At 55.6% G+C, this 127,756-nt stretch overlaps 2 protein-coding genes across 4 annotated transcripts; one reads left to right on the forward strand and one right to left on the reverse strand.

Annotated features, from left to right (window-relative positions):
* Positions 1-304: 304 nt before the first annotated feature.
* On the reverse strand, positions 305-13,272 carry NATD1 (N-acetyltransferase domain containing 1). Of its 2 annotated transcripts, XM_030296434.1 has the most exons (3): positions 13,150-13,272; positions 5,327-5,445; positions 305-3,405 (listed from the first exon to the last, which is right to left on the reverse strand). In XM_030296434.1, the coding sequence occupies exons 1-3, from the start codon at positions 13,253-13,255 to the stop codon at positions 3,289-3,291; spliced, it is 342 nt and encodes a 113-aa protein (XP_030152294.1). In that variant the 5' UTR covers positions 13,256-13,272; the 3' UTR covers positions 305-3,288. The 2 variants fall into 2 exon arrangements, with proteins under 2 accessions (XP_030152294.1, XP_030152293.1); XM_030296433.1 differs by lacking the exon at positions 13,150-13,272 and having other exon boundaries at positions 5,327-6,658.
* A 22,400-nt stretch (positions 13,273-35,672) lies between these two features.
* Positions 35,673-65,311, forward strand: MAP2K3 (mitogen-activated protein kinase kinase 3). Of its 2 annotated transcripts, none has more exons than XM_030295228.1 (12): positions 35,673-35,907; positions 50,956-51,022; positions 51,409-51,457; positions 52,497-52,610; positions 52,787-52,906; positions 54,236-54,352; positions 55,610-55,661; positions 57,101-57,228; positions 57,700-57,777; positions 62,211-62,350; positions 63,514-63,559; positions 64,189-65,311. In XM_030295228.1, exons 1-12 carry the CDS (start codon positions 35,859-35,861, stop codon positions 64,270-64,272), a joined length of 1,044 nt encoding a protein of 347 aa, XP_030151088.1. In that variant the 5' UTR covers positions 35,673-35,858; the 3' UTR covers positions 64,273-65,311. The 2 variants fall into 2 exon arrangements, with proteins under 2 accessions (XP_030151088.1, XP_030151089.1); XM_030295229.1 differs by lacking the exon at positions 35,673-35,907 and adding an exon at positions 44,742-44,892.
* Positions 65,312-127,756: the final 62,445 nt, after the last annotated feature.

Consider the following 127,756-nt stretch of genomic DNA (forward strand, 5'->3'; position numbering starts at 1 on the left):
CTGGCCAGGAGACCTTAGCCAAGCCCTGGTGCCTGTCGCAGCGAGTTCCTTACCTGAAAATGGGGGCTTTGCTGCTCATTAAATAAGCGGCTGAATGCCAGGGACCAGGGACAGAATGGAGACCGCCTGCCAGGCCTGCTCTCCCTTCCTTCCTCACACCCCATGGCTCCCGAATCGAATAGGTAGAAGGGGGCCAGGGATCAGACTGCTGTGGGGAAGGCGCAAGATGCTGGGGAACCGCCGCCCCCCACCCCGGCCTGTGAGCGCCCACGCTGTCGCATCTAGCAGTCCCGGGGCCCGCACGCCACATCACACCTTTTATTGAAATGTATGCCATGCAATCTGTTCAGGAGTTTGAAAAATAACAAAAGGGAGCAGGTCTGGAGACCAGCCTTGGCCCAGACACCACGTGGGACAGGTCCTGAGTAGGAAAGGCACATGAGTTACCCCCTATTTTGACTGGGCAAGAAAAACCCACAAAGTGAGACATGGCAGGACAGCGCGGGGCCTTTGGGGGAGATCTGCTGGAAGGGGGGGCCCGGGTGGGATCCCTAAGCGTCCCCCTGCCCCTGCAGGGTGGTGCAAGGACCGGCCCGTGTGACCCGCCTCCTGAGGAAGGGCTCCTGGAACTCCCCGGATGGGTGGGGGTGAGGCTGGAACAGACTGAGTAGCACCGGGGCAGGCCGGTGGAGGTGGGCTGGGGGCTCCAGGGCCCGCGTCTGCTGCAGACCGCGGGGTCCCAGCCTCAGAGAGCAGGCTGTTGCTTTGAGATCTGCTGAAGGCTGAGGGCCCCGTAGTGGGGGCAATGGTCCTTTAAGGCAGCCGGAGTTGAGGAGGCTCCAGGTTGCTCCTGCAGGAACTGGGGACGAGCTGTTCCTGGGCCCAGGGCTGTACACGGCCCCCGAGACCCTGCATTTCTCCTGGTTCAAGTACTAAGTGTTTTGTGTGTACGCTGGCCAGTGTGGCACGTCACCTGCTGTAAGAGCACAGGTTCGGGCTGGGACACACTGGGGACTGGAACAGGGCTGCTCCCTCCCGATGCCACCTGGCTCTCTGCTCCTGGGGTCCCGTGTGCCACTGCTGTAGGGCACCCTCCCGTGGATGGGCCGGGGGGACCCTGGGGCCAAGTACTCTCCTGGTACCCACATCACCCTGCAGACCAGGGAGGGAAGCAGCACCAGCTTGCTGAGCTACTGGGGAGGAGTTTTCATGACTGAGTCTGTGCTTGACCTTGGGAAGGCATGTGTGGGCGGGGAGTGGGAGGGGACCCCCAACCCCACTGCCTCAGGAGTCAGAGGGAGAAGGCCCGGCTCCTGGACTGGCCCATCTGTCCATTCTTGGGCCTACAGCCTGCTCTTTCCTCAGACCGCACCAGGGATGCGATACCCCCAGCCTCGGAGGGGACTCGGCAGCCGAGCCTACTTCCTGCTGGGTTCTTCCTGCCCAGGGACTCGCAGCCCAGCGGAGGCCTAGGCGATTCTCTGACTCCTCGCGGTAGCCCTTCGCAAACAGAGCTGAGGAGCACGGTGGGAAAGTGAGGGGTGTCCTCAGCCCTCGGGGAATTCTCGGAGGCCAGAGTGGGGTTGGGGGCTGGCACGTGGAGTGGGTGGGGGATGCTAAGGGCAGTGCCCCTCTGGGGCTCAGGGACCCCCAGGGGGCAGGCTGTCGGGCCTCTGTGCACCTGCTGATCTAGACGTTCCTGCCACTGGGTGAGAAGGTGTCTGTGCAAATGTCTGAGGTGGCCCCTGAGCTGCTGCGGTGGTAGCGGTGAGCTTGGTGCAGAGACTGGAAGCGAAGAGGTGAGCGGAAAAGGCCGACCGCAGGCCGGTGGATGCCATGGCGAGTCAGAGAAAAGGGAGGGGTCACCTGGCAACCAGTACCCCGAACACACACACCTCCCCAAACCCTCCCCCAGTCGGAGGCCCGAAGGGGACAGGATACCCCTCCAGATGTGCTGTTAACTGACATATCAGAGTCCCCCAGAGGGACTCTGACCCCAGGGTCGCCCTCCAGCCCCACAGAGGAGCGGGCACGGATTTGACTTTGTGGGAAGTAGGGCACAGGTCAGGACCCCAAGCTCTAACCAGCTCACAAGGCCGGCAGAACAAAGGGTGCTGGTGTGCACCTCCCAGGCCAGGAAAGTTGGTCTGGGAGGAACCCCGGAATTCCAGCCAGGCCACAGAACGTGCCCGGCCACCAGCTTGCCAAGAAAGAGAAAAGCAGCTCTGACATCCAGCGGCCATGAAGGAAATCCCTCCGCAGAAATGTTTCTTCCCATTGGGTGCTGAGGACGGTTCCTTGAGGACAGTTCGCCTCCCTCCCATTCGAGCTCCAAAGGGTCATCTCTGAGAAAGCCCACCCTGCGGGTGGCCAAGGGGCCGGTGAAGGGGGGCTTCCCAGTGCTTGGTTGCTCGGGCCACACCCGGAGCTGGCTCCAGGCAGACGGGGCAAACGGAGGGTGGGGGCGGGTAGCGGGTGGGTGTCGATTTCCTGCAGAGCTGACAGGCCAGGGGGCAAGGAGTGAAGGGAACAGGTACCACGGAGAGAACACCCGGCGCTCCCTCCGCTGACGCACAGCCCTGCACATAGTGTCCTGTGTGTGTGCGCATATGCGTGTGTGTGCGTGCATGTGTGTGCGTGTGCATGTGTGCTCACGTGTGCACCCATTCCGGGCTCTGCACATGAAGGAGGCTCGCCCCTCGCCCTGGCCTGCCCCCCGGCGCCAGGGCACACGAGCTGGAGGAAGAGAAGGGGCAGTGCTGGTGGCAGCCGTGGCTCGGTGCTACGCCCCCGGGAAGTTGGCACACGAGGTTTCTTATTGCACCTCTCCACTAGGGGGGACACCCTCCTCATCTGCAGAAAGGACACAGACGTAGGTGGTGGCAGACGGGGCCCCAAATTGGCCCTACTGCCAATCACAGAGCTGGGAACAGCAGGGGGGAGCCAGACTGGCCACGGGACACCCCTGAGCACACTCCGGTCCTGGCGGCAGGCCCTCGCAGGCCTGCCTGCAAACGGCCCGGGTGGCCTTCTGAGAAGCCAGCCGGCGTCTGAGGAGGGGGAGCGGCCGGACCCTCGGCTGCCCGGCCTCCCCTTTACCGGGGTAGCTGGACCACTGCCCATCCTCGGCCAGCGGCCTCCAGGGGCCACAGGTGAGTGTCCTTACAAAAATAACTCTGAGTCTGTCCCCCGGGGCGGGGGCGGGTTTCCTGAGAGCACGCGGAGGGCCAGGGCGAAGGCCGTGAGGAGAGGTCTGGCATGGAGGGCTCCCGCCCTGCGGGGCCGGGGTTATGGCTGCAGGCGCTCCAGGTACTGCGGCAGGGGGTTCTCCTTGACGTACTTCTGGATGTACCAGCACGTGAGATGGGCCCGCAGGTCCTCCTCCACTACGAAGTCCAGAGCGGCCTGGCAGGCGGGGCGGAGAGAAAGGCGGTCAGTGCCCGGAGCCCGCACCCCTGCCACCGCGCTTCCCGGGCCACTCCCCGACCCCGGGGGCGGGAGCTGGCTGCCGCGGCCGATGCTCTGCCTGGTCTGCAACGGAAGGTGGGAGGTGCTGCCGCCACCCTCCTCTTCCAGTTGGGGCAACCGAGGCAGAAAGCTTTGGTGCGCTGCCCGAGGCCACACGGCACTGAAGTGAACAGGCCAGGACTGGATCCAGAGGCCCCGCTCAAAACCGCCCTGCGAGGGAGTCTCTACCCAGGCAGCCACGCGGGCACAGCTCTGCGCTCGTGAACGGCATCGGGTGGACATGGAGCAGGAGAACCCCCTCCCCGTGGCCGGTCTGGCCCGTCCCCTCCTTCCCCGCCCCTTCCCACCAGCCACCAGGACACCTGTCACCCAATGCACCTGCCCCGGCTGAGCTCAGGGCCTCTGTGCTCCCAAGGCACCTGCCGCCTACAGCGCCTTTCCCCTCATCTCCACGTGGCCACTCATTTGATGCCTCCTTCTGGAACCTTACCCTCAGGCTGGGTCAGGGGCGCCCCAGGGCCCCCCGCACCCAGCAGAGGTCACGCTTAGTTCTTACAGGGCTCCCAAAGCCAATCGTGGGGGAAGCGATGAGGGTGCCAGTGTGTGGCCTTCATCTGTGGCTGTGGTTGTGTGCACCAACGAGCTCACGAGACGGAGAACGAGGGCCTGTCTGGTGCACGCCCTGCCTCTGGTGCCTGGCAGGACGCTGCACACGGCTGGTGTTTAATAAACGTTTGCTGAAACAAAGTGGAAGACAGCCCGGGTGGGGTTGGCTGGTCTGACGAAGGGGAGCAGCATTTACTGAGCACCTACCAGGGACCCCGTGCTTCCGGGTTGGCCAGCGTGACCCTCCAGCCCCACGTGCCCGAGCAGGCCTTGGTGCATCTCACCGTCCACACCCCGTCTCAGGACTCGCTACCTGAGACCCTCAAGAGACAAGACTCCAGTCTCTGCTCCCGTTTCGCAGAAAAAGAAACCGAAGGCCCAAGAAGGTACCCGTCAGAGGCCACACGGTGAACACTTGGTGCCCTCGGCAGGCACAGCTCAGGGGAGTCCCGGACGGGGCCTCCAGCAGGTCCCGTGGCTGGCCGAGGCCGTGAGGGAGGGGTGCACCCTGCTCCACGGCCCACCTCCCCTCTACCCAGGTGGGTAACTCCCGGGGTTTCCTCCTCAGTAACACGGGACAGCCCCCCCACACCAACTCACAGCTTGTCCCACTTAAAGGAAGAAGACAGCCATGTCTGAAATACTCAGGCACAAGCCGCTGGCCCTGGTCAGCAACTAAACCAGGGCAGAGGCTGGAGGAGGAACAGAGGCCCGAGGTCGGGGTGGAGGTTCGAAAGACGGGTGGAGGGAACGTGGGCCTGGAGTGGCCCTCGGGAGAACGAACGGAAGGCCGTTCCGTTCCAGGCTGCAGTTCCCCGCATGAAGCCCAAACGTGCTCTCCAGCCGGCTGGGGTTTGAGGGGCTTTTGGATGAAGGGGCTGGGGTTGGGGGTTGCGGCACAAGCCAATGTACTCGAACGTTCATTTATCCACTTGTTCAGGAAGGATTTACTGAGCGCCTATGGACTATATGCCGGGTGCTGCGGCCCCAGCCAGTGAGCTCCTGACGCACGGCAGGCATCAGTGGCCAGGAGGCTTAGCTCTACAGAAACCCGGGCCCCAGAGGAGCTGGGGGAAGGCAAAGTGTGCTACCTGACGCCTGCATGCTCCCAGCTGTAACCTGTTGGCCGGGGCGGGGGGCACCCGTCTACACGTCAGCCAAGACACAGGCCCCGATCAGCCCCCGGGACCATGGTTTAGCTGAACGCGGGGGCGGCTCCCTCTCCCCACCCTTCACCCTCCGCGCCCCCTACCTTGGCGAGGTGCTTGGCAATGCCGCGCCCGCGGTAGGCGTCGGGGACCTCCGTGTGCTGTAGGTCCACGATCCGCTTGCCCACGTACTCATACAGCAGGACGGCCCGGTCGTGACATCCTGCGGACGGAGGGTGGTGAACAGGTGAGGCTGTGACGACTCTCGGGGCCTGACTCAGGCAAGTGGTGGAGGGACGGGCACTTGGAGGCACGCTGCTAGAGTCGGATCCTGAATAATGTCTCTGTGCCTCAGTTTCCTCATCCATAAAGTGGGGATATGAGAAAGCACTCCTCATACGTAGTGGGACGACTAAACGAGGTTGTCTCTACAAAACGCTCTGAGTAGCAACCTCAGCACCAGCCATCCATCTACCCACTCATCCACCTACACAGCCATCTCAGCCCGCCCTATCGGTCCATCTGTCCATTCAACCATGTATCCATCCATTCCACTCAACACGTGTTTACTGAGCCCCAGGCACTGTTTCTGATACTGGGACTCACCCACAAGCAAGCCAGACAAAGAGCCCTGCCCTAGTGGAAATGGCTAGAAGGGGAGACAGAGGATAAACAAGGAAAACAAGTTAATGTGTAGCGTGGCAGAGGGTGGGGCCGAGGGAGTGTTTGGTAGAGACAGGAAGGAGCAGAGGGAGTCAGCCCTGGGACGTCTGGGGGAACAGTGTTTTGGCGGAGGGAACAGCTGGAGAAAGGCTCTCAAGCAGGAGAGGGTGTGGTGTGTTTGAGGGACAGTGAGGAGGCTGGGGGTGGCTGGAGCAGTGTGGGCAAAGCGGGAGAAGGTGAGAATAGGGAGGTGACAGGAGCAGGTCCCGCAGAGCCTCTTAGATCTCTGCGAGCTGTGAGCCATAGGAGGGTCGTGGGCAGAGGAGGGGCAGGAGGAGGTGACTCATGACTTCGTGGAATCCGTCCGGCAGCCTCGAGAACAGACCGGGGGCAGGAGCAGGGAGACAGCTGAGGCGGCTGCTGCACTAGTCCAGGTGAGTGATGATGGGGACACAGCCCCGGGTGGGGGCGGTGGGGGTGCGAGAAGGGATCAGAGTCTGAGGGTGTTTTGCAGGTGTAGCCAGCAGGATGTGCCGATGACTCGGACGTGGTAAGTGAGAGAAACAAGAGTTGAGAACAACTCCACGCTTTATCATTTCAGACAGTTTCAAGTGTGCGAAGGAAAAAGTGGGTTGGGGGCAAGATGGGGCCATTTAGCCAGGGGGGCAGTCTGGGGAGATCCCTCCAAGAAAACCTCTGAGTCGAGGGGGTGCTTGAGGGAGGGACAGGCAGAGGGTGCGGTCAATGCAAAGGCCCTGAGATTAGAAAACACAAATCACTGCCCCTAAAAGAAAACATGTCAGTGCCAAGTGTCTTTCTCTAATTTTTGTAATGTTTTTAAAATTTTATTTTTGAGATAGAGTGAGCACGAGAGGGTGAAGGGGGGGGGTGGGGACAGAAGATTCAAAGCAGGCTCCATGCTGACAGCACACAGCCCAATGTGGGGCTCGAACCCATAAACCGTGAGATCATGACCTGAGCCAAACTTGGACGCTCAACCCACTGAGCCACCCAGGCACCCCTATCTTTCTAATTTTTAAAAGCGAATTGTCTCTCATGTGTTTTAACTTTAAAGCATCCCAAAGAATTCGCCCCTAGTGCCGTCTGGGCTCCCCGTCTATGGCGGGTGTGGAGGACGGACAGGCCTAGAGACAGAAATGACCAGACCAGGGTCTTGCAGCAAGTCGGACACTGCACCAGGGCCCGATCCCATGCGGGAGGCTTTCTGTTTCTCCCCAGAGCTCCAGGAGGGAGGCTACAATTCATCTTCCAATTTCCAGATGGGGAAACTGAGCTCCAGAGATCCAAGTACCACAGCGAGTGCCAGGGGAAACTGCCACCGAGGCCTCCGGAGCCTCAGCCCAGTTCTCTTCCTGCCCCTCCCCACCCCCCCCCCCACCCCCCGCCCCCAACATGCCTCCTGCCTCCTGCCGCCGGGCCTTTGCCTTGGCAGTTCCTTCTGCCTGGAACGCCCTTTCCCCTTCTCAGCCCCAGTGATGGTGGCCCCAGTTCTGCCTCCTCCCCCCGCCTCCGGACCCCCAACATCTCCTCCTTGTGTCCCAACTGTGGCTCTGCCGGCTGAGCTGGGGCCAGGGTCCGGCTGTGGCCTCCACGGCAGCCTGCCCCGGCTGTGTTGCAAGGGACTCGGTTCTCGGCTCCTGCATCTGTTGGAGTTACTCCAGCTCACCCAGTACAGGAGAGCAGAGACCAGGAGGCTACTTTGGGCCCGAGCTGGTCACCAGTCACCGGAGGAGCTGTCTGCCTGCCCTGGCCATTTAATTACCCCAAAACTCACGGAGGGTCTACTATGTGTCAGGCAGGGTTTTGAATGCTATGCATGCAGCAGTGCAGAAAACGGACTGACCCTGCCTTCGCGGAGGAAGACAGAGAAACAAAACCACCGTAATAGAAGACTCGAGGCGAGCAGTTGGACAGCAAAGAGGGAAGGCCTACCATTTTAAACAGAGTATACAGGGAGGCCTCTTTGGAGCAAAGACCTGGAGGAGGCAAACCATCCAAGAGGAGATGCGGGGGCTGAGATATCCAGGTGGTTAAGAACAGCATGTGCAAAGGCCCTGAGGTGGAACGTTCTCGGACCAGTGGCTGGGGAGGGGGCAAACCCGAATGAAGGAGGGAGAGCAGTAGGAAGGCGCTTTGGGGTCCTGGCTTTCCCAGGCTGGCCTTCAGGGAGATGACATCTGTGGGGCCCTGCCACGGGCAGCCCCGTGCTCAGCTCTCTCCAAACACCAATCCTCTCCACGGTCTTACAAAATGGGTAAGGTTCTTACAGCCCCATTTACAGATGGGGAAACTGAGGCTCCAAGAGGCAGTCACACAGGCTGGCAGCATGTGGGGCTGAGTTCACTTAGGAGAGTTTTCTACCTGGAAGAGGTACAAAAAGGCATCTGGGGCCACCAGGGTGGGTGGGCTATGTGTGAGGGAAAAGCTCTGTACTGAATTCTCCCGCTGGCCAGACCCAGGACTCCAGGCTGGGGAGGACCCAGAGACCCCTAGTGAACAGTCTTGGGGAGCCTGGCCCGTGGCCTGGCACCTGGGCCTTAGAGAGGCAGCAAAGGTCACCTGGTCCCAACCACCCACACCTGACGCCTGGAGAGCCCCAGAAAACGGCCACCTTCCCGTGGCTCAGGCCAAGATCCTCAGGGCCCTCCGTGCCCTGCTTTCCTCTCAAACTCTGACCTGATCCTTCAGCAGGTCCATGGACATAACCTTCAAAATGTGCCTGGAATCTGGCCAGTGCTCACGTGTCCACAGGCACCCTCTTCCGGCTGCCTTGCTGGCTTCCCTGAGTCCGCCCACTGGATCCTTTCTCTCACCTGGGGGGGACCTGGTCCAGCCACACTGGCCTTGTGGCTCCCTACACACACCCAGCTCTTGACCCCCCAGCCTTTGTTGAACTGTTCTTGCCGCCTGCTTGGGCCCCAGACCCTTATCTGGGCCAGGTCCCATGAACTGCCAAGAACTCCAAGCCTCACTAGCAAGGGGGTCAGTGCTCGCCATTGGGGGGCCACAGGAACAAGCCCAGGGCAGAGCGGGGCCCTGAGTTCCAGTCCCAGCTTTGCCAGGGGACCTCAGGCCAATCCTGAGACCTCTGTGTCCAAGACCTTACCTGTCCTGCTTGGGACAATCAGTACCACCCTCCCGGACCGCAGAATCACATCGAGGTCATGAACTGTGACTGATTCTGAGGAAAGTTACAGCTGTTCCGCTAATGGGGCCCTGCCCTGGGTGTCTCCACTCTGGCACCCTCCATCCGGCCCCACTGAGGACCGAGGTCCCCGGGAAGCCATCAGGGGAAGTGGTCACCGAGAAATTCTTTTCCCTGGCAGGCCGGAAGGAGGAGCCGGGATTCAGGGTTGGAGATGTGGGACTTTTGGAGAGAGCCACCAACCCTGCTGGGCCAGAACGGGCCCTGAGTCGGGGGCCAGTGGATCCAAACACCCATCGTACAGGTCAGGAAACTGAAGCAGAGGCAAAGCCGGAACCCGGGCCCTCTGCTCCCTCTGGGAGCCTAAGTAGCAGACTTAGGACAAGTGGGTGCCGGAGCAGGGGGGCAGGCCCAAGAAGCACCTGGCTGGCTTTTCCGGGCATCTGCACATACAGAGGCTGGTTTGGGGAGGGGCTACACATCAGTGGCTCGAGGCGGGTTAGACATCGGGGCTGTGACCCAGAGAAGTGCGAGGGGCAGAACCCAGCACAGCCAGGAGGCACACGAGGCCAGAGCCTGCGGGTCCCCCAGGCGAGTCCGTCCACAGACTGGGTTAGTCCTCTCGCCAGTGCAGGCATCCTCTCCGTCCTCCCTGCTCTAGGTACCTGCCAACTCTCTGGAGACTTAGTCTTACCCATCTGCAAAATGGGGGTCAGAGAGGATGTGGAAAGCACCAGGATTCTAGGACCCCCCAGATGACCCTCCTACTTGCAGCATGTGGGAAACTCGGCCCTGGCTGGGAGGGGAGAGGAGAGGTCAAGGAAGGGACCTGCCAGGGATGGGGGCTCAATTCTGGCTTAGATGCCTACTGGCTGTGTGCCCTCGTTTCCTGGGAAATGGGGATGCGCAAGCTAGTGTTTCAGAACTTGGATGTGGGGGACAAGCCTGAGCTCCGGCATCATCTCATGCTCTACCCACGCGTCCTTCTTCGTCTCTTCAGGACCCGGCCATTTCTCCCCAGCCCTCCTCACAATGTCCGGACTAGAGCAGTAGCTACCTCCCTGCTCCTATCTTGCCCCACACAGTCTGGTCCCCTGGGAGCAGCTGGAAGGAGCCCAGAACATCCCGTCTAGCCTCCTCCGCTCAGGACCTTCCCAGGCACCCACCTCACTCAGAGTCAAAGCCAAGTCCTCAGTGGCTTCTGTGGCCCTGGTACCCCCCCCCACCCCATGACCTCTTGATCTTATCTGCTGCGATCCCCGAATCTTCCTTTCTCCATTACTCCACTCCCTATTTCTCTGGATACACACCAGGCAACGCAGGGCCCCTGTTCTTGCTGCTTCTTCCACTCAGAACCCCCTTCCCTGCCTCCTTTATGTCTTTACTTAAATGGCACCTTCCCAGAGTGGCCCTTCTGGACATCTGATTCTAAACAGCAGCCCTTTCCCAACACACCTTCCCGCTGCCCTGCTTTATTCCTCACCAGGCCCTCGGTTTCTAGGACACTTTAAGCTTTCTTTACTGTTCACTACCCCTTTAGACTGTCAGCCCCACGAGGACTCAGCACCTACAATGATGCTCGGCACCCGGTGGGCGCTCAATAAGGACTTGTGGAAGGAATCCCAACTCTTCCCTTCCCAGGTACAAGACCTCGAGCAAGTCGGTCGCCTCCCTGTATCTCAGCATCCTCATCCGCAAAACGGGAAGAGCAGTGTCCCCCTCCCCCCGCCCCTCACATGCCCAGGGCCTTCGTGGAACGCGAGGACTTGAATGCAGCTGCTCAGTCTCTTCCCTCACCCAGAACCAGAGCTTGCTGGAAGCTTATCAGCACAGCTCTGCCAGGGGGGATGGCCCCAGAGCCTGCACCAGGAGCCCTGGGGCTGCTCTGGCTGTCCGCCTAGGCATTCACGTCTCTCAAGGGGCACAAGGAGCCAGTCTCCAGGGCTTGCTCTGCGGTTCGGGAGCCGCCACGACAGGCTGTTTCCCCTCGGCAGCCGAGGCAGGACTGGGCCCAGAGAGAGATGATCTCCATCCCCTCCCCATATACACACCCAGACCCCACCTTGCAGGCTGGAGAGAAGCTGGCCGCCTCCCACTCCTCCCGGGGCTTGGCTGGGGAGCCCAGGCCATTTTATACTCAGCCATCTGGGGAAGGGAAGGAGGCAAGTTTAGAAATAAAGCCAGGCCCACATCCAGCCTTGACCACAGCCAATTCTAGAGGGGTGTCCTTCGGCTGTACTGATTTGCAAAAAAAAGGAAAACCCCAAATGTTCCCTTTTTCTTCTGTCTCTATGAATGTATAGAGGAGCCTCTTTAGCCCCCAAGGGAACCAGAGGCCTCTCTGGAACCTCAGAAAAGAGGATCTGAAAAACCCCAAGGACCCTCCACACAGGAATGGCCAGCCCTGAGTGTCATGGCCAGCTGGGCCACAGCGAGCACCATGGCAGTGGAAGGCCTTAGGTCCACAAGGAAAGAACGCTGCGTAGGGTCAGTTGGGTTTGAGCTCTGGCACTTGGCAATGCGGGGCAAATCACTGTCCCTGTGGTTCAAACCTCAGTTTACTCATCCATAACGTGGAGGTGATAGTGCCCACACCACCGGGATGTGGTAGGGCCTGAGAAATGTCCAGGCCCCAGCCCCAGCCTTTCCTGACTGCTTCCAAGTGCAGGCTGGACAAGCCCATTCCAGGAGTCACACCAGGTAGGATTCTATCCCAGCTCTGCCCTAACTTACTGCCTGACCTCAGGCAAGCCTTTCCCTTTTCTGATCCCCTGCCTTCCTTTCTCAGAAATGGGCACAATGGCCCCTAAGGGCCCTTCGGGCTTGGACACTGCCTCCAGGGGCCCAGCTGGGAGGGAAGAAAAAGTTATTAATGCGGTGCGCAAGGAGTTCATGGTCCTGGATTTTATAATTCTTTTTTCAATCCCCCAGACCTCTTAGCGGGGAAGGAGTATGGGTTAGTAAGTGGTGGAAACTTTCTTTACAGGAAATGAAGACTCGACTTTACTTTCTGGTTTTAAAAACAGTGATCAGGGGCGCCTGGGTGGCGCAGTCGGTTAAGCGTCCGACTTCAGCCAGGTCACGATCTCGCGGTCCGTGAGTTCGAGCCCCGCGTCAGGCTCTGGGCTGATGGCTCGGAGCCTGGAGCCTGTTTCCGATTCTGTGTCTCCCTCTCTCTCTGCCCCTCCCCCGTTCATGCTCTGTCTCTCTCTGTCCCAAAAATAAATAAAAACGTTGAAAAAAAAAATTTTTAAAAACAGTGATCAGTCCACGCTGATCAGCACTTGCTCTATGCTGCCGGCGCTATTCTAAGCCTTCTTCACTCTCATTATTGTATTTCATCCCTACAACCAGCGGAGAGGAGTGCACTGGTGGTATTACCATTGCAAAGATGGAACTGGGGCACACAGATGAGGCAACTTGGCCAAAGCCTGAGAGCCAATGGGGCTGACGGTGCCACCTTCCCCTCCATCGTCCCCACCGGGGCAGACACTTCACTCTCTCCCTCCGCCCTAGGTCTGCTCAGAAGATTCTCCCAACTCTGTCGGTGCAGGAAAGCTAAAGTCCGGGGGGCGGCAAGAAGCCATTTAGCACCCAGGGAAAGGGGAGACGTCCCCATTGACCCACACTCCAGGACCACTGACGGCAGCCCTCAGGGGGTGTCCAACACCGGAAAACAGCCGCGCTCGAGCAGGTGAGGGTCCCGAGTAGCTGAAGCAGGGTGCCGGCCGCAGAACACCCGAGCTGGCCCTACTTCTACCTTTGCCTTCCCGGGGGGGGGGGGGGGGGGGGGGAGTCCCCTGCCAGCCTGCCCGGGGCGCTCCGCGTGGGCGCGCCTCTCCCGGGCAGCCCGCTCCTCCCCAGCCCGCGAGTCGGCCGCGCCCCCACCAAGCCCGCGAGCGCAGCCCCCGGCCTGATCCCGGGGCGCCGGGCGGAGCAGCACCCGAGCGGCGGCCGCCGGAGGCCACCCCGCGGCGCGCGCTCGCGACGCCCCTCCCGGGCCGCGGGCCGGGGGCGCGCGCCCCAGCTAGGGGGCGGCCTCGGCGGGCCCCGCTTGCTCGCAGACAAAAGGCGGGGGCGGGCCGGACGCCGCGTTACCGTTGAGCCGGACGGTGAACTGGCGGCGCCGGCGGTCGTGCTCCACGCGGATGGGGCAGCCCTGCTCCAGCGCGCCCAGCGGCGCGGCGGCCGCCGAGTGCGCCATCTGCGCGCCGGGCAGCGGCCGCTGGGACCCGCGGCCCGCGCCTGCTCGGCAGGGCCGGGCGCGCGGAGCGGTGCGCGGGCCCGCGGCGGCGGCGGCGGCGGCGGCTGCGGCGGGGACGGAGACTCGGGACGGCCGGCAGCCCGCAGCCGGGAGACCGCAGGCGGCGGCGCAGAAACTGACACTCGGCGGCGGCCGCGGCGGCGGCAGCAACAAAAAAAAGGAGGGGGGCCAGGAAATCAGCTGTGAGGTCACGTGCGGCGCGCAGCCAGTGCGCGCGCGACCTTTTTGTTTTGATACATTCCATTCGACTCTTAAAGGGGCCGTGCGCCTCGCTGGCCGCGTTCCACTCGCCGCCGCAAACAAAACAACGCGCTCCCCGTCTGCACCAGGACCCCTTTCCCCTCTTGCGTTTGACCCGCAAGCAACTTTGGGCCCCCCACACGGACCCCTTCTCAAAAAGATGTAACCACCCGTGGGGAATCTAATCGTCCTCTCGAAGCCACCATTTATTAAGCACTTGCTGTGTGCACAGCGTGTGCATGGCAAAGTCCTGGTAAGCTACAGGGAGCGCTCAGTAACGACTCCCTGCACTCAGTGAAAATTCTCATCACAAGCCTGAAAAATAGGTATGCTTGACTCTATTTTACAGATGAGGAAATAGAGGCCCGAGGCACTGAAAGACCTGAGGTCACACAGCTGGGACCTTGGGAGGCTTGGTGCTTCGTATCCGACCCTTATGCAGGTATGGCTGGTGAGGAGGGACAATCCTGAGAAGACACTTTTGGGATAGGGGTGAAATACCGCCTCACCCCAAAAGAGACAGAAGTGTAAGAAGCCGTGGAGATCTCTGGATCCACTCCGCAGTTGGGGAAACTGAGTCCCAGAAGAGGGGCAGGGACTCACAAGACTGTGGGGGTGGCGGCAAACTTCTTTTCGAAAGGGGGACTTGACCAGCCTTCCTCCGACCCTCATCGTGTTCACACTTGAAGCTGTGCTCCCTCCCACCCACTGCTGTTTATGAATCACATGAACTACAGGTTACCCTTTACTAGTTTGTTAATTAAGGTGCAAGCTTGAAGGTCACTGCCACATGACCACTACCGAAATCACGGCAGAGAACACTTATGGTTCCCTCACAGCTCTTCCAATCAGTGGCCCACGCTTTCAAGTAAGGACTGTCCTTGACTTCTAGCATCATTAGCTAATTTGATTTTTCTGGAATTTCACATAAACAGAATCATAGTGTGCACTTTTTAGTGTCTAATGTCTTTTGTTCAACATTATCTGTGAGATTCATCTATGTTATCTTGTCATCACTGAATGGTATTCCATTGTGGGCACATACTGTAATTTATTTATCTGCTCTCGGGTTGCTTTCGGGTTTTGACCATTACGAATAAATCTTGAACACCTCTTTTGAACACATTCTTGAACACCTCTGTCAGTGTCTGTATTGTAGCACTCCTGCTGGGTCTTTACCAAGAATGCTGTGTCTTATGGAAGGTGTAAGAGAAATTGCCTTTTATGAGACCAAATTATGAGACACTGTCAGACCTTTTTCCAAAATGGCCATACTATTTTATGCTCCTAATAGTAATTTTGAGAGTTCCATTTGGTGTTGGCATCTTTTAACTTTAGCCATTCTGATGAGTGACTGTCAAGTGGTCTTTCAGCGGCTTTAAGTTGCATTTGCCCGATGACTGATGATGTTGAGTCTTTTTCGAAAGACTCTTAGCCATTTGGATATCCAATTTTGTGAAGAGCCTGTTTAAGGATTTTGCCCGTTCACTTTTCTTCGTTTTGATTTATTGGAGACTTTTCTTTTTATAGCTTTATTTTATAGCAGATATATTTATTGAGAATATCCTAGCAGGATTTTTTTTTTTTTAAACAAGTGTACATTGTATCATGGAGTTTGGAAATAAAAACAAGGCTGAGGAGTGAGTCATTATGTACAAGGAGACAGAAAGAGATTCTGGGGTCAGACGGGGCCTTGACCTCAGCTGAGTCAGGGTTGACTGTAATCCTGTGCAAGCAAGATGTGACCTTTATATGTCTCAGGTGACTTCTTTGTCTCCAAAGCACTTGCTTCTGGAAATTCCATGAACAGGCCATGCTGTTTCCCATCTGGGCCTTTGCTTGTGCTATTAGTCAAATATCACCTACTCCAGGAAGCCCTCACTGATGCTTCCCAACCAGCCTCAGTCCAGGGGAGATTCCTCTCTGAATAAGTCCCTGGCACACCAAGTCCCAGTGCACACCAAGCCTAGCAGAAGAGCCCAAGATCCTCCCTGGTTTGTTTTTTTTTTTTGAATTTTTTTAATGTTTATTTTTGAAAGAGAGTATGAGTCGGGGAGGGGCAGGAGACAGAGAGAGGGGATCCGAAACAGGCTCTGTCAGTGCAGAGCCCAACTCAGGGCTCGAACTCATAAACCACGAGATCATGACCTGAGCTGAAATCAAGAGTCTACCGCTCAACTGACTGAGTCACTCGGGCGCTCCCCCAACCCCCCCCCCCCGCCCCAACCTGTTTTAGATTCCTTTCTTTTTCTCCTACTTTTTAATGTAGTAGCTTGCTGGGGTGTTTAAAACGTGTAGAAATCATTCGTGAAACAAGGCAGCAGATCAATAAAAGATGAAGTGAGTAATTAATATATACCAGGTTGAATGGATTTGCTTTATCTTTTGACCCCAGAGCATGCTGGCCACGAAGGAGAACTTGCGGATGGGTTGCTGAATGAATGTGTGGCTCCAGAAGTTAGAAAGCAAAGCCGGGTCCCAATAGTCTTGGGGTCGGTGAGCCCTGACTGCTTAAAGCCCCTATGACTGGGGGCTGGTGGGGCCACATAGAGACCCGGTCCTATGTATAAGGATATCATTTATTCAGTCATTTCATTACTTCATTTAGCAAACATGTATTGAGTACCGACTGTGCACCAAGCACTATTCTAAGGGGACACACAAAACAGGCCAAACTCCCTGCCCTCCAGGAGCTTACATTCTAGGAGAGGGAGAGACAATAAGCACAGAAAGAAAGAAATACTTGTTCCATCTCATGGAGATGAATGTCCCAGAGATTCTGCCAGGTGGGATGTGGGCCATGTTATTGGGGGAAGTTTCAGACAAGGTTGCCAGGACCCACCTCAACTGACTTGAGGTCTTTTAATGAAAGATTTGAAGGAGATAAGAAAGTGAGTCAGGAGATGTTGCAAGGGGAAAAGCAATCCAGGCAGAGACAACAGCCAGTGCAAAGGCCCTGAGGTATGTTTAAAGAACCCACTGAGGCCAGTGGGGCTGGAGCATAGGGAGCCAGGGGAGAGGGGTGATGCTGAGGGGCCTGAGGGATAGATTGAGGGTCCTTGCTGGCCACAGTGAAGACTTTGGCCTTTACTCTGAGCCAGGAGAGAGCTATGGGAAGGTTTTGAGCAGATGAGAGATACGATCTTAGGGTTTTTGTTTTTCTTTTTAATATTGGAAAATTTCAAACATACAGTATATATAAATACATTGAATAGTAAGATGAGGCCCAATGTACCCATCATGATTGAGGTTTTTGTTTGTGGGAGTTTTTTTAATTAAAAAAAAATTTTTTTTTTAATTAAAAATTAAAAAAAAATTTTTAAAAATGTTTTAATTAAAAAAAATTCAGGTAGTATTTACATACAATAAAAATGACCCTTTTCAGGGTATAGTTTTTTTTGTTTAAGTTTATTTATTTTGAGAGAGAGTGAAAGTGGGGGAGGGGCAGAGAGAGAGGGAGAGAGAGAGAATCCCAAGCAGGCTCTGCACTGCCAGCACAGAGCCTGTTGTGGGGTTCGAACTCACAAACTGTAAGATCACGACCTGAGCCAAAGTCAGACCTTAACCAACTGAGCCACCCAGGCGCCCCTCAGCGTATGGTTTTGACAAATGTATACCCTCATGTAGCAAAACTCCCAAACAAGTTATAAAAGTTTTACCATTCCCCCAAATCCCCTGAACCCCTTAAAATTTTTTTTTAATGTTTATTTATTTTTGAGAGAGAGCACAAGCAGGGGAGGGACAGGGAGAGAGGAAGACACAGAATCTGAAACAGGCTCCAGGCTCTGAGCCATTAGCACAGAGCCCGATGCGGGGCTTGAATGCACAAACTGCGAGATCATGACCCGAGCTGAAGTCGGCGAGCCACACACGCGCCCCTCCCCTGAACCCCTTTAACCACTCTCCCACCCCACCTCTGATTTGTTTTGTGTCCCCATCATTTTACCTTTTTCAGCATATCCTATAAATGGAATCACGCGTAGCACATGGCCACCTATGTTGGCCTCCTCCAGTCAGCATGATATCTTTGTGATGTGTCCAGGGTGCTGTGCCTGCCAGCAGCCTGTTCCTTTCCGTGGTTCCATAGCATTCCATGGCACTGTATAATGACCTCCATTGTGAGAATCCATTTGCCTCCTTCGTGGGGGATGGACCATGGGAAGGGAAGCAGAGAAGCAGGGGACCCCTGCAGCAGTCCAAACAAACAGCGACAACAGTGGCCAACGCCCATTGTCCTCAGCTCTGTGGTTCTCGCAGAAATGCCGAGTTGAAGGTAGCTCATGGGTGCGGCACCCACACTGCCCACCCCCCCCCCCCCCGGCCTCCCCTGGGACAGGGGGACTGAAGCCTCATGAGAAGGAGGCTCCTTGGAGAGTAAAGTGACGGGTTTAGAATTTGAGCCTGTTAGTCTCCAGACCCGTGCTCTTAGCCTCTCTAGCTCTATACCCCTGGGCCTCAGTTTCCTCATCTGTGAAATAGTTAAGGGGTGTGAATAACCTCACCAAGTGTCCAACTTCCTGAGGTTGGAGGCTGAGACCCGAACAGGCTTGGATTGTCCATCCTGGCTCTGCTGTGAGACCCAGGTCAGTCACCGGCCTTCTCTGGGCCTTACCTCCCCCCCCCCCCCCCCCCCCGCCGGTACCTCAGCTCCACCAAGACTGCATGTAATGAGTGTGGGTAGGATGTCGGGGGATGCCTGCCCTGGTCACCAGCCCAACATTCTTCCCGGCCAGCCCTCATCCCCTTACCTCATCTGGACTCCAGCCACCCCCAGGTCCCTGGACAGAGCCTTCACTTTTCCTTTTTTATTTATTTTTTATTTTTTTAATGTTTATTCATTTTTGAGAGAGAGAGAAAGCAAGAGAGCGAGCAGGGGAGGGACAGAGAGAGAGGGAGACACAGAGTCCGAAGCAGGCTCCAGGACCTGAGCTGTCAGCACAGAGCCTGATGTGGGGCTTGAACTCATGAATCATGAGATCATGACGTGAGCTGAAGTCGGACGCTTAACCGACTGAGCCCCCCAGACGCCCCTTCACTTTTCCTCTTAATGCCTTTACTGTTCTTCTTTCCTGATTAGATGCACAAGGGGTGCTCATTTAGAAATTTCAGAAGAGACACAAAAATATCAACACGATAAAAGTCCCTCACAAACCTACCTCCAAAGCCCACCACGGGTCACGGTTCGGCCGCATGTCCTTCTAGACATCCTGCTCTTGTAGCCATTCATTCATTCACTCATTCGCTTATTCGCTTGCTCATTCAGTGTTTATGGAGCCACTGTTTATAGAGCCACTCTGGATTCTGAGAACATCACAACGAATAAATAAGGTGGACAAAACCTCTGCTCTCATGGAGGTCTGTACACAGAGTGTTTTTTCCAACAAAAGTGTACTCAAATCAGGGGCACCTGGGTGGCTCAGGTCACGATCTCACGGTTCGTGAGTTCAAGCCCCACACCTGCTGTCAGCACAGAGCCCTCTTCAGATCCTCTGTCCTCTCTCTGCCCCTCTCCAACCTGCGCTCTACCCCAAAATAAAGAAATATTTTAAAAATGTAATCAAATCATATTCTCTATTTCGTACTGTTTCTTTTTTTCCTTTTAACAATACACTGTGAGCATTTTTCTTTGTTAATATATGGAAGCCACACAGCATTCTTTAAGAATTTTTTAAAATTTATTTTTGAGAGACAGAGAGAGAGAGAGAGAGAGAGAGAGAGAGAGAGAGCATGAGTGGGGCAGGGGGGAGGCAGAGAGAGAGAATTCTAAGCAGGCTGTCTACACTGTCTACTGTGTCGGGCCGACACGGGGTTCGAACTCGCAAACCGTGAGACCATGACCTGAGCTAACTGACTAAGCCAGCCTGGAACCCCTCTTGGAGAACATTTTTAATGTTAATTTTTGCCTAGGTAATAAGTTCACATGTTTCAAAAGCCGAGGCAGAATAAATGCGGGTAACTGAGAACAATCTACCTCATGACCACGTCTTCCGTGTCCTCAGTTCCCCACCACACACAGGGAAGCGGTTTTTCTTCTTTCTTATGCATTTTTCAGACTTTTCCACACGCTAGGTAAATACACGTGTATATCCCCCCACGCCTTTTTTTACAGTAAGCTCCACATCCGGTGTGAAGTCTCGAATCCGTGACCCTGAGATCAAGACCTGAGCTGAGATCGAGAGTCAGGCTTACCCGACTGAGCCACTCGGGTGCCCCTCTCTCTTCGCATTTTGACCCCCCGGTTAGCAGGTAGCTGCTAAGTGTGCTGTGTCACTTACCAGTATGTCCCAGAGATCCTGCTGTATGAGCACATCGTGGGTACCCTCACGCTACAGCTGCATCATTTTCCATTGATGAATATCATGATGTCATTAACAGATGACGAGACCCTAACCATCCTCCTAGACACAGTCCTTTATTGATGGCTATTTGGGTCATGTCTAAATATAACATCTTTGTCTCAGCTGCTGATTCTTCCATTTTATGGATACCGTAATTAACCAGTTCCCTGTCGTGGGGCGTTTAGGTCAACTTCCAATGTTTCGCTGCCTGGAGATGAATGTTTGTACAGATGTTGTCGCCTACCTTTGCAATTGCCTTCTCAAAAAGCCTTCTGCTACCAACAGCGTCTCTCGAGAGCTCCTTCTCTGCCAGGCGCCGTGCTGAGTGCTGTGCTGCATGTGGGTGATCCCATTAAATCCTCACGCTCTCCCTGGGTGTGAAGCAGGGATCATTCCAGATGAGGGGACAGGACTTTGGAGAGACTGAGCACCGTTCATAGTGTCCCCAGCGGCAAGGTAGTGCGCTGGGATTTGAACCCAGGTGAGGCTGAGTCCCGAGTCCGGTATCCCAAGCAGGGGACAAGCCACCAGGTGGACCTGACAGACGGGACCTTCCCAAGGGCAAGGATGGCTCCCTCCTGAGAAGACCCAGTCTCTCAGAGATCATCTGGAGGAGATTGAGCGGGAAGAGCTGTGTCCGCAGAGTCTAGGCAGGTCGGACGATTGAGGGAGACAGGTTGGGTGTCAGACAAAAGGGAGCGGTGGGGATTGTGGCAAAGTGGGGACTCTTGCCCTGTCCAGAGGGGCAGCTGCTGCTCGCTCCAGCTGACTGTGCCATGTGGGAAGCCTGTCCCAAGTTTTCTTTGTTCTTTTAAAACATTTATTTATTTATTTATCTATTTTTTGAGAGACAGAGCATGAGCAGGGGAGGGGTAGGGAGAGAGGGAGACACAGAATCCGAAGCAGGCTCCGGGCTCTGAGCTGTCAGCACAGAGCCCGACGCGGGGCTCGAACTCACAGACCGTGAGATCATGACCTGAGCCGAAGTCGGATGCTGAACCGACTGAGCCACCCAGGCGCCCTCTGTCCTGGGGTTTCAACAGAAGCTGGAAATCAATAATAAATTGAGCTGTTCTTATGTTTACCTGATGGCAACTGATGAGCAAACACAATTACGTGTGTCTGCTGCTAAGCCTTACATGGTTGGTGGAGAGCGAGAGATCCAGAGAATCGACGTATCCAGGTGAAGACCATGTGTGCATCCGTTGAGCCACTCTGGCCATTTCCACCCCCCTGGAGATGTAAACTTTTTCAAAATAAAAAATTAGCGGTGGGGGGAGGGTGGGTAGGTAAAACCAAATAGAATAAGTGAATCTGGGCTAGATCCTGATTCAAACAAAGAAATTCAGCCATAAAAGATATCTTGGAGACAATGGAGTGACTGGAATATGAATTGCGTATCAAATGGAATTACAGCTTTTCTCTCAGGTGGGATGATCATAGTGTGGCTACAAGTGAGACTATTCTTGTTCTCGGGGCACACATGCTGAAGGGTTAGGAGCAAAAGGTTACGATGGCGGTAACTGACCCTCAAGTGATCCAGAAGACAGCGTAGACCTACGTGTGGGAGAGAGAGGTGGCGAGAGAGGAGACTACGTGGGCCAGGCGTTAGCAATGGCCATCCGAGCCTCCAACTTCTTGTGTGCCTGAAGTTTTTCATAAAAAAGTTAGGGGTAAAGGTGGAAAAAGCAACCATGGGGGGAAAACAAAATGTATGTGGGTGCTCAAAATGGCCCCCTGTTTGCCACCTGTCATTTAGCTCAATTAACCCCCATGCCAAATGGGGAAACTGAGGCCTAGGGAGAAGGAAGGAGCCTCCTCTTTTTGCCACTGATTTACCTTCCTAATTCATTTTCCTTATCCAGTGTGCGAGTGGGTGTTTGGGCTGGTGGAGATAAGTCACTTCCTCTCTCCTGGCCTTTTCTTTCTTCCTGATGGGTTCTGTTAGAGTCCCATCTTACAGAGGTGGAAACTGAGGCCTAGAGAGGGGAAGTGACTTGACTGAGTTGCACATCAAGTTGGGCAGGGGAAGCTGGTCCTCAGGGATTCCTGTCTTCCTTCTGTCCCTAGACAGATTCCTTCTGTCCCTAGAGCAAGAGCACTCACTTTCGAGTCAAGAGGCCAGGCTCTGCCTCCAGCTTGGCTGTGTGACCTGAGGGCTGACCTAACTTCTCCGAGCTATAGTTTGGGGTGAGAAGGCTCCTGGTCTGCTGCCCTGTGAACGGTTAGAGCTGTCATATGTCCCCCTCCCCTGCAGTCCTTGAAATCTCAGAATCCCCAGCTGTGACACCCACCCAGCCTGCCCCAAAGGGCCATTGCCGCCTCCTCTAGTCCTTCTCTTCCCCAACTCCAGACCCCCCAGCTGCTATTCCCCCCCACCCCCCAGCCTCATCCTCACTCTCTGTGTGTTGGGTCCTATCAGGGCTTGGACCCATGATGTCACCCTTCTGAGCATTGAGTCTCCCCGCACCTCCCCGCCCCCGCCCCCTGCTCTGTGCTGCTCAAAGCTTTTTTTTTTTTTTTTTTTTTTTTTAATTTACGGACTGCCTTTCCTCCTCCTCCCCAAGCTTTTAAGGTATAGTTTACACCCCATAAAATTAATACATGTAAGTGTAATTTGGATGATTTTTGACAAAAGCGCACAGCTCCGTTACTACCATCACGAGCATCCTGTAGAATATTGTCTTCACTCCCCAATTTTCCTCAGGTCCTTTTGCAGCTAATCCTCCCACCCCAAGTCCCTGGCAACCACTGATCTGTTTTGCGTCACTGTAGTGTTACCTGTCCGGATGGCATACAAATGGAATTGTATCCAATGTCACCTTTTGTAGTGCGGCTTCTTTGACTCAGCATAATGCACTCGAGACTCAGCCATGTTGCTGCCTGTATCTGTAGCCCATTCCTTTTTAGTTGCTGCATAGTATTCCATAGACGGATATGCCATAATTTGTTCTTCCATTCACAAGTTCATGGACAGTTGGGTTTTAATTATAATGCAAAAATATGCTACTGATATTTACATACAAGGTGTGTGTGTGTGTGTGTGTGTGTGTGTGTAAAGAAAGGTTTTCCTTTCTTTTGGAGTGGAATGGCTCGTAGATAGGTGTATATTCAATTTCATAAGAGACTCACAAGCTGTTTTCTGGGGTGGCCATACCATTGTGCATCCCTGCCAGCAAGGTTTCTGCGGATCCTGGTCAACACTTGGAATTGTCAGTGTTTTAAATTTCACCCATTCGAATGGGTGTGTAGTAGAACGTCATTGTGGTTTTAATTTGCCTTCCCCTAGTGACTAATGACGCTGTTTTCAGCTTTTCACGTGTTTATTTGCCATTCGTGTCTCTTCTTTGGTGAAGTGTCTGTTTGGATCTTTTGCACATTTTTTATTGGGTTGTTTGTTTTCTAATTTTTGAATTGTAAGACTTCTGTGTATATTCTGGGTATGAGCCCTCTATCAGAAATGTGTTTTGCAAATATTTCTTTTGGGCTTGTCTGAGGATTAAATAACATCGTAAATGCTCAGTAAGTGGGTGTTTTATCATTACTATTCTTATGACTAATGCTACTTTATTACTCTATTTTGTCCTTGTGGATAGAACAAAACCTCATGCCTCTCGGGTTGGAACTCCCAGTGGCACCAGCCAACGGAAGCTCCCCAGGGCCCCCAAACCCAACACTCAGGTCCCCTCGGGCTGCAACTCCCGGAGGGAGACATAGCCTGTACTGGAGCCCAAGCATCTCTGTGTTGTTTGTTGCTTATAAAATTCACTTATCAAAACCAACCAGCTGGCCTAGGCTGCTTGGCTGGGCTGCTCCTGGGAGGGGAGGGTGGCCCAGAAGAGACCTCAGAGATACCCTCGCCCGCCCTGCCCTGCCCATGAGGCAGAACCACATCCATCCCCGTCTCCCGCCCGCCTCCAAGACTCTGGTGTGCCGGGCATGCTCGGACATGCTCCCTCCTTCGAGCTTCACCACCGCACCCGGTATCTGATTTCATTTGCCAAGTGAGGCCCCTGAGGCTTGGCGAGCCCATGCGGCCGCCCCAAGTCCTGCAGCCCAAGAAGGGTGGCACTGAGACACCACCGCGGGCTCTCTTGCACGGGCATGGGCGTGTGCACGCACTCGTGTTCAGCGTTCACTCAGCTCGTGCACACTGCCAGCCTGGGCCGAGAACACCTGGAGGCAAACGGTGACTGTTTCCTGAGCACCTCGCAGGTGCCGAGCCCTGGGCCTGAGGGAGTTATCTCGCTCGGGGGAGTGGCTGTTGGCCCATTTTACCGATGAGGCAACTGAGGCTTGGAGAGACCAAGTGACTCACTCGTCAGAGTGGCAGAGCAGGCTTTGCTCGCAGGCACGCTGTCACCTCGGCCTGAGTGCTGGACTGCTGGGCCCCACCGGGCCCACAGCTCTGTCCCTTCCGTGGGGCCCGCCCCAACCTGTGTGGCCAGCTGTTCTGTGCTGCTGGGCACAGTATGTGCACATCCTCACTGACCAGCACGATACCGCTGGGCAGTCCCTCATGCCCTCCCCACTTCACCTTGACATGCCCTTCAAGCTTGTTGACTGATACGCTCCGTCTCCAGACCCTTCTCCATGCCGTGATGCTTCTCCGGCTGCCCTCCCCACCCAAGCAGTTTATAAAAATGGCTTTATTCATTAAAATCTTCCTGGCGGGAACAGGCGGACTCAGACACCCTGCTGGGGCCCCCGGGTGGGGGGTGGGAGGCCACGGGGCAGGCATGACCTGGCTGTGTTAAGACGCAGGTGCCCTTCCTTCGCCCTGGCCACCCCCTTTCTGGGACTACCAGCCTCAGATATCCTGGCACGGGGGGAAAAGTTGTTTGCGTGAGGACGTTCGTTGTAAATGGGAAGTACTAGAAGGCACCCAAATGCCAGTCAGCAGGGGGCCTGCTAAGTGCATTATGGTCGACATGCGGTGGATTTTTTGCAGCTGCAAAACGGATAAGGATGCTCTCCATGTGCTGAGATGAAGGGGCACGCAGGACCGAAGGGGGATGTTAAGTCACAAAGAGACGTGCAGGATCCTGAGAAAAGCCCAGATATTGCCTTGTCCGTGCAAGGATGCGGGAACACTGAGTCCCTGGAGGGTGCCCAGGTGGCTGGGGGACAGAGGTGGAGACACTATTCACTCTCACACCTTTGCCCTTTTGAATTTTGAACTGAAATTTCCCCCTCCTCTGGGAAGCCACCGCTGATTCCACAAGCTGAGGGTGTTGAGTAACTTACGGGTCAGGATAGGCCTCCCCCCTTTGCTAAATCTGGCTGCCCCACCGGTTCTTGGGAAGTGCCTCCCATCCACTCATCGCCTGTCTGTCTTTGGGTCAGACCAGACACCCCTGAGGGAAGTCCTGGCCGAGGTACATCCTTCAGGGGAACCCACCTGTCCAGCTCAAGACCCTAGGAGGCCACTGAATTGGCCCAGATCCTGAGGTCTCCTCCTGCCCCTGGGCCTCAGGAATGGGCTGATTCTACAGCCAAGCCTCTGTTGAGCGATATGTGCTGAACACATTCTAGTCCTCCCCTGACTCTTTAAAATGAGTACCAGTAAAACCTCCTCTTTACAGAGGAGGAAACTGAGGCTCACTGAAGAGTTACAAAACCCCAGAACTCGCCTGGGGTCATGCACTGGTGAATGGAGGGACGCTTGGCAGCCTCTTGAGGGAGACCGACCGTCCGTGGTTTTTCCACCCTGGGGGTGCCTTTCTCTTGCCCTTGAATGAGGCTGGGGACCCAAGATGCATTAGGCCTGGGCTTGTGGGCTCCAATCCAGCATGAGGAAGATAAGCACAGGGTTTTCGGGAACCCAGAGGAGGGAGCAGTAATTCCTCCTGGAGCGGCCGAGAAGGCTTGGGGGAGGTGGACTGGCGCTCAGCCGAGAAGGACGAGATGGCTGTCAAACCCTTCAACTCCACATGTTTCCCACCAAGTTCACTATCTTCTCTTCCCACACCTGCTGCCCAGCCCGGTGTTATCTCTGTGATTGGCACCCTTCCCCTGAACCTGTGGGAGGCCCGAAGCCTCATCACTCTGGCCTCCTCCCTCGGCCTCCACCTTCTTCCTGCCAGCCACTGAGGCCTCTGGATCTTTCTCAGATTCTGCCACCATGTCCCTCACTCCTGTCCCATCTGGACTTGTCTCAGCTCCTCACTGGAGAAGGAAGTCCCCACCAGGGGCCCTGCCCTAGGAGTGGCTGACACACTGGGAAGTGTGGTAGGTGGCTCTGTGGTCACCGTCCACAGTAGACTGCAGAAGGGCTGTGGAGGTTTTATAAAAATGGCTGCAAGTTCTCCGACATTCTTCCCATGGTGAGCCAGGGTCTATGTCTCCGGTCCTTAAAACTGGTAGGGCTGTTTTGACCAATAGAGTAAGGCAAAGGTGACCCCGTGTGACTTCTCACACTGCATCAGAAAGGGCCACACAACTTCCACCTAGGTCTCCATCTGCCAGGCCGGGAGGAAGCCGTGGCCACAGGAAGAGGCTATGTGTAGGTGCTCCCGTTCAAAGACCAAGCCGGGCCCAGCCCTGGAGTCCTCCTGGCCCGGGTGCCCAACACGGAAGTGAATGGGGCCTCGTGGTGAATCCGGCTGAGGCCACAGATGTGGTGGGTCACACGCAGGCCACCCCTGCTGTGCCCTGAGCGTGATAAAATAGTTATTTGACACCACTGAGTTTAGGGGGCATTGGAACTGAGTTTAAGGGGGATGATTTTAGCAGGAAATAAGCAGACGGGGTGGATTTTGTGGCTTTCCCTGTCTCTGACCGTCATTCCTTTCTCAACACATATCTGCTGGGACTTAGGAGGGGCTGGGGGCTGGGGAGGCCATGCCGGCTTAGAACTCGGCTCAGGGTCAAACCCTAGAGGCACTGTTTTTCACTCCTCCGTGAAACACTGGGGCTGGCTTAGAACCAAGGAAGTCTTGCTGTGTCCCCCTTTGCCTCCCACACACTGCTACACACACACAGCCTCTGATACCACTAGATTCTGGAGTTTTGGGACGCTAGATGCTGTCAGGTCCCGTGAGGCTCTCAGTTTGGGTATTGCGGGAAGGCTGCTCGTAAGAGGTGGGATTTGAGCTGTAAAGAACAGGCAGGGTTACAAACAATGATGACATTCTGTTTGTTTACATTAAAATATCAGATAAACATTGGCTTGGGGGACATATAAACCGTGACATATTGAATATATGTGAAAAACAACACCTGGTTCTTACAGAAATGTTTGACAGAAAAGCATAAATAAGGCAACACATTCCTCTTTGCCACAAGTCGCCATGGCCGAGCTGTCGGGAATATTTCCTTTTTTAATTTTTTTTTTAAAGTTTTCTTATTTATTTTGAGAGAGACAGAGAGAGTGAGTCGGGGAGGGGCAGAGAGAGAGGGAGGGAGAGAATCCCAAGCAGGCTCCACACTGTCAGCGCAGAGCCCAATGCAGGGCTCGAACTCACAAACCACGAGATCATGACCTGAGCCGAGATCAAGAGTCAGATGCTTAACCAACTGTGCCACCCAGGCGCCCTGGGAGTATTTCCTACATTCCTACTGAGCAACGTGAACCAGGCAGCAACTTTTGGCGAACTTTCCCAATGGCTCGAGCAAGGCAGAAAACAGCCAGCAGAAGGGAGAGTTCCTACCACGACAGTGCCCTCGCTCCCTGCCCCTGCACAGTGTCTAAGGACGAGGTCACAGCAGCCACCCCTGCAGCGGACCCAGATCTGAGCCATTCCCAGAACAACGCCGTGGCTGGGGGAGCACCTCGAGTGTGTGAGACCAAACATCCTTCCTGCCGTTTCTGGGTTCTCCCCAGCCCCAAGCACACGCACTAACCTCCAAAGCCGGGGCAGTGGAAATTCATCCCTAGGAGGAGGGCTGAGGAAGCCACTTGTCTAAGCACGTCGGGGGCACGGTGGCCGCCTGCCCACCAGATGTCTGAATCAATCTCCGTCCTTCACTGGGGCCTCCCCCCGGGAAAGATTCTTTCCACTAAAGAACGTCTGCAACCCTCCAAAGGACAGTTTCCCCAGGATGGACAACCTGAACACCCTTTCTCCCCTTATACCGGGAAGATGTGCAGTTGCCGGAAACAGACCATTTGGAAGGATGGGATGGCTGTGGACTTGACCTGCAGCAGGGGCAGGCTGGGGGTGGCGGCCAAGGGCATTTCAGGCAGGGGCGCTTCCCCAGCACAGGACTGCAGGCAGCGCCCTGACTCTAGCCTGGAAGGGCACAGCCGGTCCTAGGAGATCCCTCCCGAGGCCTCTTAGCGTGGGGAGGTGGGAAGCCCTCAGCGCCACGCAGGGTGCTGTCAGGGACAGACCCCGTGCTTGGCTTGGCTTGGATGGCTGTGCCGCCCCAGTGATCTCCAAGGCAGGCCCCTTAGAGCGACCCTGGGCTCTGAGGTCGCCGCCCCAGCCGAGACTGAGCCACCACGCAGCGGCCTCCCTGCCGGGGTCCCCTCTGGTGGGCACGTATGTCCCTTTTTGGCCCGCCTACAGCAGACCCTGGCCGGGGGTCTCCACCGCGCCCCCTCCTCCCAGGCAGAGCCGCCTTCACGGGAGACGCTGGAGACCACCAGACCCTGGTGCCCAGCCTGCCAAGGGGCCCCGTACCCGGGCACAGGGCATCGGATGGCCTGCCCCGACTCCACGCAGAGAGCAGGCAGCGGTCAGGACGGGGGTCAGCTGGCCCTTCAGCGGGGGCGCGGCTGCAGCACTGGGCCCAGCTGCGGAGGAGGGTGTGGGGGGTCTTTATCCCCAGGGCTCTGGCGAGGCACTGTGGCTTTTCTGGGGAGCGTGTGGCCGGCAGGCCTGAGCGTCCCGAATGACTGCTGATACTCCAAAATGATTCCATTTTGGCCTTCCACGGCCTGGGCCTGCTGACCCCTAACCTCGTGCCCTTCCAGTCCTCTACCCGCTCCCGCTGGTACTATGCTCTAGACCCACGGGCCTTTTGTTTTTCCTGAAGGTTTCCGTTTAATTTTTATGAAAGCAACACATATACCTAGGGTTAAAGCTAGACGGCATTACGAGGCTTGTAGGAAGGACAACAGAAACCCGGGAGCTGCCTGCTCCCGCCCCTGACAACGGGAAGTGGGGAGGTGAGCGTGGACCGTGTGCCAGGCTCTGTTCTGGGCACTGAGGACACAGCGGCGTCCCAAACAGACCAAGTCCCTTCCGGCCACAGTTGATATTCTAGCGAGACCGCCTCCAACCCCTTTAGCTCTCCTCATCTCTCCATGGCATGCTTATATTGCTATTCTTTTTCTCTTCAATTTTAGACAGTAGCTGGTAGCTTCCAAGGATTTCGTTCTTTTACACATGGACCCGTGTACTTCTCCCCCCCAAGCACTCAATCTGACGTCCTCAAATTTTTGGATACATCAGTGTGTGGTGTTTACAATGTTGTGATTAAGTCAACATTGTTTCCAGCTGCGCTGCTGTAGCCCATTAGGACTAAGTTTTCTATTTTGTGTTATTTGTGTTGCCAGGAGTTAACAATTGACTGTTTTCCCTTTTTGTGTCAAGGTGGGTGCTCAGGGGATCCTTTCAAGCTGGAGGCTCATGACCTTTGTCTCCGGAAGTTGGGAGGCACAACTGCTCCTTTTACAAACTTTTTTTTGTTTTGATGTTTATTTGAGAGAGAGACAGAGAAGGAGGGTGACGAGTGGGGGAGGGTCAGAGAGAGGGAGAGGGAGAGAGAGAAAGAGAGAGAGAGAGGGAGAGAATCCCAAGCAGGCTCCGCTCCATCAGCATAGAGGCCAACGTGGGGCTTGATCCCACGAACCATGAGATCATGACCTGAGCCGAACCAAGAGTCGGACGCTCAACCAACTGAGGCACTCGGGCGTCCCTCCTTTCACGAACTCTTACCTTAGTTTGTTTCCATTCCCACCTGCCCCTCCACCTCCAGAAGGACCTGGTGCCTCTCAGGCTGAGTGTTTCTAAGAGTCTGGCATGTCCGTGGTCTGGTTTCGGATTGGCCCCCTCCTCTGAAACCCCTGATTTTACTCTCCTCCACTCTCTAAGTTGGTTGCTATTTGTCTATTCATTTTTCAGCTTCAAAAATGTTGTGGATTCCTCTTGTCCCTGTCATTGACTTTCTTATTCTCTTTGTCCTTGTGAATTGTGCCTTAAGGATTTATTTATTTTATTTCATTTTATTTTATTGTCCTTGTAGAGGGGTTTTGGGAGGGAAAAGAGAAAAATATCCCCATTCAGTTCATGATTAACTAGAAGTCCCCTTCACCTTTCTCTGAGCTCCTACTGTGTACCATGGACCATGTTCAATCAGCTCCTACCCTCAGTTTCACATGGCTCTTTTTTTATCCCCAAGTCTGAGCTCAGAAGGTACTTCCTCCAGGAAGGCCTCCTTGACCACTCTGTCTAATGGTGCCTCTCTGCCACGTCACCTGCTTTACTTTTGTTCATAGCCCCACTATTTGAAATTATTTTATGTATTTACTTTCATTAATGCATTGCCTTCCTTCTCAACCTCTCCCAGAGCTATGCTCCACGAAGGCAGGGACCTTGTATATCTTGTTCTTTCCTGTCTCCTCAGTCCTTAACATGGAGTCAGGCCAAAGTAGATGCTCAGGAAATATATGTCAAATGGACGCTCAGGAAATATATGTCAAATGGATGGATGGATTTAAGTTTGGAATCTCCAAGAGGCAAAGTTCAGCATGACTTAAGGAAGAAGATGGTAATGGTCAGAAGTTCCTAGGAACGGAAGACACTTCCAGTGAGGGCATGAGACCCTTGTCGTAGGAAGGATGTAAGTCTAGGCTTGGGGATGGCTGAAAGGGCACAGAAGCATTGAAAGAGAACAGGTGCGCTAATCTTCAAGGCCTGAGACACGTGGTTGGCTCAAGGTCACTCAGCTCCTTCCTGGGGGAGTTAGGATGCCCTTTAGATTCAAAAGCAGTCTTTGCAGGCAGATATTGGGGTGTTATGCAGCTTGCCTCTCTCCTCCTTGGTCAGGCTGGGCAACTTGCTTGTCTCTATGTTGCACTCCTCCCCATACCCTGGTGATAAGACAACTCCGACGTCCTGGGTTCTAGATAACAAGCGTGAACCTTCTAGTAAAATGCCTGATACACAGTAGGCTGTCCTGATGATCTGGGTTAAACGTCTGGTTTCATTCTTCCTGGCACTGAGAATCAGGAAGCTGCTTGAAGCCTTGGGCCTCTGCTTCTTTGTCTGTGAGATGACGTCTAACCGTGCTGACCTCGCTGGGTCACGTTAAGTCTCAGCCTTGGAGTGTGACAGGTGTCCCTCAACACGTGTCCCTGCCTCCTGGGCAGGAAGTGCCACTTTTGAGGACCTGGGGACACACAGGCTCTGGACTGAGGCTCCTGGGTGTCCAGAGCCCCTGAGCCCCTTGACATGTTCCTGGGACGTGATGTGCTTTGAGGGATTAGCACACAGTAGGTGCTCTAAAAATAGTACCTGCTGTTTTGCTAGCAGAGTCACTGAGCTTGTAGGAGTTCACCTTCTGATACTTGAGAGTGGTGACAGTGTAAACAAGGGAGGTGAGCCCCTGCCTTCCCCTCACCATTCTCCTCTGTACACTGTAACTTCAGAGCCTGATTCTGAGTAACAGGCTCCCACCTGCTGCCCTACTCTTCCCGGGGAACTTCCTACGGCCTTGAAGCACCCGCTGGCGCTGTGCTGGGCCTGAAGGACCCAGTCCCAGCTCCCGCTTTGGAGGAGCGCAAGTTCGACGGAGAGGCAGATGGGGGTGCGGCCACTGGCAGAGCCAGGGTCCTTGATGAGAGGGCTGGGGTGGAGGTGCAGGGGGTGTGTGTCAGGGAAAGCCTCCCCTTTCGATTTCACAACTGGGCCTTGAAGGAGGGTAGGAATGCATCGGGTGGAGAAGGCAGGGAAGGGCCTTCCTGGCCAAGGGAACAGCTTTTGCAAAGAAAGGTTTAGGGAGGAAACTTGGGCTGGCAGTGGCTGGAAGGGGGAGATGACTGGGGAAGTTCCCCACTTAGGGAGCCCTGGCAGGTTTGGGACATGGGCCGCCGTGTCTTTTGGAAGGCGCTCTCTGGCTGTGGTGTGGAGGAACTGGGGCAGGAAGCAAAGCGAGGAGGAGGAGGAGGTGAGAGGGTGGCCGATGCTGCCAGGGCTCCGTGAAGTGACCGGCAGGCGTCCGGCCACCATGCCAGAAATGTCACCAGAGGGCGCTGTGTGTCAGCAACCTTGGAGGCCTCCGCTGGTGTCAGGGTGGTGTGGGCACAGCTGTGCCTGTGGGCTGTTTCTGCAGCTGTGTGGCCACGTCCACACTCATGGTCACACTTGTGTCCCTTGCTGTGTTCCTGTGTGCAAGGGTATTTGGGGTGTGTGTACTTATACAGGTGTGAAAGGGGGCTTGTGGGGTTTTGTGTAAGAGTGGGTGAGAATGTACAAGAGATCCATATGGGTGAGAACAGGGGCCCCCATCTCCCACTACTCCAGCCACACTGGTATTCCCCTAGAAGCCATCCACCTCAGAGTCTTTGCACCCGCTGTTCCCCCTCCGCCTGCGTGCCTTTCTCCCGGACATCCTCATGACTCCTCTCTCACCACCATCAGCTCTGTGCTTACACGGCACCTTCCGTGAGGCTTTTCCGGCCCTCCATCTTTCGAAGTACGGCCCCCACACCCAGACTCACTCCCTGTCTCCCTCCCCTCCTCTGTCCCATAACACTTCTTATCCACTGACAGACTGCAAGGTACTTAGGCATTTTGCTTGTCTGGTTTGCCCACTAGACCATCACCTTCCCGAGGGCAGGGGAGTCGTGTTGTGTCTGTCTGGTTCAATTGTCGTGCCTTCAGTGCTAGGCCCGGAGTAAGTGCTCAACAAATTGTTGTTGAATGAATGAATGAGTGAGCTTCCCCAATCCTGGGTTCAGACAATCGTCTCTTTCCAGTCCTCTGCCATTCAGGTCCCTCTCACCTCTGCTCCACCCACCTCCTAACCCTCTTCCCTCCCTGTGTCTCAGTTTCCCTGAGTCTACCGACAGGGGGTTTGGGACTTTTGTTCTCAGAGTCGGGGTACGAGGCAACCTGTTGTGACCCCATCAAACACCCCTTCTGGTTTCTGGGGGATCGTGGAGTCCTTCAGCCTCACTGTGCTCCTTAGAGGCGGAGGGTGGCCCGCAGATGTTGCAGTGACTAGCCGGGAAGAGAAGAAGAAGCCCTCCCGTGGTGTTTCCGCCCGTGGCAGCAACGCAGCTCTGCGCCCCAGTCTGGCCCTCATACGTGGCCCCTTTGCCAGGGAGACTCTTTCTTGCTTCTCTGCCTGACAAGCTCCTAGGGATTCTTAAAGGTCCGTCTCAAAGTCACTTCCTCTGAGGAGTCTTCCCTGACCTCACCCAGGCGGTGTCTGGCACCTTCCTGAGACTCTTGCTCGGGCATCTATTTATAGCGCCCCACACGGAGTTTTGTGATTCTTGGGCTGTCAGGCTCCCTGACTAACCGTCGACTCCTCCAACTGAAGGGCCTTGTCTGAGTCATATGGGTGCCTGGGAGGCTGGCACGGGACTGGAGTCACCTCATCGATGTCTGTGGCGTGCTTTTCATCCTCTCTTTGTTCATTCCTCAGGTACTTATTAGGCACCTACTATGCACCAGGCCCGGGGCTGTGCATCAGGACTGCGGCAGGGGATGAGTGGGCAAGATTCCTGCTCAGGAAGGGCCGATGGTCTAGAGGGAGAGCTGGCTTAAAAACAGAGCAAATAGGAAAGGCATTGGTGGCCCGAGCCCGTGCAAGAGAATAACCGCGGATTTGGGGGCATGACCGGAAGGCCTTTTAGAGGAGTTCATTTATGCGGAGGCTTGCAGGCTGGAAGGGAGCCCCCCCAGAATCTGGGCGGGGAAAGGTGTCCAGGCAGAGGAGACGGCGAGGGTGAAGGCCCTACGAGGCAGGACCGGTACTGGCATGTTCGATGGACAGCACTAAGACCCTTGAGCCTAGCAAGGAACAGAGAGGGCGAGGGGGAGTATGGGAAGCATGCAAGTCCAAGTGGATGGCAGAGGCCTGAACCTAGAAAACCCGCCGGACCAGGCCTGCGGTCCTGGTAGGGAGGTAGCTGCTGCTGGGTGCCCATTTTCCAGATGGATAAGCAGCAGGTTCCGAGATGAAATGACTAGCCCAAGGTCACATGGCCCCATTTGGAACAGAGCACTCCAGACACCAGGAGTGGTAAGGCTGAGGTGGCTTCCTGGAGGAGGTGGCCCACAGTATATTTCCTGGGCACTTAGGAAGTGTCAGGCCCTAAGCCGGATACTTCCAAGCCTCAGCTCATGAACTAATTTCAGAGGGCCTCACTGCCCCCATGGGACAGGTAAGTAAACTGAGGCATGGAGCTGTTCCATGACTTCTAGTAAGTGGCAGGTTGACACTCAAACCCGTACCTGAGTCCACAGATCATGACTTCTGTCCACTTCCTGGAAAGGGTGAGTGAGAGACACAGGAAGAGATAATGATAATTATACATATCCCCCCCCCTTTTTTATCTCATCGGGCCCTCTCCATCACTGTGTGGGTGGGGCTCTGCAGGGGTCACCCCTTTCTACAAATGGGCAGACAGAGGTCAGCTCCCTGCTCCAAGCGTTTCTAGCAGGTGGTGGAATCTGCTTCCCTCACGTGAGGTCCCTGGCAGGTCACACACTCATGCCTGCCCAGAGGCAAGGGGCTGACCCCTTGACCCTTGCCAAGCGCTTCCTGCCCTCACTAGCCCATGGCTTTCCATCTGAGTCACTTGATCCCAGGGCCAGATTGGTCAGTGGCTCCTAAAATGCCCCTAGACTCCATGTGGCAGCACAAGGGAGGACTGGTCTGTCTGCATTATACCTTATACAGTCTGTACATATAGACTGAGGCCCCAAGAGCAGAGAAGAGAAACACCTTACTCCCTGCCAGGTAGAGAAGAGGGGCAGTAAAGACATGACCATGAATGCTACATTTACTGACCTCTCGCTAGGTACCACAAAGTTCACCACTGTATCTCCACCCATTTTCCGGTGCCTGAACACATCAGGCCCTCGGTGGATGTTTGCAGAAGCAGGGAATAGACGTGCGCACGCCAGACACCGTGCTTTCAGCGTTTTACAACTTTCAGTCACCAATGATAGTCCGCTAAAGCCCGGGTCTCCTTCTGACCAGCGCCAGGAGGCAGGGCTGTTACGGTTGCTTTTTCACACAGGCCAAACCCGAGGCTCAGGGGTTACCTGACTTGCCCAAGGTCACCGGCAAGTAAGCATCTGAGCCCAGGTCTCGCCCAGGGGACGCTCTTTAACCCCTGCACAGCACTTTGCCTTCCCGCTCCCGGGGGCCCCAGCCCCGCCACCCCAGTATAGCTGGGGTTTTTTCCAGCTTACGCACCCCAGACGGGCCCACAAAGCTCACTGGCAGAGCACGACTGGCCTGGGAGAGCGCGGGGGCGGGGCCTAGAGCCTGACAGGCGCCAGGCGCGCTCAGCGAGTCCCCGGGAGTGGGCGGGGCTTGCGTCTTGACAGGCAGCGGGAGGGACACCGCTCCAGCCTAGGAGGGGACAGAGCCTGAGCGGGCCTGGGTTTCCCGGGCGGGGGGCGGGGCTTGACAGACAGTGGGAGGAGCCCGATTTGGGGCCAGCAGGGGCAAGGCTTGTGCGTGACAGGCAGGGCAACGCCGGCGTTGGATAGGCAGGGGACGGGCCCTGGAGACTGACGGGCCAATCGACGCGCGGGGGCGGGGCCGATGTCGGCGCCGTCCGGCCGGGGCCCCAGCGGCGCTGCCCAGTCTGGCTCCGGCACCGCCCGTCGCGGACGCGTATTTGCCGCCGCCGCCGCCGCCACCGCCGCCGCCGCCTCTGCTCCGCCACCGCGCCCGGGCCCCCTGCCCGCAGCCATGAGCGCTCTCCGTCCGCGTAGAGCCCGCCGTCCTCTCGATTAGTTCCTTCCGCTGCCCCTGGACCCGCCTGCACCATGGAGTCGCCCGCCTCCAGTCAGCCCTCCAGCATGCCGCCGACCAAAGGTAGGAGCCCCTGCTAGGGGGCGCGACTTGACCCCCCGCCCCCGCGCCCAATCCGGGCCCGGGCTGCGAACCCCGACCTCCGTCTGTGTGATCCCATTCCATACCTTACCGGGGACCCACGCAGCACATCGGCCCAGAACCCGTCCCTATTTGGGTCTCGGTCTCAGCTTAGACCTCACTTGGACCCCCAGTTTAGGCCTTGGGACTGCATTCGGGCCCGAACTCAAGCTAGGATCTCCTTCTGATTATTCTGATTACCCCGCTCCAGGTCAGAAACCTCACTCTGATCTCCTCATTTAGGCCTTAACTGCACCCAGAACATGAATTCTCCCAACGTGGGTACCTCAGCTGGATTTAGGGGGATTCACTGTGATCCTGCACCCAGCCGCCTCCCCCCTCCTTCTCCGTCCACTCCCTGGTCCCAGGGCTGTAGCCAGACTGGGATTTAACTGACACCCCAGCAGTGCTGCCCTGCTGGGGAATCACTGTAACCACCCTCCCCCCCCTCCCCCCCCCCCCCCGCCCCCACCATGTGAGTGCCTTGGCTACACTCCAGCTAAGAACTCTCTCCTCTCCCCTAACTCTCTCCATCCTTGTAGGCCCCACATTGCCCCATCCCTGGTGGGCTTGCAGCCCTGCAGCCTTGTCCCCCAGGAACCTCTCTTGTCCTCCCAGCCTGCCCTAACACACAGCGCCCTCTCCATCAGCTCTCCTTGTCTTGACTTGCAAGTTTCTCTCTGCACTTGGGGACCCCACCGCTTTTTGCTCCCCTGTGTCTCCAGGATTGATCGATACCAGGCTTGTCCCTGCTGCCTCTGGGTCCCGGGCCAGCTACTACTAGGCCGGCGTGCTGGCCGTGCAGTGGGCTTGCTCTTGTCTTCTCCAAGTAGCTGGCCTTCCTGGAAATTTTTGTGAGGTGGCGGCTGCGGGCGGCAGCAGGATTTGTCATGCGGGGTGGGGGTGGGGGTGGGAACTTGGAGGGTGAAAGGGGGATTTTTTTTTTTTTTTTTTTTTTTTTTTTTTTGCAGGAAGAGGAAAGGATGTTTTTGGCATGTGGGAGCCTCAGCAGGCTGGGCTGTGTAAGAGTTCCAAACCGGACATAGCTGTAATGAATGGGCTGCCTCCTGGCTCTCTAAACCTGCTGCTGCCTCACCCCAGCAGCAGGAGTGTCTGTGGGCCTCAGTTTCCCTTATCTGCAAAATGGGAGTAATCACACCTGCCTTGTGTGGCGTTCTGGATATGATACGAGGTAGCGAATACTGGAGAGTTTTAAGCAAGCATGGCTGAGGAGACAAGGAACTCAGCATGGTGCCTGGCACATAGTAGAAGCTTAGGGAGGGACAGCTGCTGCACCCCGGTTTTACCATTTTTCTTGCTGGGAAGGCCTCAGTCTTGCAGTGTCAAGGCCTTGCCTCTGTTTGCAGCTGCAGAGTGAGGTGGAGAAAGGTAACACATGGCACTTAATGGGCCTCTGATCAGAGGTTGTTCCTACCTCTCTTTCTCTGGTGGGGCCCCGGCAGCCAGAGGGCATGTGGGGTCCTGGGGAGGGCACGGGTCCTTCTCTGCCCCTGCCGCCAGCGGCTGTGGTGGCTGTGGGCCAGAGCCCTGCTGGCCCGGTGGGCAGGGTAATTACGTCTTACGTAAGTGGGAGGCCGGATCCCTGACCGTTGCCCAACCACTGTGAGTAACTCAGGAGGCACTCAAGGGGGGAGGTGGCTGGGGAGGGACTTGGACTGCACAGACCTCGTGGAGCTCGAGAACCGGGAAATCATAAGCTTCTCCGTTCTGGAGACCCAGGAAATTAGACATTTCTCTTCTCCAGCTTGGGGTGTGTGCCTGGCTTGGTCAGTGCTGGGGGACTTAGGGCAGGTCCCCCACCTTCTCTGGGCCACAGTGTTTTCATGGGCAGAAGGAAGAGCTCGGAAGCAATGTTTGTCTCTGAATGCCCTTTCAGCTCTTCCAGGGGGGAATGCCTCATCCAAATAAAAGTTAAAGCTGTAGAATTGTGAAGGTAGAGAGGTCACAGGTGTGAAGGGGAAAGGGACTTTGGAGAGGCACTGCTTGGTCCCCGTACGCTGTGTGACTGGAGTCCTGGTGTTGCTCTCTCTGAGCCTCTCTCTGCAGAGAGAGAATTGGGATGAAATTCCATTTTGTGGGTCCAGGTAATAGATGATGGTGGGTGGGTTAGATGGAGGGTCAGGAGCCTCTGCAAGGCCTAGGGACCCCGTCAACCTCTTTGGGGTCTGCGGAAGGATGTGGTGGGGAGCCGCGATACCACCTCACCAAAAACCCTGACAGCTACCACTTATCAAGCTTTTTTCCCTGTTCCAGGTACTCTCTCATTTCTTCCTCACAGCCCCATTTATTGAGGCTCAGAGGTGTTCGGTGCCTTGCCTGGGTCATACAGCTGTGACAGGTGGAGCTAGGGTCCTATCTAGGACTGTCTATCTCCAAAGGTCTCCCCGGTGCTCTTTTATGTTCCATTCTTGTGCTAGATGCTTGAGCTGAGCTGCTGGGTGGCCCCCTCTTCCCCGCCCCGCTGCCCCCTGCCAACCGCCGTCCCACCGTCCCACTGTCCCAGCTAGTGGCACTCTCCATGACGTCTTTGTCTCATAGGCGTCTCCCCCAGGCCGTGCCTGACCCGGGGGAAGGACTGAGCCAGAGGTGATGCCTTTCGTGTACACAGCCCTCTACAGTTGGCACATTTTATATTCACCGCAGTCCGTCCCATTTGACAGATGACAAAACTGGGGTCAGACAAGGGGAGCGGCTGGACTGAGTCCGGAGAGCGGGGATTCTCACCTGGCTGCCCTTCCCGTCCTGGGCACAGGGCCCCCGGCACTGTGCTCTTCTCCACCTTCTCAGAGGAATTTGAACAAAACAGGGCGTGGTTGGCACTTGACCTTAAGGGAGCTTTCCTTTTGACCTTCCTGCCTTGCAGCTGGTGCCCTGCTCCATCCTCTATGCCGCAGGCCTGGGGAGTTTTCCATGAGCCCATGAGACCCCAGGTCCCACAGCCCTGCTGGTCTTCCCCAGTCTCCTCTCGCACATGCCATCTTTGGCTGGGGTCAGAGGCTGAGGGCAGCTGGCACTGGGGCCAGTGGTCAGGGGCACGTTTAGCTGGCGTGGTTTGGGTCTGCTGCTTCAAGCCACGCTTGTCCTCGGGGGTACCACATGTACCCTGTTACCGTCCCCGCTGCACTGTGAGTGCCACCAGTGCGGGCACTTTATATTTGATCTTCACATGGCTCCCGGCTGCCCAGTGCGGGCACTGAGGCTTCAGGAGCACCGTGTCCCGGTCCTGCCTGCCATGGCCACTGTCCCCCCTCAACCCCCATCCTGTCCCATCCCTGCTGTCGGAAAGACTGGAGGGTGACACCTTGGGGACTTCCCCCACCCCTGGCGTGACGCACAGGAAACTCTCTATCAGCCAGCCCGTGGCTCGAGGCCCGAAAGGAGCAAAGTTCTCAGTTGCCTGTGTGGGGAGAGGGCTGGGGCAGCGGGAGGCTTCCGGTGGGTGAGTCAGCGGGCACTGGGTGCTGACTCACCCGCCGGGCATGCCAGCCCAACTGGCTGCTGCTTAAAGGGGCGATGCCTGCTGGCTGGCGGATGGGTAGGGGGCTGTGAGCCCCGACCTCTCAGGTCAACATCTAGCCCTGAGATGGGCATCAGAGGTGGCCCCCTTCCTGGACCTCAGACTGGGCCGGGACCCTTGGGCAGGCCCTCCTGGACCCACTCCCGCCCCGCCCAGGAACTTCCTCTGTTAGGCAAGGGCCCTGCTTCCTCTTGTTCACGGAACAGAAGCAGGTGGCGGCGGCTGTTCACCACCCTTGGCCCAGGGAACCCTCAGGCTCAGATGTGCTGCTGGGGGCTCCGGGATGCGGGGGAGGAGAGGGGGTGCAGGGTTGGCCTGAGGTCCCGAAAAGACAGGGTGGGGGTGCCTGTGGTCAAATCTCAGTTCAGTCTCTTTGCTGTGTGATGTTGGAAAAGGTACATTCACTGCACTCTGTAAGTGATTTCAGTCCCCTGGGCATGGCCTACCTTTCCGATGAGAGGCCCTCCGTTTCCTCACCTGCAGAATGGGAATAGGGACCTCTCCTGTCTTGCTAGCAGCCACAAGGATGGCTGTGGACAGCCTCATTCCACTCTTGCTAAGTGTCAGGTAGTGGGCCAGCAAGACTGTCCTCAGTCCCTAAAAAGCCCTGGCGAGACAGGAAGGGGGTGCAGAGCCTGGGCTCAGGGGGTAGACAGGCCGAGTTCAAATTCTGACTCACTTCGCTGCTTCCTGACTTCCTCATGTGCCCTCTCTGACCCTCAGTCTCCTTTCTGTCAAGTGGGAGTAAACACCCATCCCTTGCAGGGTGGTGGTAAAGATTGGAGATAGTGTTTGCCTAACGAATGGCATCTGCTATTATTTTCTTATTGTTATGGTCATGGAAGGTGTTCATTGATGGATGAATAAGTAGGACCCTGACCTCTGGTGACAGACTCATAAGCCCTGTGACGTGGGACTCTGTGGCTGCAGGGTCCTGTAATGTCGGCAGAATGTACCAGGCCCTTTCCCCACTGGTCCCCGAGCTGGAGCTAGGGCTCCCATTGCCTCTTGGGCCTTCCTGGGGAGGGCCTGTGGGGAACAGAGAGGACTGGGTGCTGGCCTCTTTTTTTCAGGTCCGCCTCCCTTGAGCATAGGGAGGCGTGGGGCAGGGAATCAGGAGGATGGGGACTTTCTAGGCCAGCCCCTTAGCTGGTGGAACTTCATCACTGCCAGGCATGGTGCTGGCTCTGGGGATACAGGGGGTGAGCGAGGAGCACCCTGGCTCTCACAGAGTTCTGCCTGGGGTGCAGGAGGAGGCCTTGGGAGTCATGGTTCTGAGAGTCCAGACCCAAGGCCAAGTGTGTGGGTGGATGGGGGGCCGAGGTGAAGGGGGGAGCAGTTCGATGCAGGGTTTGCCTGGGTGCAGGGCCTTGGTGGCCATGTGGAGTGTGGTCAGGGTCTCAGGCTGGGTGCCGTGTGTCATGATTGGGTCCCAGAGGAGGAACACCGGGGGGCAGCACAGAGGGTGCCACACAGAGAGCCCTCCTCCGCACAGATGGGGGTGATGAGACCGGCCTGCCTTCTGCTCGGCTCCCAGCGTTGGGGTTGCAGCCTCCAGGGACCACCCATGCTTCCCCTTGGCCTTCCTTCTCGGCATTGCGCACACAAGTCAGGCTTGCTTGCCCAGCTGTGTCTGTAGATGCCCTCCCCAGCGCTGACCACGGCAGCCCCCAAAAGCTTCACACAAAGGTCATGAAGAACAGATGGGGCTGGGCAGTGGCAACCCGGAAGGCCCCTCTGCCGCTCATAGACGGCAAGCCCGGGGGCTGTATCCAAGTCGGGAGAGGGTCACCAGGCTCACCCTGAAGGAGCTTTTCTCCTCCCTACCCCCAGTCTCGGGCGCAGGTCCCTGTCACCCTGTCCCTTTCTGGGGTGTTGTGGCTGAGCTGGCATCCAGGGGCCGCCCCGGCTTCTCTGGGAGGCGGTGTCCAGCTGCCCTGCTCCCAGCCCGTCCCTTTCAAACTTTCAAATTGTAACTATACTGCAGACACCAAAAGGGTATATAGAAGGTACCGCCGTGTTTTTACGAATGAGTGCTGCGTACCCAATACTCAGCTAAAGAAATTGAACGTTACTGTACCCCAGAGTGCCCCCCAGTATTGCATCTCCCTTACAGCCGTCCTGACTTTTGTCATAATCGCTTCTTTATTAGTGCTAAGGTACGAGGGGTATGTTTCGGCTCATTGTCCTTCAGAATCCCTAGGCTGGCCCCCATTGCGGCCCATGGGGCCTGCACAGCCGCGTAATGGCGGGGAGGGGCTGCGGCCAGCTGGCTGGGTTCACGCCCGTCTCCCCCATTCCCGAGCCGTGTGGCCTCAGTCTGTCTCACGGGGATGCTCCTAGAATCGAAATTGCAGGGCTGTTGTGACGACTCACTGCATTAGCCTATGCAGGTGCTCGGCATGGGGGCTGGCTCGGAGTTGGTGTAGACGAGTGTTTGCAGCTGTTACTGTTGCTTTAAGCGAATCTTAAACTCCCGGGCCCGAATTGTGCTGTGCTCAGCCTGTGTAGCGACACCCTGACGGGCCCTGACTTTCCTTATCCGCATCACTGTGCGAGGCGTGTCCTGAGGGTTGCCTGAGCCAGCGGGTGTGAAGTGACGAGGGAAGGGCCTTGGATGTCAGTGGAGATGTTTGCGTTCTATCAGGAAGTAAACAGAGAGCTGAGAAGCGTTTCTGGGCTCCCACTAAGTGGGTCGTCGTTGCTGGTGGTCAGCGCCTGCTGAGGCAGGGGCGGGGGGCCTGCCCGAGACTGCCCTGGGTGTGGGGCCTGGGGAGCATGTCCTGCCTGGGGAGCATGTCCTGCCCTCCCTGTCCTTCAGCGGGTCTGTGTCTTAGCCTTCTGGGTTGCCCCATACCTCCCTACTGCAGGCACAGCTTGCCCCACCCCCAACCGCCTGGGGCAGACCCCAAGGTAGTGCTGGTAGAGCCTTGCTGGGTGAGCCTGGGGGGACTTCCAGGTTCGAGGCCCAACTCTGCCCCGACTCCCTTTGTGATGTCCTGGGCTCTAGTGTTCTCACATGAACCAAGGGAATGGAAACACCCACCTCTCAGGCTGTTGTCGAGGGTGAGAAGGGATGAGACCTGGCAGATTCAGGGACACCGTAGGTGCCCATTCGGTGCTGAAATTGAACTTGAGCTATGTATTAGCATTTTTGTCACCAAGAATACCCATTTAGGTATTCTGTCCGTTATCCCCATGTTTTGTAAGATTTTGTTCCGAGACAAATGATGATAAAAGCAAGCGTGGTCTTTGCTAAGGGAAGGTGCTGCTACCGTTTTGCAGGGGCAGGAACATGGGGCCCAGCAGTGCTTCCGGGTGGCCTGGGTGATCTCACAGCGGCCCCAAGTGCAGACCTGTAGGAGCTCAGCCCACGCATCCAAGCAAGAGGAGCGGCCCGTTTCCCTGGGGCTCTGGGAAGGTTAGGTGCCACCCGGGAACGTCCCTCCCTGCCCCTAGCCTCGAGGCGTGGGCTCTGTGGTCTGGGGGCCTCACTCTGCAGTCTGGGGCCCACCTTGGTGACTGAAGGCCTCTGGGCCAGGCGGCCGCTGAAAACCGATCCGTTTTGTGCCAGGCATTTTGCGTGCACTATCTTTCTTAGCTGTCATGGTTACCCAGCAACATGGTTGTGTTGTCATCCCTGAGTTTTACAAGTATGCCGGCCTAGAGCAGGGATTGAATGCCCAAGGTCACACAGGTCTGCCCCGGCCTTTTCTTAGCAACCCCTGACTAGTCCTCTCCTGGAGGTCATGGTCTTTGCGCTCCCCAGATCATCAAGGGACGAAACAGGCTCAGGGAGGGGGTGTGGCTTGCCCCTGGTCACACAGCAGCTCAGGTCTCCCGGTGCCCAAGCCTGTCTTTCCTCAACTCACTATCTGTCGGCCTCCACTGCAGCGGCTTGCGAGATGCTGTCATGGCTGCGGTTGAGGTGTGGGAAGTCAGGATCTGGTGACCCCGGGGAGAAGAGCCGGTCCAGGAAGTTGGGGTCAGTGTCGGAGTCCTGGTTCTGCTGCTGCCCTGGCATGGGACCCCGTGCAAGCCTCCAGGCCTCTGGCCCCAGGATCCGGGCTGGCCAGCCTCGGAGGCGCCATCCAATTCCCAGCAGGCCCTGCTGCTGAGAGCCCCCACGAAGGACACCGGTGAGCCTGGCTACCCCTTTCAGAGGCAGGAGGAACCTGAGCCCCAGACCCACAGAAGCCCAGGACACAAGGTTTACACAGGGCTTCTCTCTTTCTGATTATTTAATTTAAATTCACTTGCATTTAAGCAGCTCATACACGTGGTTAGGATCATCTCAAAGGTGCAGAAAGGCGGTGTCCTGCTCCTTGGAATCCTCTGTGGAGAGACCCTCGTTTTCTCTCTCTCACAAAATCTGCATTCTTCCTCCTGCGTGGAGAGCACTCGCCCTGCCATCCTGCCCAGGGGCCCGCTGGACCCTTGCCAGTTCCCTGGGCCAGTCTCTTGATTTTACAAACGCTGGGCCTCAGGGTCCTCATCTGTAAAATGGAGATCCTGTTCATCCCTGCCTCTGGGGGTTGCTGAAGGGATCCGGCGAGATGCGATTAAACGCTTAGCACAGGCCACACAGTAGGTGCTCGCCAAGTGTCGGCGGCTCTTTATTCTTTTTGTCTCGTGGGAGTTGTATGGTAGGGATGAGTTCCTTGAGGTCGCTTTTCTGGGTCAGTGGGCGTTTGGACAGTGCCGAGGTGCCTTCAAGGTGGTGGCCCTGTGAGCTCACGCGACTCCCAGCAGCAAGGGGGCGGACTCTGGTTGCCCTCTGTGCCCTGCGCCCCGAGCGCAGCCCGCGAGGCTGGGTGAGACCAGGTCTCCCACCCGCACCCGCTGGTCCCGGCCTCTCCCCCTTCCCTCCCTCTTCTAGGCCCACGTCCCTGTGCACTTGCCTCCTGTGCCTGGACCATCGTGGCTCTAGAGCTTTCCTCCTTCCTCCTCCTCAGCTCAAATCCCACCTCACAAAGGTCCCTGTCCCCAGCTCCCTTTATTCTGTAGAGCGTTTAGCGCGCACGGGATTCTGTGTAAACATTACACATATTGGTGTTGTTTGCTAGTTTGCTGTTTGCCTGTGGTCCTGCCTCTCCTGTCGGCCCCAGGCGTAGCCCTGGCACGGTTGCCCTGTTGGGCTGGATCATTCTCAGTTGTGGGGGCTGAGTGTGCACCGTGGGTTGCGGGGCAGCATCTCTGGCTTCTATCCACTAGATGCCGGTAGCACCCCCCTGACGGAACGTCTTCAGACATCGCCACAGGTCCGCGGTTGGCGCATGACCTCGGAGGGCAGGGCGCGGTCTGCTCATTGAGGGAGGGACGGATGCTGTGAGGTCGGCGGGCACCGAATCCCCCCCAACGTGCTCTGCAGATGAGGACGGGCCTGAGAGGTAAAGGGAAAGGGGGTGCCGAGGGCCTCAGAAGCCAGGGCCTGCCCAGGTGACTGGCACACAGCAGGAGACAGGGCAGGGCCATGGGCTGAGCGGCCCCCGTGGCGCAGCCCGTCATTCGCCTGTGGGATGAGGTACACGGTGCCCTTGGCAGGTGCCACGTGTATAGGGGACCCGTCAATGAGAGAGCCCTTCATCTGTTTCAGGACCTTGGGGAGCGGGCGCCACCGTGCCGGGGACCCAACTGGCCCCCTGCCTGGGGGAGCCGGCTCTGTCCTTGCTCCCTGCCGACACTTGGTGGTGGTGGTCCCCGCCAGCTCCTCAGGGGCCTCTTTGAGGGGAAGGTACCAGGGGGCGGAGACTGCAGCCTCAGACACAGGTGGGACGGGCCCGGCCCTGCCGTTCCTGCTGAGCATCGCAGGGCCTCGGTGGGCCGGTCCGTGGACTGGGTGCCGCGCTCGCCCGCGGGGCGGTAAGTGTGGGGCCGGTGTGATGGCTGCAGTGGGCGGCGGCATTGAGCATCAGGTGCCGTGCCGGCTGACAAGAGCTATTCGATAGCTGCCTGCGCCGCGGGAGTAGTTTGGTCGAGGCGCTCTCTCTGTGAGGGACCCTCCCATAGGACGGAGGTGACAGGCTGAGTGGGGCAGAGGCTGGGAGGGGGCATCGGTGGCCCTGGGACATCTGGCCTCCCACATCTCCATGGCGGGCACGGACGCTCAGGGCCTGGGACTTTTCCGGTGGAATTGGAAACCACAAGAAGCACCCGAAGTACCCCAAAGTAGGGGTAGGAATAGTAACAGTTTGGGAGCAGCAGGGAGCAATGCGCTTGTCATGGGAAACCAGGGGTCGTGACTGAACGCGATGAGGGGTGGGGGGCTCCCTTTGTGAGTGGAGTCTGTGGCAGGGCCCCCCAGCCCCCACCGTGGACACAGCCTGAGAGGGAGTGGCACAGTCCAGTCTATTTGGAATCTCCCCAAGGTCCCAGGGCAGGGGTGACGCAGGGGGTGGGGAGAGCCCTCTCTCAGGCTTTCTGTTGATGTTTGCTCATTCGAGCTAAGCAGACCCGTCTTCATGTCTGCCCCTTGCTAGACTCCCACTGTGTGACCTTGGTCAAGCTACCTCTCCTCTCTGACCCCCGCCTCCCCCCGCCCCGGTACAACAGGTACACAGGAAAACACTTTATTCTGTGGGGCTGCGGAGAGTATGAACAGAGTGACCGTCTGGGGCTGAGGGCCTAGTGTTGTTTTGGGTCCTGTGGGTTTGGTTCAGTCTAATCTTTGCATGTCAGCCACCGCTGCAGCAGGGCACTGATAGCCTGGTAGGACATGCCTGGTAGCCCTGGGATAACTGTGGGGCCGTTATCCCCGCTGCACAGTGGAGTCTACGATGCCCAGAGAGTTAAGACACTTGCTTCAGGGCACACAGCTAGGCAGTGGCAGAGTTGTAGTTTGAACCCAGGCCGCCTAGCTCTAGAGTCGGTGCTCCTCAACAATTCCATAGCTGCCCCTGAGCTAGTAGCTATAGAACTGTGACTTGTGAGACGTGACAGGAGAGAAGCTGGCTGGACACAGGGAGAGCCAGGGACAAGGGGGCTTAGCTGGAGTGATCAGGAAAGCCTCTCTGACTAGGGTGAGAGGGGTGAGGATCGTATACCACCTAGAACAAAGTTGCAGGGAAGAACGTTCTAGGCAGAGAGAACAGAACGCGCAAACGTACCGAGACAGGCAAGAAGGTGACTTATGCAAGGAATGATGAGCAGGGCCGGGCAGGGGTAGGAGTTGTGGGAGCGTGGGGTGCCTCTCTCCACTGGCTTGTCCCGTAGGTCAGTGGCTGGTTTCCTTGCTCTCTGCCCGTGGTACCGCTGGGAGACTGGAGAGGGCCGAGGACACACAGATGCCTGGCACTGTGCCCACCTGTGCCAGAGGCCCTGCAAGCTGAGGCTGGCAGGCTTGTTGTGGTTTGCTGGTGGCAGCCTGTGAACCTCTGTTTGTTGTGGTGACGGTCGTCACATTGAGTCCACACCTGGGCAGCCCCGGGCTGCCTGGCCATCTGGGCCCAGCGCTGACGTGTGTGACGGACGGTGGCAGCGGCTGGTGGCCCGCGGCCTGTTTCTGTGCTGTCGCCATGGCGGCCTCACCCACTCCCTCTGACAGCTGGCGCAGCTGCCCCACAGAGTGCGTGTCCCTCCGGACGCAGGCCCGGTGGCCCTGACGGGCAGGTAGGTGAGAAGGCCAGGACCACACTCCTCCCACCCACCCACCCACCCAGGTGCTTGGAGCAGCCTGTGCCCTCAGGCCCGCCTGGGAGGAGGGGCAGATGGGAGCTCTTGTTTACTCCTCCCCCACCCAGCCTGGCCGCAGGCATAGAAGCTGCCTTGACAGCTAGGGAAACAGAGGCCTGGCGAGGGGGCGCCCATCTCACTGCGTTCACAGATCCTGGGGTGGGGGATGGGTGCATAGGCTAGAGCCAGACAAGGGGCAGGCAGGGCCAAGAGCCGAGGTGGTACGGGCACGGGTGCGGCCGTGAGCCCCAGGAGACCCCCGAGTGGGTTGTTCATTTTTAACACAAAATGTTTTACTTTCTGGTTACATAAAGTTTCAAGTGAAGAATTAAAGCCACCCATAATTCTCATTACGTAGGGTAGATGTTTTCACCTCCGTGGACAGGCTTATAATAACTATAGTGACCATTTAGAGGCCATCACATAGGCCCACCTACTGAGTGCCCAGCCTGTGCCAGTTACCTTGCAGACGAGCCTGCCTCGCAGGGGGCGCGTGTTCTCGGCGCTCCTGCTTCAGAGACGCGGGCCTCGAGGGGCGGAGACAGGTCCAGGGCTGCGTCTCAGCAGGGGCACCGAGCTGGACTCAGGCAGAGGCTGTCGCGTGCCAAGTGCGGTGTCAGCAGCACCGGCCTGGCCAGTGGCCTCCTCAGGCCTCGGGCCCCGCGGCCCCGGGCCCCTGCTCCCACGCCAGAGGTCAGCGGTGATGTAGCCTGACCCGGGGCCAGCACAGAAGTCTGACCCAGAAGGCCCCGCACGCCTCGGCTTTTCTGTTCTCCTCTGCCATGTGGAATGTGCTGGGCCCAGGGAAACCCAGGGAAGCCTCTAGATTTCTGCTCAGCACAAGATGGCACAGTGCTCCCCGCGGGGGAGTGCAGCCTGCCAGTTCCTCCCCAGCAGGACGGGGTGCCACGAGCCCCTTGTGGTCTCCGAGTGGACCAATCCAGAAGGGAGTCCCGGCTGGTCCCCTGACTCCCTGTGCAGCATCTTCGCTTCTGAGCCTCGGTTTCCTCAAGTAAAGCAAGGCTGAGAATTCCTCCCTCTAGGGTTGTTGGAACATCTGGAATAGATGGGAAGGGCCACTCGTGTGACCTTGACTGCTGCTGCCGCTGGACAAGAGAGAGACCCACCCAGCCCCTGACAACTGGCCACGCTGCCTCATCTGTAAAATGGGATGAAAACACCTCCCACGTGTGCTCATGATGAGGTGACTGGTTTATCTCAGCGACAGGGAGCAGAGGGTGGATCCCAGTGAATACTATTTGTAGAAGCTTGTTTCCTGAGGCCTCCGGGTTGGTCCTGGACAGGCCCGGGCTGGGGGGTCAAGCAGCTCTGATGGCAGCAGGGTGCTGTTCTGAGTGCCTTCTGTGATGACTACCGAGCAGGTGCTTTCTTTATCCCCATTGTCTGGATGAGGATACTGAGGCTCAGAGAAGCATGGGGACTTGCCCCAGGGCACCCAGCCTCTAAGGGGCAAAGGCGGGATTTGAATTTGAGGCCAGAATGGAGTGAGCAGGCTCACTCCCGGCTCTGGGGTTGAGGACTGTGCCGTTGGGGTGCTGACTTAGTAGTCGGCATGGGGGTCCCCTGGGTCAGGGCCTTTGGCTGGGCCTGTGGCTCTGTCGCCGGCTGCTGGGGCACAGGCAGACCTGCCTCGCAGCCAGGCGTCTGGAGGGCCTTGGGCGGCTTCTGTGGGGAGGCTGCAGGTGTCTGCCTCCGTCACCCCCAGTGCTCTGCCCGCCCACCCCGGTGCACACACTGGGACCCCCATCCCCGCTGGGGCCGTTCTACTTCTCGGTGGTTCATCTGAGGACAGCTGAGGCTGGGCCTCGTCTTCCCTATCCCATCACTCGACAGTGGCATCAGGCTCTGCCCGGCTGCGGGGTCCAGGTCCCCAAGCCAGGCTCCCAGATGGGGCACTGAGGCCGCACGGCACGGTGTGGTGGAGGCTGGATCTGAACCCAGTTCAGAGGTGGCTTCAGGGGCTCAGGTCTCCTAGTGCTCTGTGCACACTCACAGCAGGCGGTGCAGGGCCTCGGGCAGTTCCCAGTTCCTTGGGTGGCCAGTGGTATGTCTGCGGCGACCTCGTGAGGCTGGCGGGGAGGGCAGAGCCGACGGCAGGGCATTGCCTGGGAGGTGAGAAGGATACTCCTGCAGGAGCTGGCAAGTGCCCTGGGAGGTTTCAGGGAGTCCCGGTCAAGTCCCAGCTCTGCCACCCACATCCTCGGTGGCCTGGACAAGTTACTTCTCTGCTCTGGAAAATGGAGCTCCTTGTCCCGGTTGCCTGGGAACAGGGGCTGGGGACTCAGGCCTGCCTCGGTCCTCACCGCTGGGCTCCCTGAGGTCCCTCAACTTGCTTTCCTGACTGTGAGGTGGCGTTGTACCTTTTTGGAGGGTGGCCTAATGAAGCTTCTTCCGCTGTGCCCAGCTCCAGCCGTGTCCAGCGCTTCAGAATGTGGATTCTTCCTTAGGGCACCCGGCCACGCTCTCTCAGCTAGCCCAGGAGACGTGGGCACTGGGCCTTGGAGAAGGGAAGCCCCTCTCCCGTCCTTAGGGGTGAGGGTGAGGGAGGTGCGGCCTCGGGACTCAAGGCCTGCCCGGAGCCCTCAGGAGGGAAGCGGGCTTCCTGGGGTGCTCTTGGAGGGGGCAGCAAAGGCAAGAACTTCGTGGGGGTGGGACAGAAATAGGCACCAGGCTTCGGCCTGCAACTCCCCAGCCTGCGTCCGCTCGGGCTTCCCAGCCATCCCTGAGGTGGGCGTCTGCGTTCCAAGGTGACAGATGGGGAAATTGAGGCTCAGAAGAGGGGTGGGCAGCAGAGCTGGGATCTGAAAGGAGTTCTCTCTGCCTCAGATGCTGCCCCTACCCCCGCCCCACCAAGGTTAGCAGCACAAGTGGGAGAAGGAGGCTGTATCTGTTTCTTAGCACCGCAGGCTGGGGGGCTTCACAGAAACTTCCTGTCTGACAGTTCTGGAGGCCGGAAGTCCCATCAAGGTGTTGGCTGGCTGGTTCCTTCTGAGGCTGTGAGGGAGTGGATCCGTTCCGGGCCTCTCTCCTAGCTTCTGGTATCCTTAGGAGCTCCTTGGCTTGCAGGTGGCCATCTTCTCCCTGTGTCTCCTCACCTTCCAGCTGTGCGTGCCTGTCTCTGGGTCCAAATTTCCTTTTCGTAAGGACCCCAGTCATACTGGATTACAGCCCACCCTCATGACCTCGTTTTAACTTAATCGTCTCTGTAAAGACCCCATCTCCAAATAGGGTGACACTCTTAGGACTTCAGCACATGAATTTTCAGGGGGCGCAGCTCAACCCTTACCAGAAACTTTAGGACACAGGGCTTCCGCCTAGGGTGGGAGCACCGGGCCCCGGCAGAAACCTCAGCTGCTCAGACCCGGCCCTCCTCCCTGAGGCGGGTGCTCAGTGGCAGCCTGATGTGTGGCCCGTGGGACAGATCTGCAATGGAGCCACCTTCCCGGGAGGGGTACTCTGGAGGTGCCATCTTTTCTCGGGTGGTTTGGGGGGGTGATTGCCCGGGGCCCAGTGGGACCTGAGGGCCACTGCCGGGAGGGCCAGTGGGGCTTGAGCCAGGAACATCCCGTAGGTGCCCGGAGGTTCCAGGCCTCATCAGGGCCCTGCCCACACTGACCCTCAGCATCTGTGTCTGCACCTGGGGCCCCTTGAGGGCCGGAGGCCTGAGCCGTTTCTGTCCCCAGGTTTGTCCGGCCTAGGGAGTGCCCAGGGGATGTTGATAGACTGAGCTGACCAGATGCCTGACCTTCTCTCCATCTTAGGGAAATCCAAGAGGAAGAAGGATTTACGGATATCCTGCATGTCCAAGCCGCCTGTACCCAACCCTACGTAAGTCCACCTCAGCTTTTCCCCTGGCTCAGCCTGGAGAGGGCCCAGGGGACGGGAGCAAGCAGGGGGCAGCGTGTCCTGGGCGGCCCTGGTGGGGTGGCCACAGGGCTCACAGGCGTCGTCGCACATCCGCTCTGTGTCCCCTTCTCACTCATCTCAGAGATGGGAAGGCGAGGCTCCGGCCATGTCTGTGTGGCCACGCCTTGTGTCTGGTACGGCAGATGCTCAGTGACTGAGACTAGGTGCCTTGAGGAGCACCACCTGCCTCAAGCTGCCTCCCGGGGACAGGACGCATCTCTGGCTCCCGTGCCAGCCTGGTTTGCTCCTTCTCTCGGGGAAGGATGTGGTTCTCTCCGAGGCTCATGGGGTGTGCTTCCTCCCCACAGACCCCCCCGGAACCTGGACTCTCGGACCTTCATCACCATCGGAGACAGGGTAGGTGTTGGCTGCCTACTTGGGGTGGGGCCTTCGTGTCTCTGAATCTCGGTGTCTTCATGACAGATGAGCCCACGCTGACTCTGTAGGGCCTCTTGGAGGTGGCTCTGGGAGGTGGAAGGAGCTGGGCTTGGGAGAGGAGCCTCACGCTCCAGATGGTGGCCATGTGGCCCTGGGCTGCCCACTTTCAGACGGCCACATTTGGACTGGGGCGAGTCGGCCTGCCTCGTGGAGCCCTGGAGAGCCAGAGCAGTGTGAAGTTTCCTGATCTCAGAGTTTGGGTCGTGGGGCCGCCTGCGTCCACCTCACCTGTGGGAATGGTGTGTGGAATGTGCAGACTCCTGGCTCTGTCCTCAGAACCAGCACCTGGGAACCTGCATTTCACATGCACCTCCTGATGCGTGGACACCAGTGGTTGAGACCCTGGCTCAGGGACGGTGCCTCACCCGCAGGAGATACCAAGGGTCTCCAGGCAGAGACCCCACTGTAGAGGCCTCCCCTTGGCTGACAGCCTCTCCCAGGCTAATTTTCCTTCTCTGACACTTGTCACTGGGTGCTGTCCCGTTCATCTAGTTGTTTATTCCTTTCTCGTCTGCCCTACAGTAGAGGGCCTAGGGCCACACTGCTCACTGTGAGGGCAAGACCTTGTTCTGTTCTCTCCAGGAGCTCACACATAGTAGGTGCTCAGTAAATACTGGTTGAATGAAAGATTTAGTCCTACCACCTGAATGGGCTAGGGGACAAGAGGGAAGGGCATCTCTTGAGCTCTCTGTGCCTGCCGGGGGCATTTCATAGGTGGTCTTACTTATACCTTGTGGAAGCCTTCGGACGTTGGGGCTATGCCTGTTTCGCAGAGGGTGACGTGAGTCTGAGAAGTTCAGTGACTTGCCCCAGGTCACACGGCAGAAGGTGGTTGGTATAGGATTTGAGCCCAGGTCTCACTGGCTGTTTTTAATCTCTGCTGCCCCAGCTCTCTCTACTGGGCAAGGTGCGAGGGTAGGCTCCTAACTTGTGGTTTCTCTCATTTCTGTCCCCGAAGAATTTTGAGGTGGAGGCCGATGACCTGGTGACCATCTCAGAGCTGGGCCGTGGAGCCTATGGGGTGGTGGAGAAGGTGCGGCATGCCCAGAGTGGCACCATCATGGCCGTTAAGGTAAGCGGGGCCCCAGCCAGTCAGGGAGGGGACACTTGGGAGGCTTCCTGGAGGAGGCATGGGGGGCTGAGCCTTGAAGGGGAGGCTGAGGGCACCCCTTGAAGCTCCTTGAAGGGCTGGTGGGGTGGTCGCCCTCTGACGTGTGGCGCCTGAACCGTAACCCTCTCTTCCTGCAGCGGATCCGGGCCACTGTGAACTCACAGGAGCAGAAGCGTCTGCTCATGGACTTGGACATCAACATGCGCACGGTCGACTGCTTCTACACTGTCACCTTCTATGGGGCCCTCTTCAGAGAGGTGCGGCCCTGGTGGGAGGGTGGGAGGTGGGTGCCAGGGTACGCTGCCCCACCCCCACCTCTCTTCTGCACACCTGCCCCACTCCGTCTAGCCTGCGGTCCGCTGTTGCTCATGCTGGGCCCCCAGCAGACACTTGCTGGGCGCCCCTGTGTGCCAGGTGCCAGGCACAAGAGTGAGATGGTACATGCTGGGTCTTGAGAGCTCAGGCCCAGAGGCCAAACTGCCTGGCTCCCCTGCTTCCTGCCTCAGTTTCCTTGCCTGTGAAATGAGGCCAGTAATTGTGTCCACCTCGAAAGGTTGCATGGGTTTGAAGTGATGTGGCCCAGGGCCTGGCACTCACTCTGCCTGTGTGCTTCACCGGCCTCCAGGCTGGCAGGACGGGGCTCCAGGTAGGGGCGGTCATGGAGGTATGCGAGGGTCCGACTCTTAGTCTGTGGGAAGGTCTGGATGCGGGGTGAGAGAGGGGTCAGGGTGATGCCATGGCGGAAGGATGGGCTCCCGCGGGATGCTCCCTGACCGTCTACTGGGTTCCCAGTTTTCCTGGGTGCGGTGGACCCATTTGTGAGTCAGCCCCTCATTATCCACCTGTCTGATTGGCTCAGCACCTGCTGAGTGCCAGGTGCAGGCTGGTCATCCCCTTGCTGCTGGGGGGAAGGACACACACTTGGGCCTCACTGCACGTTGGGTCAGAGTTGGCAGGGAGGCACAGGGTCCTGTGGGTACCCCAAGGAGATGCCATACCTAGTCTTCCCAGAAGGCTGTCCTGAAAGATAGGTGGGCGTTTGTGGGGCAACAGGGCGTGGGGGAGGCAGGGCTTTGCAGGAGAAGAAGGGAACCGTCCATCAAGGCCAGAGCTGGGGTGACCCATGCGTGTTGGGGGCCGCAGGGGCTGAGGTCAGGAGGGGTCTGCAGGGCAGGGTCATGGAGCTGAGCTGCAGCCAGATTCTGAGAGCCCTTGTTGGGAGGAGCATAATTAGGTGTGTGTTTCAGTCACTTCTTTCTAGAAAACTGCCATGGAATTAGGGATCGGATCGGGGAGACCAGAGGCAAAAGAGGTGGGCCAGGCTGGTGGGTATACTACCTACCTAGTAGTGTGGACAAGCATGGAAGGTGGAGAAGCAGAAGCTGAAAGATTTTGGGGGCAGAAAGGGTGGAGCTGGGAGCTCAGTAAATCTTTGTGGGCTGAGGTGGGCGGGCAGACGTGTCTGTAGGAAGGCCTGACCGGCACGGGGGAGGCAGGCGTGTGCTGATGCTGGCACCAGGGCGGGCTGTCCAGGCCCAGGTGCAGCCTCAGGTAACCCAGGCTGACCTCCAGGTGTCCTTCCACAGGGAGATGTGTGGATCTGCATGGAGCTCATGGACACATCCCTGGACAAGTTCTACCGGAAAGTGCTCGATAAAAACATGACCATTCCAGAGGACATCCTGGGGGAAATTGCTGTGTCTGTAAGTAATTGCCTCAGGCTTGGGTGGGGCTGGGGGGTCCCAGTTACATAGCCAGAGGCCCCAGCCCTGCCCCAGTAGGCACAGAGCTCAGCCTAATGGTGATAACTTGGGCATAGGTGGGTCCCCAGTGTGGCCCTGAACCTGGGTAACTGCCCTCCAGGGACCCAGCTCTCCCACTCTGGGTCAGAGCCTTTTTGCGAGGAGACCCCAGAGGCCGGGGCTCCCAGAGCCACACAGATTTGGAAGATCTCAGGCCTCTAGGCCTTTGTGTACAGGCCTGAGCTTTCTAGACCAATTTATTATCATTATTATTACTATTATTAACGTTTATTTATTTTTGGGAGAGAGAAAGAGACAGAGTGTGAGCAGGAGAGGGGCAGAGAGGAAGGGAGACACAGAATCTGAAGCAGGCTCCAGGCTCTGAACTATCAGCACAGAGCCTGACACAGGGCTTGAACTCATGAACCATGAGATCATGACCTGAACTGAAGTCGGATGCCTAACCAGCTGAGCCACCCAGATTCCCCAAGACCATTTTTAAAGAAAGAACTTAGTACTTGCAACTTCCTCATGCCAAAAGATGCCCTGAGACAGCTCATAGAGGTACAAGCTAAGTTGGGGGGAAGGTTAGCATTCAGAATGTTCACCTTTTGAGGTTGAACATTTCTAAAGGAGGGTAGCAACCCTGGGTTTGAGCATCCTGGCAGCCAGAGGGAAAAGGGGTGCTTCTCGATCTTGACTACATCCAGGAACATTTAAAACATACCCATGCCAGGGTAGTGAGTCAGAATCTTTGGGGTAATTGTCCAGGCTTCCCCTGTGTCTCCCTGAGGGGAATGGCTTAAGCATATAGCCCACTGGCTCTCATGAAGGAGAGGGGCCAGGGATGCTGCAGAAGGGCTAGGTTTTACCCCATAGCCTGGTAGGAGGTGTTGACAGCCTCTTGGAGGGGTCACAAGGTCTGGGACTCTGAGGGTCTTGGGTACATCATTTCCCTGGTAAAGGCTTGGTTGGGCCTGAGACCTTGGCCCTCTAGGGTTGGTGGGAGAAAAGTAGGAGGCTGGGTGTGCCTGCACCAAGAAGGCCATGACAGCGGGGTGAATGGGGGGATGGGAGCAAGAGCCTGGGGTAGCGAGGGGCTGGGCCATGTGTATGGGAGAGGGAGACAGGCGGACGAGGGTAGGGGTCTTCCTGATCTGTCATTGTCGATGCCACCGGAAGTAACACAGTCTGTCTTTCCTCCTGCGCCGATGCCAGATCGTCCGGGCACTGGAGCATCTGCACAGCAAGCTGTCCGTGATCCACAGAGGTCAGTGCCTGCCACTCACCATCCGGGAGGGGCCTGTAGGCTACTCATACACGGTCCCGCCCAGTCCTGCAAGGAGGGTGGACCTTCCCCTTTTCCAAGATGAGCCACCTTCTCAGGTGATAGGTAGTCATGTGCCCATTGGGGTCAGGAGCTGAGCCTGCTTCCCAGTCCAGGCCACTGTCAACCTCTCCAAACCATTTTCCTTGGCTCCCCCCCCCCCCCCCCCCCAGCCCCACGCCCCCACATGCTTCCCTTAGGTTTGCTGGTGCTCGGAGCAAAAACTGGACATTCGTCCTGGGAATGCTGCTGAATTTGCTTCGACGTATCATTTATATATCGTGAAATGCTCAGATCTGTAGTTACCATTCAATGAGTCTGTTCAGAGTTTACATCCACATGAAACCCTGGCCCTTTTGAGGATGCAGGATGTTTCCACCCTCTGCCGCACCCCCAGAAACTTCTCTGTGCCTTTCTTGGTCAGCCCCCGCCCCTACATACCCCCTGCACCTCTCATCTGATTTTTCCTATAGTAAGTTGGTTTTACATGTCCTTGAACTTCATGTGAATGGATTCACATGGCCTCTCTCCGCCCTTTTTCACTCGGCCTAATGTTTCTGAGGTTCACCGGGGCTGTGTGTGTCGCAGTTCTTTCCTTTTCGTTCTGAGTAGTTCACTATCCCAGACGTACTGTTTTTTACAAAGTTAAATTAGACCAGGCCTGCTTTGACCACTCAGTCGCCATCCCAGCTCTGGCCCCAGGTCACCCCTGTGGTGGTTCAGTATGGAACCTGTGGTTCTCTTCCTATGCATTTCTATCCTGACGCACACAGGAAAGCATGCCGGTTTACATGTGTCTTGTGTGTGCTTTTGCTGGACGATTCCCTGCCGTGTGCCCCGTGGCATGCTCTGTGTGGACCTCGAGTCATGGCGTGGGCTCCGTGTTTTCATGCGCCTCTCCTGTGTTTTTGCTGCTGCCCTGTGCTTCCTGGCCGAACCTCCCGACCTCTCAGCATAGACGCTCGGGTGATTTCTGGCTTCTGTCAGTGATGCTCCGCCCCACCAAATCCCCAGCCCAGGAGGACCCCAGAGCTAGAGGTTATACCAGGAAATAGGCCGAGTCCGGCTGTGGGGCTGCCCGACGGGTGTGAGATTCGCCCCCGGACCTTGTGTCCAAAGTGCTGATGATGGACACAGAGACGAGGTCCTGGTAGAGACTCACTTCCTTCCCCACTCGTGGCCGGTGACTAGGGCACGTTCTGGCTTCGCTGCCTCCATCTTTGTGACCTTGGCCTGGAGCGGAGCCTCTCAGAGCCTTATCTCTCATCCACTCCCTGGCATCACGTGCCCCTTGGGTGACTGGGGCGTAGGAGGAGCCTGCTGGCCTCCAGCGGAGACTCACAACCCCACATGAAGAAGAAGGTGTGTTCTGTCCCTGGCAGATGTGAAGCCGTCCAATGTCCTCATCAACAAGGAGGGTCATGTGAAGATGTGCGACTTCGGGATTAGCGGCTATTTGGTGGACTCTGTGGCCAAGACGCTGGATGCTGGCTGCAAGCCCTACATGGCTGTGAGTGGCCCCACACCGCTCCGGGTCCCAAAGCACAGCTGAGGTTCAGGAGGGACGTGCCTGGGAGCTCATCGTCGGGCCACGTCCTCTGTGCATCGGGGTGGCCAGAGCCCCTCTTCACCCCGGGTATTAGCTGTGCTCCAAAGTGCCCGTTTGGGTGATAAGTTTCATACACAGCCACGTGGTGGTGGCTTGTGGTATCTTTGTGGATCCCAGGTCTGTCCCAGTGGCCTGGGTGGGGGGGGGGGGTAGCTGCGAGGCATGGTTTGGGTGTTCACCACAAGACCCTGGCCCTCGCTAGCCTCAGTTTTCTCACCTGCCCCATGGGGGGTGGGGAGTGGGATGGGATGAGCACTGACCCCTCCGTTTGGGGTGGGAGAGGCAAGACCCAGCCGAGGGAACCTTGGGCGGCCCCTCCTCTGGCCCCTCACCGGGGTGTGTGTGTTCATGTCTCGCTGGTCCCTTTTACAGCCCGAGAGAATCAACCCGGAGCTGAACCAGAAGGGCTACAACGTCAAGTCCGACGTCTGGAGCCTCGGCATCACCATGGTACTGCTCGGAGCTGGGTCCAGCCCTTGCTGGTCGGGCGGGGGCCAGGGTGGGGCCGGGCCCAGTCCATGAGCTTTTGGAGGGCCCATCAGATAGTTTAGGCCTGGAAAAAAGTGTTGGCTTCACAATCTGAGAAGAAAATGTACCATCAAAAGTTATGGTATGTTTAAGAGAATATCTATAGATGGCATTAGGTCCTTCCCTAGTGGGGAGGTGTGTTCTCCATGAAAGTTCTTGATGGCTTGTGATAATTTGTCCGTTAGACTTTCTCCAGAGCTCACTGTGCTTGTTGAGAAATCACAGGCAAGTCCAAATTAAGTGGGCTTCTGGTACCCAAATAATTTAAAAAGCAAAATGGCAAAAATTAAAAGAAAAAACTTTTTTTGTCATAGCAACAAGTTTGTTGCTTGGGAGGTCCTTGTGCATTTCCTTGAGTGTGGTAGGATGGGGCAGTGGGCTCTCAGTCCTGGGCTGTGGGGGCTTGGATGGGGTGGGGCAGGTGCCCGGCGGAGCTGGGGTGGCTGCACGAGGTCCAAGAGGAGGGCGGGGCTCGTGTGCTGCATGCTGTTTCTAGAACTGCCCAGCCAACGCCTGCTCCTGCCGGAGTCAGGGCTTGGCTCCGGTGTAGGTCAAGGTTTATTTATATATTTCTTTAGAAAGCCCCTTCTGGTACCCATGTGGAGAATGGGCTGAAGGGACAGGAAAAAGACCAGGATGCGAGTACCCCTCCCGCCCCCCCCCCCCCCCCCGCAAGAATACCTGGGAAAAGGTTACTGTCATGGTGGCCCCAGTATGCACACGGGACTGACTCAGTTGGCTGAGGGGTCATCAGCCTCTATTCCGATCCCAACCATTGGGACTAATGGGTTGTGTCTGGGGTGTGGATTAGCCCGTGATGTTTGCTTGGTGTCAGCACCCTCCCTGTCCCAGCCCTTTTGGCCGCCAGCTCTTAGGGACAGGGTATAACTGGTAATCAAAAATCAAACCAGTAAAATACCTCGTGGGAAGGTCCGTGGAGAGGAGAGATTCAGGTAGGAGTGGAGCAGCATTAATCTTCTGAGGAGGTGTGGGAGGAACCCACAGGGCTTTCTGGGTGAAGGCCCTGAGGTGGGGTGTGCCTAGTATCTGCCTGGGGGCCAGAATCGAGGGGAGATCAGAAAAGGGCAAGGCGGGAGTTCAGGATCACCGTAGATGTTTTGGAGCTTACCGATAATGCAGCTTTATCATCCTGTTCCCCTCATCGCTGTGACTGGTAAGCTGTGTCTGTGTGCAATAACCAGGAAAGGTCCAAAATCAAAATCATTTGTCAGAGACACAGAATCGGGTGATGCCTTTGGTTTTGCTTGATAGTGCCAACACGATCGTTTTTTACTTAAGTGTGTTTTTTCTCGGAGCAGAGAGGAGTAGTCAGAGCCTAAAGGTGCACACTGTGCCTGCAGATAAGAGCTTCTCACCTCCTGAGTTAAAAAAAATAAGAGCAAACTCCTGCAGGATGTACAGACTGCACAGAACTGGCTGGATGTTAGAGACCCCATTCATGACCGCTTGACACACACACACCCCTGCTCCCCCCCCATCCATCCCTCCCTCCCATCCGTCTGTCCATCTGTCATTACTGGGGACCCACCGCATCCCGGTGACGTTCTGGTGTCTCTGGTGGAACTTGGGCAAGTGCGTGCTTAGTACGTACTTCAGTTAGCAAATGCTGCGTAACAAAGTGGACCTGAACCTAGTGACATAAACCAATAATAGCTTATTTTTTCTGCTGTTTCTGTATTCCGGACCGGGTTAGCCAGGCAGTTCTTCCACTACACTTGGCTCTGGATGGGGGTCAGGGCTGGAGCGGAAGGTCCAAGAAGGCTTTGCAAACGTGGGGCCTTCACGCAGCTTCCTCCTGGCTGACTGCCCGCCGGGTTCCTTATAACGTGGTGGGGAGGGTAGTTGAAATCTTTTGTGGTGGCTTCTACGAGGGGAGAGCTCTTAACGTGCTTGTCAGAGGACTGGCCTAGTGTCTCCTCTGCCTCATTATGTTGGTCATAGTGTCACAGGCCAGCCCAGGTTCAAGGAGGAATAAACTCCAGGTCTAGATGGGGGGGCCGGCAGGTGCTCACAGGAGAAGCTATAATAGCAGCTTAGGGAACTGGCTGCCTTGGTACAGGTTAGGTCCCCTCTCCCCATAAGTTACAAAAGTAATAGAACAACATCTAGGAATACAGAAGAAAAATAAAAGGGGGAAGAAAAATCAGTGTGACTGTTCTCAAAGACACACAGCCCCTTCTTCCTGCTCTCAGCTGCCAACGTTGTACGTTTCCTTCTAGATGTTTTGCCTTTTTCTAAAAAACCTCTATGTTTTTTATTTCCCTTTTTTCACTTAGCATCTCATCACTCGTGTTCCTCTGGGTAGTTACAAATCCCTGTAGGCATCTCTTCGAGAGACTCCACAGCCAACTGCCACCATCTACTCAGTCCCTAATGTGAGGCGTTTCACTCGTTTCTGGTTTTTTCTTTCCATTTGAAATCCCCGGCCGACCTAGGGGAGTGACCGGTGAAGCGCTGTGCGCCGGGCCTGTCACTCTGGGTGATCTTCTCCAGTGCTCTGAGCCCGCCCCGAGAGGCCCTCTGCAGGCACTTGACCACAGCTGGAACATATAGATATGGCATGATATTTGGGAAGGCTCTGGGCCATAACGAGTGTTGATCAAGTGCCAATCATGTGAACACCTGAATGACGGGCACGGCCGAGACTCAGCCGCCCTGCGGCAGGTCAGTCCCCGGCACTGGGTGTTTAGACTGCTTCTTAATGTTCACTATTACAGATCACACCACACCGTGCATTTTTGTGCCCAGAGGCTGTTTTGTTTTGGGTTTCATACTTTGCGCTCTTTAGAAAAAATTACCGGGAAAAAGGATTACGAGGTCAAGAGTCTGGACCGTTTTCTGTTTTCCTAATTATGAGCTCTAGTAGGCCACAGGGTCCTTCCCTGGAAGCCCGTAGAGGATCCTCACTTCTGCTGGTTGGAATCGGTGCACATTCTAGGAAAAAGCACCCTGAATTTGTCCCGTGAAAATACACACAGGATCGCCACCATTCCCGCTGGATTGCACACACCCTCCATCTGAGAGTTTTTATTTATGTCTTGGCTGGAAAGGGGCCTTGAGCCTAATGGGAAGGCCCTTTCTTAGCACAATAATTAGTGATCTGTTCAGGCGCCAGTTGCCAACACGAAGCATTTGTTTGAGCCGAGGTCTCTTGTGTTCATTATGGTGATTATGGCCTGTCAGTGAGCAGTCTCTGTGCTATTCCAGGCGGGGGCCTGGGCTGACCTGATTTTTTTTTTTTTTTTTTTTAATCTTGGCAGTCAAACTCGGAACCCAGAGTTTATCGTAAGATAGCTGGTCTTTTCCACAAATGACTTCCCACCAACTAGGTGCCTGGCACGGGTGCCGAGGCCAGGTGGCCTTGATGTCACCTGCAGGCAGGCCTGGGTTCAGGAGGAGGGACAAGGCCACCGTGGCCATGTGTCCAGGGGGTCAGCAGGGATTGGGAGGTCTTCCTGGAGGAGGAGGCATTGGAAATGGGTCCTGCAGGACGCCGCTGGGTGGGGGTGGGGGAGGGAGAAGGAGGAGGGGCATCTGCAAACTTCAGTTCTCGAGGGGCCTGAGGGGCTGTTGCAGAGACGAAGCAGCTGACCAAGTGCCGGCCTCACCGTCTACAGCTCTAGGGACAGATCGGCTTCTGAGAATAATTCCATTTCCCATTTGCCTGCTCTGTCATAACCACAACTGTCCAAATAAGTGGCAGCAGATACTTAGACCTTGTGGAGACGTTAGGGAGAGGAGTGGCAGTTCTTTGCCGACGGCTGCCTTGTGGCAGGTGTCCCAGGGTCGCCGGCTGCTCTGATTTTTCCAGACTAGCTGGAAGTTGGGTTTTTACGTAAAACTTTCTGCATTTAGTGGCTTGGTCGGTTAAGCGTCCGACTTCGGCTCAGGTCATGATCTCACGGTCCGTGAGTTCAGGCCCCGCGTCGGGCTCTGTTGCTGACAGCTCAGAGCCTGGAGCCTGTTTCAGATTCTGTGTCTCCCTCTCTCTCTGCCCCTCCCCTGTTCATGCTCTGTCTCTCTCTGTCTCAAAAATAAAATAAAACGTTAAAAAAAAAATTAAAAAAAAAACAAAAAAACTTTCTGCATTTAGATTGTTTAAGAGCCCGATGACACTCAAGCCAGTTACAACCCGGGCCTAGATTTGCTTCGTGAGCCGTGGTCTCTGCCGGCTGGGTTACAGGAACCGGCTGTTGATGTCACCCCGGCTCTCACAACCTGCGTTGTGGCCCGGCTTGGGGCGCCAAGCCAAGACAGGCAGGTTTCCCCAAATGCTCTGTCTCCGGGTGCAGAGTGTGGGCGCATCTGACCCCGTGCCGCTGTCCCCACCGCAGATCGAGATGGCCATTCTACGGTTTCCTTATGAATCCTGGGGGACCCCGTTCCAGCAGCTGAAACAGGTTGTGGAGGAGCCATCTCCCCAGCTCCCAGCTGACTCATTCTCTCCCGAGTTTGTGGACTTCACCGCACAGTGGTGAGTGAGCGGCCCTGCGGTGGCTCTGGGGCCTCCCCAAGCCCGGTCAGCACCCCTCCCTGCCCCGGCCAGATTCCCGCTCTTCCCTCGCCTGGCCCCCTTCTCCTTGAGCAGACAAACCCCCAAACAGCATAGCCTCAAAATATGCAAGGCAGAAATAGAACACGAGGAAAATCTGGCAAACTGTGGTCCTAGAGGTGGACAGACCTAGAGGGGGACAGTCCTGGAGGTGGACAGTCCCGGAGGTGGAGAGTCCTAGAGGGGGACAGTCCTAGAGATGGACAGACCAGGTAGACCGAAAAAGCAAACAAAAAACAGAGGATTTGAACAGCGTTAACAGAGTTGCTTTTATTGCTGTTGAGAACTTTGTACCAAATTAAAGAATGCCCGTGTGAGCTTCATGTAAAAAAAATATATATCGTGTTAGAGATTACAAAGGAAATGGGGAGAAGGGAAAAGGCAGAGTCATATAGGTCATGTTCCTTGCCTGTAGTTAAATCAAACAAAAAGTGCGTAACTGAAGAGGAAAAAGACACGTGGAAATTCAAAGTAAATTCTTGTGACCAACTCTTGGGGTTTGAAAGAGGTTTGAAAAATAGAAATACAAAGTATTCAGAAGTGAAAGAACATATCAACATATCTATGTGTGTGGGCAAAGAGCAACTCAGAGGAAAATTTGTATTCTTTATTTCTTTTATTAGGAAATAAGAAAGACCAAAAACAAATGAGCCCCACAAACAGAGTGCCTGGTCACCTTGATCCCTTGCACTGAGGCCTCCCCTCTCCCAAGACCCGTGATAAGGAATTTCCCTTCTGGGTTAGGATACTGAGGACACGATTGTTAACTATCGCATCTCAATGTCATTTGGTATTGGGGTCATTGAGAACTCCCTAGACCTCTCTAGAGGCAAAAAAAACGAATACCCCAAGAGGCAAGGGAAGTTCGTCCAAGTCTCTGTAGTTTGTACCCACAGATCCCACTCCATCCTCAGGACCCCCCCCCCTTGCCCCCCCCCCGCCCCCGAGTAGCCGCCCCCTCCTTGCTGTTGCCCCAGGAGCACGTGTGTTCTAAGTGCCCGGTTAGGGGTGAGACCGCCCTGGCTCGGCCGGCCTAGAGACCTCCTTTATGCCGGCCTGGCTCAGCCTGCCCTGTTCTCTCCTAGCCTGAGGAAGAGCCCCGCGGAGCGCATGAGCTACCTGGAGCTGATGGTAAGTGCGGGGCACGGGCAGTGGATTGGCGGGGCTCTGGGGAGGGGGCTGCCTCCCTGTGCACAGAGATGGGCGGCGCCTTCGGCCCGCCTCTGTCTTGATTCCTTCAGGTGTGCAGCCGTTGGCTCGGACGTACCCTGGCGCCCTCCCCCGCCTCCACACCAGGCCCCGTGGAGGGGCACACGGCCACGCTCTGACACACAGGGCGGAGGGGCGGGGCGTGGTGCACGGTGGCGGGAGGCGAGCCATTTTATCCCCAGGCATCAGGGAAGGCTTCACAGAGGAGGTGATATGCGAACTGGGTTTGGAAGGGTGAATGAGGATTTATTTGCTGCCGGAGAGGGCGTTCCACTTGGCTGGAGGCCTGGCGTGTGTGGGGAAAAGGGAGTGTGGTGTGGCCAGGGGATGGCTGCAGGAGGGCCGAGGAGGAAGCCGTCAACCTGTCTCTAGAAGGAGGGCTCCCTGAAGATGGAGGTCCTAGAAGGATGAGTAGGAGTTGGCCAGGCAGGAGAGAGGTGTCCTGGGCAGGAGGAGCACCCAGGGGTTGGGGCTGGTTTGGGGAGGTAGGGGCGTCTCCACCTCGCCTCCTCACCGTTACCCGAGGTGACTGCCCTCTCTTGTCCCACCAGGAGCACCCTTTCTTCACCTTGCACAAAACCAAGAAGACGGACATTGCTGCCTTTGTGAAGGAGATCCTGGGGGAGGACTCGTAGGGGGTGGGGCCGTGGACTCCGCTCTGGCCCTCCAGCGCCCCACAGCCCTCCCTGCCAGGGCAGTGCTTGCCCACACCCATAAGCTACTGCCACCCCGGCCTTGGGTGTTTGGGGAAGAATCAAGGGGGCTGCTCGTGTCTGGCTTGGCAACAGGCCATTGGTCCCAAGTGCCAAAGAACCAGACCGCCAGAGCCCCCAGCCAGGCCCGCGTGGGCCCCACCAGTGCCTCTGCCCCTGCTGCTCCAAGGACCCCAAGTCTCCAGCCCCCGAGATCCTGGACTTGGAGGGGCCCGGATGGCCTCCACCGGACCCCGCTGCCCCTCGCAGAGAAGGCAGCCAGTGCCTGTGTTCAGGAAGCTGCCTTGGCCCAAGCCCTGGATGCCACCCAAGTTGTATATTTTTTTATCTCTTGACCGAATGGACTTTGCACACTTTGGCCTAGGGTGGCCACACCTCTGTCCTGGCATCAGTGTGGGGGACACGATCGGGGGATGAGCCATGTGAATCTGCCAGAGCCCCCACGAGTGCGAGGACAGAGCCGCCCGAGCCTTCACCCCAGCACTGGCAAATAGGGCCTCTAAGGGCACTCGGGCTCAACCTAGCCCCGCCCACTGCCTCGGGAGTGGGGGGGGTTGTTTCACTTTTTTGTTTTAATTTATCCTCTTGATTTTTTTTTTTTTCTCTTGCTTTGTGGGTTTGCCTGGTTTCTCTTGCATGGTTTGGAGCCGATCACGTTTCTCTCACCCCCTAGGGACCAGCAGGTGGAGAACCCCTGCCTCTGCTCAGGCTGGGGTCTAGGGGGACGGGCCCAAGGTCTCTGCTCAGAGAGGTGCTAGGGGAGCTGTCTAGCTCACTCTCCTTGGGGACCGGCTCAACAGGGGCTGTGGATTTGCTTTTGGTGTTGTTTAAAAAAAAAAAAAAAAAAAGAAAAAATATATTTTTTTGAAGAAAGACTGCCCAGGGTCTTCTCCCTGATGGGTTGGGGCAGTTACCTGATTGTTGTTTTAATTTAAAAAAAAAAAAAAAAAAGTGGGACGAAGGTTGTGTGAGACTGTGTGTCATAGCGGCGAGCCCCACTCCTTGGTGAAGATCTGTGCCCATGGAAGGACCCCTTGGTCCTGGGACAGGGCCAGGGGAGTGTGATTGGGGGAGGGGGTGCCTGCTGAACTCCCCAGGGCCCTGCACTTGACAGGCCCTTCCCCATGTGAGGACACGGAAGCTCCCAGACAAGGCTCCAGGCCCTGTGCTGGATGCTGGACAGAGCAGACACAGGCCCGATCCACTGGGGGAACAGCCCGTCCCGCCGCCATTGAAGGTTGCATCAGCCTTGGCACACTCACCTCCTCGAGGGTGTTGTGTTCCTGTCGCAGGTAACATTGTTCTCCCCGGTTCACACAGGAGAAAACAGGCCCAGAAAGCTGAAGTGACTTGCTCAAAGCCACACACCTTGGGAGATGGAGGAACTGAGGCTTGGGGACAGGTACAGGCTCCCTGGAGAGGGCTCTGAGGAGAGCGGGGGGCAGCTCAAGGAAGGCCTCCTTGCCAGGGTCCAGTGGGGCTCTGTGATCCTGTGATCCTTGAGGCCTGGGCTAGGGCTGACACCCTCCCTAGCAGACGGGAATGTATTTGCTTGTATAAGAACTGTGTCTGGCTTCAGGCACAGTTAGATCCAGGAACCTGGTTAATATCCCGAGGAATTTGTGTCCAGCTTAGCTTTGTTTCCTCTGTCTCGGCTTCATGCTTCCCTCATGAGGGCAAGTCAGGACTCAGTGGCTCCCCCAGCTTAGTGAAGTTCCAGCCCCCGTCTCAGGGCTGATCTTTTAGCTAGGCAGAGCTCACATGGTCATCCTCCAACCAATCATGGGCCAGGAGGAACAAACACACGGGAGAGTCCACCTACCTCCCCACATCTCAGGGTCTGAGAGCAAGGTCTCCCTCGTCCTCCATGGGAAATGGGGGCATGTTCCCAGAAGGAGGCACTGATCCCTTTGGGATCCATCTCTACTCTGCCTTCGTGCACACGCCTCTCATCTTCGGCTCAGCCGGAAGTGAGGTCTGGTTTTTGTCCCCAAGTTGGTCCCCAGTCTGGGATAGGTTTCTGCCTATTAGCCCTTCCCTGGCACAGCACTTCATCATTTCAAGGCACTTTTGTGAACCCCCCTCCCTCTCCCCGCTCTGGCCTCTGCACCGACTGAGCCCTCGGTCTGGAATCCCTTTCACCCACCATCCTGTGGCTGCCTGCCACCCCACCACCGTTCCTGGTTGGCCATGTCCCTTCCTCAGGGAGGCCTCCCCACATCTGGTCCAGCCAGTGTAGCTAATCTCTATCAGCTTTATCTGGGTAGATTGGACCTGCCACTGTTCTGTCCCCAGTGCTGACATCTATCAAGCATTCTGTCAACCTTTGTTGAATGAAAAGGCGAATGAATGAATACACGAAGGAAAGGATGAGGGAGTGAATGAATTCTGAGGCTCTGTGTGTAGGTGCGCGCGTGGACGTCTGCGCGTGCGCGGATCGGCCCGCGGGCACGTGTGTGTGTGTGCGCGCGCGCGAATGTATACATGTGTGCGCGCACGGGATCCGTCGGACCCTGAGTCCCAGGGGCGCGGCCCCAGTAGTTCCTCCTGCCGCCGCCAGGAGGCGGCAGAACCCTGACTTTGACCCTGTGTCTGTCCCCTGAGCCCCGCCCGGCCTCTGAGCGCCCCGCCCGCCCCTTCTACTCCCCACACCCCAACCCGCACTCGAGGCTCCGGAGCCCCGGGCGGGGTCTCGGGGTGGGCCAGGGGTCAGCGCCGGCGTCCGACCCTCTCAGCACAGTTCTCCCTCCCTGCACCATCAGCTGTCTGGCCCGCCTGTGCTCACCCACCCCTCTCCCTGCGTGCATGGGCCCTGTTGGGAGGTCGGGGGCTGATGCAGAGTGACAGGGTACAGGCCTGACTCGTCTACAGAAGCTCATGGGTGCACCCCCCTCCATAGCTGGCAAATCGCTCTACGGTTTACAGAGAGTGATACAGCGAACAAAGGACTTCGCGCTGTGCGGACCTGGGGGCTCTTTACAAAATCGTTTTAGGGTAATTTACATTTGCAAAACTGTACAGGATTATAAAGCACTTTGTAGTTTACCAGGTAGTTTACCAAGCACTCTCCCCATTGGAAAGCACTTTAGAGTTTGCATATGAGTGCAAACACCAGTTGTTTACAGGTTCCATTACTGTTTATGGGATCCTTCAGCTTTTACAGGGTGTTCAGGCATCTGAGCAAGGGAAGCCAGTATGCAGATAATTTTGACATTTACAAAGGACCTGCTCAGTCCCCAGGCCCTGGACGGTTTATACAACCCATGACCTCAGTGAAGGCTTCCTGCCTGCTCTTCACTGAAAGTGGCAGGGCCCCCTCTTCCCTGTCCCCAGGCTGTGACGTGGAGGTCAGAGGCCCTTTTGCTAGGGCTGGATGTCTCCATTTCCCTCCAGGCAGCAGGGACTCAGAGGTGCCTATCCCTGGAGTTAATGAGTCTCTCTGGACTGATAGACAGATGGCAGAGGCACGTGGACTTTCTGTTTCAATCACAGTTGTGAGAGCCTCCTCATTAGGTAGCATTAAAATGCAGCATTTGGGCCTGGTTGGGAATGGGAAGGCAGCCCCAGAAGGAAGATTTGGTGACTTCCCTTCTGGAAGCCAGGGAGGCAGCCTCCCTTGTTAAATATCGGCCCAGTCTCTCCTCTCCTCAGAACTGTGCTGTGGCTCCCGCCTCCCCTCCCCAGTCCAAACCTCCTGATGGCCCACAATGCCCATGCCAGCTGGCCTGCCCTCTCAACACGCTCCCACTTATTCTCTGAGCTTCAGCCACACGGTGCTCAAACACACCAAACCTGGACCCACCTCGGAGCCTTTGCACCAGCTCTTCTCTCTGCCCAGAACACTCTCCGTAGATGTCCTCCTGCCTGGCTCAAATATCTCTGTTCACATGTGGCTTCCTGACAGAAGCCTCCCTGACCACCCTGTCACTCTGTCCCCTCACCCTAGCTTATATTCTTCACGTTTATTTATTTACATTTTTGTCCACTGGCCACCTCTCCCACTAGACCATGAGCTCTTCTAGGGCCTGGATGGGTCTGTCTTGTTTAGAGCTTGGAATGGGGCCAGGAGGGTCTGGCAATGACAGAGGAAAGGGCAGGTGCGGGGAAGGTGCCCTCTGGCCTCAAGGCTGAACCTAGAACCAAGGCAGTGGGGCCCTGGGAGCCCAGCCCTGCCAGAACTGTGCCGAGGTTTGGGGGGTGAGGGTGGGGGCTGTAGTTCTATTTATTCTGGGGCATCAGTCCTGGGAGGGCTCTCTAGGAGCAAGGTAACCCCCTCATTGTACTGAGTGGGGAGCCTGCACCTCGGTGAAGGGAAGCAAAGAGCTCAAGGCCACACGGCAAGCAGCAACGAGAGCTGGGCACCCAGGGCTCAGATGGTGTCTCCCAAACATCAGCTGCCTCGCTCCGTGTCTGAAGGCAGGACTCCCAGTGACGCTGCAGACTTTAGCAGGGCAGTCCCAAGAACCGTGATTAAGGTTTACTCCCCTGCTCCAGTTTTTAAGCTGTTTGGGTAACGCTGGCCCAGGGAAGGGGGAAGGGGCTAGCAAACGGCTCCCAACGCCCAGCTTCATCTTGGGCTGTATCCCTGGCTGCCCGTGGGCAGGGGCGGAGGTTGAGCAAGCAGGGCTGGAATCATTTCCTCTCCCAGCAGGGACTTAGCATCTGGCCCAGCCTTCATCCGTGTACCGATCCTTCCCCAGCCAAACCCCCCACCTAGGGTCTGTGGCCTCTGCTTGCACACCTTCCCCGATGGGGAGCTCATTCCCCTTTAGACGTGCTTCCTGGAGGGATCAGAGATTCTACTTGTCCTGGTTCTACTCCCTGAGGCCTGTGACGTGAGCGCCTCATGTGTAAACCCTGGCACGCTGCAAATGTTCATTTCTTCGCCTCTTGTGAAAGCCGTTTCGAATCCTTTTGGAAACCAGGTGGGAGGGTCTATATATACATCAGCTGTGCTATGTTTATCGTAGCCCGTGTATCCTCACACCCAGGGGACTCGGGTTCTCCTGGAGGTTACGAAGGCTCAGCAAGGGTCTGGTCCTGCCCGCGCCCCCCGGACAGTGAGGCAGAGCTGGGTGAACCCAGAAACCCTGGAGTCCTGCCCCACTCCCCACCCCCGGCCCAAGCTTGGCCCTACCCAAGGGAGCCACCTGCCAAAGCCAGGTTTAGCTGCATCCGCCCCCGCCAGCCTTGCTGAAGCCGTGGGCTGCTCTATTCTCGTCCTGGGCTGGCCTCGCGGGGAGACTTGGGTGGAAGGAGGCTTAGGAGGCGGCAGCAGCTGTGACCTCTGTTGGGATGCACCAGTTCAGGGAGTTCTTCTCTTCCACGGCTCCCCATTGCCCGAGGGTCCAGGCAAAGGGAACTCAGTGGGGACTCCCTGCAGCAGAGCCTCGTCTGGATTGTTCGCTGCAGGGCTCGGCGCATGGAAGGTGTTGTCTGAGCACCCGCCGTGTGCCAGGCAGTGTTCTAGAACTGCAGCTCCAGCAGGGCTGAGGCCGACCTGGGCCTGCCCTCAGTGAGCTCCGCCAGGGCATCAGACACAGCACAAGGCAAACTCACAGATGCTTAAAGAAGCATTTCCTACTTCTTTTACATCATCACTCCCTAAGGAGAAGCATCAAATTAAATTAATTAATTAATTAAATCATTTACCTTTGTTAAACTTAATTATAATTAAGTAATTAAATTCAAGTAATTAGGTAAATTATTTAAATTTAATTTCTCCTGAACGAGAGACACAGTATGAAGGAATAAAGATTTTGCCATGTGGGGGCCACAAATAATTGTACCACCTAAGCACTTTGTCACTCCCCCAAGAGCCAACTTTTGCCAGATGTATGGCTGTGAGTATGCACGCAGTCAGCGTCGTGAAAGAAAAGGGGAGACGTGAGGGTGGGACCCTTACTGGGTACCGGCCCTGGGAGACAGCCTACGGCCTCAGAAGACTCCATGTAAGGGGGCAGCAGTTGGAGAAGGAATTAAGGAGGCGAGGAATGGAGAGAGCATTCCAGGAGCAGTCTGTGCAAAGGTCCTGAGGAGGGAGGGGACTTGGTGCCGCTGAAGAGAATCGAGGGCTGGGAGCAGATCACAGGGTGTCCTGTAGGCCACGCAAAGACTCTAGACTTTACTTTCAGGGCATAAGGGGTGTGGTCGAAGGATTTTAAGCAGAGGAGAGAAACGGTCAGACTTGCACTAAGAACAGTAACACTTTTTCTGAAATGTCCTCGTCTCTGCTACATAAATGCCTTTTTGTCATCAAAGTCCTGCTCCATGCCCCTGCAAAGGTTTATCTACCCCCTCCTACTCCGTCCCCAGCTCTTGGGTCAGATCGCCCTGCTTTGACTCTGTCGAAGCTGTGTGACCTTGAAGATGTCACAGTACCTCCCGAGATTCAGTTGCCTTCTCTACAAATTGGGGGTGCTGACACTGATCTTGGATTGTAGGTGGATTCCATGAAACCCCGGAGGGGCATCATGGGCCTGGCACACAGTAGGTGCTCAGTTAATGAACCTGTCCCTCTGGTTCCTGTTCTTAAGCAGCTTCTCGGGCCACTTCGGTGGATGGTGAGCACCAGGCACTGTGTTCCTCAGGCTCCAAATCCATTCTCTGTCTCACAATTGCCTTGAAACTAAAACCCCATTCCCCATAGTCCCCCCAGGATATGTGGCCATGGCCAAGAGAGGCTTGCCTTTTAAACCTTGGCCTCAGCATCTGTCCTGGGACTGTAAGATTCCAAGGGCTTCTATGGCAGGTGCCCAATTCAGGGTCCCGGCGCCTCTGACTGCAGCAGGTGCAGAGCCTGGCCAGGTGTCTGACCCTACATCAGAGCCTACCTGGGCCTTCCCATCTATGGGCAACTTTCAGCAAATGATTACTTCTCAGGGCTCAGTTTTGTTGCCTGTGTGACGGAGTGGAGAGGTCCGTCCGCCCACCAGCCTGCCTCCTTGTATGATCTCAGTGAATGTCGATGAGGAAAGCTTGGGGGGGGCAGGCTTTGGGGTGGGGCCTTGGGTGGGGGCAAGGGTCAGGATCACTGGAGATGTCCTCCTTTCCATTTCTGTCTCGTTCTGGTCTTTCTGCAGGAATTCCCTTCAGAACTCTTGGTTGCAAGCAACAGAAGGCGACTGTCCACCCGAGGTAAAGGGGGGATTTCTTAGCTCAGTCTCAGGGCTTACCCAGTGGATGTGAGGACTTTCAGTGACTGAGGAAGATACTGGGGCCTGGGCATCCAAGCCAGCCTGGGCCAGGACTCCACTATGGCCCTTGCCCAGTGGTAAGCTTCAAAGTCCCAGGCAAGAGTGGCCTATGCACCAAACCAAAGTCTGGTCGTTTCAGCTTCTGCAGGGGGAGACAGGATGCTGCCTACCTGGGACTCTACACAGGAGCTCCTCTCAATTAAGAAGAGGTTTAGATGGGGGACAGCCACCCCGCCCCAACACACACATTCACTACACCTTCCCTTTTCTGCCTGTGAACTCCTACTCACCCCTCAAAACCTACTTCCTCCAGCTCTGCCTTTGTGCGGTTTTCCTGTCTTCGTCACTCCTTTCTCAGGGTTCCCGCAACACCTCGCTTCCCTCTATCCAGCCCCAATCGCGCCGGGTGTGGCCACGTCTATGTCCAAGTCCCCTTCCTACAGCCGACTCTGCTCCTTTGAAACACAGGTCGATCTGGCATTTATTAAGCACTTACCCTCTGCCAGGCACTGCTCCCTGCACTTTGCGTGGGTTATTGCATTGAATTTTCACAACAGCCCTAGGAAGTGGGTTCTGTTGCCTTTCCCATTTTACAGATGATGAAACCGAGGCACAGAGATGCTAGGCGATTTGTTCAAGGTCACAGAGGTGGTGAGGGCCGGGCCTGGGATCCAAACTCAGGTAGCCTGGCTCTAAGGGCTGGTGAGTGAGGGAGAGTCCAGCCCCATTCGGGGAGGGGTCTGGCCACTCAGCTGCTCTTTTCCTCTCAGGTGTTTGAAGACCTCCCTCCCCGCCCCAGAGTGGGTTAATGGAGCCGAGTAAATATAATGCCAATGTGTAAATGAAAAGCTCCGAGTCATTCAAGTCTTGAAGCTGTTAAAATGAAGAAAGCACACGGGTCTCAAAACATTGGCAAATGCTATTTTTAGGAGTAAGAGGGAGGAAGAGCTGGAACGAGTGGGAACTTCTGGAGCCCTGGGTCAAACGGACCTGGGCCGACAGTGTTTCCCAGTGTGGCCCGCGTGGCCAGGAGCGGCCCCTCCCCTCTATGTGGGGGAATGAAATTACCTACCCGCCGCAGGGGCTCCTGTGCCTGTCCTTTGCCTCAGGCTCCAGGGCTCTGCCCAGGAGCTTTCTGTGGCCAGTGTGCTGCTGGAGAGAGCAAGACACGGGCCATCGCTGTCCCAGGCTTCCCCCAGCTGGACAGAGCTCCAGGAGCCCCGGGGAACTGTGTTGAGAACGCACCTAAATCGGCTCCTTTCTGCCCGGCTCTCACTTCCCTGTGGGTCTTTCCCAGGATTTCCTTGCTCCCGAATCCCTCTCTCAGCCTCTGCTGCGGGCGCTCCGAAGGAGGTGGTGCCTCTGTGAATTACCGGGGAAAGCCGATGCTAACAGAGGCCAGGTTGTCAGTCCGCGGAAATGCTCAGTAAATGCCACCTGAAGTCTTTACAGGGGTTCTCCCTACCCCACATGGGGCCACCCTGCCCCCAGAAGCTCCCCCAGCTCCCCACAGATTCTCACAGCCGTAGGCTTTTCTGTTACATTGCTCCGCCCTTCAGCCACCCACCTCAGTCCCTCCGCTTCGGCTGTGTGGCCTTGGGTAAGTCGCTGCACCTCTCTGATTCTCCACATCCTGAGCTCCGTGTGCTGGGCCCTGTTGCTTTCTCTGGGCAAATGTCGGCGTGGTTTACTGGGCAACCGAATTGTGGGTCTCATGGTATCTGCCAGCGCTCCTGGCTAAGGGTTCCAGGGGGGTATCTTTGGGGTTGTCCTTGTTCATCTTGTTTGGATGAGGAGGGCAGGCCCAGGCTGGGGAAAGAGGTCGATGGGGTGGGAATCACAGAGGGCCTGGAAGGCTTCAGCTCCCCACGCGTGGGGACCAGAGGCTCCAGAGGCTGCCGACCCCCATCAGGGGGTCTCATACCGGATCCCCTCCGGATAATACTCCGGAGTATAACCTACACTCCAGAGCTCCCCAGGATCAGGCCCCGGCCAGGGGGCAGAAACGCACCGTTGCTCGGCTTCTCCCATTTCTCCTGTTTCCCTCACTCCCTTACTGGTTTCTGCTGGGAGCACTTCCTTCATGAAGCACTTGCTCCTGAATCCTGGTCCCAGGCTGTTCCTGACACAAGCGAGCCTGCTGGCGCTGGGTGCCACGGCGCCTTTTAATAGAGCAGGTTTATCATTACGACCCAGGTTTGGCTGCTTATTAACACCGACAGCAAAATCCAACTGATGATGGTTTAAACCAGACAGATGGTTATTTTTCTCTCTCCCGTAACAGCCTGAGGGACAGTGATCTGCAGCAACAGTGGCCGCTTCATGGTGTCAGGGCCTAGGTTCCTTCCATCTTGTTGCTCTGCTGTTCCTAGGGTGTTTGATGCCTTCATCCTTGTGACCCAGATGGTTCCTCAGCTCCCAACCCCATGTTCTGAGTGGCAGGATGGCTGGCATATCCCATCCTTTGGATATGGGCATAACCTGGAAGTAGTACGTCATTGGGTCACATCCCATTGGCCGTGCTTCGGTCACATGCTCATCTGTAGCTGCAAGGGAGGCTGGGAAATGTAGTTTTTGTGTAGGCAGCCAGGGCCCTACCTAGACAGCAGGGGCTCTATGCCTGTAGAAGGAGGCGGAGTAGAGACGGGGAAATCTAACAAGTCCCACCACAAATAAGGGCACAAATGGTACTTTGAAGCTGGAACAAAAGTCTTCTTTCACTGAGAATGGTCTTTAAGAAAATATGCTGAGGATTCTGTGGATGAGGGGACTCCTGTCGGGGGGGTGGGGGCAGCACGGCACAGGGGAGCCGTGGGATGCTGTGAAGTTTTTTTTTTTTTTTTTTTCAACGTTTATTTATTTTTGGGACAGAGAGAGACAGAGCATGAACGGGGGAGGGGCAGAGAGAGAGGGAGACACAGAATCGGAAACAGGCTCCAGGCTCTGAGCCATCAGCCCAGAGCCCGACGCGGGGCTCGAACTCACGGACCGCGAGATCGTGACCTGGCTGAAGTCGGACGCCCAACCGACTGCGCCACCCAGGTGCCCCTGTGAAGTTTCTTAGAGATGTGCGGTGCACCGGGGCACCTTCGGGCCAGGAGTGTGGGAGGAAGGGACAAGAAGTGGCCGGGGTGGGGGGCCGCCTGTGGTGAGGATACTTTCACTGTGAAACCCAAGCTTCTCCACTTTTCAGTTAAAGTGTGACACGCACAGGAGCCTGGAAGGGAGTTGCAGATTGAGGAAAGGAGCCGGGGGCTCTCGGGAGCCTCACCAGGCAGGCAGTGGGGGGATTCGTCGCAAAAGACAAAGCCCAGCTAAGAATGCGAGAGACACGGGGCACTGGAACAGGTGGGGTTTAAGGGAGCCATCTGCCTCCTGAGGATTCCGGAGGAGCTTTGAGGAAACCAAATCTGTCTTCTAAGGGGTAGAGGCAGATATTAATGGGCTGTTCTGTGAGGCTGATAACTGGGTTCTATTCATTTTCCGCATATGTTTGCAAAACTAGAATCGTGTCAGACATACAAACACGCACCCTTGGTTCACGCAGCATTAGGTCCGAGGCTCTCTGTCCCACAATCACCATTTTGATGGCTTCTTAGCATTCCACGTTCCGTTCTTCGCCAAGGCAGTTCCCTGTTGTGGGATGTGGCCTCTGACTCCAAGTTTCTACTCCGGTAACTACCCCAGCGTGGACATCCTTGAGCAGGCAGCTTGGTTGGCGTTTCAGTGTTCGGATGATTTCCCTGGGCACGATTCCCAGAAGTGGGGCCAAGGGAAGCACATTTGCCTGGAAGGGCCACAGTGTGCGCAGCCACATGGCTTCCTGGCCCGGCTGTGCCAGGTTAGCCGTCCACCTGCAGAGCCTGAGAGAAACCTTCCCTCCCTAGGAAGGGTGTGCTAGCTTGGTTTCATTTTTCTCCCCCAGATTATGCTGCGTGTTCATTGTAGCCATTTTAGAAGATATTGAATGATTTAAAAAGAAAGCTCGCCTATGATCCATCCCATCTGCCAAAACGACTTATGCTTGGCATTTTTTAAAATTTATTTTTATTGAGACATACTTGACATAGAGCACTGTGTAAGTTTAAGTGATGTATATCTTTCCAGCCTTTTCCTCTTTTAAAAAATTTTTTTTCTTTTAAATGCTTATTTATTTTTGAGAGGGAGAGGGAGACAGAGCGTGAGCGGAGGAGGGGCAGAGGGAGAGGGAGACACAGAATCCGAAGCAGCCTCCGGGCTCCGAGCTGTCAGCACGGAGCCCGAGGCGGGGCTCGAACCCATGAACTGCGCATGACCTGAGCCGAAGCTGGACGCTTGATCGACTGAGCCACCCAAGTGCCCCACAAGCCTTTTTCTATATAAATTTTTTTTATTGTACAAACATTTGCACACATGAGCCTTTTAGTATGAAAAGTCCAGACATATGTAAAATGAGAGCAAGTAACGAGCCGCCACATACCCAACACCCAGAGTGCTCAATGCACGCCAGTCCTGTCTTTACCCCTGCCCACTTTACTTCTTTACCTCCCAAATTCTTAGGGCCTACGTCCCATTCATTCCAGACATCGTATGATTACATCCACAAATACTATTCCAGAGTGTGCTTGTGAAAGATTAGGCCTTTAAAAACAGTAACAAGATCATTATTGGATGCTTCAGGTGTAACAATCATTCCTTAATATCAGCAAACATCCAGTCTCTGTTCAAACTTAGCATGTCTCCGAAATGTCAAAAGAAGCAAAGACCAGTTTGAATCAGGATCTGAGGTCCCCCCGTCACATGGGCTGACGTATCTCCCAAGTGTCTTTCGTCTTGAGGTTACCCTGCCGTGTTTTCCTCCTTTTAATTTACTTGTTGAAGAAACAGGGCTTGAGAGGCCTACAGTTTCCCGTAGTTTGCGTTCTTCCTGCAAACCGGGAGCTGGGTCTAGAGACTTGATCAGATTCAGCTTGGAATTTTTCTTTGGCAAGAACGCTTGGTAGAGAGCTCTGTGGTCCTCCTGTGGGAGGCACGGAGTCCCGCTGTCTCTGCGGCGTGAGCAGCTGCTGATGGTCATTTGTTAGTGGTTGCAAGCTGGTGACATCCTAATTCTGTTGTCACTTCTTCACTCATTAGCTGAAATGTTTCTGCGGAGAGAAGCTCACCCTCGTCTCCTATTTGCCTACCTGGTGATACAGGTTGTAAAGGAAAAGGTGGAGGGCCTGCTTGTGGAGTCCTTGTAGTTTTCTAAGTTACATTCGTCGTCCAACGGTGACCAAACAGGGATTGAAGAAATAATTTTGAACGCCTGGATTCAAAGATACTTTATATATTTCAATTGGTTGTGAGAGTCACCCTTACTGGGGGTTTCTCTCCTGCATGTAATCGTTAAAAAATATATGGTTTAGCGGCCCCTGGGTGGCTCAGTCGGTTGAGCTTCTGACTCCGGATTTCTGCTCAGGTCATGATATCATGGTTTGTGAGTTCGAGCCGTGGGTTGGGCTCTGCACTGAGAGTGCAGAGCCTGCTTGGGATTCTCTCTCTTTCTCTCTTTCTCTGCCCCTCCCCTGCTCATTCTCTCTCTCAAAATAAATAAACATTAAAAAAATATACGGTTTATTCTTGGTGGCACTTGTAAAACAGGGCCACACATTTTTGGACATTCATGCCACTGAGAGATGCGGTCTATGTCCCCCCCCTTGGTTCTGGGTGACTTGTGACCACTTCGGCCACCAGCAGCGTGCGGCAGGAGTGATTCTCTGGGCCTTCCGAGTTCGGTTGTACACGGCCACAGAACCTAATCCTGACTCACTCAAGACACCGATGCTTGGACCCCTCCCTGCTCCAAGACCCTTTGCTGGGTCTTTGCTGGAGAGGCCACGGGTATCACGCATCGATGCACAGTCCCCTCGAAGCCCAGCTTGCCAGCTGGCCCCACCAAATGCCAGTCACGTGAGTAAAGCCATCCTGGACCTTCCAGGCCAGCTCACCTCCAACTGGATGCCAGTGAGTGACCCACACCGACACCATGTGGAAAAGCAAAACCCAGCCAGCCAGCCCTCCCTCCCTGAATTCCTGACCCACGAAACAATTTAATAACAAGATAACTGTCTAAGCCTACTGTTGGGGTAGTTCATGGTACAATAGATAGTCAGAACATTCTTCCTTTTGGATTTGTAACATAAGCTGGCCATATCATCCACATGCAACCGCCTCCTTTAATAGATAAAATATACCATAGTCACTTCCCTCCACCTCACGTTTTTTTCACCACACAGTATATGTTCTGGCCATCACTCCAGAGAGATTTAAAGAAAGTTTCCTTTCTTAGACAACCTAAAAACGTTTTTCTATTAATAGGTGAGTTAAGACCACAGAATCAATATGTTTAGCCTCAGTTCTGTCATATTGTTTTATGTTACACTTATGCCTATGTAAGCTTTTAAAACAAATTGTCTTTCGGTACATTTTTTATTTCCTCTCCCTCTTTGACTTTATCTCTTTGGTACTTAGGAAAGGTTCATATGTTTGTTCCAATTGTTACATGTTTGTTTTTTTTTTTTAACATTTATTTATTTATTTTGAGCGAGAGGGAGAGAACAGGGGAGGGGCAGAGAGAGAGGGAGAAAGAGAATCCCAAGCAGGCTCCATTCTCAGTGTGGAGCCCGATGCAGGGCTCGATCTCACGGACCGTGAGACCATGACCTGAGCCGAAATCCAGAGTCGGACGCTTCACCGACTGAGCCACTCGGGCGCCTCTGCTCTAACTGTTGCTCCCTTTCCACTAATCTCCGTAGGAAATAGTTTCAGTTCCCTCTCTTTTTGTCTAGTGGTTCTCTACCACGGGCGATACTGAAACTTGCTATGATCCTCTTCAGCCTCTGATTCGAATTAACACCGGTTTGCTCCCAGACACTGACCAGTCAGTAAGCTTCTTCCAGGTTCTCTGCGCTCCTCTGACGCTCCCTCCAACATCTGATGGTCGTACTGCAGTGCCCTATCCTGTGTCTGTTACAGCCACTCTTTGGTCTCAACCGTACAAGTAACTATGTGCCCCCTACGACCACCACTCACCATCAGCCCCTTTGTTTGTGTGTCTCCGGTCATTTTAGTTGTCTGAACTGGTTTTCTTTTTTTTTTTTTTTTTTTTTTTTTTTCAACGTTTATTTATTTTTGGGACAGAGAGAGACAGAGCATGAATGGGGGAGGGGCAGAGAGAGAGGGAGACACAGAATCGGAAGCAGGCTCCAGGCTCCGAGCCATCAGCCCAGAGCCCGACGCGGGGCTCGAACTCCCGGACCGCGAGATCGTGACCTGGCTGAAGTCGGACGCTTAACCGACTGCGCCACCCAGGCGCCCCTGAACTGGTTTTCTGATAGGGTCCTCACGAGGTGCCCACGGGAACAATATTCTCGGAGTTCTTGATTGTTGATAACTGTTCATAACCTTTACGCTCGAAAATCGGTTTGGCTGGATATGCCACCCTTGGCTCTGGCTGTTCTCCCTTAATATTGCAAATACGCCTTCTGTTGCTTCTGACAGGAAGTGGCGATGTGGGTAAGTCTGAGAAAGACCCGATTTTCCTGAGAAGTGACTGTGTCTTTTTTGCCTGGATTCCCAAAGGCATCTGCAGACTGTGTCGTAGAATATGACATCTCTCTGTTGGATATTCTGGGTCAGTTTTTCCAGGTACCCAGCGTTGTTTCAAGTTAGTTATTTCAGGAAAGTGTTTTGTTTGTTTGTTTCTTAATTATAGTGTTTGGCCTTTGTTTGATTCTTTAGCCTTGATTACCTTCTTCAGTGACTTCTATTACACATACGTTAGGTCTTTCTGCTGCTCTCTGTATAGACACTTTTTCTCAAATCCAGCTTCTCTCCTCCATTTTTTAAAAAAGTTTATTTCTTTGTTTTGAGAGAGAGAGAGCTGAGGAGGGGAAGAAAGAGAGAGAGAGAGAGAGAGAGAAAGAGAGAGAGAGAGAGAGAGAATCTGTGCTGACAGCACAGTGCCTGATGCGGGGCTTGATCCCACAAACTGTGAGATCATCCTGAGCCAAAATCAAAAGCTGAACACTTAACTGACTGAGCCACCCAGGTGTCCCTTCCATTTTTTTTTTTTTTTTAGTGCCCCACCACTTATGTTCTGACTTCCTTCGGCATGTCTTTTGTGTTTATTTGCTCTGATGCTCTGTTCAGTTTTGGCTTTCTTCTTCTTCTTCTTCTTCTTCTTCTTCTTCTTCTTCTTCTTCTTTTCTAATGTTTATTTATTTTTGTGCAGCAAGAGACAGAATGCGAGTGGGGCAGGGGCAGAGAGAGAGGGAGACACAGAATCCGAAGCAGGCTCCAGGCTCCGAGCTCTCAGCACAGAACCTGACATGAGGCTTGAACCCACGAACCTCGAGATCATGACCTGAGCTGAAGTCCAATGCTTAGGCCGCTTAACTGACTGAGCTACCCAGGCACCCCTAGGCTTTATTCTTTAATGAGGTTTTCCTTTTATTTCTAATTTCAATCTCAGTTCTAGCACGACTTTTCTGAGGTCTTTTCATTTTGAATATTCTTCTGTATCTTTCATTACTTAAAAAATTTCTGTTGACTCATTTTTAAATACCAGGATACGGTTTTTTATGTTCTTAGGCATGTGTTGTATGGGCGCACATTTCTGGGATGCCCTCATTATCTGTAGGGACGTTGCCCGTTATTCTCATTTTTATTACGATAACTTTACAATAATCATTTTCTGATGCTCATGTTTATGTGAAAGAATTTTCTGAACTTTCCAGAGGAGGGATGGGTCAGAATCAGCTTTGTAGCTCCATAGTCCCCTCTTCTGTTGTGTCTATGAAATGTTAAAAAAAAAAGTCTTGTAAACCCCTTCTCCTTTCTACATAGACCTTTCTTTTTTCCTTCTTTCCTTCCTTTCTTCCTTCCTTCCTTCCTTCTTTACTTCTTTCCTTCTTTCTTTTCTTTTCCTTCCTTCCTTCTTTCTTTTCTTTCTTTCCTTCTTTCCTTTCTCTTTCTTTCTTCTTTCTTTCTTTCTTTCTTCTTTCCTTCTTTTTCTCTTTCTTTCTTTCTTTCGTTCTTTCTTTCTTCTTTCTTTCTTTCTTTCTTCTTTCTTTCTTTCTTTCTTTCTTCTTTCTCTTCTTTTCTCTTTCTTTCTTCTTTCTTTCTTTCTTTCTTCTTTCTTTTCTCTTCCTCTTGTGTCTACTTTTGGGTTTCTATTGTCTCTGTTTTGTCCAGTTTGTCTCCTACTCCTTCTTGTCTGGGGCCCTGCCCTGAAGTGGAGTTTCAGTTCATTAGTATCGAGAGTTCACAGGGTCCACTCTGCTGCAGCCTCCTCAGATCTTTCCGTGGGCCACTTGTGCTCACCCACACTTGGGAGTTGTGTGCCGAGTCCTCCCAGTTTACACAAAGCATATATCCATTCCTGGCTGAAGCCGCGAAGACTGGGTCTGCCCCTCTTCCTCTTTCTTTCACTGCTGTGGTCGTCTTGGAAGACGGAGCTTCATCTAAGATGGAAGGGCCCGGACCCCTCTGAGTCCTGGATCCCTCATCTGTCCCTATGTTTGCTCAGACCGAACGTGAACAAAGAGTGATGGTAAGCCATTGAACTTTGGGGCTTATTCACACAGCCTGTCCAATTGTGACTCCCACAGAAATTGATTTGTAAGAGAAATGCTGGCATTGCAAAGCTCTGAACCAGGTGGTATTGGCTTAGCACCATAGGGGCAGGTGCTAAGGAAATGTATCAGAGGCCAGAGAGGCAGAGATCCATGTTACACATTTCACAAGCCCGTCTCCTGTGACCATTTGGAAAGTACGAGTACCTCCTGGATTTATAGGTCTAGAGAAAGAGGTTGGAAAAGAAGATGCACATAGTTTCTTCACTGCTGTTGGCTGCATCTGGTGAGGATTATGAGGAAGACATCAGCTCAAAAGGAATGGAAAGGAGCTGGGATCAATCAGAAGGTCAGGACCGAGTAGGGCGGACACACTCAGGCCTTCTGGATTCCCAACAGTCTGAGGTGGTATTTAAGACGCTTTGGGCCTAAAACCCAGCAACATCTGTCAGTTGATCAAGGTGATTGAGGGTAAATATGAGAGTAGGGCGTGGCCTTCTCACCTGTCGTTTCAGGTGGATTCAGCCATTAAATTGTGAGAAAGGGCCCAGAGGTGATCAAGCAAAGACACATAGGTGAGAACGTGCACGTAGAACAGACCTGAGTCAAATCAGTCAGATGCCTACTAGATTTTTAAAGGGATTGTAATTCCGATGAGATCCCATGCCTGGCCTGCAAAAGCCTTTGATAATTCGAGACTTCAAATGGAATGAAATGATGTGTGAGACTTCACCCTTCCTAGGAGACAGGAAGCAGACTGAGAACGTGAGAAAACTCACTCCAGAAATGGTCAAGAAGGCAAATAAAACCCAGGGGGCAGAGAAGAGTCCCAAAAGTCACCGTGGAGGATATTGGACTTGGAGATTCTCTCAGAGGGAGGAGTCAGGGCTGCAGTCAGGAAACTTCTCACCCTCAAGGTGGGGGCTGCACAAAGTATCCCTGGTGAGTTCTCAACATTGCCGCGATTTCTCAAATTCCAGAAGTTTTTTTTATTAGAAATGATCGATGAGGGCACCTGGGTGGCTCAGTCGGTTGAACATCTGACTTTGACTCAGGTCATGATCTCACGGTTCGTGGGTTCAAGCCCCACATCGGGTTTTGTGCTGACAGCTCAGAGCCTGGAGCCTGCTTCACATTCTGTCTCCCTCTCTCTCTGCCCCTCCCCCACTCATGCTTTGTCTCTCTCTTTCTCTCAAAAATAAAATAAACATTAAAAATTAAAAAAAAATTTTTTTAACGTTTATTTATTTTGAGACAGAGAGAGACAGAGCATGAATGGGGGAGGGGCAGAGAGAGAGGGAGACACAGAACCGGAAGCAGGCTCCAGGCTCTGAGCCATCAACCCAGAGCCCGACGCGGGGCTCGAACTCACGGAACGTGAGATCGTGACCTGAGCTGAAGTCGGACGCTTAACCGACTGAGCCACCCAGGCGCCCCCATTAAAAAATTTTTAAAAATTATAGATGAATTTTTGAAATGTCTTGATGGATTCCAAACAGGAATGCAGATTGTGGTTATCGGATCCCTATTCCACTGGAATACATCGGGTGTGTGTTTAAATGAATTTTTTTTGTCAACGTTTATTTATTTTTGGGACAGAGAGAGACAGAGCATGAACGGGGGAGGGGCAGAGAGAGAGGGAGACACAGAATCGGAAACAGGCTCCAGGCTCCGAGCCATCAGCCCAGAGCCTGACGCGGGGCTCGAACTCACGGACTGCGAGATCATGACCTGGCTGAAGTCGGACGCTTAACCGACTGCGCCACCCAGGCACCCCATCGGGTGTGTGTTTAAAGGGGTATGTGACTTGTGGTTTTAGTTCAGAAGGCTCTGGACAAAGAGGAGGGACCACTGCAGGTTGCCCATGGACCCTGCACTCTCAGCGGGAGGCAGTGACTGGGTGGGACCTAGGTGTTCTCCCTTAAGGGAGGGGTGTATTCTCTGTGTAGGAAGGACGGGGCAGGGCGTATTTGAAGTGTTATGGCAGAGACAACCAGCACTTGCTGAAGATCCGTGTTTCCAGTCTTCCTTGCCATGGGGGTGGAGTCATATGACTCATTCTGGCCACGGACTAATCCCAGATGTGACCTGGATTAATTTCTATTAAAAAAAAAAAAAAGATCTTTTTAAAAAATGTTTATTTATCTTCAAGAGAGAGGGGGGAGACAGAGCTCAAGCAGGGAAGGGGCAGAGAGAGAGGGAGACACAGAATCCAAAGCAGGCTCCGGGCTCCAAGCTGTCAGCCCAGAGCCCGACGCGGGGCTCGAACTCACGAACCTCGAGATCATGACCCGAGCTGAAGCTGGACGCTCAACCCACTGAGCCACCCAGGCACCCCGACCTGGGTCAATTTCAAGTTGACCCAGATAAGAACTGGAACTCTCCTCCAACGTTTGTCCGTTGGTGGTGGTATCTGTGGAAGTCACGTGTGGAGATGGTGGAGCCACAAAATGGAGGCTCTCTGGACGCCTGGGACACCACGTGGAGGAGAGAGCTACCCTGGACAGTCATCCAACTTATCTGAGACTGGGACATGGGGATGAGACAAAAACCTTACTTCGGTCAAGCCACCAACATTGTGGGGGTTTGTTACCATAGCACATCTTTAGTCTTCTTGGCCAACAGAGATAAGTAGTAAACTTTTTTCACACAAAATCGAGCCTTCCAGCCATGTTATTTATAGCATGCTTTTAAAAAACTGTTAAGGGGCGCCTGGGTGACTCAGTCAGTGACTCTTGATTTTGGCTCAGGTCACAATCCCAGGGTTGTGGGATCGAGCTCTGCATTGGGCTCCGTGCTGAGCGTGGAGCCTGCTCAAGATTCTCTCTCTCCCTTTCTCTCTTCCCCCTCCCCTGCTCTCTGTCTTTCAAAAAAAAAAACTGTAAAAAATCAGCTTCACTGAGGTACAATTTACAGATAATAAAATGTTTGTCTGTAGGGGCACCTGGGTGGCTGAGTCAGGTTAAGTGTCCGACTTCGGCTCAGGTCATGATCTCACGGTCCGTGGGTTCGAGCCCCACGTTAGGTTCTGTGCTGACAGCTCAGAGCCTGGAGTCTGCCTCGGATTCTGCGTCTCCCTCTGTCTCTGCCCCTCCCCTGTTCATGTTCTGTCTGTATGTCTCTCTCTCTCTCTCTCTCCCAAAAATAATAGGCATTAAAAAAATTAAAATATTTGTCTATAAATCAAATCGTTTACAGACAATAGAATCCACCAATGTTAAGTGTCATTTTGATGATTTTAGTAAGTGTACCCAGCTGTGTAACCACAAGATAGAGAACACTTCCTTCACCCCCCTCCCCCCAAAGTCCCTCTTGCTGATTTGCACTCGAACTCTGTTCTCACCCCAGCTCCTGACCCACACTGAATCGTTTTCTGTCACTGTAGCTTTGCCTGTTCCAGACTGCTACATAGACGGAATCACACTGCAACTAGCCTTTGGTGTCTAGATTCATTCATTTAACACAACGTCTCTGAGATTCATCCAAAAGTTTGTTCCTCTTTATTGTCAACTAGAAGTCCACAGCATGGCTGCATCACCCGATGGACATTTGGGTTATTTCCAGTTTTTGACTACTGCAAATAAAACTTATTACCATTTGCGCCCAAGTTTTTGTGCTCACATTTTCATCTCTCTCGGCTCCATTTCTAAGAGTGTCATCTCTGGGTTGTATGGTCCACGTGTGTTTGACTTTAGAAGAAACCCTCTCCCAACGTGGCTGTACCATTTTGGATTCCAGTCTATCAGAGTGTAACCTGCTTTCCAACTTAACTAGTATTGCCCTGCTGAAGGGAGACATTTTTCCGAGACACGACTTCAATGGCTTTGATAGTTCAAACCATCCCGTTGTTTAACATTTAGGTCACTTGTCTATCTCCCCGATGGTAGGCGTGATTGTGAAGGACACCTCGTACGTGAATTGCAGTGCACGTCTCCGCTCATTATCTAAGGTGAAGTTCCTGAAGTTATTCCAGGTTAAAGGGTACAGACTTTGCTTTAGACTTTGGAGATATATTGACATCTATTGCCTTCTTAAACCATTGTACCGACTCATAAGGGCACCAACAGTATGGTAGCATGTTCATGTAATTTGAAATTTCTCATGTAATTTGACAGACCCCCTTCGTATAAAGGGGATATCAGTCTTTTCTGTGTCTTATGCATCGTTAATAGTTTTCCCAGTTTTTGTTTTGTGGGTTTTTTTTTTTTTGTCCTTTTAACTCTGCTCAGGGTGTTTTCATCCACAGACATATTTATTTACTTATTTATTTATTTAAAATGTTTATTCATTTTTGAGAGAGAGAGTGAGCATGAGCAGGGGAGGGGCAGAGAGAGAGGGAGACAGAGGATCCAAAGTGGGCTCCATGCTGACAGCAGCGAGCCTGATGCGGGGCTAGAACTCATGAACCATGAGCTGAAGTTGGACACTCAACGGACTGAGCCACCCAGGCGCCCCTCATCCACAGACATTTTAAACTGTTTTGTCATCCATCATGTCAACTGATTCTTTTATGATTGCTGTCTTTGGTGTTATGCTTGGAGAGGCCTTCCTCATCTGAAGATTATAAAAATAGTCACCTAGATTCCTTTATGTTTTAAAGAACTTCAATCTTTACATTTAGCACTTTGTGTATTTATTTTGTAACCGTGACATTTATGAGGCACACCAAAGAGTCCACAACACATATGCAAGTTTGACAAATCATAGCAATAAAAGTGCACACCCCAAAAATAATCAGAAGAAAAACAAGTCACAGGAAGGACACGGCATTTGCTTTCTTCGTTTCATTTATGCAGAGATTAAAACTGAGCAAAACTGAACTATATATTATTTAAGCGAAACTCTAAGAAAGGCAAGGAAATGAACGGCATTCTGAGGGGCCATTCCTTCTACAGGGGAGGGTGGGGTGGAACCAGGCAGGGACTCTCAGAGCTTCAAAGGTAACGGATGCTCTCTCATCTTCAGATGGGTGGTGGGCCCACTGGGGTTCATCTTAGCATTCTGGTTTAAAGTGGACACAGTCATTTTATATGCCCTTTGGCATGTATATTGCACGTAACATTTAAACGCTTTTTTAATGGTGGTGAAATACACAGAACATAAAATTTACCATAAAAGTTAAGTATACAGTTCACTAGTATATTCACATTGTTACGCAACCAATCTCCAGAACTTCTTTCGTCCTACAGAACTAAAACTCCATCCCCCATTAAACGACAACTCCCTACTCCCTCCTGTCCCCACCCCGCCGCTGGCAATAGCCATTCTACTTTCCGTCTCTATGAATTTGACTACCCTAGGTACTTTATATAAGAGGAATCATACAAGATTTGTATTCTGTGACTGGTTTATTTCATTTAGTATAATGTCCTCAAGGTTCACCCATGTCGTAGCATGCATCAGAATTTGCTTCCTTTCTAAGGCTAAATAATATTCTATTGTATCAATACACCACATTTTATTTATCCGTTTATCCGTTCATGGACTCCACATGGAATTAAAAACTAAATAAATAAAAATGTCAACTCTCTGCTTCTGCATTTGACTCTATAATTTACTAGGAATGCATCTGGGTGTGTGGTGTGAGGTAGGGGCGGGCAGCCTACTCTGAGTTTCTCCACTTCTGAGAACTGTGAGAAATCCACTCCTTCATTTTACAAGCTTTAGTGTAAACGTACACCGTGTAGAGATGCTAAAAGAAAGCATTTCATCTTTCATTCGTCAAGTATTAATCGAGTACCTGCTACTTGCCAGGAACTCTTTAGGGCCTGGGGGTGCAGCTCCGTGAAGACGGACGTAGACCCTGCCCTCACTCTGCCCGTGACTGAGGACAGAGTGGTCACTTCCAGCTTGTGAGGGATGTGGAGAGAAGGCTTCTGAGAGAAGGTGGCCCTGATCTGGGCCCTAACACCTGAATGGAGCTTGTAAAGAGCTAAGAAGAGAGACATTGAGAGAACAACCAAGCCACAGGCCTGAAAACGCAGCTATCATTTCCTGCCTGGTCGGTTAGAAAGCATTTAACTGCAGGTGACAGAGGTCCCCAGCCACAGTGGCTTGAATGATCATATAAAGTTCAGAGGCAGCTGGTTCCTTAGCTCGATGGAGCCCCACCTCCTTCCATTCTTCAGTTTTGCCCCCCGTCAGTGTGTTGCCTTCCATCACAGGCTTATTGTGCTACAGCTGCAAGATGGGCACCTCAGATTCATCCATCACATCCTTTCACTGCAGAGGCTGGAGGCAACGGGGTAGCCGATGTGTAGAGTCCGCTCCTCCGGCATCTCTCTCTTTGTTCCAGGAGTGCCATCTTTCCCAGCCTTCCCTTCGGTCTCACTGATCGGAACGAGTCCCACGACAACCATAGACCAACTCCTGGCAATGCGGGATGAGATTTGTGACTGGCTTAGACCCAACAGGATTCATCCTCTAGAGTTGGGCTGTCCAATATGGTAGCCACTAGCCACGAGTGGTTATTGAACACTTGAACTGTACGTAGCTAGGGAGACTGGGGAATTGAATTTTTATTGAATTGAATTGTGATTAATCACTTAAATGTTTTTTAATTTATTTTGAGAGAGGGAGGGAGAGAGAATCCCAAGCAGGCTGCGCCCTCACCATGGAGCCCGATGCGGGGCTCGATGTCACGACTGTGAGATCATGACCTGAGTGGAAATTGAGGGTTGGATGCTTAACCCGCTGAGCCACCCAGGAGCTCCTTGATTAATTTGAATGTACATAGCTCCACGTGGTTAGAGCCCGCTGTAATGGACAGCACAGCGCTAGGGTCTGGGCAATTCGCCTTTGGCTAAGTAAGGTCTGGGTAGGTTTATCTGGGGTGAAGGGAGGCAGCTGGTGAGCGGGTAGTAACCGACGGTGTGGCCTCACCACGTCCAAGACCTCCAGCCCCGTCCTGAGCGCTATAGAAACCCATTTCCTCTCCAGTATCTCCTAAGCCCCTCTAGCTCTGATTTCCTGCCTCTATTAAACGTTCCAGCCCCTCGTCGGGTCTCTCGGGCCGAGGGCCTGAAGAATACAGAGAAACTGACACAGCGGCATAATTCTGAATGTGCTTTATCTTGTCCTGAGTCACACTCTTTAACTTGCTCCGGCCTGCTGGACCACCGAGGACAGGAGGAGCGAATTGCAGATGCGTCGTCTGGAGAAATGTGAATGTGAGCCACCCTCAGGGAGGGGCATCGCCAGCCCATTTCACAGGCGAGAAAGGCGAGGCTGTCCCACGGGCTGGAAGCTGGGATGTGCACCTGGTCTGGCTCACCCAGAGCATGTATGGTCTCCTATGAGGCCTCTGGAGTCAGAGCTGGAGGCAGCCGCAGGCCTCAGCCCATAACTCAGGGGGAAGTCAATGGAAACATCGTTTGGGTGTATTTTTAACCTCGCTGGCTGCGAGCTGAGAGCCCAGCGCTGCTCTGCGCCATCAGTGAGGATAAATGGGCGAGGTGGTGGGCAGAGGCATCTGGCTGACCAGGCCTTCCCAGGGAGTTGGGCGGGGCAATGAGCCATGACTTGATGATGGAAAATCGAGGCTCAGAAGGCATTGACGTGGACAAGGTCACATAGTATGTATGTGGGAGGGTGTGCTGGGGGGGGGGTGGGGCAGAGTTGAGAGTTGAAAAGCCACCAGACGCCGGTGTCCTATTGCCGCGGTGGGGGAAGCGCTTGGGCTCTGGAGTGAAGACTTGTCTAGAAGCCTAGCTCCACCTCTGATCAGTGATACATCCTTGGGCTCAGTTTCCTCCTCCACCAAATGGTATCATACAGAGCACTACCTCGGGGGGTGGGCGTGGGCCTTGCCACCGCCCATGGCAAACCCTCAGAAACAATTCCTACGTTGGTGTGGCTGGCTCTGCTCTCTCCCTACCAGCCCGCAGGGCATGTCCACAGCGACCGCGTGGGCAGCCGCTCTCAGGAGGTAAGACACGGGCGCGAGGCCACACACGCTGGAACACCGGTGCTTTTGCTTCCTGGCCCGGGCTCCTAACGGTTACCCTCCAGGAGAGGCTGGCTGTTGAGCGCTTACTGGCGGCGCTGGTTTCCCTCATCTCCGGATCCCGGCGCATCCACGACCCCCACTCCCTGCGCAGGCCTCAGGCCCCCACTCCCTCATCCTGCTGATCGTTGCCTCTGCTCCTTGGAAACCTCCATTCCTGCTTGCAACCTCAGGAGCTTCTTGGTTTGGCCATCCATTCATGTATTCATTTACTCATTTACTTATTCGCTTACTCCTTCCACACGTTTCCTCCGGCCCCGCTGTGAGCAGACAGTCTGCGGACACAGCACCGAACACAGCCTGCCCCTGTGGAGCTAACAGACATCAAAGAAATAAATAATCATAATTACAGGCCTAAGAGGTGCTCATGGAGAGGGAAGAGGGTAGGGGCGGCTGTCCAGCATTTGGCTGAGCTGTGCGGGAATCTGTCAGAGGAGGTGACAAAGAGTCGAAGCTTCAGTAATGAGAAGGAACTGGCCATGCAGGGAGCTAGGGGACAGTGGTCCCGGCAGGGGCACGTGCACAGGGCCTGCGGTGAGGTACAAGCCAGGTCTACTGGAGGAATGGAGAGAGACCAGGGTGGCTGAGCGAGCAGTCTGCTGGGGAATCCAGGCTGGCGGGCCCCCCCCCCCCCCCTTGTTCGAGTCCAGCCAATCCCAGCCCTGGCCGCGTGTGGGAGTCACGGGCGTGGGGAGAGGGCAAGGCTTGTTAAGATACAAATTCTGGAGCCCTATCCCTGCGGAGTTTGATTTGCAGTCTGAGGCGGGGCCCCATGACCCATGATGTTTTACAACGCTCATCCCCCGGTCCCCACCCAGTGACTCAGACCCACGACTGGGTTTGACTCGGTGGGAACAGACGCAGCACCTCAGAAATGCATTTTCCTGGAGAACTGCAGTCAGAGATGGTGCCTGGCTTCGGTTTCCCTGCGTGGTTCCTGCCCTCCGAAGACTCTCGTGGTAGTAGGAGAGGTGGGGCTGAAGTGATCGTTTTAGCTCAGCGCTGGGGACCAAGGGGTCACAGAGAGATAAGTCCTACCTGAGATCAGAGGAGAGCAAGCAGGGCCAAAAAAGCGAAGCTGGTCTGGGCCTTGAGGATCGCATACGCGTGGGGCCGTGGTTTGGCGAGGAAGAAGAAAAGGGTGCACCGGGCAGAAGGAACAGCAGTTGCAAAGGTGTGTGGCCTGTGCAGAAAATGTTGAACTTGCCCCCGGGGCGGCAGGCACGGGGGTGGGGGGTGGGGGGGGAGGGGGGTGGAGCAGGCGGGAGGGGGATGGTTGCCAGCCGGCCGGAAGCCAAGCCAGCCAGAGTCCTTCTCCTCTCCTCTCTTTGGCCACCATTCAGAGCACAGCTGACTTTGCAGCTAGAGAAGGAGCCCCCTCCTCGTGGCCCCGAAGCTGAGAGGGAGCAGGGGCTCGGCTGCCACTCAATCAATGAGCAGCCAGTGCAGAAATGTCAGGACCAATTAGAAGGCATGAGCCTTATCGTCCACAATACATCTGTATGAACGAGGCTTTTAATGATGCCACCGAAGCTGCTGGCAGAACCTGTCACGGCCACCCATCCCCTGGTGGGCACTTCTCATGGGCTGCATCCTTGGTTTCCTCTGGATGGGAGGGGAGGTCGGATGTCCCTCTTCAGAGGGAGAGGAGGCCTTGAGCTTCGGCCCATGGAAACCTTGATCTCCTCACTATCAAGTGGGGACATGGGGGATGTCAATAGCTACCGCACCGTAACAAACAGCCCCTAAGCGCAGGGGTACAAAACAACAATTTCATTTAGCTGACAATTCTGTGGATTGGCGATTTGGGTTGGGCTCAGCTGTTCTCCGCCGGGATTGCTCACCACGTGCAGTCTCGGCTGGGACGGCTGGGCCCCCCTCCCCAAGAGGCCTCTCACCCTCCGGCAGGCCAGCCGGGCTAGACCATGTGGCAGAAGGGTCTCCAGTACGGCAGTGGGAGCCGCAAGGCCTCCTGAAACCTCGTCTGACCCCTGGCCTGGCCTCGTCTGACACCTGCCTCTCATGTTACCAGCCTGCAAATCCCATGATTCAAGGGGACAGGATCTATCTCTTTTTTTGTTTTCAATTTTTTAAACATTTATTCCGTTTTGAGAGACAGAGAGAGAGACAGAGCATGAGCAGGGGAAGGGTAAAGTGAGTGAGAGACACAGAATCTGAAGCAGGCTCCAGGCTCTGAGCTGTCAGTACAGAGCCCGACGCGGGGCTCGAACTCACGAGCTGTGAGATCATGACCTGAGCCGAAGTTGGCCGCTTAACCGACTGAGCCACCCAGGCGTCCTATCTCTCTCTCTTTTTTTTTAAAGTTTATTTTTTAAATTTATCTTTGAGAGTGATAGAGAGGAAGCAGGGGAGGGACAGAGAGAGAGAGGGAAACAGAATCCCAAGCAGGCTCCGTGCTATCAGTGTAGAGGGCTTGAACTCACAAACCGTGAGGTCGTGACCTGAGCTGAAATCAAGAATCGGACACTTAACCAACTGAACCACCCAGGTGCCCCTGAATTCTAGCTCTTGATGGAAGTTGCTGCAAAGAATTTGGGGCTGTGTTTGCAATTTACACACGGCTGATAGGAGTCATGCAGTCCATCAGTAAAGATGTTCTGAGCTCCCATGTCTTATGCTGGGTGTTGCTGGGGCCACAGAAGGAAATCAGGCTCAGTTTCTGCTTTCCAGAAGCCTCTGGTTTGACGGAGGAGGTATACATAGTCAGATGGGGGGGGACATCCAAGGTGCTAGAAGGGGAAGGTTTGGCCTAACACAGAAATGAGGTCATGGAGGTGGGACGCGGGGAATAAACTCTAATGGCCTTTCTAAACTATAAAGTGCCTACGGCTCTAGGGGATGAGAGCGGCCATTGATTTTGCATTTATTATTTACCAGGGGTGTTCATGGCTATCTTCAGGTTATTTGGCTTTGGGTTATTAGCTGAGGCCCAGAGCAGGTGAGGTCACACAGCCTGAGGCAGGTCTAGGATTGGAACCTAAGGGTGTCTGGCTTTTTGCACTTGTCCCAGGCCACCTGACTTTGTTTGACCCAATGATTCAGTAGGTGAGAATTCCCAGGAAAGCGAGTGATGCTTGGGCCCCAACACGCAGGTGTGTGTACAGGTGTGGGCGGGGAGGCTGGGGACTTGGGCACAGAGGCCAGGCCGAACCCATTTGGAGCCTCCAAAATAGAGGCAGTAGGAAGGTCTCCAGGATGCACACCCTGGGACCCCAGACAAGCCCTACTTTGTGGGAGCCACCGGCTCGCTCGCCCCTACTCTGTCCTATGCTGCCACCAAGCTCTCACGGCTGTCCCGTGTGACCTTCTTTTCTTCTCTGATGTGTTTGTCACGTGTCAGTTGGGAAAGGGGGAGATGCGTCCGCCGGCCGGTCCTTGTTACCTGAGGAGAAAGGCTCAGTCTGAGGCGAATGGCAAGGTCCTGTGTTTCCCAGGCTGGGGCCTGCCCAGAAGAAGACTTGGGTGGGCGGCCGGCATCTCCTGGGCGGTGGGGAGCACAGGAGCAGAGCAGCCATATTAGCTACAAGCGCTGTTTCGCTGTTTGCCGTGTCGGTCCCGGGCTCACCTCATTTCACTGTCCTGACAGCATCCCGGGGTAAGTATCATTAAGTCTGCTTTGCAGGTGAGGAAACCAAGGCACAGAAGGGTGAAGTGGCTTGCCCAAGGTCACGCGATGAGTCAAGGCGTGGACCGGGGAACGTCGACCCTCCGGGGCCCTGCTCCTTCCCACTTAAGCTGACTGGTCTCAGGAGCCTGGATGTGGGGGCCCATGGGGCCCAGCCAGCTGCTCTGTCTGTGTCCCGGTGCGGGGCTTCCACAGCCTTCTGTGGGGGCGGGGCTGCCATCCCCTGCGGTCTCAGAGGTTACCCCACCCGCCAAGGTCACATAGCGGATAAGGTGCAGAGCCAGGAATCAGACCCAAGTAGTTGGAGCTCTGAAGAGTCCCGGATGTGAAGCATGTGGTCCAGGCTTCAGGGCATGTGGCCAGCTGCCGCTTGGGGAGTGGAGCTCCAAGGGACCGGTGAGGCCACCTTTCCTGTTGGGGAAGGTTCACGCCTTAACTTTTACTTCCTCGGGGACCCCTCCGACTGGGCCGGAGGGAAGAGAAAAGCTCGTGTGAGGTGGGGCTCTGGCGGGCGGGAGGCCGTGGGAAGAACGGAGGGAAGCTTGACCTGACTCCAGACCTGTCTGTTCTGAGGGGTCCTGGCGGCCTGGAGCTTCCCTGTCCTCCCTGGTCTGGGGTCTTGGAGACCCCTCAGTTCACAGCAACGTTACAACAAGAAGAGCGAGACCCTCGTTTCCGGAGCACGTCCCGAGGGCCAGGCGCCGCCCTGAGAACTCGGTGCGTTTGCCTCATTTAGTGTTGGGAGTGGGAGCTGCTATGCTCCCATTTTACAGAGAGGGAAACAGAGGCACAGAGAGTGTTAAGGACTCGCCTCCAGCTACTAGGGGAAGGCCAGGCATCGCACGAGGATCTTGCCCCCTTTACCTCAGACGCGGCACTCCTGGACATTGTCAAGAAGGCGCAAGACGTCTTCCTGGTCTTCGGACGCTTGAATGGAAGACACAGGACCAAAATGCCAGGCGGCGACGATGATGGAGAGACAAGGGTGAGGCCCCACATCTTGGGCAAGCTCCCTCACCTCCCGGCCCTCAGTTTCCCTATCTGTAAAAGGGGATGCACCTGTCTCAGAGGCTCATTTTGCGGATCGCGTTAACACATCTAAAGTATTCAGAACGGTGCCTGTCCAGCCCGTGGTAAGTGCTCAGTAGAGCTGGCTGTCACAGTGACATTGATAACTGGCGTGGAGGTGATACTGGGCACGTTCGTCACCGCAGTCCGATGACGTGGCAGCACACCCTCTCCAGTGTGCAGACCAGCACCCAGGCACAGGGTTAAGGGGGTGGCCTGAGCGCCCTGAGTCGGGACATACGCAGTGGGTGCCCCGCTGAGCCCCAGGAGGACAGGGCCCCGTCGCCCCCTCCCCCTCCGTCAGAGGGGACTGCCTGCCTGCCTGGTGCTCACCCACTGGGGCCAGTTGCCAGCACGTGAGCATCCTTTTACTGGGACCTGGTGGGGACTGAACTTGAGACTCTGACGCTTCGGGGCGCCCCCTGGTGGCAAGAGAAAACTGCCCACTAGTGACTTTGTCTTTTCCAGGGACGGTCCTTTCATGTTTCACTGATCAAAAATTAACAATGGTGATAAGTGCTCACATGGCCCTTAGGTCTTACCAGGCCTGTTCGAAATGCTGGACATACTCGCCGAATCCTCTCACAGCCATACAAGGAAGGGAGCAGCGTCAGCCCATTCTGCAGATGGGAAAACTGAGCTGGGAGACAAAACTTCTACGGTTGGTCGGCAGCAGAGCTGGGCTTGAATCCACGCGGAGGGGCCCAGAGGCCGCACCTTAATTCCCACCCTACTGAGTGGGTACTTTTATTATTTTATTGTGTTTATTATTGGGGAAACTGAGGCACAGAGCAGTTTGCGTGCGTTTGCGTGTCGTACCCAGGGCCACCCAGCCGGGAAGGGCTGAAGCTGATATTTGAACCTGGGCTCTCTGGCCACAGAGGCTGTGGAAGTCACTGTGACACATTAGCCTCGCCATGGTCTCGCCAAGTCCTCTCTCTTCACCCCACTGGACCTCACTCCCCAGGGCCCAGCTACCCCGTCTAGTTGCTCTACTCACCCCTCCCTTTCAGTTCAATCGGCCACTTCGTGCGTTCACCTCAGGCCCAGGCCAGCGTGTGTGACCTCTGGTGGAGGATGGCCTCCCGGGCCTCATTGTTCCTGTCTGAGAAATGGCCTTGCGGCCTCACAGGGCTGGGAGGGGGTGGGGATCTCGGGATGGGCTCCTGTGCCACTCCGGGCTCTGGGGCTCCTCCCTGCCCCCCTGCTGCCTCCTCCCGGGCCCAGGCTTGGAAGCCTTCGAGGGGCTGCCTGGGCTCCGTGGGGACCCCTGTGCCGCGTCCCCTCCTGGACTTGGAAACTCACGTGGCCCCTGTGGGGCGTGGTGGGAGGTCTTCCCTACCTCTGACGCGCTCGTCTCGGCCTCCCTGTCCCTCCAATTCTCCGGACCTGAGTTAGGGATTTGGGGTGCATCTCACCCCTCCCCCTCCCTGCCTCAGGCCCTTCTTTTCCCTTTGAACTGTCTGTCTTGCTGCGGAGGAAGCTATTCATAGCCCAGATGATGCAAAATTTATAGAGTGTGGCTGGTAGGGCCGAATCTGCGCTCCGCACAGGCCACGCCGCCCCCCTCCCCACTCCCCACTCCGGGCTTCCTGTGTGGTGGGGGGGCAGCTCCCTACCGGCTTCCCTCCCTCAGCCCCCTTCCTTCCTTACCTGCCAGCCTGCATTTCCAGTCCTGGGGGGACGCGGGCTTAGCACAGTCTGCTTAGGACAGAAGGGGCATGGCCCGGGCTCTCAATCCTCGCCCCTGCAGCCAGCTCCCTTCATGACCCTCTGTTCCTCACCTGAAGGACGGGTTGTTGTCGGAGGCAGTCACCGCAAGAATCTGCACCTGGAGGGCCAGGCACTGCTCTCACAGACTCACTGAATGCTCGCAACACCCTGCAAAGTAGTTGCGATTATTATTCGAATTTTATGGACGGGGAGACTGAGGCACAGAGAGGCCGGCTGACTGGGGCAACCGGGGCCCGAGGGGTGGAGGGCTGGGAAGTGGTGCAGCTGGGGTCCAAATCCTCACCTGCCGCTTCATCACTGCCGTCGGTCCGGTGCACGAGCCTGACTCCCTCTCCGTCTGAGGGGAGACAAAGTTCCACAGCTGGCGAGCAGCTGGGCCGAAACTTGAACCTGGACAGAGGGACCCGGATGCCACACGTGGCTTTGTGGGTCTGGCTGATTTCACTTGGCCTGACGTCTTCAAGCTTCAGCCACATTGTAGCAGGTGTCAGACTTTATTCCCTTTTTAGGGCCAAACAATATTCCGTGGCACGGAGAGTCCACATTTTGTTTATCCGTCCATCCATGTGTGGATGGACATTTGGGTCGTTTCCGCCTTTTGGCCATCGTGAAGAGTGCCGTTAGCAACATTCACGTGCCCGTTTTGTGTGAACACCGGTTTCAGTTTTGGGGGGCAGAGACCTCACGGGGGAGTGACTGGGTCATGGGCCTGCTGTTTCAAGGACCTGCTGGCTGAGGACTTGACAACAAGCCTTGTGCCCAACACCCATCGTGTCCCTCCTGTTCCCCTTGCGGACCTGACCCTGCATGTGTCCTCCTTATGCGCACAAGCCAGTGTTTGCTTGCTAACGAGCAAGGCTGCGCTTGGCTACTTCCCTTCCTTATCACTGGGGCTCTGGCCAGGAGCCCAGGGCTCTGAGGGACCAGGTCGCAGATGGGAAGTTCACGGCCTGCAGAGGAAAGGGGTCTGGCCCAGTGAGAGGGACACGAGCTGGGCTTTGACCCCAGGCCAGTGGGACCCCCGAGTCCCGGCTCTCACCGTTACTGCGTGTCCCTGCACGTGGGGACAGTACCCCTGGAGAAAGCCGAGCCACAGAACACTCACATCCCACCTTCCTGGGACATCGGCTCTCCTCGAAGATCTGAGGCAGGATGTGAAACTTCTATGCGAAAACAAACCCCAGCCGGATTCTGCAGCACACTGCCAACCTCACAAGAATTTTTCATCCTTAGTCACAGGCATCCAAGAAATGTCCTGGCTTTGATGGCCTGAGACACGCCAGGGACCCATCCCCTGCAGTCCCCCGTTGCTCAGTGTCAGGGATGTGATCGGAACTCCCGGACGGTGCTCGCTTCAGCAGCACATATACTAAAATTGGAACAAAACCCTCAGGCGGCCTCCTTGGGGTGTGCACTTCGCTGGTATCTTCGCCCTCCCCTTCCTCTTCCAAAGAGAGGTGGCCAACTCCCGCCTCTGCCCGGCTGCCCCAAGCTCACTCGAGACTCTCTGAAGTCCTAAGGTGGCAAGGAAAGAGACCCACCTGTGCACAGCATGGCCCTCCTTGCCATCGGCTTTGGTATGGATTGGGGCTGCGGCTTTATTTCCTTCCTCCAGGGGCCCTGGCTGCTCTCCCTGTCCCTCCTGTCCCCCTCTGAGCAGCATGTGGACACTCCATAAATATCGAACTGATCAATGGATCTGTCCCTCTGGCCTGGCCGAGGTAGCTGGTAATGGCAGCCATCTTGGGATTCCATGAGTGGCCCCCAAGATGGGGGTATTTGCCACTGCCTCGCTGTGCCGGTGAGGAAACTGAGGCCTCCAGTGGGCTTGGGCTTTTCCAAGGTTACCCACCAAGGCTGTGGGGGTGGGGATGGGTTGGGAACCAGCTCATCTGGCTCCCGCCCCAGACGTTAGTCGGCCTCCTTTGACTAGGCCATGGGCCCAGTGCTGCCATGTTGCTGAATCCCGGATCGTTGGTGTCCCATTGGCCATGAACACCAGCCCCTGTGTTAGTGCCTCATGAGTGCCTCAGGATTCTGGGGAGGAGACGAGCCACTCGCTCGACAATTGTTGACTGAGTATCTACCCCGTGTAAGGTAGCCTTTCTGTATCCAGGGTATGCCTGACACAGGGGCTCTGACCTCGTGGAGATGATGTTCTCATCAGGAAAAGAGATAATTCTAAAATGCCAGGTGGACTTAAGGGCTATGAAGACAAATGGTGCAGAGAGATGGGATGGAAAAAGTCAGGGAAGGCCTCTTGGAGAAGATAACATTTGAACAGACACATGAACCAAGTGAGGAAGTGAGCCATGAGACTTCTGAAGAACTTTCCAGGCAGGGGAGCAGTACGTGCAAAGGCCCAGAGGTTGGCGAGCGCTTGACACGTTTGAGGAAGTTACCTAAGAACTGGCAGAGACCACAGACTTGGTCCAGCCTTCCGGCACATTCCGTTTGGCCTGCAGAGAGTTAGCTCTCATGATGCTTTTAAAAATTTGAATTCACGGCCAACATTTTATTTATTTATTTCAATGTTTTATTTATTTTTGAGAGAGTGCGAGCAGGGAGAGGGGCAAAGAGAGAAGGTGACAGAGGATCCGAAGCAGGCTCCAGGCTCTGCGCTGACAGCGAGAGCCCGACGTAGAGCTCAAACTCACGAACTCCAAGATCATGATCTGAGCTGAAGCCGGACGCTTAACCGACTGGGCCCCCCGGGCCCCACATGGCCAACATTTTAAAATCTGAGATTTTTTTTCCCCATCAAAAATCCAGATTGGGGACTGAGCCCTGGGTGGCTCAGTCAGTGGAACGGCCGACTTCAGCTCAGGTCATGATCTCGCTTCTTGTGAGTTCAAGCCCCGCGTCGGGCTCTGTGCTGACCTCTCAGAGCCTGGAGCCTGCGTCGGAGTCTGTGTCTCCCTCTCTCTCTGCCCCTAACCCACTCGTTCTCTCTCTTCCAAGCCTGGGTTTGGAAGGCTGGAGCCAACAGCATCCAGCCCTCTGACCCCCGTGGCTGCTCACCTGCTCTGTCCTCATGCGCCGAGTCCGTAGGATTCACATTTGCGGCCCCTGGCCAGGGTCACCGCCGGGTGCTGGGGGCCCGGGGCTCACAAGGCTCGGGCTTCATCACAGGTCTTGTGTCTCTCATCCCGTCTGGAGAGGAGTTGGTGGTTGAAGGATAGAAGCCCCGTTTCTACCACACGGGGCAGGACTGAAAGGTTATGCCGTGTTGTTTCCGTAGGTCTCCCCGGTCCCCGGCAGTTTACGGCAGTTTTTCTACGCCTGGAAAGGGTGTGGGGGGGCTCCTTCCTGTGCCCGTGCTGCCCCTGTAACCACAAAGTCTCGGGCAGGTTGCCTTGTCACTCAGCGGAGTTACTCTACCTCTGTGCCTCGGTGCCCCTGTCTGGAAAATGGGAGTAAACAAACACTGATGAATCTAGCTCAGGACAGAAATGGGAGCAGTCAGGGACCATGATGCTTTGGGGCTAAAAGTCTTAGTCATTTGCAAGTCAGGGTCAAAAAGAGAAGATTTGGGGGCATGCCAGCTTCTAGAACAAACCCACGCCAGCACTCAGGGCCCCAGGATCTGGGATCTAATGCACTCTCTCTGCTTCCCTTCCTCCTTCCTTTCCTACCTGCCCTTACCTCCGCTTCATTGTTCAACCCCTATCCTTGCGCACCTGTTGTGTGTCAGGCCCCTGGGGGTCAGGGCCTTGCTGTGGCCCCCTGCCCTTGCCCTCTGGAGCTTAGAGGGTGCTTCCCTCCCTGCCTCTCTGCCCGCATCTCTGGAAGCCGCACCTCTTCTGTGGCTCCAGCTCCTGCTGTGTGAACGCACCCTGCACTTGGTCACTTTCTCTCTCTCCTCTCGCCTCCGGTCTCGGAATGGGGCAGCTTTGCTGTTGCAAGTAGCTGGTGTTTGTCCCGTGTCCCGTTCAGCTTCTCAGAGACTTTGTCCCCCACGGATTCATTACTCTAGGAGCAAAGGTCTCTGTCCGGGAGACCTTAGAGGGGCTTCTGTTTCTGGAGTCTCTTTTCTCTTTTCCAGATTTGGAAGCAACCTGAGGGTCAGGATGGTCCGCTTCCTTCCTGGGTTGGCAGCGTCTAGAAATCACATGGGGTAACACACCTTTAAATCATTTCCCTTTTGCAATTATCCCATGAGGCTCTCTAAGCCCTCACCGTGTTTTAATAGGTAGGTAAGCTGAGGCACAAGGAGGACGAACACTTTGCCGGGGGCTGCACGGCTACTACATGGTGGCCGTGGACCTGGGCTCGCTTGCACAGCTGGACCTGGAGGAGGTGTCAGACGGGCTTTCTTGCAAGGATGAGTGAATGAATGAGTGAACGAATGAGAGAAGCAGGTCTCTGTGCGTGTTTGGGGCGAGGGGTGGCAGCCAGGCTTGGGTCCCTGGCCTGCTGGGGATTTGCCCACCATGGTCTGGCCCCTAATCCATGGGCAGAGCCCCCTGTGCGGCCCATTTTCAGCCGGAGACTTTGGCTTGGAACAGAGACATGAAACAACAGCCGGAGAACTGAGCCGGGACCTATGGGCTCCGGGTTTGTCCCCCCAGCTCCCACCCTGGGCAGCTGAGGACCAGGGATGGGCATAAGCATTGTGGTGACAGGGCTGAGACAAGGGCCGGCGTCTCTGCCTTCTCTCCACCCACCTGCTAGAAGGGACTTATTTGTCTCTGTCCCAGAGATAAAGGATCCTTCTCCCTCAGACAGCTGGCCTCCGCCAGGACTCCCCCGCCCGGATTCCCTCGGCCCTTGCTCCAGGGTGACCCTCTCTCCTTGAATATCCCGACCTCTTTCCAGCAACGGGCTTTTGCCCCGCTCTTCCCCCCGCTTCCCCCCCCCCCCCGAGCTTGGGAGAGGGAACACCCCTCTCCTACTCAGGCTTCAAGTTTCAGGATAAATGTCATCTCCCCGGGGAGGCTATCCCAATCCGCTCGCACCTGAGGGCTTACCAGCGGTCTTCTTATCAGCAACTGGGATCACCTTCCTACGTCCTTACCCAGTGCCAAGTGGCAGGGACCAGGCCCCCTCGTTCACCACAGTGCCTGACCCAGCGGCCCTGGTATACAGCAGGTGCTCAGCGAGTACCGAGGAATGAGTGGTGCCTCACGTCTTCTGGGCGCATCCTGCCTGAGAAGACAGGGCTCCCTTTGCCACAGCTCCAGCAGACATGCCCTCGGGTCCCAGTGTCTGGGACGGGAGCATGTGCTCACCTAGTAACGAAGGAGGCTGGGTGGGAGACCACTGGCCTCCAGTGTCTGGGGCAGAGAGGACCGGCCGAGCCACCAGGGCCTGACTTCACCTCCTGCCTCCCTCAGTAGCAGATGGGAGGGGCTCCAAGCCTCAGACCCAGGATTCCTTTGCATTCTTGTTCCTATAGGCTGAAAACCCTCATACCTCTCAGGCCTGACTTACTCCTTAAACCCCGTTTGTTCTCAGCTCCAGGTATTTGGGGAGCTCAGAGGGTGTGTTTTACGGCCTCGTCTCGGCATCCCAGGGCCCGTGGTTGAATCTGGCAGGGCCTTCTCGCACAGGCAGCTCCGGGAATCTCGAAAAGCCCTGGCGTGTGAGCTCATGGGGTCCTGTCACACGCTCAGAGAGGGGCTGCCCGCAGAAGCTGAGCCACTTTGCTGCGGTCACGTAGCCTCTGCCCTCACCGTGCGTGGTCTCCGGATGCCTCCCAGGCTCTCGCTCCTTCCCATTTCTCTTCTTTCCCCAGAAGCTCAGGATGTGGGGCACAATGAGGCCTGAGTGCTCAGACTGAAAGTGCCCGTTCTGTCCATGGTCACGCCAGACCTTGTGCGAGGCCACACAGCAATCAGCAGCAGGTGGGAACTCGAGCCTCCGCTGGGCCGAGTCCTCAGACGGCCCCGTGTGGGGCCCTGTCTGTGGATACACGGAGTACGGTGCAGCGTGAGGGGGTGACCAGCCTTTCAAAGTTCCTCGTGAGCCCTGGTTCTCTCCTTCATGGATTTCTCGGTGTGGGTGTGAGGCCAGGAGGCATGATGGCCGTTGTCACCACAGGTCAGGGGGCCGGTTCAGCTGTGCAGGGGTAGGGGTGGGGGGGGGGCTGTCTCAGCTAATGTGAACCCAGTGGCTGGCTCCAGGGGTGGCAGCCTGAAGGATGGGCTGGTAGGTGGCCTGAGCTGGCTCCTTCCCTGATGCCCAGCCCCGTGGCGGGGACAGTGATGATCAGATGTGGCCTTGTCCCGGAGGAGCCAGCAGGGAGGACACGCACGTGCGGGCACACAGGACACAGCGCATAGATATTGCTAACCACGCCCCCATGAAGCCCAGGCTGTGTCAGGGTAGGCTCAGGGGTGCTATGGGGTTCCTGCCTCGGCCTGTGCGGGGGCAGTGAGCCTAGGGTAGGTCCCTGTACCCCACCAGCAAAAAGAAGAGGTCAAAAACCTGGGACAAGCTTCGCTACCATCGGATGTTGCCTCCAGATACTTCTCTTGGCGTTACACAGGCCTTGTTATTCCTCGTGCCATCTGCCGTCTGCTTTCCGGGTCGCTGGCTCTGGAGGTGCCTTCTGGACCGTCAGCCCCTTCTGCGTGGATGGCTGTCCTGGCTGCTGCAGGTTCGGCCTCACACGTGCTGCACACTGGCCCTTCCTGCCGGGCGTCGGGCCCTTTCCACCACTTGCCGTGGAAACGATGCTGCTGAAGCGCCCTGAGAACTCCCGCGTGCCCCGATTACTTCCAGCAGGTTCGTGCGTCGTTGTAAAATCCCTGGGTCAATGGGTCCGTGGGTTGAGCGCTGATAGGAAATTTGTACTGAACACACGGTGCCCAGAGCACTAGGGTGCGGTGTGGGTGTCACCTGCCCTTCCCTGTCCCCCATCCTCTCACTTCTCCTCCCTAGAGGCAACCCCTGGATTTCTTGTGTGGCTTTCCAGAGGCTTCCACACAGACACAGAATTGATACGAAGTATTTCCTGTGGTTCTTAAATTTTTTAATGTTTATTTATTTATTTTGGGGGAGAGAGAGAGTGGGCGAGCCAGAGCACGAGTGGGGGAGGGACAGAGAGAGAGCATCCAAGCAGGCTCCACAGTCAACGCAGAGCCTGGCGTGGGGCTCAATCTCACGATCGTGAGATCATGACCTGAGCCGATATCAAGAGTTGGACGCTTAACCGACTGAGCCGCCTGGGCGCCCCTGTGGTTCTTATTTTTAACAGAGGGTGTAGCATGTGTGAGTGCCACCCTGCGTCTTGCTTTCCTTTGAACGTGAGATATCTGAGCGGTGACTCACGTCAGAATGATCAAGCCACGTCGTTCTTTTTCTCTGCCCTATAACACTCTGTGGTACGACGTCACCTACTTTTATCACATCCGCCCCCCGTGGTGGGCATCCCGGTGTGTGGCCTTCGGCTCTCGCGAACAGGTTGTAGTGAGCATGATATCCGTGGGCTGTCTTCAGTGGGCCTGGGGCCAGCGGTTTCTGGCAAGTTTGCCTAAATGGCCCTCCCTGGCGGCCATCTGACCAGCGATGAATGTGGGACCCGCCTCCCTCCGCCGTGTTGAGGTCTTTGACAACCTGAGGGTGAAAATGGCCCCTCAGGGTAGATTGTATTTCGTTTGTCCTGTTTAGAGCTGGCCGAGTAGAGGGTAGGGGGCTGGGGGGAGGGACCGTTGGCCAGGCAGTCGGCCGTCACACGGGTAGGACAGCACTGACCATGCTCAGGGTGGGTAAGGGCTCCCGCACATGTCCAGGGTGCATGTCAAGGACAGACGAAACTTCCTGAAAGATTTGCTTTAGCAGGGCCTTATGATGCATGAAGGATTCCCTTAGGTGCGACAGAGAGGGCAAGGCAGCCGGGCGGGTGAGGAACACCGGCGAAGGCAGGCAGGGGTGGAAGTCAGGGTGGATTCAAGAAGCAGGGAGTGTTGTTGTCTGCGCTGCAGGGGATAAGGACAGGCCGTGTCACAGCGCCTCAGCTTGTCCTCTGGGCACTGGGGAGCCAAGTCAGGAGAGGGAGAAGGGAGGACCCGGGGGGGAGGAGAGAAGGGGCGACCCTAACAAATGAGGCCTGTCCCCCTTATAGCAAATAATGAACCCAGAACAGAGCGGAGGCTGATGTTTTATTCACGACCAGCGCGGAGCCATCAATTATCAGCTCCTGCCACCCAGCCCGGCACCGCCTCCATCATCCTGCCATCCCAGGCTATTTTGGGCTTGGGCTTGGGCTGGGGCTTGGCCTCGCCTCCCCCATCATTCAGGCCCCTCTCCCCGCCTGGGGTGGGGGGCGCTTTCCAGGCCCCAAATGAGAGGCCAGAAGCCACAGGTCCATTCTCGCTCAGCATTTGGGTAAACTGAGGCTCGGAGGGGCGCAATGGCGCTATCAGGAGGAGGACCGGGGCTTTCCTTTCCCCCGTGTCGCCCTTGAGGCAGGTAGGGGAGGGTTATTATTCCCATCTGACACGAGGGAAGTGGAGTACCAGGTAGCGGTAGTTCAACACCAAGCCAAGGCTGGAGATGTTTTCACCTGTCATCACTTTTCCCAGGCTCTTCGCGGCTGCCAGCCTGCTTCTGGGAAACCTGCCCCTCACCGAGCCCAACTCCAGCGCCCATTCGCTCCACAAACACCCCGACGGTCTCCCCTGTAGCAGTCCCACGTCAGCCACTAGGCCAAGGAGAGGGCACCCCGGGCGGGCGCTGCGGGGACTGAGAGCATCGCTCTCCTCCCTCTCTGCTCACCAGTCAGCACAGTACGGCCCCCTGCAGAGACAGAGGGGAGCCCCCAGATCCCAGGACCTCAGAGATCCTGGCAGAGCTCCCTCGGAGGACCCAGTAGAAGCCCCGAGCTCAGAGAGGAAGTCCACCCAAGGTCACAGGGCAAGGCCTCCAACAGGGAGGGGAGGGGGCGAAGGGGAGGAGCACTTACTACTCTCTCCGTGTCTAACTCCGTGCCTGTGGGGGTCGGGCTGCCTGTGCTGCACCTCTGCTCATGCCCGAGGTCTCAGTGATGAGCCGAGCAGCAACCCCCCCCCCCCCCGTAGCAGTGAACAACTTCCCTACGGCTCCTTCCCCAAGAGCGGGGCCCCCCAGCCTGGGGGTGAAGGGAGCCGGAAAAAAGGAGACAAACGCCGTGTCCCTTGGTGCCCGTCCCTGTCTGACGCTGGGAGGTGAAATGAGTGGCAGAGCCTGTGGAGCCGCTGCGTCGCTGGGGCCTGGAGGCTTCTCGAAGCAGGGTTCCCCTAGGCTCCCAGGGTGGCTGGAGTGCTGACTATGCACCCGGTGGGGGCCCATCGCATCCCCCCGTCTCTGAGGCAAAGCCGGAGGCTCGGGCTGTGGGGCTCCACGGTGGGCCCTCCAGGGCACGGTCTCAGGGAGACGGCAGCCCCGGGAGCCGCGTCTCATCTGGGCGCCCCAGGAGCCCAGTGTGGCTAGAGCCGAGTGGACGAGGAGCCACGAGTGTGAAGTAGCCGCAGGGCTTGGGGCCAGATTGGGAGGGTCTTGTCGCCAGCCGCCTCCCCCGCCCTTGTACACAAGCTTCTGCGTGATCCCAGGCTGAGGGCAGGCAGGGTCTAGTCTATCCTACACTGGTCTCCACGGTCATGCTGGCTGAGAGGTGGTCGGAGCGGGCTGGGGACTTGGACTTCATGACCTCTGAACTTATTCTACGAGGATGAGTCACTGTTTCATTTGGGGAAATAGCACCGAAGCTGCCTCTTAGGTTCTGAGGGCCACGCCGAGTACCCGGGGGACTCCTTCCTACCTTCAGTCCCAGAACTTTGGAGGAGACCCAGGGTGTGCGTGGGAGAATGGGCTGCAACTTCCTCTCTGCTCCAGCCGTGAAAACCCTCTCTGAAGGTCCTGGGGGAAGGATCTCAGGGGATGTCCCTGCCTCCGTGTCCCCCATCAGACCCCCTCTGCTTTGTGCTGTACTGCCTCTGGCCTGGCCCTCAGGGGCGGAGGGAGCAGAAAGGGGCCCCACGCACCTGCTGTTCCAGAAGGTGATGAACCAGCCAGCCAGCCAGGGCTTAGGTATCAGGTCTGGCTCATTGTTTTCTTTCTGCCACCTGGTAGCAGCTGGATGACCTCATTAAACCTCAGTTTCCTCGTCTTTAAAGTGGGGCCAGGGCACTGAGTGGTGTGAGTGGCTATGCCGGGCACACGAGTCCCCCTTCCAGGTGCCATCTGCCAGGGCCCCGCGCTGCTCAGGAAGGCTCACGTTTCTTGCCATCTCGCCTTCTGTTCTCTGATTCCTGCTGCACACTTGCTGCTGGAACTGCCTTGGCCAGCGACCCGGTCCCCACCCCATCACTGGAACAGCCTGGGCCCCTGCCACCTTCTGTGCGGATCCTCCTGGGTTTTCAGGCACCGTCTGATCCCCTAGACCCATCTCCGAGACTGGATGTGGAAGGGCCGAATCCTGCCCCCGCGGGATGCTTGAATCCCTTTGGGGCCCCCAGCGGGGTGCCGTCACGTCTCTGCTTGCACACCTCTGCTGGTGGGGAACCCACTGCCGCAAAGAAGACAAGTCCCACGTGTGGGGGCCGAGCTCTGTCTAAGCCCTTTGGTCACAACTAGCCCCATGCCAGGGAGGCCTGGAAAGGTGAAGAGTATATCTAGACCCCGAGGTGTGGTTGGTCCCGCCACCCACCCGCTCCCTCCCCCAAACCCATATCCCCTGTCAGTTGTTCCTATTCTATGACACTTACTGGGTACCTACCGTGTGCAAGGGACTCAGCGGTGACGAGCGATGCTTCTGCCCTTGTGGAGCTGACATTGGAGTTTGGGGATTGATACGTATCGGTTGGCAATGCCTTGGAAGAGTAAGGCAGGGGAGAGGGGCCCTACTGCCAGGGTGGGGAGGACTGCCATTTTAGAGCCGCTGGTCCAGGAAGGCCTCCGTGACAAGTCCATAGTTGCACAGAGGCTTGACGCAGGTGAAGGATTAAACAAGAGACCATTAAGGGGCGCCTGGGTGGCTCAGTCAGTTGGGTGTCTGACTTCGGCTCAGGTCACGATCCCACGGTTCGTGGGTTCGAGCCCCACGTCGGGCTCTGTGCTGACAGCTCGGAGCCTGGAGCCTGCTTCAGATTCTGTGTCTCCCTCTCTCTCTGGCCCTTCCCCTCTTGAGCTCTGTCTCTCTCTCTCTCTCCCTCAAAAATAAATAAACATTAAAAAAATTAAACAAAACAAAACAAGAGACCATTTGGGGAAGAGCATTTCTGGCAGAGGCAACTGTCAGAGCAAAGGCTCCGAGGTGGGACCCTTCCTGGAATTTTTGACTCAGGAGATGGCATTGCCTCTTCCTGTCACGCCCACGCCCAGCCCCTCGGTAAACCCTGCAGGTGCACCTGCTCACTTCCAAATCCAGCCACTTCTGCCGCCTCCACGGCCACCGTCATCGCTCACTGGACTCGTGCAGAGGCTGCCGCTTGTGCACCTAACCTCCTATTCCCACGGCAGCTGGAAGACAGTCGAGAGCACGAAACAGACTCTCCTTGCAGATGTCCCACGGAAAGAGTTTGGCGGGTGAACGCAGAGCTCCTCTGTGACCACCCCGGGTACACTCCCAAGAGAAATGAGAAGGCCACTCAAACAAGTAGAGAGTCGCACGTTCGTACAGCGCAACTCACAGTCGCCAAGAGGTGGAAACGAGGCCGATGTCCATCAGCGGGTGCGTGGACAGACAAGATGTGGTCTAGCCATCTGACGGAACGTTGTTTAGCCACAACAAGGAATGAACATGAAAAGGAATGAGACACGCTGCTACGCGGATGGATCTCGAAGCCATTATGCTGAGCCAAAACAGCCAGACGCAAAAGATCACCTATCATATAATTCCATTTACACAGAACATCCAGCATAGGCAAATTCACAGACGGAAAGTAGATCGGTAGTGGCCATCGTTTTCCATCTGCCATCTCGGTTCTTCATGGCCCTAACACTGCCGAAAAACATCGCCCTGAAGTCTGTGCATTTCCATTTTTATTGTGTTTCCTGCACGAGAACGTCAGGTCCACAAGGCCGGGGAATCTTGTCTCTTTGGGTCACTGTTAGGTCTCCGGTGCCCAGGAGAGGGCCTGGCCCCCACTGGGTGCCTGGCAGAGGAAGGAAGGAAGGAATGTCAGTCCCCCTGCCTTCCTGCCCTGCCTCCAACACCTCCAGTGAGCCGCCTGCTGAATCCCACTGGTTCTGCATTTGATGAACGAGTGGTGTAGTCCTGCCCTGCCTGCCCTCCTGAGTGAAGGCCGCACCATTTGGCGTGACGTTCAAGGCCTTTCCCCGGCCCCAGCTGGCCCATCTCTCCACTGTCCCCACCCTGAACCCCTTCCCTACGCCCACTCCCACACTCACGACAAACAGGTCCCTCCGCCTGCCCGAGGCCACGTGGCCGCTGAGTGCTGCAGCCGAGAGCTACGCTAGGTAGTTTCAACCTTGACTGCTCCCACGAACTCTGCTGCCCAGATTTGGAAGCAGCCAAGAAGCCAGCCCAGGGGACACGGTGATGACAATTATGAATGTTCCCATGCACCCTCGGACATCATTAATCATGATCCCCCTGGCCCTCTGGGGATTATTTTCCAGGTGAAAAAACTGAGGCTCAGAGAGGTTACAAAGGTCTCCCAGGTCACAGAGTGAGGAAGGGGCCGAGCAGATGTGATTGTGGAAGCTGCATTTTTCTTTCTGATGTTAGCCTCGTATTGCTCTCCCTGGGCTCTGCCTTCAAGATCCTTTAGCCTCTGCCCCTCTTCTCCCCGGGGCCTCAGGCCCACTCCCCCTGAGCCCAGATCCAGAGGCAGGGTAAGGACCCAGCCACTTACTGAGCTGGAGCTGGTCATCTGGCTATGCCTCAGTCTCCTCACTGGGAAAGTGGGGACAGTGTCAGTCTTCCTCCCAAGGCTGGTAAGAGGCCACAGCGAGGGAGGGGCCTGGCACATGGTCAAGGTCTGGCAAACATCAGGGTAACTGGGGCTATTTCCCTAGTTCCCTAGAGCTCCAGTCCATGTGGGAAGATTGATGGGGCTCAGAGCTCATGTCTGGGTGAAAACTGTTTCAAACACAAGACCAAAGGCCTGCCGGATTCCAGATGAGGCCCTAAGCCAGCCCTGAAGGACTTCCTGGAGGAGGAGAATGTGGGTAGTGTGGGTTCTGGGGTCTCCCCGCGGAAGAAACAGCCCGAGCACGGACCTGGCGGTGGGGGAAAGTGAGGCCTCCTAGAGGCTGAGTCCTGCTTGAGGGAGGAAAGTGGGAACACAGGGCCCCGAGCAGGTTGTCAGGCCTTCCCCGGGGCCACATTATGACTTTCAAGCCCCCATGGTACCTTTGCCTCCATGAGCTCCTTCCGCCACAAAAAATAATCAATTATATTCTGACTGCATTGGTATAAAGATGAATATTAATCTGTTCCTTACCTGCTCACCCATTCATCCGCTTGTCCCTCTATCCATCCGAGTCCATCTGTTCACCTAGCCACCCCTCTATTCGTCCATCCATCCATCCATCCATCCACCCAGCTGTCCGTCCACACACTCCCCCAGCCGGCCAGCCTGCCCACTCAGACCCCCTGCTCGCCACAACTAACTGACATGCCCTGTCCGTCTGTCTACGGACGGGTCTGTCTGTTTTCTTTCTTCGTTATGACATCAGTCTCTGCATTCATCTTTTCTCCAGAGATTTTTCTAGCATCTGACTCCAAGTCCCAACACAAGTCACCTCTTCACCTCTCACTGATGACGGATCTGACCCAAACTTCAAACTTAGCTGAGCTTCAAGGCCCTGCCAGTCTGTCATGTCTCTCCACTCCCTGCTCCTGCCATTGATCCTAGAGGTTTGGGGACCCTGGGAACTGTGGCTGTTGTGCCCAGTGGGTGAACTGTCCCCAGCCATCCCCCTAGGCCGTGGGTTGGAAGCTGTTTCCAAGGATCTGTGGCTGGGGTTCTGCAGCCCAGAGAAGAAAGGTGAGCCATGATCACAGGGGCTGAAGCAGTGGGGGGAGGAATGGGAGCGCATTCATGTCTGGGCCTCAGTTTGCCCACCTGTAATGTCCTCCCCCACATTCTAAGCTGCTTTCTAGGCTCCCTAAGTGGCCTGAGGGCCAGGGTGGAGGAGGGGTGCTTGCTTTTCCCTTTCCTCTCCGCCACTTAGGCACTTAACAGCCCTCATGCCCTTGGACCAGGAGGGGAGTGACTGCTGCAGGAGGGAGCACCTCAGCCCCATTAGCACTGCTAATAGCCCCTGGGGAGCCAGAGGTCACCAGGTCACAGCTGTGAGGCCATTAGCAGCCCATTAGCTCATTCTCCCCTCACCCCCAAACCCCCAACTCCAGCCTCAGAACTTGCCTTGTGCTTCCTGGCAGAGCTTCTGGCCCCTCACTCACACCAATGGGTCTCAGAGGCCCCCATCCACGGTCAAGGCCTGGTCAGCCCGTGCAAGGTTGTGGCTGACCCTTGCAGAGCTGGGGGCGGTCAGAGGCAAGGGAGAGCCCGGCAGGTGCGAGTTGGTGGCTGGACCCACTGAGCAGGTGGTGATGGCTGGTTAGAGGCGTGGGCAATGGGACCAGCCACTTAGCATGAAGTCGCCTCTGCCTCTTCGCCAAATCGGAGTTGTGTGCTGTTTCCAGCTTTCTCCCGCCCAGCCTATGTGAAGTGACTTTTACCCAGAAGGACCGTGTCAGGTCGGTGAGTCAATCAACAAACATTGACTGAGCTCACAAAGCATCAGACAGACCTTGGGTGGGAGGGCAAAGACTTAGACTCTCCTAATTACAGAATTCATTCACTCACCAACAAACACTTATTGAGCACCCACTGTATGCCAGGCCCTGAGACACAGCAGTGAAAGAGACAAACATCCCAGTGAGGGGGATGGAAAACGGGCTTGTGAAGGAACGGATGGCAAAACTTCCAGAAGGAAAGGGCCACGTAGGAAACCAAACATAGTGTCACTGAGGCAGGGTGGGAGTGGCCACTGTGGTCCAAGCATCTGGGGGGCCTCCCTGAGGAAAGGGCCTCGGAGCTGGGCTCTGGGTGGCGAGAAGGGGCATGGTAAGTGGAGAGCGAGGGGAAGAATGTTACAGGCAGCAGGAACAGCACGTGTAAAGTCCCTGTGGTGAGGAAGAGGAAGCCAGAGGGGCTGGAGGACAGAGGTGGGATAGCAAGGGGAGGTAATATGGGGTTCTACTTGGCATGCAAAGGACAGCTGTTGGAGGACTCAGAGCAGGGCAGGATGTGATCTGGCTTGAATTTCAGAGGGTCCCTCTGGCTGTGTGGGGCAGAAGGGGTGGCTGGAAGGCCCGCCAAGTGACGACTGCCCGCGTCCTGGTGAGCTATGACTGGGCCCTCGCTGGCGCACACAGGGCGGGCGGGGACAGTGGAGGGGAGGGATGGACTCCGATCTGCTTGCAGTCTGAGTCACCAGGAATTAGAAGCTTCATGAATCTTAGAATTAGACTCTCCTAATTAGAACTAGAATTAGGAGCCTCACGGAATCTTGGCATTAGAAGCTGGCAGGAAGCTTGGGGGACCTGATCCTCTGTGTAGCCTCAGTCCCCCGGGTCCCGTCCCAGCCCCTGACTGAAACAGCCCCTCTCTGTGCTCCAGCTTTGACAGTCTGAGCTCAGCTGCCCTGAAAACTATCCTGCTCTTGCCACCCCACCCCTGCCCCAGATGTAGTGCATCAAATGTATTGGTGGCCATAAAGGGAAAGCTGCTGAAAGCATCACCCGGTGTCCCTCCAAGAGGGTCGAGGGGGTGGGGAGGGGACGCGTGACCCAGCCTGTCCGGTGTCGAGCCCTTCACGGTACTGCTTTATTTGCTTCTCACGAGGATGTGATGAGATGCATGCCATTGTTGTTCCCATTTCGTGGATGAAGAAACTGAGGTTCAGCCAGGGATCCTGTGGCCCCTCGGGGCCCAAGTCGGGGCGGTCGGGCGGGAGAGGAGCGGTGGGAAAAGTGGGCAGAGAGAACAGCGCCTGGCACAGTATTTTTAGCCGGCTGCCTGCCCTGCCTGCGAGGGGAGGGGAATCGAAGACGGTCTTCAAGGGAGGAAGAGCGTAAAGTGATGTCTTAATTGGGATCCTCGAGGAGAAAAACTGTTACAAGTGCTCAATTATTGTATAATGAGCCCGCCAGTGTGAGGAGAGAGCCACAAACATTTGCAAAGCTGCAGTGTGTGTGTGGTGCTGCTGGGGGCGGGAGGCACGGAGGTTCTTTCTCCTGGTGGCGACGATTCAGCAGCAGCAAGGTCCTCCGGCCCCACCGTCCGCTCCACGGATGAGCCACCGGTGGGGGTATTTCAGGCGTTGTGGGGACATTGGATGAGCATCCAGAGCCGATAGACCCTCCTTCCTTGGCTCTGCTAGGGGGGAGAAAAGGGCACGGACTCAGAGATTCGGGCTGTTGTGGACAGGGAAAGACGGGAGCCCTGGGAAGGACAGGCCCACATCTGTCTCCGTCCAGGCCTGCCTCCGTGGCTCCCCATCGCTGTCCCGAGAAAGCCCCAGCTTTGCGGCTCCCCCGTGACTTGTCCTCTTGGGCTTCCCCAGACGCTTCCTCTGGCCTCGTCAGCGGCTCTCATCTAACCTGGGCCTGGGGCGTTTCTGCCTCTGGGCCTTTGCTTTTGCTGTTCCCGCCGGCTGGTTCCCTGCCCTTTTTGTTCATATACGAAAAACCTATGCCATCTTAAACCATTTTCTCCTCTGTGATCATCTTGTGTATTTTATCTGCCCTGCCGGCACGAAGTCTCTGTTACGTCCTTGGGTACATCAGCCCCTGCCGGGGCCTCAGTTAACTCATCTACCCGATGGGGGGTGTTGGACTGAAATTCCGGAATTCTGGAATGCTTGAGCTATAGGGACCAGGATCTCCAGTGTACAGAGAGGAACCACAGACCCAGAGAAGGTCTTTCCTTCCACAGTGACTGGCCACAGATCAGACCCCCCGCCCCAAGGGGCTCCACCCCCAGCAACGCCTGGCCCTTGGCAGGCGGTCGGGGCAAATGAGATGTAGCAGATATTATTATTTCCATTTTACCTGAAATTTTTTTAAATTGCAAACTAATTTAAAAGAACATTTTGCTTTCACAAGTACGTCTGGGAATGGAACAGGGGCTGGGAAGTGGGAATCTGATATAGAATCATTGCTGAGGGCTCTCAAGGGCTGGCCCCAGGGACCTCTACTTTCCCATCTGTGAAATGGACACGCTAATTGTCCTTGTGGTCCTGGGGCCAAGATGAGGCCTCCAAGGAGCCGAGCTCCCATTACAGAGGCTCAGTGGTACTGAGGGTGTCTGTAAGAGCCAGTGGAGGGGTGTGTGTGTGTGTGTGTGTGTGTGCGCGCACGTGCGTGTGTATAGCCCAGCTTGTCATAGGCAGAGGTGGGCTTCTTGGAGGTCCTCCCAACATCCCTCCCTGGTCTGGGATCAGGAGTCTGGAGGCAGCCGCTGGAGTGGCAGGAAAGGAGCAGCAACAGGAATCTGTGGAGGAAGGGGAGGGCTGTCCTCACAGGACCGTGAAAGCCAAGGGCTCCAGCTTGAGGCTGCCAGGGGCCCCACAGCCTGGAGGCCTGGGTCAAGGGCATTGTCCCGTTTTATAGGTGGGCGGTGGCGGCCTCAGAGGTCAGGGAAAAGGAGAAGGAGAGGAAGAAGAGGAGCAAAGACCCCAGCCTCTGTCCTCATTCATTCATTCACTCATTCACTCCCTCCCTCATTCATTCACTCCTTTGTTCATTTATTCTTGTTCACATCACCCCTCCCACCCTCCCTCCCTTCTTGATTTCAGTAAATGTTTCCCCAGCTCCTACTGAGCACCAGACCTCATGCTGAGTGGGACAATGGGACAGACACAGGCTCTGCCCTTAGGCCCCTTCAGTCAGGTCAGGGAGGTAGACACCTTCCAGGACCTGTGCAGGAGAATCCACAGTTACAGCCACGTGCCACCCCAGGGTCTTGGGGGTGGAGTCAAGGGGGCTTGCTGGTCAGGCTCACTTATTTGCTCCAGAGGCCTCACCTGACTCCCTTTTGAAACCCAAGTCAGCTCAGATCACCCCCTGCTCAAAACCTTCCCATGACTCCCCCTCTCTAGGAGAAAAAGGCAAAGTCTTCCAAAGACCTCAAGGCTCCCCACGAGCCCCTGACATGAGTCTCCACGCCTCTTGTCTTTGCTCTCTCTGCTCAGCTACATGGGCTTCTCCTGGAACTCACTAGATAAGTCCTACCTCGGGACCTTTGCACATGCTGTTCTTGCTGCCTGAACCAATCCTTCTCCAGTCATCCTCATGGCTCCTTCTTCACCTCCTTCAGGTCTTTCTCAGTAAAACATTTGTGGCTCATCCAAATATTGCACCCCTCACCCGACCCCCTCACCCTGATTTATTTTTCTCCGTAACATATAATACTCTGATTCCTCACTTAGTTTATTTATTCTGTCTCCTGCACTAGGGCTCCAGCTGCACAAGGGCAAGGTTTCTGTCTGTTTTGTTTACTGCTCTGTCTCCGCAGCTGATGCCGTCACTGGCACACAGTGGGTGCCCAGCAAATATTACCTGAACGAATGAATGAATGATTGATTGGCTGCCTGCAGGACACCCTGCTCCAATGTTGCCCGTCTAGACTCGGCTGGAGAAGAGTGGGAAGGGGTCAGGATGGCCAGCTGCCGTCCTCTTCCACCACACGAGCCCCAAGGACTCTGCTGGGTCCAGTGTGGAGGGTGAGGCCCCAGCTAAGTTTGAAGTTTGGGTCTGACTCTGTCAGCAGTGGGAGGTAGAGAGAGGGTTTATCCTGGGAAGGTTGGGGTCAGATGCTAGAGAAATCTCTGGAGGTGAGAGATGGGTGAGAATGTTGATGCTATAAGTAATGAAGAAAGGAAACTGTTGGATAGATGGGTGAACGAGGAGGCAGATGGATGGAAGGATGATGGATGGATGGATGGATGGATGGGTGAATGGATGGATGAGTGGATGGATGGATGGGTGGACGGATGGATGAGCAGATGGGCAAACAAGTTGATGGATGAGTGGATAGATGGGTAAATGAATGGATGGATGGATGAATCAATGGGTGGTCAGATGGGTAGACAGACGGCTAGGATGATGGTGCTGCTGCTAACCATCAGCCGTTATTTACTGAGTGCTTCTCGTGTGCTCTGCCTGCACATCACATGATCAATCTCATTTAATTCCTATTACAACCTAAGAGGGGAGGCTTTTATGTCCCCATTGTGCAGATGGAAAAACTGGGTCCCAGGGACATGAAATGACTTACTAAGGCCTCAGGGCTGAGGAGAGGTTGAAGCCAGGCTCGTACCCAGATCAGCTTAGGCTCCAGGGCTGCCTTGTTCAGGACGAGGTTCCCACCACATGAGTGAGCACCCCGCCCATCTGGGCATCTCTGAAGATCCCATTGGCTGACCTCTGGAGAAGGAAGTTGCTGCAAAGATCTGTTGGGTCCAATCTGATGTTTACAGATACATCTGGCCCCAGAGAAGTGAGGACAAGAGCAGCTCACCCACAGTCCTCCATGCCCCACTGGCACCCAGCCGCCCCGCTATGGGGCAGGGGGTGTGGGTGGGAGGCGGGCTCCATGACTCATCACAAAGGGAGCCCGGTCCAGCCGGCACCATGAACCCCATGGCCTGTGCCCCAGCCTCGCTGTTCCAAGCCTTAGTGCCTAACAGGTGAAACTGGGCAGCATCATCCCCAGCGAGGTGATGGATGTCGAGTGCTTGGCACATGGTAGGTGCTCGGCTTCAACTGATGACGATCCCAACCAGCTCTGTCACATCCTTGTAGGGGACCCTGGTCAGGTCACTACTCTGAGCCTCAGTTCCCTTTTCTTTAAAATAGGAATGCAGATGCCAGCCTTGCAGCTTTGTTAAGAAGATTCTATTCTTTAAACAAAGATTTATTTTCCCAGGCACCGCTCTTTTTTTTTTTAAATTTTTAAATCTGTATTTACTTTTGAGAGAGAGACAGAGTGTGAGCAGGGGAGGAGCAGAGAGAGAGGGAGACACAGAATCTGAAGCAGGCTCCAGGCCCTGAGCTGTCAGCACAGAGCCCGAAGCGGGGCTCGGGCTCACGGGCCGCGAGATCGAGACCTGAACCAAAGTCGGCCGCTTACCCGACTGAGTCACCCAGGCGCCCCTTCCCAGGGACCATTCTATGTGCATGGAGAGAGCAGTGAGGAAAACAAGCATTCCTATCTTCAGGGAAAGACAGTTAACATAACAAATAAGTAAATTACAGACCATATCAAGTGAGGATAAGTGATATGGAGAAAAGTAAATCTGGGAAAGGGAGAATGGACTACAGAGGAGTACAAGTTTTTTAATGTTTATTTATTTTTGAGACAGTGAGAAGGGGAGGAGCAGAGAGAGAGGGGGGTGGGGGACAGAGGATCCGAAATGGGAGAGAGTCTGATGTGGGGCTAGAACTCATGAACCATGAGATCACGCCCTGAGCTGAAGTCTGACTTTTAACCAACTGAGTCATCACGTGCCCCAAGAGGGGTACAATTTAAAATAAGGTGTCCCGGGGCGCCTGGGTGGCGCAGTCGGTTAAGCGTCCGACTTCAGCCAGGTCACGATCTCGCGGTCCGGGAGTTCGAGCCCCGCGTCGGGCTCTGGGCTGACGGCTCAGAGCCTGGAGCCTGTTTCCGATTCTGCGTCTCCCTCTCTCTCTGCCCCTCCCCCGTTCATGCTCTGTCTCTCTCTGTCCCAAAAATAAAAATAATAAAATAAGGTGTCCAGGGGCGCCTGGGTGGCTCAGTCGGTTAAGCGGCCGACTTCGGCTCAGGTCATGATCTTGCGGTCCGTGAGCTCGAGCCCCACGTCGGGCTCTGTGCTGACGGCTCAGAGCTTGGAGCCTGCTTCGGATTCTGTGTCTCCCTCTCTCTGAACCTCCCCCGTTCATGCTCTGTATCTCTCTGTCTCAAAAATAAATAAACGGTAAAAAAAATTTTTTAAATAAGGTGTCCAGGAAAGCATATCCATGAAAAGGGATGTTTGAACAAAGACCTGAGGTTAGTGACAAAAGTGAGCCTTGCAGAGATCTGGGGGAAGAGCATTCTGGCTCTGGAGAGGCAAGTGCAAACAGCCTGGGGTGGGCACGACCTGGTGTGTTTGAGGAATAGCAAGGAGGTGGAGGAGAGGGACAGGAGGTAAGATGAGAGGCAATGGGGGGCCTTGAGGCCGTGGCTGAGCTGGGGGGCATGGGACGGTTTAGAGCGGAGGGTTTTAATGGGCCCCCCAAACTGTGATGTATGGGGAAGGTGCACATATGTTTTTGTCCCCAGCAGAGCAGTCTCCTCGGCCCTTTAGTAGCTGAGCCCGGCTTCCCGCCTCCGCCGCCAGCTCCACTCCCTCCCACCCCTGGTGGCCCCTGTGGAGGCTGCAGAGAGCCGGTGACGTCTCCCTCCCAGGCCCCAGGCAAGAGCTGTGGCATCAGGAGACCAAGAGCACGTGACGCTCAAGCTGGGAGACATCCCCTCCGTCCGCACCCGGCCTGAGACCTGAGACCCCAAACCTGGGCTCCCGGGTCCAAAAGCAAGGGGGAAACTGAGGATGGGCACGAAGGCAGGTGCCAGGAAGTGGTTATACAACTGCACCAAGCCCGCAGCACTGCCAACGTCACCTTTAGAAACTTTATCTTCTCCATTTGGAAGCAGTTTGTGGTCCAAATTTTTCCCGAGGCTGAAACCCCTAAGGACATGCACAGCTTGGCTTGGCATAAACCGAAATTGTTTAGAAAGCAAGATGATAAGAATCCTTTCTCAGCCTCCCGCTGTGCTCCTCAAATAATGCTGGGGGAGCAGTGTGTCTAACCTTCAGAGCCCCTGAGACTGGAGAGGCTGAAAGGGGCCCCGTCCTGGGATGGGGGGCCTGGGTGGGAGGGGCAGTGCCCGCCTCACCCAGCGGGAGCTATGTGCTGACACAAAGCCCCGAATTCCCCATCTTGCTTCCCTCACTGCACCCATTTTGTGCCTAAGCCCTGGCTAGGCCGAAGGCCCAGGAGGGATCCCGGGACAATGGTGCCCCAGCTCCGGGCACTGACCTCGGGGCCATGCCTGGATGGGCCTGATCTCTGGCACCCCCCCCCCCCCAACCAACCTCACACACACAGGACGAGCTGACCGGCACCCCTGCCCAGACACCCCAGGCCCGCTACCCAGGGACAGAAGTATTCTGGTCCTTGGACACCTCTTGTGACATGGTGCTCACTACGTCCCGGGGCAGCTGTGTTTGCCTTTGAGCTGCTGGAATGGTAGGAAAAGTTATTTTTTCTTCTGCATCAGTGCAGAAAGAGGCCGAGGTTTGGCCTCCAAGGGACCTCGGTTCCACTGGCCACACCTGGTTCCTACCGCCAGCCCTTCGCTCTTACTGTTCCCCCTGGCCTGGATGCCCTTCCTGCTCCCATTGTTCCCACAATCCTGGGCCTGTAGACACCAGAGAACTACAGGAGGAACTTGAGCCCAGAAGCTACTCACCCCCAGCAAAGGGACACAGGGCAGCGGGTACGAGCATCCGCTCTGGAGTCAGCAGCTTCACGGCTATGCGACCTTGGGCTAAACAGTTCTGTGACTCAGTTTCCTTCATCTGTAAAATGGGAAAAATGCTCTAATGGCTATGGAGATGTGGGTAGAGAGAGGATGCCTGGAGACGGCACTGTGCTGATGCCGGGCACGAGCTGAAACACACAGAGGTCTCCCGCCCAAGAGCCTGGGGGTTCTGCGCCACCAGGTCAGCCGGCTGCCAGCTTCCGGGATGTGAGGAATGGCTGCTTTCTCCATCAGGCCTCCCTCCCTCCCCCGTGTGAGAGCCCCCCTGTTGTGGACACAACTCCTCGGCCCTCCCGCCGCCCCCGCCCTGCCTTCCAGCCTCCCTTTGGGAGGGGTCTTACCCCTGCCAGCTCTTCTTGTCACTTTCCCCTGTCTTCTAAGTGCCAGTTTCAGAGGCCGGAAACTGTGGGTTTCCAGGGGCTTCTGGAGGCGGCCAGAGGCATCGGAAGACGTAGACAGGGGGTTTCTGGGGAGGGATGGAAACCTGCAGGTGGCAGTGACGGGGCCCTCGGGCAGATTTGGAAGTCGAGGCTCTGGGGGTGAACGCGGGAGGCCTCTCAGAGCCCAAGGTGGGTGTGGGAAGGCCCAAATACACCGTCAGCACCCTCTCTCAGACCCCTGGCCCAGGGCTGAAGCGCTGTGAGACCCTGGGGCTCGTGCAAACGGAGGTGCGGGACCCAGAGCGAGGAGGAGCTGGTGTGGGGCCCCAGCAGGTGCTAGGTCCAGGCCTGGGGTCATGGGGTCATAGGTCAAGATGGGGTCGCAGGTCAGTGGGTCTAGCACCGCCGTGATGTCGTCCGCTTGGGGGCCTCTGACCCTTTTCTGTGCCTTGGACCCTTCCTTAGAATTCTGGTCTCACGTGTATCAAATAACACCCAGAATTCCTAAGGAGCCAGTTATCACGATAGTTAAAAAGCGCTTTTGTGATGGTTAAGGACGTGCTTCTTTGTGAACGCATCGATGATCAAGTTGAATGGCGGGTTTCATCCCAACCACAATATTAGGCCAGAGGTGAGCGTCAATGATATTTAGAAAGCTCTGCAGCCCCAGGAAAGGGATTTGAACACATCTGCGACTTGCCTTGGTGACAAAGTCTTAGGCACTGCTGATGATACCAGGGTTTGCTGTCTCAATGCAAAGTTGAAGGAAACACTAAATTTCAGCTGGAGGTTGATAAAAATAGTGATCCTTTCCCATTCAAATACATGGACTTAGAGTTGCAACCTCATTTCTTCTGCTCCTGTGTTCCCTGCCAGGAAGAGGAGCAGAAGCATTATGATGCCACATTCAGTGAGCAACGGTGACAAATGATGGCCACTGCTCTTTATGGAGGCCTTGCATTGTGTGGGACACGGGCTGAGAACTTTCCCCACGTCTGACCCTTGTCAAATCCCCGTTGTGTGGAGGAGCAAACTGAGGCACAGAGAAGTCAAGTCGTTTGCACAAAGTCACACAGCTCGTGAGTGTTGGTGTCGGGACTTGAACCTAGGTCTTTCTGACCCCAGAGCTTGTGCCGTTCACCCCCTACCCAGTAGAATGCCTGGGGTACACCTGGGGTCTAACAGATGTTTGGCTCGTTGAAGGGGCTGTTGTTGAACCCTCTGTGATCAGGAGGATTCCCTGGGGCTGGCCTGGGCTCCCTGGATTTACAATTGGTTCTATATTTATCATCCCCGTCCCTAAGCAGGTTAATGGATTTTAAATGGAGTCGATACTAATTGCCCCCGTGCTGTGGATGGGCCGGCCTGGGGGGAGAGGTTCCTCCACAGCTCTAGGACCAAATTCCTTCACATAGAACATCAGCAAACCTAGGGTGAGGGTTTAAATAGGCCGAAACGGAAGCAAGGAGTGCTCAGGGCCAAGGTGACAGCGTGGGCGAAGGCGTGGCAGTGGGACCCTACACATGCATGCCAGGGGAACCAGGCATGCCTCCCATCCCAGCAAAAGTCCTCCTGGTCCATGAGCACCGGGCAAGGCTGTCCCCGAGGAGCTTCTGTGAGATTCAGGTCATCACAGAGTGTTTATTAATCACCACAGACAGGATGGGGTCGGGCAGCTCCACGGGGAGTCCGGAGCAGGAAGGAGCTCGTCAGCATGGAAAAATTGAAGGGAGTTGTTCAGGACGGCTTTCTGGACCAGTCTCGCAGGGCAACGGGGAGCCCCAGAAGGGGGAAGCCTCCCTTTTGCCTCAGCTTTGGGCTATTTTAAAAATTGATTAATCTGGGGAGGCACATGGACTCTTTGAGCATGGTATAAAGATACAACAGACTTACGGAGAACAGTTCACCTCCTTCCTGATGTCTCTTTCCAGAACATTCTACGAAACACCTGTGTGTGTGTGTGTGTGTGTGTGTGTGTGTGTGTACGTGTGTGCACGTATGTGTCTCCTGCTTAAAAATAAAAATTCCAATGATGACATCCATCCCCTCTCTTCTGCATCATGCTTTTCCATTCTGTCTTAAAGAACTTTTCCCGTTAGATTCATTCGACAAATATTTCTTGAGCGTCTTCTAAGTGCTTTCAGACCTCTGTCCTCATGGAGTCTGGGTCCTTGCTCTCCCATAGCTGTGCACTGCCCCCCCAACCCCCCGCCACTGATGTGCTACCTTGTGTTTTCCTTCCCTGGGGATACCGTGCAGCCTGTTGCTATCGCAAGGTGAGTAACTTTGGAAGTACATTTGGGCACCCGCGTGCAAGCATATCAGTGGGATAAATTCCAAGATGTGGAATTCCTGGGATAAAGGGGTGTATCCGCTGAACTTGGCCAGCTGTCACCAGACTGTGGTTGAAATGTCAGGGTTTAGGTTGCAGCCAGGGAAGTGGTGCTGATGTGGATCGAGAGGGAGACTCGGGGGTCAGAAGTGGGACTCGCCTGGGGAGAGAGAGGAGAGAAGCCCCTTCTGCCCCCGAGGAGCCCCCGATCTGAGGGAGAGGCAGGATTGGAGAGGCACAATGGCTCAGGAGAGGTGTGGGGGGGGGGAGCCCAGGAGGCTGTGGATGCCTGGAGGAGGTGTGGGACCTGGTTTAAGAGGGTGGGGCATCCAGGGAGCAGGTCTCTTCATGAGCATCTGCTGTGTGTCTGTTGCTGTGCTGGATGCTTTTGGGGAGCTGTCCCCCTGGAGATCGGCATCGTCCATCACTTATCCAATGAATAACCGGGGGCCTCCTAGGCGCTGGCACGTTACTAGGCGAGTGTCATGCCCATTGTGCAGCTGAGGAAACCAAGGCTTGGAGGGAGAAGCCAAGAGCTGAGGCTCCAGGAATCCAGTCTCCCCACCCCTCCCCCCACCCCTGAGAACGGCCCAGGATGTGGGTGCTCTTTAAATAGGAACTTCTGGCCCCGGTTGACTCCTGGGACTGGACCTCAGGATCCCGGGAAGCCTCGTCCATCCTGTTGCTGGGTTGTCAGGCTTTGTTACACTGACAAGATCATTTAACTTAAGAAAAAATTGTTGAAGCAATAAATGCTTTCTATACAAAATTCCAACAAAACAGCCCTGACGAGGTACCATGAGCCCTTGTGTCCCACACTTGTAAACTACTGTCTTTCCTCAGAACAGAGGCTGAGCTCCTGCTGTGGGGAGGGACCCCCCTCCCCCCCACCCAGGTGGGTCTGAGTCCAGAGCACTCAGGAAGCCGGTGTAGACATTTGCCTCCCCACAAAAGTGAATGCGGAAAAAGGCCCCCCTCCTAGGACACACCAGCAGCAGTTTCATTTCCAAGGTTTCAAATTTTTTTTTTTTTTTTTTTTTTTTTTTTTTTGCTTTGCAGATGCAAAAATATCTGTAGTTTTTCTTAACATAAATAGGATCATGTAATAGACCCTATTCTGCCTCTTGGTTCTTTTTGTGGCAGGGTGGGAGGGGACACTTGGCCAATAAACTCTCCATTGTCAGGCCTTACAGATCTCTTTCTGTTTCAGAGTCAGGCCCAATTCAGAGAAGAGGAAACTGAGTCGGAGGCCTCAAGCCGGGCTCCCTTGCTGAGGGCAAGGGGGGCTGGTCATGGGGGCAGGGAGAGATGGCCCCACGTGGTGACCGCAATGGGGGGGGGGTGCACAGAGAGGAGGCTGGCAGTGCCCACCAGGGTGGAGGGGGCCTGGGTAATTGGCCGGATTATCCCAGCAGGGAGGCCTCCTTGGGGGAAGCTATTTTTAACTCTGAGAGGCTGAAGCGACTTCCCTCCCTCCCTTTATTGCCCTTTATTCTTGTCATACTGGGGCCTGCAGGCCTTGTCCGCCTTCTGTCCCTTTAGGGGAGAGAGAAAAACACCCTGGCCTGCACCTCAGGGTTTATGGCCCATGTGGCAGAGCTGTGGCTCTCTGAAGGACCCCATGTTAGAGAGGAGGAAAGAGCTTCAGAAAGTTTGAGGGACATTTTGGAGGCCTTGCTGGTCTTTCACCCACCATGTCCACAGGCAGCCCCTCCAGGGCAAGGAGAGGAGTATTAGGCTCCATCTCAAAAATCTCTTAAATCAGAAGAGGGATTATTCAGAACTCAAAAATCCAGGGGTGGATCTAAGAGCCTCAAAGAAGCCTGTCTGGAATCTTTTTTCGCTCAATAGATCAGCTCTGGTTTCCTCCGGGTGGGTCCCCTCTCAGGTGGCTCAGCCACATAGGGGCAAAGGGGTCCCCAGGGGCCCCAGGGAGCTAGAGCTCCTTTTGCAGCTTATCCAGCCAAAGTCCTAGGGTCAGTTCTCATCGGCTGACTTCAATCACATGTCTCTCCTCAACCAATCACAGTAAAGCTCACAGCCAGGCCTGGGTGGCTTGCTCACCTCGGGCCCTGGGGATGGTCCCAGCCTCCGAGAAGAAGCACGTGGCGGAGAGGTGGGGGTTTGGGTGGGCGGGTCCCCCAAGAGAAAGGTCCCCAGAAGAGGGGCCCCAACCACGGGAGGACGTGGACCACCGATGCCTCTAAAGTCTGGTAGCCGGGACAGAAACGGCCCGATGCCCAGAAGACGCCGGATGAGCGTGGCCCAGAGTCACGGGCTCTACCTCCCTGGCCTCCATTAGCGCGTTCTCCTGCCGGCTGCAGCTCCATGGAAGGCAGAGAGGAGGGGCCGGGGTGACCAGGGCGAGTGTCAGAGCCTGTGCAAGAGGGGAATAAGTCAGCCAGGCTGAGCGGATCAATGCCTGCTTCCTGACGGGTGGGAGGGACTCAGTGTCCTGTTTGCAGGGCCGCCGCCCGTTGCTGAAGTTCTGCTTTCCTCAAATCAATGCTGCAGGGTCAGCCCGGGGCCCGACCGGCGTGCGGCTGCGAGGGCGCAGGGTAGTCACTTCCTTGACCTCCCTGGCAGGCATCACCACCCCTCCCTCGCGCCCCAGAGGAAGGGCCACCTGTCTTGGCTTGCACACCTCTGCACACGAGCAGCTCACAACCACCCCAGGCGATCCCTTCCTTTGACCTGTCTGGGCATCATGTCTTCCTCTGCCAACTGGAGTGGCATCTATCTGCTTAGAAACTGGAGTAATAACACCGTGGTCCTTCGTAATAAGTTCACGCAGGTGGGCATTTAACCCAAAGCGTAGCACGGGCCAAATGTATAGTCAGTGGCAGCCATTGTTACCATCATTGTTATTGTCATTTTGTCTTGGGGACTAAAGGCGCTGAGGGAGGAGACTGAGCTGAAGGTAGGACTCCCAGGTCCAGGCTCTGCTCTGCTGCTCACTGCCCAGGTGGTCGGGGCTCTCTCCTCCCTTGGCCCCAGCAGAATGCAATCCTGTGCCTCTTGACTTCCAGTCAAGGGCTTTATGCATCCCACAAGAAATGCATATCCTGGATCAGCTAGGCACAGGTCTCTCTCCCTTCTCAGGGGTTTCGGTGAGAGGCAGGGTGAGCCCTGGACCCTGGCCACCTGCCTGGAGGAGGAGGCAAGGCTTCTGCTGAGAGCCAACCTGTGATTGTCTGGGTCTTTCCATCCTGCGTGCATTCATTCTCATTTTGCAGGCACTTACTGTACACCCACCGTGTGCCAGGCCCTGGGCCGTGAACGCTCCGGGCAGACATAGTCCCTGCCCTCGTGAACTGACAAGCCTCGGAGGAGACCAGTAGTAAACAAGAAGTCTCAGAGAGTGGCCAGACACGAGGAAGGTGAAACGGGGGATGGTGGTAAACAGGAGATGGGAGACTCTGGTGGGCCTCCCCCGAGCTGCCTCTGAAGGAAGAGTGGCTTGGGGAAGGGAGCCTAGGGACAGAATCAAGCTGGTGGGTGGCATCCAAGAGCCTGGCTGGCTGGCTGGTGTGTCTGGAACCGGGAAGCCGCGGAGCGTAGGTGAGGTGCGGGTGGCAGGTCGTGGGCCTCTGGGGCTTTGGTTCTCACACCTGCCCTGGGCAGGGCTAAACGAGGCAGGCCGTGAGCCCATTTTATGTTTCAAGGGTCTCCTGACGTGGGGCTTGGGGCTGGGCCGAGGTCTAGGTGTGGCAGGAGAAAGCTGGGCAGGCTCCTGGGAGGAGGCAGCCCCCAGGAGGATTCTGGGGAGCCCTGGTGCAGCTGTACTGGTGAGGGACAGTCTGTTTTTCACATCTCAACCAATGATCAATTTATGCCTGACGCAAATGCATCGGCGTTGGGATATGAAGACGTGAATATTAAAAGAAATGGCAGTTCTGCGCCTGCTGCCCACCCCGACCAGCAAACCCCAGCCTGGGGGGGGGGGGTGCCTCCCGCTCTCGTCACCCCCTTCCATGGCTTTTTGGCCTTGGAATCGACCTCACCTCTCTGGGTCTCACTTTCCTCAAATTAAGGAGTGATTCCAGGTGGGCCGGGGGGCTCTTTGGCCTCCTGGCTGTGGCTCTGAGGATGCTGAGATGAGCAAATATTAGTTGAACAGCTATTACGTGCCACGCCCCAGGTGGGGAGGGACTGCCCCACTCCTCAGAAAGAAAGCACTTCAGATTGAGGGAAAGCCGGGAACACTCAAAGCGTGTTACCTATGTTGCTAAAACTCCTACTGTGTGCAGGGCACTGAACTCCCGTTCATCTCGTTGGCTCCTCTCACGGCCGTGTGACAGGGGCTTATTTTACAGAGACCTCAGCAAGGGCTGTGTCCACATGTCTATGCAGCCCTGCTTGGCCCCCTTCAACCCTAGAGGGAGGCATGATCCCCACCCCCTACGGGCAGTGCCCTTGTAGGGCCATGGGACGCTCTGCCTACAGACCAGGAAGCCTTGGAGCCAGGTATGTGAGCTGGTTAGAGCAAGACCCCCACATGTCCCTGTCCCTCTGTACCTTGGTCCCTGCATCTGGAACATGGTTGTGTTCACCAAAGGGAGGCTGGTGCCCCAAATTGCCCAGCAAATGCCTGGGTGTCAGGGTGCTAACAGCCGCTTCTAGGATATGATTAAGAACTGAATTCCATTCCAGCAGGTAGGGGGGTGGGATAGAGGAGCCTAAAAGCAGTGGCCCGGGGAGTCGGGCTTTCACCTTTGCCGGATATTCTTTGCCTTGCCGGAAGTCCTGGGGCAAAAGACACCTGCTGTCTCTGTGAAATGGGTCTGATAATGGCTCTGGGGGAGGCCTGGGGCCCAGGGATAAGACCTGGCTTGGTGAGGATCTAGGTGGGCACTCTGTGTAGGGAACATTCTAGGGTTGCAGATACCTTGGGAGTTACCCTTGTCCCAGGAACTGTCAGAATCCTAGGCACAGAGGTGCCCCAAGGTGTTCCTGTCCATTCCCCAGCTATGACCTTTGGATGGAACTATCTCCCGGCTGAGGGGCATCCGGGGTCCTCTGGGGACCCGCGGCGGAGCCTGGGAGGAGTGCCTTGGGGCCGGTTCCTCCTGGGGCGGGACTGTGGCCTCTCTGTCTTCCGGGAAACTGGGCGGGGGACGGTGGGGAGCTGAATCAATTCCCTCCTGGGTCGCTTGGAGGGAGAAGGAGGAAAAGTTTCCTGAGAGCTTTTGGTCCTCTGGGAGGCTGGTCTCTGAGGAGGAGGAGAAAACCAGGACACGGTGTACCAGTTAGGGGCAGAGTGGGGCATGGGGCTGGACTCTCTTGGGGTGGCCCTTCTCTCCACTGCAGCCCTTAGCAGCTGTCAAGGCAAGGGGGCAGGGGCTCTTGTTCTGGGGACAGATCGGGCCCTGAGTCCTGGTACTACCTTCAACAGCCCTGTGACAGACAATGGGCCTCCCCGTGCCTCGACTCCTTTACTTGTAAAATAGGGCCAGTGAGTGTATTCACCCTGTTGCAGCGACAGCAAAATAATTCCAGCCAGGTCTTTAGCACAGAGCCTCACACGTCTTGAGTGCTCACTCACTGTTAGCTGTTTCACCCAGCCAGGAGCCGTATCAACTGTTGAGGTATATTTTACACGCATTTAATCCTCACTGCGGCTCCGTGAGGCAGGAATGGTTACTCTCCCCACTTGATGACAGGGATAGTGAGGCACGGAGAGATGAAATGACTTGCCTCCACAGCTGGTCAATAGAGTTGGCGGAATCCAAACCCTGGACAGCCTGAGGTCGGTGAGTTCTCTGGGTGGGTTGGGCCAGGTGGCACCTACCAGCTGCCAGCGGCCTGGAGCCTGGGGCTGGGAGCCTGGGGCTGGTGGGGCCTGCAGACCGCTCTGTCTCAGCCGCCAGCAATCTGGGCGGTGGCCAGAGAGCCATCCTCCTTGGTTAGAATCCTGCAGCCAGTCTCCCTGCTGTGCAGACACATAATTATGTTTCACATTAAAGGGGAAGCTGGAAGCCAAGGGGGCCAGGAAGCCCTTTGAGGCTTGTGCTCCGGGCACAGACCTGCCTCCTTGGCCCAATTCTGTGGCCCCAAGGCTGAACAAGGGGTCAGACTGGTGATAAAATGGGGTCTTCCTGGGTCAAGGCCCAGTCGGGCAGGTCTGTCTGCCAGGATGAAAGGCCTGGGGCCCGGCGGGAGGCTGAGAGATCTGAGGCCCAGACAATAGGCCCCAGGAGGCTGGGAGGGTAGGGCGAGTGGGGACAGGCTGGGAAGAGAGCCTGAGCCTTGCTGGGGTGGCAAGAGAAGAGGGTCACATGGGGGTCAAGTCAGCAGAGAGAGAGAGAGAGAGAGAGAGAGAGAGAGAGAGAGAGTAGGGGGGAGGAGCACGGAGGAAAAAGAAGGAGATGGGAGAAGCCAAACAGAGCACAAGATGGGGAGGAGAGAGATGCTATTAAAGAGGGGGAAATGATGTATGTATATGAGTGTGCATAGAGTGTATGCCTGGTGTGCAAAAAGAAAGGATTCCATGGGAATGATGTACAAGCTAGGATCTGTGTGCACGTATGCACACGTGCAGATACCCCCCCTGCATGCACACGTGTGAGTGTGTATGCACCTGTGCACTTGGAACCATCATGCATGTCAGGACATGCATTTTGCATGCTTGTATGCTGCCACCTGAGCTGTGTACCAGGCTGTGTGGACGCGTGTGTGCAAGATTCCCTTGCCTGTCTGTGCGCTGGCCATGCACCTGTGTGTGCGCGTGTCCCTGGAGGACATGCCTCTGTGTGTGTGTGTGTCTGTGTGTGCGCGCGCGCGCCCCATTGCGCAAGTGGCTGGCGGTGTGTGTGTGGGGGGCGGCCCGGGGCTGGGGGCGCTCTGGGCCAGGCTAGGGCCCGGGTGGGCGGGGGCAGCGGCGGCGCGGCGCGGGGCGGGCGTGCTCTCGGCGGAGAGTT

The sequence above is a fragment of the Lynx canadensis genome, chromosome E1 (assembly GCF_007474595.2).
Source record: "Lynx canadensis isolate LIC74 chromosome E1, mLynCan4.pri.v2, whole genome shotgun sequence".
Classification (NCBI taxonomy): domain Eukaryota; kingdom Metazoa; phylum Chordata; class Mammalia; order Carnivora; family Felidae; genus Lynx; species Lynx canadensis.

What these genes read in the sequence shown, in the direction of transcription:
- NATD1 (XM_030296433.1), bottom strand. Translation starts at nt 5,620, where the DNA reads ATGAGGAGTGCTTTCTCATATCCCCACTTTATGGATGAGGAAACTGAG. An exon ending in TTGCCAAGCACCTCGCCAAG is followed by an intron (nt 3,406 to 5,326) that starts GTAGGGGGCGCG and finishes CCCGCCTGCCAG; the next exon opens with GCCGCTCTGGACTTCGTAGT.
- MAP2K3 (XM_030295228.1), top strand. Translation starts at nt 35,859, where the DNA reads ATGGAGTCGCCCGCCTCCAGTCAGCCCTCCAGCATGCCGCCGACCAAA. An exon ending in CCGCCTGTACCCAACCCTAC is followed by an intron (nt 51,023 to 51,408) that starts GTAAGTCCACCT and finishes TCCTCCCCACAG; the next exon opens with ACCCCCCCGGAACCTGGACT. An exon ending in GCACCATCATGGCCGTTAAG is followed by an intron (nt 52,611 to 52,786) that starts GTAAGCGGGGCC and finishes CTCTTCCTGCAG; the next exon opens with CGGATCCGGGCCACTGTGAA.